The sequence below is a fragment of the Calypte anna genome, chromosome 12, assembly GCF_003957555.1.
Source record: "Calypte anna isolate BGI_N300 chromosome 12, bCalAnn1_v1.p, whole genome shotgun sequence".
Lineage (NCBI taxonomy): Eukaryota > Metazoa > Chordata > Aves > Apodiformes > Trochilidae > Calypte > Calypte anna.
In genome coordinates this window covers 6,696,745-6,838,054 of record NC_044258.1, presented here as the reverse complement: position 1 = coordinate 6,838,054, position 141,310 = coordinate 6,696,745, and the positions used below count along the sequence as shown (strand labels likewise).

At 45.7% G+C, this 141,310-nt stretch overlaps 3 protein-coding genes across 4 annotated transcripts in view; 2 read left to right on the top strand and 1 right to left on the bottom strand.

Annotated features, from left to right (window-relative positions):
- ALAS1 (5'-aminolevulinate synthase 1) overlaps window positions 1-7,100 on the bottom strand; it is a 7,384-nt gene extending 284 nt beyond the window's left edge. The window contains exons 1-10 of the mRNA XM_008498977.2: window positions 6,713-7,100; window positions 5,813-6,019; window positions 4,710-4,865; window positions 4,406-4,628; window positions 3,721-3,905; window positions 2,935-3,114; window positions 2,572-2,736; window positions 1,223-1,491; window positions 618-780; window positions 1-4 (exon numbers count right to left, since the gene is read on the bottom strand). The exon at window positions 1-4 is cut by the window's left edge and continues 284 nt beyond it. Of these exons, the coding sequence (XP_008497199.2) occupies window positions 1-4; window positions 618-780; window positions 1,223-1,491; window positions 2,572-2,736; window positions 2,935-3,114; window positions 3,721-3,905; window positions 4,406-4,628; window positions 4,710-4,865; window positions 5,813-6,019; window positions 6,713-6,917 (1,757 nt within the window). The 5' untranslated portion in view covers window positions 6,918-7,100. The remainder of the gene's footprint in view (window positions 5-617; window positions 781-1,222; window positions 1,492-2,571; window positions 2,737-2,934; window positions 3,115-3,720; window positions 3,906-4,405; window positions 4,629-4,709; window positions 4,866-5,812; window positions 6,020-6,712) is intronic.
- Window positions 7,101-25,716: 18,616 nt separating this feature from the next.
- Window positions 25,717-86,722, top strand: POC1A (POC1 centriolar protein A). Of its 2 annotated transcripts, XM_030458707.1 has the most exons (13): window positions 25,717-25,792; window positions 27,588-27,655; window positions 34,633-34,742; window positions 36,766-36,850; window positions 37,941-38,112; window positions 39,727-39,906; window positions 40,893-41,000; window positions 41,939-42,054; window positions 47,033-47,166; window positions 55,563-55,631; window positions 58,673-58,771; window positions 74,701-74,841; window positions 86,455-86,722. In XM_030458707.1, exons 3-13 carry the CDS (start codon window positions 34,734-34,736, stop codon window positions 86,551-86,553), a joined length of 1,212 nt encoding a protein of 403 aa, XP_030314567.1. In that variant the 5' UTR covers window positions 25,717-25,792; window positions 27,588-27,655; window positions 34,633-34,733; the 3' UTR covers window positions 86,554-86,722. The 2 variants fall into 2 exon arrangements, with proteins under 2 accessions (XP_030314567.1, XP_030314566.1); XM_030458706.1 differs by lacking the exons at window positions 25,717-25,792; window positions 27,588-27,655; window positions 34,633-34,742 and adding an exon at window positions 35,184-35,342.
- A 44,423-nt stretch (window positions 86,723-131,145) lies between these two features.
- Window positions 131,146-139,606, top strand: DUSP7 (dual specificity phosphatase 7). Its single transcript, XM_030458488.1, has 3 exons — window positions 131,146-131,845; window positions 134,234-134,662; window positions 137,190-139,606. Exons 1-3 carry the CDS (start codon window positions 131,434-131,436, stop codon window positions 137,495-137,497), a joined length of 1,149 nt encoding a protein of 382 aa, XP_030314348.1. The 5' UTR covers window positions 131,146-131,433; the 3' UTR covers window positions 137,498-139,606.
- Window positions 139,607-141,310: the final 1,704 nt, after the last annotated feature.

Below are 141,310 nucleotides of genomic sequence, written 5' to 3'. Positions count from 1 at the left end.
TTTTCTGTTAGAGAAAGAAAAGTTTAAGATTTATTAATTTATTAAGATCAAGTCTTAAGACAGTGGATTGCTTTAGAGAAGAAGGAAAAGAGATCAGCATACTTGTTCTTCCAGCAAATGAGGAGGGATAACAGGAATTCACTGTGACATTATTTACATCTTGAATGAGGTGACTGGACTGAAACAAAGGCTCAGCTATCCTCACAATCCCTCTTCTGACAGGATCAATCATTAGCTACTTTCCCTGGGAAGAGCTTTTGTTGTTTTTTTTTTTTGTTTAAGAGGTGAACAGTTCAGCTAATGAGAGGAAACTTCTTTGGCCCCCACATAACAAATGAAGATTGTCCTGGACAGTGCCTGAGCAGAGCCCCAGCAGAGATGGCTGGGTACAGGACTACTGTGGCCTCACATACTCTTATTCTAGATGGCAGTGCACTGGCCTTTACAATGTCATGCTCAAAGCAGGTCAAGTACAGGAGTATGTGCTGTGTATGCAGCACCAGGGAAGTCAATGTCCAGCTAGTGACCTCTAAAGCTCTGTATTTCCTCATCTCATCTTTAGTACAAAGTGCAGACAGCCCAGTGTTTTTATTGCACTGGTGCAAGTATCCACTCACCAAGAAAATAACTCATCATCTGAGGGGTGTGGTGAGGCGTGGGGGCAATACGTAGCAGTTCTTCTCCACGGGGAACTGTGGGGTAGTTGATTGCTTGGACGTAGATGCTGTGCTGACTCATCAGCTTGTCACATATCTCTGTATTTTTAGCAGCATCTGCAACCTGAAGTTCAAAATTGTTACAGTATCAACCAACACATGCAAGGTGGCAGAACTGTCAGCCCAACGTAGCTAGCCACAAGAATAAAGTAGGACCACTCTTCCTTGCAAATTGCATACGTATCAGAAGGAAAGGCTAAAAATGTGTGCTGTAGAGCCCAAGTGCAACCCTGCAGCCTAGACAGGTAGCTATTAATAACCAGAATCTTTTTAACTAGCTTATTGGCAGTTTCCTTGCTTTCTGTATGCTGCAGGTTTCACACACTTTATCATTCTGCTTTCCAATATTCACAGCGTGCTGGGGCCAACTCAAGCCAGATCCCTGGCACTGAATGTTAGGGCAGGTCTGAGCTTTGCAAATATTAACTAATGCCCAAAAGTCAAATGTGATGATGTACAGGAACACAGGCACCCCAGTTTGTGTCAACAGCATCCCAAGAACTCACCCTGACTGGAATGATGTGACTAGGGCAGTGCACCACGGGAAGCCCTGCGTCCATCAGCATCTGTCTCATCAGCTTCACGTTGCGCTGGTGCTGGCGCCTCAGGACTTGGCCCTCTGCACTCTTCAGAGTTCGGACGGATTCCAGGGCACCAGCCAAGAGCATGGGTGGCAGGGATGTTGTGAAAATAAAGCCAGCAGCATAGGAACGAACGGTGTCTATCAGAGAGCTTGTACTGGAGATGTATCCTCCTACACAACCGAATGCTTTGCCTGAGGGAGGGAAAGAGGCAAACGAGCTTATTCCTTCCACACTTTAGAATGGCTTGAAGTATCATAGCCTTTCACTTGAATGAGTTCCTCTGACTAGATTCTTAACCTACTCATGGCAGGCAACAACTCTGGCTGCCCCTGCTGCTAATCCTGTATTTACTCAGCACATGCTACAGCTTTCTTTTTAAGCCAATCCTGATCTGGTTATTGCACAGCAAGGAGAGTTCAAGACTCTTGAATACTGAAGTTTTGATTTTTGGGGAAGACCCCGTAAGCCAAATCATCAAGCACAGACTTTTTAGTGACCCCAGGAGTCAACATTAAGTCTCTCAGCAGATTTAAATTAATCTGTTCCAGAGGTGCTAGAAATAGCCTGTGCTCCTTAGGAGCACAAGGGTGTTACTGCAATTGTGTGGTCCATAGCAGCTGCTCTACCTGAATTGTTTAGGTATCAGAAGGGAGCCACAAGTAGAACTAGGGTGTCTGGTGAATGCTTCTCTTTCTGTTAGGCTGCAACCCAAGACTGTAAGTTACAAAGCCATGAACTTTCCCAGTAAATTTTATTTATGTTTGGAAGCTGTTTAAAGAATTCTCCGATTTGCAGCAGTAAACTTACTCCTAAGCCTTCATTCTACTCAAATAATAGCAGTTGTTTCAGTTCTTGCCAAATCTCTTTATGTAACTCCCCCTCTCAGGTTTCTAGATTAGGAGCATTCCATTTCACATAAAAGAACTAAGTACTACTAAATATAGAGTTCTACCCTACAAACATTCTCACCTGAATTTATTCTTGATTTGTGTAATATGCCACTGGAGGACTTTTTTGCTAGCTTGCTTAAAGGAAAAAAAAAAAAACCCACAATGCTACCTTAACTGATTTGTAAGGCAGTATAAGTAGCTTAACAGGCTTTTTGAACTGTGGGGAAGGCTTAAATCCTTTGGGCTTCTTGAAAAATCCTGGCCCCCAACAGCCTTAGACAAGTTCATTTAAAGAGAGGGATTTTGAGTTAACCCACTTAATGTGCTTGCTCAGAATCTTTGCTGCCTTTAGGTTTTGTAAAAGCACCAGGGCATGCATACCAAGAGTTCCAGAAATGATGTCCATCTTGTGCATGATTCCATCCCGGTCCCCTATCCCACCACCTCGAGCTCCATACAGCCCCACAGCATGAACTTCATCCACAAAAGTGATTGCCCCATGCTCGTGGGCAACGTCACACAGCTCTTCCAGGGGACAGACTGCACCTAGGGAGCAAAGCAGGGACTGGCAATTACCATACTCAGCTTGGATAGATATTAGCAGGCATTTCAGAAGCTTATTGTTCATGTAAACTCTTCATGTAAATTCTTATAGCACTGTGCACTTTCAGACCACAAATACAGATGCCTTGAGCACTAAATGCACAGGAAAGAGAGAGAGAGAAGGGTTTCATGTTAACTTACCATCCATTGAGTGAACTGTTTCAAATGCAACAATTTTAGGGGTAGATGGATCAGACTTTTCCAATAGTTCTCTGAGATGGTTGACATCATTATGGCGATATATGTGTTTTGGGACCCTGCTGTTTCGGATCCCCTGGATCATGGAGGCATGGTTTCCAGAATCAGAGTAGATCTCACAGCCTGAGGGAACAGCACAGTTACACTTTAAGTATCAACATGCTCTCAGCACTGCTTTATGTATATGCAGTGTTGAAGCAGCAAGAGTAGCATCTTCTAGGAAGTAATGCTCTTGCTCAAAATAGCAGTTACAGATCACAATACAAGAACATTTAAGGCTTGTTTTATCTGTTTAACACAAACATGAGCCTAAGGAAAGAATGATGGGTTTTTCCAAGTCTTAAATATTTTACCTAACTCTCTTAACTTTGAAAGTAAAACAAACCCATCCTGAACCAGAGGTGTAAAATGAGACATGTTCACACTCACGGGTGGGAGAACACTAAATTCCTACTGCCTCATTTTCCTGTTCAATTTAAATCCAAGAGAGAAGACATTGTGCTTTTTGCCCAGTGTCTTCTACAGTTCCTAGCTCCTGGACTTTGTAGCTCCAGTCTTAGTAGGCTGCTACTATGATGTACACAAGTTGAATATCACTTCAGTATAAGGTATCCAGAAAAAAAAAAAATCATATACTTTGGTGATGAGTAGGATATACTCACTTCAAGTAGTCATTTGTCAAATGTTACTATTTTTGTAGTAAACAGTGGGTGCAGTTTGAGATCTCACCTGGTAGCATTTTAGCTAGAGTGAAGAGAGTGGAGTCATTGGCTACAAAGCAAGATGAGAACAACAGTGCTGCATCTTTTCCATGAAGATCAGCTAGTTCTTTTTCCAAATCGACGTGAAATTTACTTGTTCCTGAAATATTCCTTGTGCCTCCTGCTCCAGCACCATGTTGTTTCAGTGTATCCCTACGGAGAGCCCAAGGAGAGAAGGCATTAGTGTTACTTTGCAACACAGATGAAGAAAGGATCACTGCTGAAAACAATCTATTAGGGAATTGGTATTGCTCTGAAAAGGAACTAACTGCAAAAAAACATCTGTTAGGTGTAAGGTCTTGGAGAACTTGCATAACCCAGAAATCCAATAAGCTAACAAATGAGCTACTGATTTCAGCTGCAATATGCCATCCAGTTTATCTGGGAACATCTGGGGGCCTCTGAAGAAAATCCAAGGAGCAGGGTCAGTGACTGACCAGTATACTGTAGCCCTGGAGCTAAATACTAAGTTACCAGCTTAAATACTGTTACCCAGCTTAAGAGACAAGTGTAATCTTAATTATTCCAAGAATAATACCAGAAGCAGCCTAAGTAGCTTGGTATAGAAATCAATTCTTCAAAAGCCTTCCCACGAAGGCTTCCGCAGGGCACTCCAGCTTGAAGCTGCCTCTGAAGCACACAGCACTACTCACATCACTGCTCCACACACACGAGGGTGACGACTCATCCCCAGGTAATCATTGCTGCACCAGACAGACACCTCCTTCTTGGTGATCAGGGAGTCAGTGTAGTCATCTGCCATGGGAAAGATCTGCGCCTTTCGGTTCACGGTTTTGAACACTCGGTAGGTGTGATCCTTCTTCTTCTCATCTATTTTTTTCTCAAAGAACTGATCATACTGGAAGGTGGATACAGCTGAAACCAGACAGAGACTTAAGCATACAGGAAATAATCACAAGAGATCAGGCCTGTGGGGGGTTTGCCAGGCAGTCTTACATTTTGGCAAGTTATCCTGAAGCAGATGAGAGACGCTTTCTGGTCTCTGCTTCAGCACAATATCCTTAAACTTCTTCAGCAAACCACTGTGCTCTTCTCCCTCAGTCTCAATGTTCCTCAGTGTGGAAGCAGCTGGTATTTTAGCAAATTCTGTACCTAGAGATGTAATAAATTCCAGTGAGCTTAAGCAGTATGAAACTAAATGATGTAAGAGGAGTTTAGCAAAGCAAACAATTTAAGTAACTCTTAATTCTTTAGGAGTGCTTGAATCCATGTGCCTCTGTTAGGATCAACTATTCTATTTGCTTAACATTTTGCACTGTGTGAGAAAAGGAAAACCTTGCCAATCAGTGACAATAAACATGTAATTTCCTTCCAACGCATTTACCTCATCATGACTCAGAAAATCACTCTAAATATCTACAGCTTTCAAATAAGAGTTGGTACACACCTAACTAAAGCCAGACTTATAGTTAGCTACTTCCTTTTTGTTCCCAGTATTTAGTTCAGTTTGCAAGTAATTTTTTTTGAACCATGCCACAAACTAACTAAACCCCCTTCCAAAAAAAATCAAGCAGAAAAGCTTCCTGAGACAGATGGTAAGGCTTTATTGTTATTGGTGAAAAGTTCCTTTCTTTGAAGGATGGCCCTTCTGTGTCAGGAAAGCAAGTCAACCAACACTCTTCAGTTCCATAAAGCAAAAAAAAAAAAAATGGGTTGCTTGCTTTCCAGCTTAGATTTGTGCTGGTACTTCCATAGTAGCTTGACCCAGCTTCTCCCATCACTGGATGTACCCCCTTTGTCTATACTTGCACTGTGATAAAGCTTTCTTCAGTCCTAAGCATCCACTTTGAGTGCAAGCAGAACAACTCAATTCACGTATTTGGAGCCAGGATATTGAAACACAGCATATAGTATTGCCACACCAAAATCACCCTGGGGATTTTGTACAGCAGGTACACTATTAACACATTCTCCAAAAGCTTTTTCCATAATCCTACCCACACAATTTAAGTGGTGACTGTTAGACTTGCCCCACACTAGAGCAAAGTTGATCACCAGTTCTTGTAAGGAACCACTGTTTCAGTGCACAGAATACATACCTTTCCTGTCTGCCTGCATTTCCTGCACATCCTCTTGGAGTTCTAGGCTGGCTTTGCAGAAAACATTACTGTTCTTGTGATTCATTTGAGCCGCCAGGAATGGGCACTTGGTAGCTGAGCCCTGGCTAGCAGCAGCAGCAGGGTGGCTAGCAGGTGGCTGGGGTCCACCTGTATTCTCTCGGGCCACATCTTTGGCATTTTTGACCTCTGAAGTTGAGGTAGAGAAAGGAAAACACTTGAGTTTCATCATTTTAATACAGTGACTTTAAGTTCTTCTGCTACCTCTGCAATTAATTTGGCACAAGCCATTCAGAACTACTTAACTGAGCAGTCAGCTTTTATTTATACAAGCCTGGGGTATTATGAAACCCCAGATACATCCAAGGGACATTTAATTTAAGATGCTCAGTGTCTTCTGAGGAAAAGAAATGTCCTCTCTCCTTCACCCTCAAAGGGGGGATGGTTTTCTTTTAAGGAGCTTGGCTACTTCCAGTCCTTCCCCCGCAGCCCCTCAACTCTTCCTGAATGCCAGGGTAAGAATCCCCCAGGGAATGCTGCCGGGAAGGGGGGGTGTGCAGAGCCGCTGCAGCTTGAGAGCCCCAGCTCCACCATCCCGGCTCCCCGACTGGATTTGGCTGCGGGACCTCCCAAGGGGCCGCTCTCCCATTTGTGCCTCGCTTCACTACCGCGGACACTTAAAGAACTGAGCACCCCTCCCCTCCAAGCTGCCCTTTCCAGAAGTTTCCTCCTGCAACATACGATGTCCCTTCTTCCCCCCCTCCCACTCTATATATATATCTCGCTTGAGGCCGCCCAGCTCTGTCCCTCGGGAAGCTTCCCCGCCCGTCACCCGCTGCCCAGCCCTGAGGCGCGGCCGCCGCTTCCTCGGTCCCCACTCACCCCGGCGGGAGGCGGGGGTCTCCTCCTCAGCCTGCTGCCCGCGGGCCGCAGACGTGGTCAGAGCTCGGGCGGCAGCCGGCGGGGCCGCCTCCATCATCCGCGGGCAGTGCTGGGCGTAGAGGAGCAGGGAGGGCCCGGCCTTCTGCAGGAAGGCCTGGGAGACGCGGGCCAGGAACGGGCAGCGCCGCACCACCGCCTCCATCATCGCCGCCTGACTGAAGGCAGGACGTGACGCCACGCGCTGACGACCACCACGGGTGAGAATGATGCCAGAACCGGGCACCACACCCGGACCCCGCTGCTCTGCCGCTGCCTATATAGCCCGGTTCGGCCCGACGCAGGCGCGTTGAGCTTCCTCCCTTCCTCCCTCCCCCCCGCATCACGGAGCAGGCGTGGGACGGACTGTGCGGGTCTGGAGGCGGCTCCCGGGGGGGGGAGGGAGGGCGGGCCGTGAGGGGACGGGGGCGGTTCCGAGCGGCTCCCCCGGTGATGGAGGGGACCTGAGTGGATTGCTGGGGACTGCGAGGGGCTGGGGGTGGCTCCGCGCTGCTCCCGGGGGAATGGAGAGGTTCCTGTGCGGCTTCCAGGGCGGCGTGAAGAGATGGAGGGGTCTCTGGGCGGCTACCGGCGGGCCTGGAGGAGATAGAGGGACCCCGGGTGGCTACCGGGTAGCCGGGAGGGACAGGAGGAGGCCGGAACGGCTCCTGGGACGCCATGAGGAGATGGAGGGGCTCTGAGCAGCTCCGGGGGGGCCTGGAGGAGCCTCGAGCAGTTCCCCGGGGGTCGTGAGGAGATGGAGGGGCTCCGGGCGGGGGTAGTTGTCCAGCTCTGGGTTTCCCCTCAGCCCCACGTTTGTTTCCCAGAAGTTCTGCGCTCCTTTACCCCCAGGACAGGAGATTCGGGGGCGTGTAGTGCGCCTGTTCATTAGAAAACGGGAGCTCTGAGATCAGCTGAGTGGGAAAACCCAGCGCTGCTCGGACATCTCTTGTGTTTTCTTCCCAAACACGCACCCCTGGATCCCTGCGGAGTCCGTGCACAGGGGTTCAGAGAGCAGCAGGTGGGGGGGGGGGATGTTGAACCCCTCCGACTTCGTTTGTTGATGCTCAGATTTCCACCAGTATGTTTTTTGAAGTGTGGTGCCATGGCTTGTGAGAATGACAGCAGGAAGTAAAATTGAGTCCTGCATTCTCTGGTTTGCAGTGCACATTTATAGTTCCTTTGTTTACAGAAGTATTTATGGGTGGGTAATGAGAGAAGGAGCTCTCCTTACAAATCTGGCCATCTGAGTTGTAGCAGCACTGGTTCCTGTAAGCATGTACCAACTGCTGAAGTGTGGGAAGAAGGGAGAAGAAAGATGACAATGTGTTTTCCATCCCCCCATCTTGCAAAACAGTGATGTGAAGGAAGACAGGATTCACGCAGAGTGCTGCCTCTTGGCATTACGTCCCTCTGCCAGCTGGGAGCCAGCACGGGCACTTGGAGGCAAGAGTGGAGTTTGTAACTAGTACAGAGTTTTGAGGAGAGCTCTTTTGAAGCTCACTCTTACTTGGCTGGTATGTTGTGCTGTCACGGTGTGTAGTTACTAGAAGGTGCTCATAATGAAAGAAATACAGAACCTATGGAGAACTGTGGCTGCTGAGCTCAAGTTGGGATAAAAAGCACTTGGAAAGTATTTCTTGGTATTTACGTGTTGTAAATTAATATTTAGAGAACTCCTCTGTTAGAGGGCGGGGAGAAGACCAGCAGGATATTTGCCTGACCCTTCTCTCTTCATCACTGACTGACTTTGAGGGTGCTGGCTGCAGTGTGTAAACTTTGCCATCTGCGTAAGTAGATCAAGAGGAAGGCAACCTTGAACTGTAGTCAAAAGGGCAGGCTCACTGTCAACTCCAGTGTGTTACTAAATGGAACAGAATTCTGCCTTCATGTACTTCTTGAGAGGCCCTGAAAAAAGTAGGCAGAGTGTGGGATTTGGGATTTGGTAGGTTTTTGGTTGGTTTTTGGAACCACAGCTTGCTTCTTGCTTTTAGGAATTTGAGAGTGTTGCTTAAGAAGTCTTCATGTCTAAATCTTAAGCATTATTCCAGCACTGTAATGCAGAAATTACCATTACGAAAGAGCTTTTCATCACATTGTTAAACTGGATCTATGCTATCTTTAATTTGTTCTGTAAATGAATGATTAAACAAACTATGGTATTTGACCTGAGCCTGTATAGCAGTTACAATAGCAAGAGTCTTGGTTATCTGGTAACACCAGGACAGTGCTTCATATTATTAGTTCAGTTTGTTCATGAAAAGTGCTCTTTTTCACAACTGGCTTTCAGTTGGTGTTACATGCTTCAAATATTTAAATTTTGCAAAATATAATAGTTAATTAGCACTTGAAGTTTAAAGATACCTTGTTGGTGTCTCAGATTACTGCTATCCCTCTTCCCCTGATCATCAGCATTTGAATTCCTGCCCTGAAGCTTTGTATCTCATCAGTTTCTTTCAAAAATGAGGAAACATCACAATATTCTACAGTGCAGATACCTGGTGAGTGTCCTTACAGCACAGAACTGATGTATCTGAACCTAAGGTGTCACTCCAGTGCTACTTGGATTTCAGTTTTAACAACAGAAATCAAGTCTCATATGCTTAATTTATAGTATACTGGTAGCCTTTTTCCTTCTGTTTTTCCCTTATTAACCATGGTACTTAGGAGGAACAGAGGGAATATGTTTTGTATTAAGAGGCACCAGAGAAAGGTGTGCAAATGTGCAGGCAGAGTGCTGCAAGAGGCTGCAGAACTCATCTGTGTGGACACCTGCCACTGCAGGTTCAATCCCACAAAAATCTGATTATCCTTCTTTATCCTGATAATCTTAATAGCAGCATTTGAACATGTTGCAAGGTTGAGGGTTGAAGTACATCAGTCTGCTCTGTTGCTGGGATTCAGAAACTTGTGGTTTGTATTCCAAAATGTGTGTGAAGTCTGAAGCTTGAGGAGCATCAGCTTTTTACACAAATACCATTCAAGGTTGGCAGCTGAGATGCAGTGACCTTGGCTGTGAGACAGAGAACTCCAGGAGGAGCAGAACTCTCAGCTTTCCTGTCAGAGCTCCCTACAATCTGTACCATTCATCAGACCTCTCAGTAACCCTTCTTTAGAGTTTGATTTTGGTGAATTTATTTAACCTTGTACATGACAAGAGTTGCGTAGAGCTGAAGAGCAATGGAATGACATTAACTTGACCCTTGCCTTGGAGAGCTGCCGAAGGAACATGTCCTTGTCAGAGCACAGAGATGGCTGTGAGCTCTGGGACTGTCAGAGTGAGGAAAAGTCAGGGGAAAAGGGTGTCTTCTCAACTGCTCTGCCAGTTGTCTCCCTTGAGAAATATTGCCAGAGCTTACATGCTCAAGGTGAAGTAAATACTAATAAAGCTGCCATTAATTAAAATTTCTTAGGGCTTCAGTGGATTAATTAAATGGTATTTAAAGATTTTAATTGTGGTGATGTATTACTGTAATCCTACAGGGCCCAGGAGAAACTAGCCTGAACTGTCATGCAAATGCTCTTTGCCACACTTCAGAAGGAGGACTTCAGGCTGTGACAAGGGACAGTCTGTGAGCAGGCAGTGAGGAACAGGGGTGCTGTCCCAAGAGAGAAACAGGCATACACAGCCTGTCAGGAGAGAGATGGCAGGTACTGCAGGCTGAAGAGAAGTGATGGCTGGCTGTGAATATGTAAAGAACAGAGTAGCAGCTAGTAAAGAAGGAAAAGGGCATAAGCTGAGGGGATAGCATTGGTGTGAGAACAAATTTATTCAGCTGGTCATGTCGAAGTTGAGGTTAGGAGAGGGTAGTTCCTAGCTGTACCTACCTAGTTCCTGTTTTGGTGCAGGAGCTGGAACTTGAAATACTGGGCACAAGATGGATTCAGCAGAGGAAGCTGGATCTGCCTGTAAGGCTCTTCTGATGCAGTGGCAGGGAAAGGGCACAGCTACCCTTAGAGTCTGCTGATTTTACTTTTCCAAAGGCCATTCCATTCTGATAATTTGTTAATTTCTTTGCTAAATAAATTGCAAGAGGGAAATAAAAGGTTAAATTCCACCAGTTTTGATGGTGGATAAAGAGCTGTGGAAAGTGTTTTCTCTACAGAAACTGAAATAGGGGAACCAATATCCCCTTACACAGGGTGAAGCTGATTTCTGCAGATGTCCATAGAGAGCTGCTGATGCAAGTTGTCTCTGACCATGTTACTGATTTACCATATAGGCCCAGGTGTAAGTAATCTTCAGTTCTTTTCCCCCTCCCTCTTTTCTGATCACTTTTTGCTCAATTTTCCTTTAAACAGAACTTGATTCACAGGTTTGTACCTTGATCTAGCCTCACATCTGTCATCAGTTAGATTGTTTCATTGAATTTTAATTAATTTTATGCTCTTTTTAAGAGAGCATTTAGATACTTCATCAGAAAAGCGAGAGACAAAGCCACTCTGCAACTTAGCCTGTCCAAATATAACTTTATAGATGTACCATTAGCAAAATTTAATCCCTTTTGCCCATTTCTGAAGCAAGAGCTAAGCATATTCTTAGTTTTTTCCCACCCAGTCAGTGTCATGAGGGCGAGACAGAAAAACAATCCCCCCTCCCCATGCCCAAGCCACTGTCTATATTGAGATCCAAATTTTCCAAGGGAGTGGATGTGATCCTGACCATTGGATTTAATCCAGACTCAAATTCCAGGCTCAGATCTGAGAACTTCCACCTCCAGTCCTGAGAGAAGAAGTTTTTAGAGAGAACTTAGTTTACCTTTTAAGGCAAAATTCGTGGGCTGTGATAGTAGCTGCATAGTGAAAATTCTTCCCATGCGGAATTTCTTTAGCAGATTTTCCTCCTTTGGATTCAGTTGGCTTCTTTACATCACAGAAAAGGAAATCTCATTTCTTTTTAGGTCCCTCTAATCAGCAGAGAATTTGAATGGATGCTGAGTCCCATGGGACCTGTTGCAGAGTGGCAGAGCAGCACCCCTGTTTCACAGGCACAGGCCAGGCAAGCTTCTTACCCCACCTCATGCAAACAAACACAGAGTTTTTCTTCCCAGTGTGATGGGTATCTTTTAAAATTCATGAACTACCATTCATGGGGCTGTTGCATCAGGATGCTTTTGTCCATCTGGGGAGGCCCCCAGTGCTGCCCATTGGTGCAGAGGAGTTTGGTCTCATGGCAATGTGCTGTGACAGGGGTGTCAGTGATGTGACTCATGCTCGGTGGGGACAGCAGAAACTGTTGCCACCCTCATGCCCTCTGCTGAAGGGCACCACTCCCACTCCAGGGCTGTTGCAGGGCTCTACAGCCCATCTGATTAACACACTCAGCAGTCCTTTATCTTGATTGCAGAATATGTCCTTGACATCCCTCCAGTTGCTTCAGATGTGGAAGATCACACAACAGTCTTTATTTTCTCTCGCATCCTCGAGTTTGTCTTGCTTTGTGCCGCACATGGCAGAAAATTATACATGAGTCCTTCCAGCTACTGCCAGCTCTCTCTTGCTTGCAATGATTTGCATTCACATCCTTGTTTGCTTCTCTCAGTCACAATTTACCTCCTCATGGAAAGAACCAGTAGGGTCCAACCAATATATTTTTACTTACTTAGGATTATCGCTGGCCTTCAGCCTGTCATTGTTCTTGCACGTCTTGGCTCTCATTTCTCCTCATTAGCTACTCAGAGATACCACCTTCTGTATCTGTTCTAGGAGCCTGAACTCTCCATGTAGTTAGCAGAGAGCAAGAGTACCTTGAAGTGAAGCTGAGTGCTCCTTGCGTGAACGTGTGAGAGGGTGAGTAAAGGACTTAACTTGGGTGTCTTCCTAAGCCTGGAGCATTTGAAATGAGACAAAGAAAAGGCATTCACTTCTTTCTGTCCTCTGTCAGCTGTCCTTCCTATGCAGGGAGGAGCAGTTTCTGGAAACTCCAGTTACAGGGAGCTCTAGCTTCAGAGCTGTGTTTATGTAGTAAAGCATCTTTGCTACACATGGTAGCTCTAAGTCGGTTCCTGTTGCTGCTCCAATCTGTCTTAGCACAGACATTGGCAGAAAAGTGGAAGGCAGAGCAGAGACACGATTGTAAAAGTCCTTGAAAACAAGAAATTGACCCCTAGCAGTGAAAACTGCTGTTCTGGAGCCTATGGGTTGTCTCTTTTAAAGCAGTGTCAATGTTAGGACCTTTCTGTTAAGCAGAAGACTTCTAGAATTCAAGGGCATACCATATTCTCTCCTTCTGCCCCTGTAAAAATGCACTGGTTTTGACTGGGATAGAGTTAATTTCCTTCCTAGCAGCTTGGACAAGGCTATGTTTTGGATTTGTGATGAAAATAGTGTTGATAACACAGGGATGTTTTAGTCATTGCTGAACAGTGCCTACACAGTGTCAAGGGCTTTTCTGACCTGCCAGCAAATAGTCTGTTGGGATGGGACATCCCCACCTGACCAGAGATATCCCACACCAGAGGATACCAAACTCAGCAATAAAACCCCAGGGGTGGGGGTTGAGCTGGGCCAGAGCTGCTGTTGCTCAGGGGCTGTCTGGGTGAGCAATTGTTCTTTTGCATCACTTATTTTTCTTGGGCTTGGTGATATTTTTTCTTTCTTCATTGTTTTTTTCCTCCCTTTTTAATTATTAAACTGTCTTTATCTTAACCACAAGTTTTTGCACTTTATTCCTTCTGATTCTTTGCCCCATCTTACTAGGGGAGAGTGAGCAAATCACTCTTTGGGATTTAGCTGCCTACAGAGGTTAAACCACAACAAAGAAAATCCTCTCTCTGAGGATTTCTCCAAGGGCCTGCTACGAACATCTTACAAGGCAGTAGCCCATTCAAGTACCCTCACTCCTCCCCAGTTACCCCAGACTCAGTTTGACACAGTAAGTTAAATCCTTTGTAAAAAAAAATGTGGTTTTGTTTGTCAAAATAGAGATTCCCTGACTAGACAGGTTTTTAGTTAGTACACAGATGAACACACCACCTTTCTTTTCCCAGGTGTAGTAATAGAAATAAGATTGCCTTTTTGGCCTGGAAATAGGGATAAAGGCATCCTGTGAAATCCTAATAATCTCTGATGTCTTTCAGGGAGGTGTAAATGTTGGGATTCCAAAAGGCTGTCACCTTGAAGTGTCTGTTTTAGGTACAGTACACCCACAAGCAAGGTTAGCTGGTGTGGTTTGTTTCAAAAAAAGCCTATTCTTCTCTCACACATCCAGGATTTTAATTTCTTCTGTAAGGATTCGTATTACAGTGAAATACAGAGAAAAAGAAGCATTTCAGAATGAAATAACTGCTGATGATGTGAGAAGGTGGGGGAAATTCCCTCTCCTGACTAGACCCAAGCTGGGAAATTCTGTGTGGGTGTTAATACCATGCACCCAGTGAGGCAACAGGATTCTTCTGTTATCCAGGTGTCTTTCCTCCTTATCCAGCTATTCTATAGCATTAGATATTTCTTGTCTTGAGACAGTCTTAAGAACTATCTTGGAGAAAGAAAGCAATAAGCAGAGGGAGTGTAAAGCAGTTTTGATCTTTTATTGTTTCCAGAAATGCTCAGGGAAACTTCAAAGAATTAGTTGTTAGTTATTATGAGTTGCTGTAGTTGTATAGTCAGTTTGAATTAGCTTCTTGAAAGAAGCCATGTGAAGGGTTGAGAGGGAAGTGGCCAAGCAGCAGAGCAGATGAATGCCTTAAGTCTAAGAGGAGATGTTCTAGATGTGAAAATAGTATTGATGGTGTGTGGTAACAGGGGCTACAAAACATCACGGTGCCAAACAAGTCCTGGGAGTGGGAGGAGAGTCTGCATAACACCATAGCCTGTGGGCCACAGCAGAAAGCTCTAAGTAACAACAGAAAGCTGTAAGGGTGAGGTGCAGCCTCCTCGGAGTCCAGCTCCTTCCTCTGCACATCTTCCTGTCCCCTGGTGGAAGTGTTGGTGTGTTCTGCCCATGGAGTTTGCTGTGATGTTTTGCAATAGCTCTTGTTGCTTAACCTTTTGAGGTGCAAGATGTATGATTCCCTCTCATGCTCCACAGATTCTAGATAAAGTTAGAGGGTGTTAATAAGGTATGAAAATGAGAGGAGTGTCAGCAAGAGGGAAGAGTGGGACAGTGCTGAAATATTGAGGGAGGAAATTAGCACATTGTATCTCCAAATCTGAACTTGAGAGATGCAGACTAGAGAAATTCTGTGACATTTTCAGGTTATACAAGTGTATGAGGCTTCCATTCCATTGTGCTGAACTCTTCAAAGAGCTGGCAAGTGCTCTGTTTGCATTGTTACAAACAGCCCAAGCCATGCCAAGCTCTGGGCTTTACTTTTATGCCTGCTAAGCAGCACAGGCAGTACCAGGAGGAGTGTAAGTGAGGACCAGCCAGATCAGTTGGGATGGGAGGTTACTTGGGGTACTGTGACTCCACAGGCAGCCTTTTCTGCATGTAGTTTATCTGACCTGATGGTTTTGGAACTGCTTTGAATACTATTCCAGCTAAGATCTATGGAGCTGGAGGACTCAAAGGAGTGAGTTGTCCCTGACTCTGTGCTGAGAACACCTAATCTTGTCAGGTGGTGGCTTGGGGTTGTGGTAATGGTTGGAAAAGGTTTAATGTGTTCTTGTATCTTCAGGAGATGTGGTGAAGAACCTGGACTATCTAATGTCTTCTTCCAGGAATCTCTCCACTTAATCAGCCAAAATGCACATGCTTTCTCTTGGAAGTGCATGTTATCCCAGCCCTGGGTGAAGAAGCTAAAATCTGATTCTAGGAAATGACCTAAAAAAAGAGGTTGAAGTACAAATATTGACTTGATAGGGATTGGCTGAGAAATTAAGATGGAAATAGCAAAAATACAAACCTGAGGTTAAGTCACTCTCTTTTGTGTCTGGTTCCTCATGTCAAATTGACAAAGCAAACCAAGGAAGAGCAGTGGGTTATTGCTGGCTTAGCATTAGGAATGGATCATGTGATTGACCCATGTGTTGTGGTTTTATATAGAGCTCTTCTAATTTTCCAAAGCTTTGATATGCATCAGAAAACCTTGTCTATTCAGACTTACAAGTTGCAGCACTATGCCAAAAAAATCCTGCATCCATCCCACAAACTCCTAGGATAACAAGAGTGTAGTTGTGGTGGTTTGGGGTTTTTTTAAGTACTTCTAATTTTTATTTTTAAAGACATCTAGTCTTGACAAGTTTCTCCTTCAAAGTTTTGCTTGAAAAAAGCAATTCAGGCTTCATGTTCTCAAAAAGTTACATCTTGTTTCTGGTGTAAAATTTGATAATGTGTTAATTAAAAAAAATGATTCACTATTGGGACAGAGGCTGTTTCTTAGACCCCCCCTTCCCCTCTTAGCACTGAGGAGGATGATTGATCACATAGAAAGCACTGAGCCCTGAGAGAATGTGGTATGGGGAGGTGGTGGCTCTACCTGGAGAGATAATCTGGGATGAAGGGTAATTTATTCTCTCCAGCCATCAGTAATACCAGCAAACTTTCAGATTAACTCCACTGCACAAGGCTATTGCTGGGATGCTCAGGTTTAAGCAGAGGCTGAACTTTTTCCCCCCAAACCTGATGACAGTTATGCATTTCTGTTGTTTGACATTTTGAACTCTGCAAACACAGCACAGCTGCCATGTATTATTTCAGTGTTTAAGCAGCAGAGAGATGGCTGGGTTGCCTTGCTATGTTTTTCCCTACCTGTTCACTACTTAAAGGTTAATTCTGCCTCTGATGGAGTGTGCTGAGCAATCTCTGTGTCTGAGTGGGTGTGAGGTAAGGGGTTTTTGCTAAACTGCATTTTGTGAGGCAACAATGTCTTGGATGAAGCAGTTTTGGGAAGAGGTGTCATGCTGGACAATACACACCTGCTAGGCTGGGCTCGAAAAAAGAAAGCAGACTCACTCTGTCCAACCTGCATCAGGAATGAGACCCTGTAGTGGAGGGTGGGGTAGCTACCACTTCAACATAAAACAGGAGGCAAGAACTCTAATATGTGAAAGTTTCCAAACCCTGGGGTTCCTTGCACTATCTTGTGCTGAAATCCAGAAGGGTCTTCAGGGCTTTAGCAGTGTCTGGTCTGTCACTTTGGCTGGAGGAGGGACAGAGGAGGCTGATGCCTGGCACAGCAAACAAGTGTGCTGCTCTTCTGTGGGTGAATGAAGGGGGCAAGGTCTGGGTTCTCTTGAGAGCCTTTGGATTTGGAAAACTGTAGATTGTTCCAGTCTGCTTGTGCTCTCTGTACTAGGTTTGCTTCAGCCTTATCCCCAAAACTACCTTGTCTCCTTCGTAGCAAAAACCCTGTCAAGATACATGTACCATGAAGGACGATGAGATTTTGAGCAAGTAATTGAGATTTAAAGCTCCAATTGCAAGAAAAAATAAACAAGAGCTGCTTCCTAAGCTTGTGTCTTAATTGGAAGAAGTGATTTCAGCACATCCTTCCCATAGTCCTTGCACTGTCTCTTGGGCTTGGTAGCCAGTGACCCAGTTTTCATGGAGTGATCTCGTGTTGGTGCAGCCCCTCACCCACCTGCACTTGGATGCAGGAGAACAGTGCACGTGTATGGTGATGGTTCATATGCCTGGGGTATAATTGCTCTGCTATTCATCATTTTCTTGGGCAGAAATACTGTTTTATGTTTACTCAGCAGCTCTTCTTGCTACTTGCCCTGGTTTAATTGTCTGGAGTCCTGTCTGTTCCCTGGCGTGCTGTCAGCTCTGTGTGTTGCTGAACACATTGCTGTTGGGGGTGGTAGAGAGCACAACTGACACCCTAATAAGGGTCCCTGGAGATATGGCTTTAGTACTAATCTGCCCCCATCTCCCAACAATTGCCAGTTTAGGATTTATTAGTCATGTGTCCCACCCTTGAAAGAACTATTTTTAATGCTCCTTCTCTGTGCAAAGTCCTCAGGAGCGCTGTTAGGTTTTGTCATTTTTGCTGATGGTGGCTGCTTTTTAATTGCTCAGGTATCAGAAGCAGGGTTTGAAAACCCAATCAACATTATCTCAGCTTATCTCCCTGTCACCAGTGGATATACACAGATTAACACATCCATAGGATCATGTGTAGATGCAAAACACAGGGAGCCTTAGAAGCCTGGGTAGATCCCATGGACCTAGACTGTTCTCCCCAGTGTCAGCCATCCATGCTCTTGCCCTCAGCCAGTGGCTGCCACCCCACTGCCAGGCAGGCTCTCTGCTGTCATGCACAGGTATAGCTCTTTTTGCCAGATGAATACACTGGTCCTGCTGGCACACCACCTCTCCTCACTTCAGCTGCAGTGTCAGGGCCTTTTCTCTACGGACCTTGATGCCCCTTTTCACCAGCCATGTCTCAGGGCTCGGTACTGTAACCCTCAGTGCAAGCTGAGGAAGCACACATGGAGAATCTGGGACCTCTCAGCTTCTCCCAGAGGAGTCAGGGGAAGAAGTGAGTCAGGATAGCACACCCTGGCACAGAGGAGTGTGGGGAAAAATAGCAGGGTTTGGGGTGAAGCTCAGCACAGGGAGCTGGGTCTCAGCTGACCACTAGGATTTGGTGTGGCTCCTCTGCTGCAAACCCTGGTCCTATCTGTCTCCTGTTTCATGGTTTATGCCAGTGGGGTTTGGGCAGTGGCTAGTGAGCAGGCTCTGGGCTTCTGTCACTTCCCAGGAGGAGATGGGAAGAGCCTGGTGTGTCTGCTGGCTGAAAGCTTGGCAGAGAGCAGGCTGGGTAAAGCAGTTGCTGCTGCCAAATGGAATTTTGTTCCCAAACCTCTGGGGTCTGGCATTAAACCCCTAGCTTGCTTCTGGGCTTAATGAGCTACCTTATCTGTCATGTTCCCCATGGCAGATGGGGGCTTTTCAGGATTAATTAAGGGTCATAACTGTGACCTAGTTACCAGACTTGCCCTATTGTTTCTGGAGCTCTCTGAGCCATCAGGCTGTTTGAGAGAGTTTCTCACCCTTGTCTGCTCTGGTTACTTCCTCTGTGTATCCCTCTGAGTCGGAGCCTCAGGCAGGATCAGGTTACATTAATTTCTCTAATAGATAATTGCCTTTCCCTTGGGCAGATAGCTGCTCCCTGCTTGCAGTGCACCCATCAGTGTGGGGATTAGATGTGCTGGCCTACATCTTTCACAGTGTTATCTCTAGTTTGAGACAGGAGCTGAAGATGGGGAGAGATCAGCTGCAAGATTAGAAGGGATGGTGCTAGAGACATCTTGAGCCAGCCTGATTCTGTGCTGCCACATCTTAACTATGCCGATGCTGAGAAGATATCCCAGGATCTCTCTTCTCTTGGCTGCTCAAATCTTCCTCATTTCCAGTTTGTGCTTTATTGTGGCAAGCCTTTAAGAATGCTCCTATAATGAAGCAGAAATGGTTAGAACTTGAGAAGTAAATTAAGTTCAGACTCTCCTAACCCTGCTTCTTGCCTGCCAGATTCTCAGGTAGGGCACTCTTCCAGCTGGGGATGACTGAATCTTGACTGGGGCTGGGGAGGGGCTGCACCACAGGGACTTGCTGCTTGTTTGATGGGAGCTCTCCTTGCCTGGTGGATTGGCTCTCAGGCAGCCTGGTCACAGGGCTCACAGCCCTGCACACGAGCTGCACAGTCACGTTTACTGTTCCCATGAGGAGGGTTTGTGTTCCTGAAGGTCCCCTAAGTTCCCCATAGAGCCGGTCCTTAACTAGCCTGATGTTTTGCTCAGGGTCTGATCATGTCCCCAGCGGGATCTCAGCAGCTCCTGCTGATTTCAGACAGGAAGAGCCTGAAGGAGGCTGTTGGGTGGGACCTCTGGGAAACAGTGCTTCACTTTGTCCTCAGAAGCATGCACAGCGGGGGGGGGAACTGCTTGGCTTTTCTCCTCTGCCTCAGAAAGCATCTCTTATGTTCCAGTGACCTGCTCATTATGTAGGTCATCATCAACTGGAAGGAAAAAAACAATTTCAAAAGTAGGAGAAATCTATCAGGGCTCCTCCACTGAGCATCTCCTTCTGGAAAAGCAGGGAAAGTTGTTCCTGGGGGAGGTGGCCCAAGGCATGGTCTGTCTTTCAGCCACCCACCATGGGCAGAACAGTCAGAGAGGGGAAACTCTGGAAGAGAAACAGAGTTAAGATAGAAAATGGACTTAACTTGAGCTATCAGGGGTTGTTTGTCCTTTAATGACTTTCTTGGGCTTCATTTTGGTAATTAGGATGCTGTCTTTGCTGGTCTCACCTTGGTTGTGTGTCTGCCCAGGGGAGACCTGTGCCATTTTTGCTAGAGGAGCAGGTAAGACTGACCCACTAGGGGTACAAAAGGGACACAAGAACAAGCATATACCTCTGGATACCAAAAGTAAAACTGGGACCTGAACCAAAATTCTTCTCAGTGTCATGCCAGTGCCATTGCCCTGGGGCTGCTCTAATTTGTAACAGGACTGACATCTTGTAGTACCCACTGAGAAAGCCCTTAGGATAAACTCTGGACTGTAATCTAAGCAAGGACAAACTGCTCTGTGAACAACAGGTTCTGACTTCCCTCATACTCACTTCAGATGCAATAACTGTTAATATGCCTCACTATCCCTGATGGTCCCCCAAATCCCCTAAGTATCAGCTGGGCTGGAGACGCTGTGGTTGGGGAAGTGTGTGTGTGTGTGTGTGCTGGCCAGCCAGCAGGCAGGCAGGGAGCAGCAGCCTTTCCTTAGCAGCACAAACATGGCCCTCTTCTCTACCTGCTCACTGAGGAATTTCTCTTTTCCTTCAAAACGCATAAAAATCTGATGGTTTTGAGACTGCCAGGCTTGACAGGAGAAGCTAGAATCACAGCTAGCAAGCAAGGTGAGACAACATAGTCTCATTATGTGCCACCTTAGGAAATGAGATTTCAATATGCTGCATCCCTGGCAATGAAGAGGTGTATGGGGAGATGGATTGTGCAGTAAGCAGATTGCCCTGCACCTCCTTGCTGTTTTCTGGCTCCCTTCCCCAGGTCCCCATGATGGCTGTGACACTGCTTGCTGTAGCAGGGCTGGCTGAGCAAGCCCTCAATGGTCACTTGTGCTGTCACTTTGTTCACCCCTGCTAAGCCTGAGTAAAGCTGCCCCAGTTGCTGGAGGCACCTGGAATGGCACAGACTCTTGTGCTCAAAGGTGCAACTGATCTTTTCCAAGAATACAGGTTCTTGCAAAGCTGCCTGTTTGTTTTAGTTGTACTTGCTTTCTGCAGCCTTTGCTTTGTACCAGCATCTGCTGTGCTGGCTAGATATCTGTCTGTGACTGGACTGTTCTCCCTCTTCAGTGTCTTGATCTTGATGTTTTCAGTTTAAGACAGAAAGATCCCCCCACAGACCCAGTTCTCCTGCTGTCTAACCTGAGGGTGGGCAGTCCTCCTTGTCTCAACAGACTGCAGCAGTCTGGAGAGGAGTCAGTGTAGGAAGCAGTACAGCAATGAAATTTGGAACAGAATGACATTTTTTCACCTACAGTAAGAAGACATCTCCCATGCTTTGTGCACCCACATGGAGCAGAGCATGAAGAAGCCAGGGAAGCGGGAATGTGGCTTAGCTGGAGGCACTGCCATGCGATCTGCCAGTGTATCACAGAAAAGATGTAGGATCAGGGTAAATTCCTAGCACTAGATTTTCTGAGTTAGACACTGGATCAGTGGATGGATGCCCCGAGGCTGGGATTGTCATGTCAGCTTGGTGGGTCCTTGTACAACGAGGCTGCTGTGTGCTAGAGACAGCAGAGTGCTGGAGCTGTCATGTATTTGTGGTGAGAATGTCGAGGAGAGCCTGTTATCTTTGCTTGGAGGAAGAGTTTGATTAGAAACTGTCTCATAAATGTGTGGCTATTGAATGAGTTGCTCCTTCAGTATGCATGAGCCATCACCATGGACGTGCCAAGTGCATCTGTCGTGGGCAGGCACACAGCTGCTCTAAAGAAAAGCAGATGAGCTTTCCTCATCACAAGCTTTTCCAAATCAAGCTTTTTCTAAATTGCTCCCTGCATGGAGCAATTCTCCAACAACATTAAACACAGCAGCAGGGGTGAGTCAAGCAGATCTTGTCAAGGCTGCTCTATTTTTTTCTCTTTTTGTGTTTATTATAAATTGAATGCACTGTTTCACAGGGGACAGGGCTATTCCCAGCATGATTGGTGGTAAGAAATAGCTACCCAGGAATGGTATGTCTTGTGTGGTGACTGGGGAGAACCTCCCATTCCCAACATCTCCGGCCTGTCTGGGGCTTGTTGCCATGAAATTGTGGAACTAACTAAAGGATGATTTGTCTGTGAAAAAATAATTTTAGCCACTGATTAACTGAATTTAATTATATGTGTCTCATTGTCTTCAGAAGCTGGTGAGGTCATAAATTTAGCAAGATGAAGCCTCTAACTTAGGTTCTTAAAACGAAAAACAAAGCAAGCTGGTGTTGTAACGAATGGTGATGCTTTCCTAAGGGAGTGATGGGTGTTACTGTCCAGATACAAACCTGTCCTGAGGTATTGGAGGGCAGGTTGAGACCTATGTAGGCAGGCTGCCATTCTTTCACCTCTTTGAGAAATTTCTGGTGTTATTCTGGATAAGAGATGAGCTTAGGCAGCCCCTGGGCCTGACTTTTTGAGACGGAGGCATCAGCAACACTCTGGCTAGCCTGGGGCTCTGCACAACTTTCTGTTGCGAGAGCACATATCCCATTTGCTCCACCTGGCTTAGCTCATCTCAAGATAAGTCTTGATATTGTTTAATGCAGATTTCCACCCAAACCACAGGATACCAGTTTAACAGTTACTGTAGCCTCAGATGTTCCTGAACTATGTGGGTAGTGGAAGAGCTGTACTGGGACATGGAGGGTCTTTAAACACCAGCCTGGGTCTTGAATAATAATCAGGGCTGCTAGTAAGTAGCCACCTCACCAGGTACTCATCTTGCAAGCTTCAGTTATCATATGAATCACACAACTTGTATTTGAATTAATCTTAAAGTAGAGGGTGTTTGAAGGAATAAACCATCTTTGCTGTTCGTGCTGCAGTGAGCTTCCTGCAGCCCAGGTTGCTCTTTCCTGCATGACCCTGCCCTGCCAGCACTCAGATCCTGGCTGCCACTTCTGGGGTGGTGCAGTGGTCCCAGTCCAGACCTGGGCTGCCCAGTGAGGAAGTGAGGAGAACAGCTGGGCCCTGCCAGGCAAGAGGGGAAGGATGGGAAGAGGACTGTGTGCCTCTGGATGCATGTCAATGGAGGTGAGGAGGCAGGGTGAGGCCACTGGAAGCTCAAACTAATAGTCTGCTCTTCGTTCTGAAGCCTGCAAACAGATCCTAGGAGCCTCTGTCCCTGCAGTGTCACCCTGCTCATGTGGTATTTTCAGACACTGCCAAGTAAAGCAGGAAGGATACCCTCCCACTAAAGCCTTCATCTAAAAGAATGAGAGAGCTTAAGTACTACCAGACAAAGCCTTAAGGATCACAGCCTCCAGCCAGACACTGACATCTCTGGTTGCTCAGCCCAGTGTGGCCACTGCAGCTTGGAGTGGGACCATGCAGGGAACTGGCTTTATAGCTCTCTTGTGCTGGGTGAGATTGTCTGGGGGGGACAAGAAAATAGACCAGTGTCCCAGCATGAATCAGACATCCATTTACACACAGCTACTGCTTCTCCAGTGGTACCAGGCAGTCCTGCAGGGTGATGGGCTACAAGGATAAAGGACCAACTCTCCTCTTGTGACAGGAGAGTTCATGCTAGGCACTTGTGGCTGCCTACTGTTTGTGAGAGAACAAGACAGCAGATTTGAACTGAAGAGCTTCCCTACTGTCTGGGCATTCAGGGCTGAAGATCTGGTTGCTGGGTCATGACTGTTCAAGCTGTTTGGTTTGGAAGTTCAGGATGTATCTGAACTTTAGATTCAGGAAACAAGGCTACAAACTAGAATTGTAGTTTCTATAATGCTTGTTCAGATTTGATACTGCAATACTGTTGCTTTTTAAAGAATTTTTGCTTGGCTATTAGCTGATTCCCTGTTGGCTCTCTTTTTCATCTATTTTAAGATGAACTTCATGATGGCACCCAGTTGTACTGTGGTTGTGCTGATTGCCTGCCAGTGGGTTTGAACCTGGTGGCCATGCTTGAGTTCAGTGAAAACCTCAAAGAGCAGTAAAGCTTTTAAAGGTTTCTAAGGGAACTCTGAAACCACATAGCCAGTGGCTAGAAACCTTACAATACAGTGACCAAGAAGAGGCTGTAGCAGAGTTGAACCACAGTAGCCATAAGGGAAAAACAAAAAATCAAACACGCAGAAACTAATTATCCGAATACTAAGTCCATGAGGAACCAGGTTTCCTTAGGTCTGCCTGTTGCTGGAGCTCCCTGCATGGCAGAGGATATGCAGTTGCTCACAGATTGGAAGCCAAGTGAGTGGAAACAATTTCTGGATTGCCTGCGAGTAGTTGCCAGTAGTGTAAGGCAGACAAAGGTTAAGCATTAATGTCTGTCCAGTATCTTCTGTACTTTTTAACCTTTGCCCACTGCCAATTAAGTGTAGTCCTCTTGGAGGCTGGGAAGGCATGAACAGTGCAGTGCTGGGGGAAGAGGTGCTTTTGGGTGAGGGCAAATATCCATCTCTGTGGGATATCCTGATGGGTCAAAGCTGCTGCTGCCAGTTAAACTGAATGCCTGGGTGAATGCCTGCCCTGTGTGGGCTACTGGAGTGAACCTGTGCTGCTGTGGGACTGCCTCAGGCAAGGCACTGCTCACTGCAAGCACAGGCAGGAGTGTTTGGTATCTGCATCTAGGTTTGCTTCCTCTCTGGAGTTACCCTGCTGCAGGCAGTCCCACTACGTACACTGATATCTTTGGACAAATTAGAAGGTGATGAGTTCACCTGTATTATAACCCCTGCCCTGGGTTTCTCCAAGCCTATCAGTTATGAGTCACTGTTTATTTACAAAATGCACGCAAATGGTATCAATAGAGGGTAACACTGTCACCAGCACTGGTGTTTGGACACAGGCTGTGCTTGCAGAGCAGAGTCAGAGTAGTTGCACAACCTCAGTAAGTAGTCACCCACTAGCCAGACATCTCAGTTTGCCCACCAGACCTATTGCTGTAGGCCAATGACTTGACTGTGGTTGCTTTTCCTATGTAAAGGGTTTAATTTTCCTGTTGCAAAGGTGGTTTAGCACATGTGGACTATGTATCCTCTTCCAGCCTCCTCTACTGCATAAAAGCATTAGGTCAAAAGCTGCAAGAGCATCACATCTACACAGCTGTATTTCACTTAGGAAGGAGAGGGGCTGTACAAAATATGTTTAAATTAAAACAATTTGATGAGTTTATGAGTGATTTATTGGTTTATTTTTAAGTCTTCTCTCCACAGCCTAAGCTCAGAGCATGCATTGTGAGTGTCAATGTCACCAGCTGAGCAGCAACCATGGTTCAGAGACAGTGTCTGGTGCAGCACCACACTGAACAAGGACATTGACCTAGGTAAGAGTTTATGGTGTGATTGGCACCAGGAATCTTTACCTTATAATTATATCATGTGGAGGTGAGATGAGGGTGTATCTTACAGCAGCAAGGAAATGTGCAAGAAACTTTTATAGAGCACTTGCAGTAAAATCATGGCTTTTCTGTTTGATTGAAGTTGTAAGAACAAGGCAGCCCACTCCAGAGGTGTGACAGAGGATCTGCTCTAGCATGGTTCTGAGCTAAGATAACAAACAACAGGTAGACACAAGTAGCTGCTGGGCTAGCACAAGAGAGTTGGGAGTCTTTGTTTATAACTAATGTGAATAACTCATAGTGGAAGATTGTCTCTACTCTTCTTCTTTGGGCCATTTTTATCCATGACACCAATGATTGCAACACCAATGTGACTAATCCTGGGGATTTATCTAAGACGTCTGTTTCGTTGGAAGTTACACTGCTTGTGTGTACAGTGTGTTGTAATACTTTACAAACAAGAAGCAGAGGAGCCCTGTGTGGAGGTGTCTGATCTTTTCGGAGGTGGTGGCCGAGACGAGAGAAAAGGAAGAACTAAGCATATGAGACACTTTGAGAAACAAGGCTGTACAATTCCACACCACCAGGTGAGGATTTGTTTGCAATTTTGTAAGCAAAATTGGGCCTCAGACACTTGAGTCTTGGTTGACTGTATGTAATGAGCAAGTCAAACCAAACATCCACCCAACTAGCAGCAGACACTAAGGGAAGGTGCTGGTGGGCACTATGTTCCTGGCAATCCCCTGAGCCAGAGGATACAGCCCAGGACATAAATGTGCTGGTCAACCTGATCTGTGTTGACCTGCCTAACTCTATTATGAATTTGTTTCGTTTAGATCCAGAGCTTGGCAATGATTTAACCATTTCTTTAATATATGGAAGTGAATATCCTTGAAATAAATTAGCATTGTTTGTTCAATATAAGCTGCACTCTCCTGCCCTCTAAACTCTAGGATAACATCACACTGCCATAAGACTTGCTCGTCTTTACAGCTCACAGTTTGCAAGGCATAAGGTTTCATTTTGGCTTATGTATCCTGTAATGTCAACAGTGTGTATTTCTGACATCTTTTGTCATGGTATAAGTATGTTGTGCTGGAAGGTTTCTCCCTGGAGGTCAAGACAGTTGCAGATGAAATAGCCTGTTCCTCCCTGTCCAGTCCCTTACTGTGCCTCTGCAATTTCTAAGAAATGTTTGTTGATGGAAAAGTGTCCTTGGAGTAAACTGACAGAACTAAATTCTGCCCATCATAATTGTTCAAGAAGTTTCCTTAGCAAGGGGGGGTCCTTCTCCTCTGCCTTCTAGGTGCATTGTGGTGCACCTAGGTTTGTGCTGGGGACCATTCCTGGGCACAAGGAAAGCAACACACTGGAAGCTCTTTGCATCCAGGTCTCCTGCCTTCTGAAGTTGGACACTGGCTCTCTTCAGGTGAATACAAAATACTGAGAGACACGTAATTAAAATAGCAGGCATTGGAAACAAGTGGCCTGACACCTCAGCCCTAATTATGACAAGTGTTCAGCCACTGCCTGCATTTGGCAGAGGTGGAGTCACCTGTGAACAAAGCACCCAGCTGTAACCAGTGCTTGGCCATTCTCCAGCACTTAGTGCAGCACTTCTCTGGGCAGGCAGTGCCTTTCTCACACTAGTCCTCCAGGGAAGTCCCTCACAAAAGACAAGTTTCAGTGGATCACTTCCTCATTCTGCTCTTCTGCTTCTACTTGCACATGTTAAAAGTTATCATGAGATTGAAAACTGGGCAGTAGCTATGAGGCTCTTGAGCTGGTGTAAGTATGAATGTGGCTATGGTGGAGGCTGTGGAGCCTGCTCAAACTGAGGGTTTGGTCCTTCTGTGAAGCACTGGTTATTCAAGAAAACAAGGAGTCTGTTAGGAACAGTGGAGTATGATATTCCCCTTGCTCTCCTCCTGGCTACTTGGAGCATCCCAAAGCTCAGCAGATATTTTCCATTTGGCTGTGGTATCAGACTGTATAGATAACTATCCCATACCAGGCTGAGCAGGAGGTTTGTGTGAGTCTCCCTTTAGGCTGGTCAGGACTTTGATATGTTCTGCCTTCCCTTCCCAGATGCTTCTTTCTGTGCTTCAGTGAAGCTTCAGTGAAGCCAGGTATGGCATCACTTTTGGTTTTCTCTTTGGAAGAGTAAGCAAAGCAGGAGGCCAAAAGCCAGCTACTTAAAACATATTCCTCTCCTGTGACTGGGAAAAAAAATCTCTACTTCAGACTCAGGCATCCACTGTTTGCATTGCTCATTCTCCTGGCAGGTGCCATGGGCTTTGTCTGCCTCACTTGGTTCAAGTCTGTCCTTTCTGATATTTCTATATTTTAAAACACTTGATATGGTGTTCTTTCCTCCCATAGATCCTGGATTCCAGCTGCTGCCTGCATCTCCTGGAGCTGATAAAAAAGATCTCATACAGTGGGTCAAGGTACAGTAATAGACAAGAATGTTCTCTGTCTTGATAAGGCTTGGTTTATTTATCAGGTGCCTTGTGGACTTGGCATTGAACTGAAAGGCAGAGGCAGAGGAATGTCTTTGTTTTCCAAAAGAGGGAGTACATCTGACCAAGAAAACCAGGGCTAGGTGACCTCTGGGAAATACATTCTTCTGAGAAGGCTCGAGGTACTTCAGGGGACAGTGACTTCTCTGACACCTCAGGATATCTCAAAGCAGCACATCTCAAACTCTCTGCAGCTCTAGCATCTATCTTTTTTTTAACTCCTTGTGACAACTAGTTCCTTTCTTCCCCTTTCTGCTTTTGCAGGAGAAAAAGGAACAGGTCACTTTCTGAAACAAAGTTGGGAGAGGTGTGTGCAATCACTGCTGAGTCCTGCCTCTCCACCCTGAAGTCTTGGACCCACTGTCAGCAACTGCATGGTGCTTGCTTGTGGGAACACTTGGTGAGCTTCACCCCCAGAGCAAGCCTAAATTGCAGAAGATTTTCTGGAGATAAAGTGAAAGCCAAATGCTAAATACAGATCCTTTTCAAGGGTCAGAACATGTTAGGAACTGGCTTGTTAGTTGAATCTATGTTTTCGGTGGATGATTCACATCCATTTGTAAAAGTTTGAAGCTGAACAGTGAAATACCCTCTGCTCCTTCCATTTCCCAGTACTGAATGCAGTTAAATGCATGTTAAAACTCTATTATGGCATTTTGAAGGACTCACACTTAAACTATTCTATAGCAGAAAAACTGTACAGTAACGTTCGTGCTGCTCCCTTGTCCTGCCTCTGGTGAATCTCCCTCTGCTGACAAGCTCTCTCTTCATTGGCACGATAGCAGCAAACCTGCTTTTAGCACAGCTTCCAAACTCAGCCAATGCTTAGCACAGATTGGGAAGGAACAGTAAGCCAGGACTGCTAACAAGGTGAGCTCAGGGGTTGTTCTGGGCTCTCAGCTGTCTGCTGGGTCTCTGTCACCTTAGAAATAGCTTCCCCTGTTACAGAGCTGGCAAAATGCTACAGCCAACCTGCCTCACACTAGGCTGCAAGAGAGAGAGAGAAAAGAGAGAGAAGTGGGAGCTCAGATACCAGGTACCATAGATGGGTCCTTTGCATTGATCCTGCTGGCATGAAAAGAGTTTATGCCATGCAAAGGCTTGCTGCAGTGTGTTCCAACAAGGGAAGCACTTTCCCCTTGTTGGCAGAAGTATGCATAGCCCTTTTGAAAGGTTAGTTTGCTACCAAGGAGCTTTTCCATCTGCATGACAGATCTCCGGGCATATGAGGAGTTCTCGTTCACAAATCTTTAAATGCTGGCCTGAAGGAGCTTTATCAGTATTGTGGTAGTGCCTGGGTCAGTATAGTTTATGTCAAACATGTAAAGCTGGCTCAGGAAAAACTGTTGCAAGTTCTCCAAATCCAGAGAGGATATTTCAGGGCAAATTATTTCATGTACCCCCTTCTCTTTCTTGTAAAATACAGGAAGCAAAGGGCAAAATGTCTTCCTCCCAGTCAAAACTCCTCCAGGGCTTGAGGGCACAATGCAGCCAGTGCCAGGGAGGGAGCACTCTTAAAGGTCAGAGCACATCACAGCACCACGTGCCTGGAGCACAGGGGTGCCTGGTGGCTGTGACGAAGTTTATGACAACCTATATCAGGCACAGCTTGACTGTCCTGGTCTGCTGGGCTGGGCTGAGCTGTGTGCTGGGCTCCTCTGAGAGTGGTTGATCTTTCACCTTAGGGTTCTCATGGAGCAAAAATACCATTAGTGCCTGAGGAGACTAGAAATTACAGCTGTGGACTCCAGCAGTGTTTAGAGATGGGAGTATTTTGCTTGGCTTTTAAAGAATGTGCAGCCTAGGCTTGTAAGATGCTTCTCACAATCACAAAAACTTCAGAAATGGGGGGCATTGAGATGCCCAAAGCTGCAGAAGTCCCCAGTCCTCCCTGTGGACCCACTCCTGGATGCAGCTAGATACAGCAAGCTCTTCTCATGGCGTACAGCTGTTCAGCACAGCTTTATTGACTTCTCTTTTCTGAACCCCACCACCACTGGCTCTGGGAGTGAAAAAGCAACAAAGGCTCTTCAGAAATTTCTCCTTTCTGCCAGGTAACTGCCCTGTGGCATGGGCACCGTGTTAACATCTGAGAATGTCCCATAAGAATCTGTAGTTCACACCAGCTGGTACCAGTCAGCCCTTGTCTGGTGTTTGGCAGGTCCAAATCTGCTTGGCAAGAGCAATGGTTGCTGAAGAAAGCCCGAGTCCAGATGTGAGTGAATGGGTTTAAAGAGAGCCAGCACCACCTGAAATCTCCTTCTTCTCTTCCTGTGGCTGTAGGTGATGAGGGGCTGGACAGAGTGACCAGAGCCTAATAGAGGGGGAAATAAATAGGGTTTAATAGAGTTGGTAAGAAATAGAGCCTAGAAGAGTTAGTAATAAAGGCAGCCAAATTTTATTAGTAATTAACTGTCTGGACAGTAAACCTTTTCCAGTTGTCCTCTTCTGTTTAGACAGTGGGAAACACTGCTCTTACCTAGTTCTGTGGCTTTAATGTTTCCACTTGTTCTTTAGGAGTTTCAGCAAGACAGACAGTGGAGCTCAAACCTGCACCTGTGTCTTGGGAGTGCCAAAAGTCCAGCAAAGGCTGAGCTTCTGTTGGCCCTGCACAGAGGAGCAGCCAGGCACCTCTTTCTCTGATGATGAGATTTTGGAAGGGGAAATGATCTGTGCAAGCAGGCAGCTGGTGGGAGTGGTGGGCAGTGGCTACATCACCTTCATGGTTCTGTCTGCCTTGAAAATATGAAGTTCTGCTGTCTCCCAGTGCAGTGAAATTTACTGCAGAAGGGTCTGGCTTTGGTAACTCACAAGGCTGTTCAGAGAGGAGAAGGAAGCTGTAGGAGAAAGGGTTAGATGGATGCTACAGACTTAATGTTGCAAACTGGTGCATCTTTCCCTTTGGCATGTAAGGACAGTAAATGCAAGAGATACTTGGTTTAGATCTGTGGTCAGCCCTGGACATGTTGATTTGTCATTCCCCTCCTTAACCTGCAGGAATGGTGAGCAGACAATCATGCTGGGTCTCCAGGAGGTTAAAGACCACTGGGAGCATAGAGGAAAACAAGAAAGGAAGAGACAGTTGTGTGCTGACCAAGCTCAGTGCTGTCAACAGCTGTCTCTGTGGAAAGCTCTGCATCCTCCTGCCCACTCTGCTTGATGCCTTTCTGTATCTGTATCCTTTTGGCTATTCCCATGTTACTTTGCTCAGAAACTCAATGCCCTTTAGCACAGACAAACCAATATTCTCCTCTAATCTGCAGAGTGAGGTCCTGGACTTTGGATATTTTGGGCCAAACATTTTTTTTTTCCAAGATTATAGTCTTAAAAGCTAAGGCCAAATGTGATCCAGCCCAGTGTGATCAGCTTTAACTGGAAACCAGCCTAACAGAGCAAGATGAAGAACTCTCTGCATGCTCCTGTAGCACTGTTCAGGCTGCTTAACACCTCTCTGGTTTATTAGGTGGGTGGTGCTGTGCAGTGTTACCCCCTCTGGCCAGCCACTTGGAAATGGCTGTGTGGCCATGCCCCTGCTGGGTGTGGATGCTGGGTGCATCACCAGTGGGGGACTCCATCACCCAAAGGTCTCTGCTTCACTACTGTGAACTCAGCATTTTCCTACTACAGGTGTCTGTGCTCTTTGGGTTCTGGGTTGATGCAATTGTGAGTTCAGTGAAGTCTGAACTCTGCTCACCCCTGCAGGCAACAGAGAAAGTTTAAGGACTGAAAGCAGCCACCTGCCCTTGGTCAGCAAGAGCAGCAGAGAGACTCTGCTTGTTTGGCTAGCACCTAAATTTCAACAAAACAAAAATGCCTCTGGAGCCAAGGAGTTGTGGGTTAGCCTGTAAAGTGGGGAAGAGAGGGCTTATTCATGCTGCAGAGGGAGAAACCCATGGACAAAAGAGGTCCATGAGTCCAGAAGAAAGAGCTCTGAGTCTGGGGCCACCTGTACTGGGACATATGTCAAAGGTGAACTTGATCTATGTTCACATAACAGATTTGAAGATCTAACAGTGATTTAAGACACTAGAACCAATGTAAGTGGTTAGAGAGGACACTGGAGATGCCAAGAAAGCAGATGCTGCTGCTGGATCCAGCTTGCCAGGAGCAGTGTATTCCTCTGGTGCTCCAGGATATGTCTTGTCAGTATGTCTCTGTCCTCTTGTCACCCTTCCCCTCACTACTTCAGCTATATGGATGAGCAGTGAAAGCCACTCAGATCACCTGCAAAGACAAAGCAGCAAATAAGATCTGGTATGGCCATTTACAGGGAGCTTTCTGGCTCTCTGCCTTCTATATGCTTTGGATCTGAGACAGACTCAGAGCCCAGGCTCTGCTAACCCTTTGCTTTAGAGCAGTGGAGCACCCCTGCATGCTGAGGAGGAGTGATGGGCTCCCTTGGCTCTATCAGCTTTTTCCAGTTGTTGCTATAATAATCTATTATCACCTTCTTCCGTCTTTTCAAGGCTCTGATAACAAGCACCTAGGACAGCCAGGTGACCTTTGGCTGAGCTTCCTCTTTAAACTCCAGTGGCTTTTGCTTCATTGTCTAGTTATGCTGCAGTAAAGATGCATTCTGATAGCAGCAGAGCCTGTTTCTCTCCCCTTTCCCCTCTTACTTACATAGGATCAAAGCGCTCTGAATTTGCTTGAACTAATTTGCATTTAGGTCAGTGAGAGATTTATTGGAGGACTTTTTTTTTCTCATATCTTTTTCTTAACTTCATAAGGAAGGAAAATAAGCACAAAGGCAGGTGGGAGAGGAAAATTGTGGTCTATAAATAAGTAGTTTCAGCCACAAATGGGAGGATGAAGTAATTGGAAGCAGAAAATCACTGATGTGGCAGCAAGCTACATCTTCCACTGATGTGAAGCAGCACCTGCTCATGGAGGCAATGGGACCATTTCCTTGTCATCAGCTGAGCTCCTTGGTGGACCTGGTTCTCTCTGTGCTGCCTAAGGGCTTCCCTCATTGCTGCTGTACTCTCTGGATGGAAAGCAGTGCAGTAGCAGGATGGTTGTCCCACCCCAGGTGGTTGAGCTGACATGTAGCACAGCATTGCAGAGTTGGTTGCTCAAGGCCTCTGCCTCTGTAGGGTTTATTGGGATGGGACATAAAGCAGCTGTGGAGGACTCATGCTGGAATCATGGTGGTCATGGGGACATCAGTCTCCTGGTGACTTGAGACCTCAGTGTGGTTGCTGGTTCTACCTTAGCTGGTGCACATTGCCCTGACCAACTGCACATTCCTTGGTGCTTCCTCTGTAGAGAGCAAATACTTCTTCCTTCTTGCTAAGAACCTCAGCTTTTCTAGGAAAAGTCTCGTGGAATCTTTCTGAAGCCTCGTGCACTGTCCCCCAGTTGGCATTTTCTTAAAACTGCAAAAGTTGTATTGAGAGTGGTGTGCTCAGCAGTTTAAATATTAACAGGATGCGTGAGAACTGGGGGTTGTGATGCACAAGTGGTAAACATTCAGTTTAGTTGCTAAACTTAGACTTAATCACTTCAGTGAGAAGCTCAGAACTTTCTGAATTAGGCTTGCAGACAAAGGTTACCTGAAATTTCGTGCAGAAACGAGCCACCTGAATTCTGGGTGGGTCTGATGCTTCCTGCCCCAGCGTGGCTGCGAGTGCCTTGCAGGGACAGCAGGGCTGGCAATGTTCTGTCACTGTGACAGATCCTGGGACTTCTCTCTTCCTGATTCATGTCCATACAAATAATCCCCAAGGAAGGACTTGCTGAGAATTCCTGTATGATGTCTGGGCTGGAAGCTGGGAAGTGGCATTTGACAGAGTCTCACTTCCACCCCGGAGCTCCGGGGGTCCTAACAAAAGCTGACTCCTTCGGCGTATTTCATCTGAAACAGAGCCATGTTGCGTTTTATCCAGTTTCCCTGCTCATGTCTGGGTCTTCAGAAAACTGCGGGCTGCCAAAAGCCTCAGCCTGCCCTCGGGTGGCCATGCGAAGAAAAGCAGGAGTCACTCCTTGCCCTGTCCCCCTGCAAGGGGTGGGGGTGACACCGGGCTGCTGCCGGTGGCAGGGTGGCAGCAGGTGGGGTCGGGTCCTTCCCCCTGGCTGGGGCGGTGGGAGGGGGGTGGCTCCCAGGGACCAGGTTTATGAGGGATGGGAAAATGCCATCCTGCCCAAACCCAGGGCAGATAGAAAAGATGCCACAAAGATGTTCATTCAGATGCTGGGATCACATTTGGCCTTAGCTTTTAAGACTACAACCTGGAAAAAAAAATGTTTGACCCAAAATATCCAAAGTCCAGGACCTCACTCTGCAGATCAGACAGAACCATGGGGGTGATGTGGCTACCACTCCTACCAGCTGCCTGCTTGCACAGACCATTTCCCCTTCCAAAATCTCATCTTCATCAGAGAAAGAGGTGCCTGGCTGCTCCTCCGTGCAGGGCCAATACTTCAGCCTTTGCTGGACTTTTTGGCACTCCCAAGACATGCATGCAGGTTTGAGCTCCGCTGTCTGTCTGGCTGAAACCCCTAAAGAACAAGAGGAAACATTAAAGCCACGGAACTGCCCTGGCTGAACTGGGCTATCTCAAAACTCTGTCCTCTCCACCACAGAACCTGATGTGTGCCTGTTGCTCCTGAGGGCCCTTCTTAATTTTTTTTTCCTGTTCTTTTATTCCTGGTTTTTTTTTCTTTTTAAAATTTTTTCCATTTTTCTTTTTGCTTCTTAATTTTTTCCATTTTTCTTTTTTCTTCTTTTTTATTTTTTTCTGGGTTTTTTTTTTCTTTTTTCTTTTTTCTTTTTTTTTCCCCCCTTTTTTTCTTCTTTTCATTCTTCTTTCTTTTTTTTCCTTCTTTCTTTTTTTCTTTTCTTTTTTCCCAAAGACCTTGGCGTGATTTTTCTTTAATTCATTTTCTTTTGGTATTGGTTCTAGACTGCTGCAGGTATGGATGTCTCACCCCTGGGCTGCCGGTTCCTTTGGCAGTCACACCCCGGGGCTGGGGACTTGGCCACCACATCCACTGCAAGTGCATTATGGAGAAGGTGGGTTGGGTTTTTGGGGGGCAGGGGGATGTTTCAATAAATGCAAATGTTCCCATTTCCTGCTTTTATAAGTGGATGTGCAACCACAACACATTTCTGACTTCTCTAAAATGGGTTGTACAAGGCTTCTTTAGCACCTTGGGCGTCTTTTTAGCATTTTTATTGTGTTCTGTGCAGAGAGAAAAAAAAAAAAAAGCTGATAGCCAAATGCCAGATTTGGCAACAGAGGAGGAAACGCTGCAAATGCCTCAGGTTTATAGATCCGGGATCTCTGCGGGCAGAGTGGCTGCCTCTGAGGGAGGAAGGTGTCTTCTCGGTCCCAGGCACTCCCGGGACAGAGACAGAGAGTTAACGGGGCAGTCAGCGATAACAAACAATTTAATTTAATTTAAATTTTTAATTTAAGGATGAGGAGAACCAGCTCCAGCCTATGGAGTGACCCCGCTCCCGGACCCGTCATGGCTGCCGCCTGAGGGGGCAGCCCCGCCCCTTCAGGTCCGGCGCCGCCGCCCGTTGAAGGGCGGAACCGTTGCCACGGCCGCGGGAGGCGCCGAAACTCAACTGCGGAGCGCGGGAGGCGTCATGGCCGCCGGTGTCCTGGTGAGGGGGAGAGCGCTGGGGACTGCTGCGGCCGGAGGATTTTTTAATGCTGCTGGGACGGGGCTGAGAGGGGGGAAGGCTCTGGGTCTGCTGCGACCCCGGGGTTTGGTGTCGCTGAGAGAGGAAAGGCTGAGAGGGCCGCTGGGGCCTGGTCCGAGGAGGCCCGGGTGTCTGGGAGGGGGCTGGAGGGGGCTGGAGGGGTGACTGCGGCCTTTGGGGACGGGGGGAGATTTGAGAGAGCCTGGCACTGCGCTTGGGATCCCTGGGCTTGGGGTTCCATGGGGGGTGGGCCCATGGCTGTTGGAGCTCTGCTGAGGAGCGAGGGGAAGGAGGGAGTCCCTGGTGCGCTGGGTGTCAGGCTGCGCGGGAGGGTCTGGTGCTGCTGGGGCTGTGTGGGGGAAGGCATGAGGGGCTTTGGGATGGTGGTGGGGCAGTTCTGTGTTGAAGGGAAGGGTCGTGCTGCTGGGGGTGTGCTGTGGGTCCAATGTGGTTGGGGCTGGGGGGCGAATGAGGGCAGAACTCGGGGCAGCACTGCATTTTGGGATGCTGTTGCAGATGGGGTTGGTCAGTGTTTGTGTGTGGGAGCCCATCTAGGCTGCTACAGGTGGGGGAGCTCTGGGTCTGAGGAGGTTGGGGCTGGGTGATATGGGGGGGGTTGTCAGCCTTGTGCTTTTGGGGCTGGGTGCTCGGCTGAGCAGGCTGGGACTGTGGTCAGCTCCTGAGGAGGAGCAGTCAGTGGTGAATGTTGCCAGGGAGAAAGAGACTGTGTGTATGAGAGCAGGGATTGAAGGCTGATCAGCCTGTTCTGAAGTCTGAACAGTTTTCAGCTGTTCAGTTTTCAGTTTTCAATGACTCTCTTAGTGTGTTATTGTCTGGTTTCGTTTGGCTTTTTTTGGTTGTTTGTTTTGCCTGGCTTCTGGCTTTGTTTGGCCTTAGCAGCAAGGTGCTGTGTAGGGATGGATGTGGAGAAACAGCAGTGGGTATCTGTTTTGCTGCAGCTCTGATTCTACCTGTTTGTTTCAGCAGCAGTGTTAAGTCTTGCAGATTTGTCCCATCAGTGCAAACACTGGCCTCTTGGCTACCCCTGGCTGAGATGAGTAGCTGTCAGGGCAAAGCTGAGCTTGATGAGCTGCTCAGGTGATAACTGACATGAATGGTCTGTTCCAAAGTCAGCTTTGGGGTCCCTGGACCATCAGCATGTTGTAAAATTGATCAGGCAGGTTATTATCACCTTTGTTAACTTGCCTCTTAAAATGTGTTGATATGTGTGAAATTTGCATTTTGTGTTGCACAATGTTGATATTTCTTCATGGTTTTTTGTAGTAGGAACGTATGGCTTGGTTAGCTTGTGAAAGAAATAAGGTGATTTTATTGGGCAAAGATGGTTCTTAATCTGTAGTGTCTGAACATTTTTGTCTTTTAGGAAGATCCATCCCTGGAGAGACACTTCAAAGGCCACAGAGATGCCATCACTAGCGTGGACTTCAGTGTCAATAAAAAACAATTGGGTAAATTGTTTCTTAGTGTTATGGTGGTCTGATTATACAGAAGCATCTTCTCTCCTATGGTTAGATGCCAGGAGCAGTGGTGGTACTGAGCTCTACAAGAGCAAAGTTTGAGGCAATAGATGTGTTAGGCAGTGGGTGCATGGATAAATTGAAATGCAGCAGCCTAGCAGGTAGTGTAATCCTGTTCTGGATCTTGCAACCTACACAGCAGTCTGGAAGCTGCAAGGAAATGAGAATGAATCCAACTTGTCTTGGGCCTTTTCCTTCCCTGCTGTTTTTATCGTTGTCTGCTCTCTTTTCCTTTCCACTTGCTGCTTTGCTTGATTGCAGAGCAAGAGTTTGCTCTGCTCTTTGTCCATGATCCTGTTTGTGTATCCCTACAACTTTATCCAGGGAGTGCAGGTCTCAGTTTTGCAGGGGTGCTCAGAGTGTGATGTAGCATTGCTTCTGAATGGCCTTTCAGAAGTAGTTCAGGGACCTTTGCCTCCATGAAGTCCACGGAAGTGTTGCTCTCAGTATTTTTAGTGAATGAGATCAGGTAAGAAAAGGAATATATTTTAATATACTTTTTTTTCTTAGTACTGCTAGGTCAGTCATGTGAACTTGACTCTCATGTGACTCTGCAGTTCTTTTTCCCTGTTTCCACTCCCCAAAAATTCAACCAAACCTACTGGACTTGGTCTTTTTATTCCCTTAGGTTACTTGCCAGTCCAGTCATGGTCATTGCCAACACATCACATGCAAGCAGTACCAGAGTAAAGCACTTGAGAGAGCTCAGAGCATTATTTTCCTTAAATTTTTAAACACCAATCCTGAGGGTATTGCACCTCAATACCTCTGCCAGAAGATGACTTGGTGTAGTCATGACTAATGTTCAGATTTCTGACTCCTGGAAGTAGGGTTGTCACCCCAAGCCAGCGTGTGACTGTGTCTTACTTGAATTACAAATTAAACACAGTGTGTGATACATTGGTGAAGCTCAAAGGACAACGTGCTTGAGATTGCTGGGAGCTGTGAGGGTGAATTGAGCATGAAAAGTATTTTTGAAGTGTAATTGAAGGAGAATTAATGCAAATTTTGTTAATTTTAGTGAGTGGCTCAATGGATTCATGCCTGATGATCTGGAGTATGAAACCTCAGGTGAGAGCCTATCGCTTTGTGGGCCACAAAGACGCCGTGATGTGTGTTCAGTTTTCCCCTTCTGGTCACCTGGTGGCTTCAGGCTCTAGAGACAAAACAGTCCGTTTGTGGATTCCCAGCATGTAAGTAGCTGTTCTGTGTTTTAACTATGGGTTGGGCTTCTTGCTTCTTGATAGTGGTTCTGCAGCCATGAGACTGGGGTCTGTTTATGCATAAACTTTAGGAAAGAACTGGAATGTGATGTGAAAATTGAACTTAAATGGTGTGTTGGGTGATTACATAGGGGTAGTGAGCTCTGTGGTCTAAACTGTACTTATGATTGTCATGTCAGAAAAGGGCCAGTGTGGAAAGGGAGTTATTGTCATGCTGGGTGTGTATGCCTCATTACATGGCACCTTTATCTGTGTCTAGTGTTCTGTGTCAATTTATCTTCTCTAGATGGAACAAAAAAATTAAATACTGAGGTTGAATCAGGTTTGAGATCTTCAGCTTGAAGATCTCATTTTGAACTGTCATTAAAAGGGAAGGGAGAAGCTGCCTCATAGTCTGTTTGTGGGCCAGGACTTTGTTTCCAAAGAAAGAGAAAACTTGCAGTCCGTTTGTCTCTGGAGGAGTTAATGCCACACAAGTGTATGGATTTCTGTCTTTGGGATTTGGATTTTATAAGCCATACTGACAGAATTTTGTATTTTCATATTTCTGCACGAGTTTTTATCAGACTTGTTTTGTAGTTTTGGACAGAAGAAAAATTTCATAAGAAATAACCTTTACTGTTCTGTGCCTTCTGGCAGATAAAGCATTAAATAAAACCAGGCAGCTCTGACCTTTTCTGAGGGGGGAGGGAATGTAGGGTATGTAGTATTAGGATTTTTTGGCCTTTCCAATTTTGGTAATTTTAGTAGTCCTGGGCCTCAGTATAAGGCCTGTTAGGTGCTAGTGGAGAAGGTAGCAAGCTACCCTGTCTCTCTCTCTGTGAATATTGAGCTTCTGTTAGCACACTACATGCCAGACATGTATTTTGGACCCAGAGTTCCATATATCTGTTGAATCTCTAAGTATATTGCACTTGGGTTCTCTAAATATACCTTGCATTTATTTGCCAGAAGAATGCCTTTGTGCATTTATTTTGAAATACCTTGTCTTGTGTCTTGCCTGGCTGTGTTACTGGTAGCTTGCTCCATGTTGTACCCCAGGCCTGCTGAAATCAGTTGTGGTATTTCTTGGAAGGTGTCATATCAGAAGCATTCAGCTAGAATAGGGGCTGTTACAGGGATAATTGTGAGGTAATTGCCTGCTTGGCTCTGTCTAGGTGAACTGCCAACACACCTGTCTTACAGCAAAGCATCTGCTAACAGAATCTCAGCATCTTCTTTGATATCAATGTTTCCATAAATGTTCTTTTAAATGGTTGTACAAATAGCGTTTCTGCGCCTTTATAGGATACATGGGTATCCTGGGTATCCTGGGTATCCTGTTTGGATCTGGCTCCAGTATTGGCATCCAGTTTGGATCTGGCTCCAGCCAAAGCAAGTGTTTTGGCTGTGTATTCTGTATAGCTCACAAAGCATAATTGTAGGTGGGGTTGGTTAACATTTTCTTCCTAGTGTGAGCACATAAATTTCCTATGGAAAAGACAGATAAGGCACTGCTCAGCATAGAGGAACTTTGTGTTTTCAGGTACATAATGTTGCTCTCCTGTTGTGCATTTTTGAAATGTTTTTTTCCCTTCTATATAGCAAAGGAGAATCTACTGTGTTCAAGGCTCATACTGCAACTGTAAGAAGTGTTCATTTCTCCAGTGATGGCCAGTCCTTCCTGACAGCTTCTGATGACAAAACAGTCAAAGTGTGGACAGTTCACAGGCAGAAGTTTCTGTTCTCACTTAGTCAACACATAAACTGGGTTCGCTGTGCCAGGTAAGTTTAGCTTTCTGAAGACTGAGAAACTGTGACTGAAATACAGTGCTCACCTGTGGAGAGGTCCCTTGGCTCATAGTTGTGTACCTGCTTTGTGTTTCTGCAGTGAGACTTCCCTGGCTGGTGATTTGCTTTTACCTGCTATGGAGACTTTTGGATCTTGAAATTGCTGACAGAAGGAGAATGAGAGATTTATAATTCTTATTTCTAGATTTGTGAAGCATTTGGTTAAAAATTAGCACCTGAGCTCCTTCCAAAAAGCTGAAAGTTCTGCCATAATAACACTATTTCCTGAAGACTGTCTCAGATTTGGTTTTCAGTTGTCCATTTATGTTGTTCGGAGGAGTTTCTATGTATATATGTAGTTAGAATAAAGCCATGATCTCTCCTTAGGCAAAAAGTTCTTGAATGTGGTGGTGGCAGTGGCAGGTAGTATTATAGACGCCCCCTGTTGAGTAGGAAAAATGTAAGAATGTTTTCCCAGTATGGATGTTGATTATCTCCAGTTAGGGACTTAAGTCCTGTATAATGTCTGCCTCTGAAAAGAGATAGTGATCTCTGTCCTTGAGCTTAACACATTCTTCTGAGGCACTTAAATGATAAAGCATCTTCTGCTGCAACTGTTACTTTGGGAGTAATTTTACTTCTCTGAATGCTTACTGCAAAGGTAGGAGTTGTTTTGAATCAGGGTAAAGAAACAATTTGAGATACACTTAAATTTGAAGCAAGCGGAACAGCAGATCTTAAGTCAGACTGAAGACTTTCCTGTGGATTATTTTATTTGCTTAGGGAATTAGGGATAGTGTGGGGACTTTAGGCTTGCTGTTAGCACTCAACTTACAGGGACTGGATTTTAGATCTCACTGATGCCAGTGTGACTCGAGTGAGGAGTGTTACCAACACACCTTGACAGGTGTCCAAATTCAGTTGACCCTCTACAGCTTTTGTTTGAAGGCATTTTTAATTGCTGTAACTCTTGTCTTTAGGTTCTCTCCTGATGGACGATTAATAGTGTCAGCCAGTGATGATAAAACTGTCAAACTGTGGGATAAAACCAGCAGAGAATGTATCCACTCCTTCTGTGAGCATGGGGGGTGAGTACCTTGCAGGACCAGCCTGCTGGTGATTGCTGAAATGAGGATGCCTGGTGAATGTACACCTGGTTTTGTGACTTCAATCAGAAGCCCTTATCCTGGCAATTGTTTCTACCTCTTAAAAAGGGAATAGCACCTATTACAAAAGCAGCCTGCAGAGGATGAGATGCACAGAAGAGCTTCCAGGGTGGCTTGGACCTTGGCAAATTAATTTTTTTCCAGTGCTTTTAAGAATATACCTTGTCCAGACAACCAACTGAAATCTCTGCTTCCTCAGCTGTTGTTACAAGACTGAAAGGGTTGAATCTTGTCAATTATTACAGGAATACTCAAAGGATTTTTACTTTTGTATGTTTTCTTGCATGGGCTGAGTAAGGAACTAAAAGATGCTCTTCACTGAAGGTTCTGAAGGTTTTTGTGTGTTCAAAATAAACACTGGTTGCATACAAGTCCAGAAAGAAATTTGGTCTCAGCTTTGCTACCTTTTAAGTGGCAACATCAGATTCAGGCACAAATTCAGTATGTTCCATCTTAAAATTCTTTAAGAGTAATAGAAAAAAATAATTCTGTTCAGTCTTGTACACACTGCTCTGGAAAACCTGGTAATTCAGTAGGAGACATATATTATGCAAACATTAAATGAACACTTGAGAATGTTGTTGTGACAGTCAGATCCATCAGATTTCAGAAAGCTTGTGTCTACAGCTCCTACACCTGGGATGTAAAACTTTGAAGATGGCTTAGATAGAATCCTACAATCTGCTTGGGGTTATAAGCAAAGCCTTGACAGAAGTTTAGCAATTGGAATTTTCAAGTTCCTTGAAAACTCCTTTCAGTAATGCTTGGTGCACCATGGTGGAGCTTCCCTTCTTGAAAAGACTTTTTTGATCTCCAGCAAGAGCTGAGTGTAACCAGTTGGGTTTAACTGCAATTTACAGGTTTGTGAATCACGTGGATTTTCATCCCAGTGGTACCTGCATTGCTGTGGCTGGCACAGATAACACAGTGAAGGTGTGGGACATTAGGATGAATAGACTTCTTCAACATTATCAAGGCAAGTTAAGATCTTAGGAAAATCAGAACTTTCCACATATTGATATGAAGTGCTCTGAAGTCCAAGGCTTGTTTCTCTACCACCTTCTGATTTTCCAGAAAAGCACAAAGTTAGGCCTGCCAGCGGAAGCCTTTGTTTCACCAAACATCATGCTTTCCTATGTGCTACCTTCAAGACTTATGCCTATGTATTGGTGAGATATATCTATTTTCTAATGTCTCCTGCACTGGACACTATAAAAAAAGGTGGAAAAACAAGTTTGACACTGTCCCATGTTACAGGTGTACATAGGTGTTACCTGCAATGCCATTTGTCTCAATTTTGCTGTTCTTGAGGGAACAATGTGCATTAAAATGATGTGGCTTTTGCTTCTGAGTAAACTTATAGGAGGAACCAGATGCTTTACAGCAAAACAAAAGGTTAAGTCCTTCACAAGGAACATTAGGAAAAGTTAAGAAAAGAGGAAAATGAAAGTCAACCATTTGCAGTTTTATACCATGATCTATGTTTGCAGTTCCCTCTCCAGTATTTCCTTTGGTTTTCAGCTTCCAGAATTAGCTTTGAACTTGATATGACTTGTCCATGTTGGCTTGTCCTTGCAGTAACTAGCTTTTATAGTTACAAGTCTACATTTTATGTTTTTTTGCCCTTACCTTCAAAGTGGCTTGTTCTGCCTTTACCTCTTCTTGTCAAACTGATCAGTGCTTTTGTTGGTAGAAGTGTTTGAGAAAAAGGTCCTTTCCCATCACTGTAAGCTTGTTTGAGCTCAGTTGCACTGTTTTATGCCCATTAGTTGCTTGAACCTAAATGTGGCATTTCTTTACTATTAACAATTTTTCAGACCTTCCATGGAATTTTGTAAATCCATACATTCTCAAGCACCATTTTCAGTAGAGATAGCTTACTAAACTTAATTTTGTTGGCTTTTCATGAAGACTGCTTTTGGTGTGCTACTGAAGCAGTTTAAAGATACCAGGCTGGAGCTTGCTGTGTTATTCTTTCTACCATCCTCATCAGATACTCTCAGTTCCCTCTGCAGCAACACCACACCTGAATGCCAAGCAGAAAAGGCAGATCAGTGAAATAGTTTGCAGCTGATTGCTGTGAACTTTGCAGCTAAGAGACAAAAATGGAGTTCTAAATTAAAGCTGTTTGTCTGCCTGGCTTTATGTAACTATAATTGTTTTTCAAGTGCTTTTGACTGTGTATCCCTTCATTTGCAAGTTGTTGAAAGAATTTGCAGGGAAGCAATACAGATTCTGTAGTTTCCCTTGGCATAGAAGGGGAGAGAAAACAGGGATTTGAGGAGCAGAGTTCTGCTGTCTTCCTTCCTTCAGGGCAACCTGTGAAAGCTTAAACCTCTTCTGGCAGATAAGAGCAATGGGAGTTACTCATTTCAAAGCAGATGAGGTTTGTGTGCAGAGAGTATATTAAAGTTATGAAAGTCCTTTGGGTTCCATAGAAAAGTTCCTCAAAAATAAGTTGCTGTAGAGTAGAAACACTCTGTGGACTTTGGAATGCTTTCATAATTCTGCCATAGAAGACTGTCCTTTTCTCTTGGCATATTGGTGGAAACACCACTGTGACCATCTGATCATACCTATTAAGCACCACCAATGCTGGAACATAATTCCTTACTTTTAGTATCTACTTCTTGCTCCTGGATTGTGTTTTATTCCTGCCTTCTATATCAAGGGTCATCCTCTCAAGTGTATTTTTTTTCCTGTGTTGTTGTGCAGTTTGAACTATTTTTTTAACTGTAGCCATGTCTGAGCTCCTTGAAATCTTGTATAATGTGATTTATTTCTTTAGTTATTCTTACAGACTCATAATTGTTTCCAGTTCTCCAGTAGTTAACAAAATCTAATGAAAATCAAACCTTTTGAAGACTGCTGTTCCAGTTTATCAGTTATTGACCTGGTACAAATATGAATACTGAAGTGTGGTTCTTTGTGTAATAAGTATTGTTAGCCATATCAAAACTTGCAAATGCTTTTCTGAAGTCTTGTTGGTTAAATAGGCAGTGTCTTTAAACACTTCAACAGTTTCAGATTGTCCTTTAACCTCCTTCCTCAGCTTTTCAACAGTGGCAAGATCTGCAGTGCATGTTTCCAGCCACATTATAACTTGGCTTTTAACTTATTGCTATTAAATTGTCCAAATATACTAGTATTTATGTTGGCTGCCAGGTTTATCTTTTGTGTCTCAGAGTTATATGTCCCCTCTACCCCACCCTTACTCAACAGCAGTTTAGACTGACACCCTTGCTATCAAAGTGATCTTTGTCTTTTAGGAGTGTTATTTTTAACAGCTACTGTGTAAATTCTTATTTTGTATTAAACTTTGAACTAGAAATAGTGATAAAAAACAAGGAATCCTACAGTTGCACTGGTAGCTGTATCCAGTAATTCATGCAGATGTAGTTGCGTTTGTGACATGCTCTGGAGATGTGTTTGTAAGTCCTGCTCTTCTGAGGGTTTATGCTCATCATTTTTGGCTAAATGGGGTGGGAGCTGCCGTCTCACTCCCACTAGAGGGCAACTCTTCCTCAGTAGCTGCCTGTGCTGCCGGGTTTCAGGGGAATCTTCCTTGAGAACTGAGTTGCATCGAGGAGTTAGCACAGATTGTTGCTTGTTAAATTGGGTTGTTTTCCAAAACTGATCAGTCTTTTAGTAGTGTTGCTCTTATTCCAACTGTGAGTTATGTAATTGAAAGTTGGAAGTAGAGAGCAAACTGCAAAACCTTTTGAATGGTGTGTGTTGTTTTTATAGCAAAGTGAAGTGTGCTTTGGTTGCATTTACTGTGCAGAACAGATGCTTTATTAAATTCTCTAACTGGCATTAGCTTCTTGCTACAGCAGGCCATCTTCCTACAAAAACGAACAATGTTTATTGCCAGCCAATTTTTCCTGTGCAATAAGGAGGTGTGGAGGGGAACCTCTGCAGGCCTATGGAAACAGCTCTAACCTTTTTTTTAATTGCAATTTACATTACAGAATTACTAGGACATTATATTCACCAGTTACATGAAATAGTATTTCCAGCCTTGGGACAGTTATGTTCAATAACTCTTTGGGCAGGCACAACTCAGCTTTAGTGATTAACCCCCCCAGTGGATGTCCTTTAAATAGCCAGTACTTTTCTAAGGTTTGGCTGGTGGAAAGGGAGGCTTGTAGCAGCAAGTCAGGGGAAGATGGCACCTTGTGCTGTGCTGGGTTTATTGTTTGCAACATGAAATGCAGTGAGGTTGCAGGATGTGTTGGCAAGCTTTTGGAGACGTCTTGGGAATGGTCATGTGGGAGGTATAAAATGGTTTAGCAGAGGAGAGATGAAGTTTTCTCTGAGCTTACGACAGCAAAGAACTCCTTGGCACAGTAGCTGCAGCTGCTTACACAGCCAGAGTCTGTGTGATTTCTTTCCATTATGAATGCTTTATTCACTATCTGAAACTTGGAAGCTGTATCACTAACTTTGTCTATTTCTAGTGTGATTCTTTTCAGGACTTGTCTTAGTTGACAAAATATGATTACCTTTGAAGATAGACAGTAATGGAGTGAGGAATATTACAAATCAGAACAACATTTTCAAAGGAGAAGTCGATTTAGCATTTTTTCAGGAGGAAAACCTGTGTAGATTATTTTTTTCTCCTTTAATACAGAGTGTAATGTAGGACTGGGGTGTAGAGGAAGATGTAGCTGTTTGATAGAGTTGGTATTCACCAACAAGAATAACCTATTTAGAAAGATACCTGTGTTGTGTTAAGGTTTTCTTCTGTGTTTTCTAGTAGTCCAGTATCTCGTGTTGCTCAGTCTGAAAAGTAAATGCTCTCTGTTTTACAATTGAACAAGGTTATTTCAGATTTCTGCTTCAAGTCTGCATCTGCAGAAGATAATACTTGGCTCTAGTTTCTTTGAAGTTGTATTTTGCATGAGTTTTAACATACAGTTTGGATTTGGACTGCACAGTAGACTCTGAAGGGAATATAGATTTGTTTGGAGAAAGATGTACTGGTAGTAGATTTGAGATACCTGAGCATTTGGAGGGCACACAGAAAAAGAAGAATTGAATAGTTAAAACCCTCTTCAAGCATAGTCTTAATATTCTGTAATGTCACACACTCAGAAAACTGTGCACATCTTAAGTACTGCATGTTCTCATAAATAAATATGCTCAGTTTCCTAAAAGTTGAAGGAGGGAAAAAAAAAGCCCTGCATTAGGTAGATTTTTAATGTTACACTGAAAATAAAAAGTGGTGTTTTTCCTAGAGCATTTTCCTTAACTTTCTTCAAAGTAAGTCTTAGACTTCACTGCCATGGAAGGAGGATTGCTTTATTGGAAGCTCACATTCTTTATAGTTTGTCTATTCATATTTGGTCTAATGTTTTGGTGAGGTAAAATAGGTGTCTGGAGGAATAGTGCTTATCCTGGATGACTTTCAAGTTGCTGGTGGTTCTTTTCTAGTTTCCCTGAAACCCAGTCTTGGTCAAAATCAGGTTGTAAGCCAAAACAATCTGTGCAAACCCAACTTAGAATTTGTCTTTTGTCACAGTTTCAATCTTCTCCGTAATGTATGAGCATATGGATTGTAGCCTAGAATCACCTGGGAGCAGGAACAGCAGCTCCACAGTAGTAAAATATGTCAGTGTCCAGCTCTGCCACAGAATCATATAGTTCACTTGTGCATATAGTTACATTTTTGGGCCATGCTGGAAGCTTTTGTAGCTTTAAATCTCCCAGAATAACGGGCAAAACTTCCTTTTTCCTTTCAATAAAATAGTGCCTATTTTTACAAGAATTGAATACTGCCCTTGTTCTGCAATACTTTGAGAAGTTTTTGTGGAACTTTTATTCCCCCATTATAGTTTCCCTGTTAAACTTTATATAAAAAATTGGAATGTGGTAGTACTTTTTATTCTTTTGCCTTGGACTTGTGTAAGCTGTTTTCAGTTATTATTATGTACATCTTTTTCCATCTTCAGTGCACAGTGCTGTGGTAAACAGTCTTTCCTTTCACCCCTCTGGAAACTATCTGGTTACTGCTTCCAATGATTCAACTCTTAAAATTCTGGACTTGCTAGAAGGAAGACTTCTGTATACTCTTCATGGTCACCAGGTGAGACTAAACCTTTTCTACAGTAGCATACAAATCTATAACAAACAAGACAAACTTGTGTTGGAGCTTTTCATTCTTCCTGGCCAAAAATCTTTTGAAAACTTCCTTATATAAATGATGATACTACTACTAACAATCTCTGAGATCATGACAATTTTGAAGGGAATATGGGGAAGAAAGGAAGTGAGGCAGGAATGAGGCAGATGAGAAAGCAAGGCAGAAAGGGAGCTGCAGTATTGAGGATGCAAGTCCTCGGGGGCTCAATCAGAGCTGTGCCCCAATCCTGGGTCTGGTGTTCACTCTCTGTACTGCAGCTTTGACTGTCTCCCTCTCTGGAGTGGTTCAAGTAACACTTGCCCCCCTGACACAGATGTTGTGAAGATAAATGCTATTTATCTTCAGGAGACTTAAGGACAGAGAGGGAGGAAATATATTGTGGGACATGATTTGGGAACACATTTCCATGTTGTTAATTGGCTGAATTAAATAATTGTAGGTGATAAATGCTGCTGGTTTATTAAGTTTAACTGATTTGCCTGTTTGTATTATGCTGCTGGATGTGTTGCCTGTAAGGTTAATTATATGAATGCTTGAATCTCTCTTTAAATGTTAAATGAAAATAGACTCATTTATTGTTGATGCTGAATGGGGCTCAAAGGCATGAAAAAGCAGACCTGCTTTAAAGGTTCCCTTTCTAAAGGGGCAAAGGGAAAAGAAAGTTTAACCCCTTTGTCTCTGTTAAAATGGGGGCTGAGTCTTGAAGCATCAAAACTAGCTGGGGAAAAAATCATAGCCTGAGGATGTTGGGGGGTGGTGGAGATGGTTCTGGGTAATACCACGCTATGTAAGCTGCAAAACTGATAATTCTGGCTTCTTGTGGCTTTAGTGACTGCCTTACTGATGTCAGGTTTGTTCTGGAACTTCTCTTTTGCTATAAGTTCATTTTTTTCTCAGTTTTTATAACATTATTAGTAAAATGGAACAACCTCATACTTGAAGCTCCACTTGATGAGAATATCTGATTACAACTGACCAGACCATTCAAATGCTGAAAAGAATGGGGGAAAGATAATTAAATTATGGCTGTCCTAACATGTAAGCTTCAACTGTATACAGCTTTCTTATTTTGAAAACTGAGTTGATAATCCTAGTGTATAGGGGCTGCAAAGCTTTTAACTGTTGTCCTGGTCTCTTTTTCCTATTTTGTCTGTTGTGTTAATTAGCCATGTGACTGCTTAGGAAGTAGCTTTCTGGAAAAGGGTAAGTGCAGAGGGACCTTTGTACTTCTCATTGTTTCCTCAGTAGGGGATATGCCTGGTTATTTTTCAGCAAGATTCTGAGTCTGAGAATCAGACGTTAGAAAGTTCCTTTAGGCTGATGCTGTACCTAGAGTTTCTACAAAACAGTTGATTTGTGAAACATCTGTTCAGAAGTAGAGTTAAAGGTCTGTATTTTTTCCCCCACTGTTGCAGATCAGTAAGACAATGTCTGCTGTTCTCTCTCAGTCATCTTAGTGGCACTGGAAGTGCTTTAACACTGGCGCAGCTGAAGGGTTGTTCCTACTGTGGGATGCCACCTCCTTTCAGTTGGCAACAAGTAGAGAAGTGGCTTGTAGTGGCTTTCTGGTCTTTTTAAAGGGTATGGCATTGAGATGGCTGTGGAGCCAGTCCTAGCATAGCCCTGGGCAGGCATTCCTTCTGTTAGCATATGCTGTTTTGTTGTGGGTTGGTTCTTGCTTTAAGATTCCTGCCTTTTTCCTCTAAAAGGATACCATAATCTTTGCTTCGTTCACAGTAAGTGACCAGCAGTGACAACAGGCCCTGCTTTCATCAGAAGCTGCTGGGGTGGATTCCTGCACTGACACCTTCCCTCACCTGCTCTGATTATAGATAAAGCCAGGCTGCTCCATGTTGATTTTATTTATTTTTATTTTATCTTTTCTGCCAGTACCTCCAACTGACTAAAAATGAAGTCGGTATGGATTTTTTTGCTCATAAAGTAGATTTACCATTTTTCAGTGAGGCCTATAGGTTAGTCACCAAATGAACAGCCTGTTCTGAAGACATTCTTGAGCTGTGACTTTGGGTGAACGTGCTGGTTGAGACTTTGCTCTGACTGCTGTTAGTGTTGTTCTGCTACAAGGCTGTTCCTGCAAGGGGACACTTGAAGGAACAAAAACGTGAGGTCCTTTCAGACATACTTTGACGCAACTGCTGGAGTGCTGGGAATTTGTTAGCAGCTGATTAGCTGTAGTTTACACAGTGAGGACTGCCAAGTTTACATTGCTGTCTTTAATTGTAATGTAGCTGGCCCCCTTGTAGCAGAAGGATTGTTCAAGACAGGAGTTTGCAGCTTGGAGCTGACATCTTGCAGCTGCAAAGTATCATTCTGTATTGTGCTGCATATTTTAATTCTGGAGTGCTTCAAGCTGTGGAGTACTCTTGCCTAATTCCATATTGATGAGACACTGGGTTGGTATGTAGGTCCAACTCTGATACTGAATCATTGTCGAGGAACAGAATGTTTTGGGGCCCATAAGTCATCTCTGGAGGGTGGATAGAGGAGAGCAGGTATGTACACAGTGCTTGTCTGCCCTTTGGAGAGATTGGATTAGAGTGTTTCCAGACTGACTTCCTTAGTGGAATGGAAGTTCTCAGTAAATATTTAAAAAACATGTGCATTGTTATGTTTATAAATAGGAAGACAGAGAATGCAAAGTTATGTTTCTCCAAGCAGCCTTGACTGGAACTATGAAGTAGCTGCATTCCACCTGTGTGGGTGGCATAAGTGCTCTCTGCTTTGCTGGGTGACTAAAGAAAGAGCAAGACCTCAGCAGGTGCATGAGACACAAATGTGCTCCTTTACTGTCTGCTGCCAGCTCCACCAAGGTGGCATTAAACATTTTGTGGGCCTGGCCATCTTTGAAGGGTGTGAGGGTATCTCACACTGAACCAATGAAGGGAGAAAAGGGATGTGTTGCAAACAACAAGCAATTGCTTTTCAGTCTGGTTTTGAGTATTAAAAAGAAATACAAGTCTCGTCTTCCCTTGTGCTTTTTTTTTTTTAACTGAAGCTTTCAGGAGATAAAAAGCTGCTGAAGATTCAATTATCAGGTGCCAGTATAAATATTCCCTAGGTTAGCTGTGCTGTTCTCCTTGGTTCCTTTTCACTCTCACTTTCTGTCTTTCATATTACCACCTCCGTTGTGCAGTTTCTAGGAATCTGCCATTTTTATCTGAACAATTTTCTTGTTCTTACCCTTAGATATGTGGATTCTTTCCATAGCTCCTATCACTTTCCACTCCATCCCCACTTGAGGACAATATTCAGCTCTGTTCTGTGCCTCCTGATTTGGCAGTGTAAAGTGCCTTTGTTGGCACCTTTTCCCCTCTTTACATTGCCTTTGGGATGTCTGTGCTGTTTGTAAAAAGAAAATAAACATCCATGGCTTTAATAGCTTTTTTTTTCCCAGCTCCTGCTTCATTCTAAGATTTGGATTTTCCTGCCTGATGCTTCTTCAGTATATGTGCTGCATTCTGTACCAACTGTGAAACAAGTGGGAGTAATTGTCACCTGTATTGCCCCTTGTATTTCTTCTTGCTTCTGTCATCTTTGAATTCAGCTTTCTTTTACTATGTGTCTGGGTGTATTGTTATTCACCTTTTCTGGTGATATTGAATAAATCCTCATAGCTGTGGGTTCCCTTGCTGCAAGTTTGTAATTGATTCTGAAATACAGGCTCAGTGCTTCCACCTTCCCAAAAAGTCTGTTATCTTGAACTGGTCCTCACTGAACTCTTTTCACTGGTTTATCTGCTGCTGAAAAAAAGTGATAGGTGAAAGGCACATGGCATCAGCCTCTTGTCTCAGGTCCTCTATATTCTTTTACACTCAAATGCATTTATCAAGTTTCTTACCTGCTCTTTTTTTCCTAGATGTCTGGATCAGTTATTCTTTCCATCTTTTGCTCCTCTACCCTCTGTCATTTCAATGTCCATCAGTCTAAGCATGACTTGTCACCTTCTCCTGTGCCATGAAGCAGTTGAGAGCAGTGTGAACAGTAGCTATGACTTCTGTTTATTATTATTTCTTTTACACCTGAACTGATGATCCTGTGCCTAGGATCCCAGCGTGCTTGTTACTGCCTCTGATTTGCTTCTCTGACCTCATCCCCACTTGTATGTCCTTCTTCTATTTGCACTGGTTAATCTCTTCCAGGGGAGTTGTCCAATTGAGCCATACTGGCTTTCATCTTTCCATTTCTACCTCTCCCGAAGCTCTCTTTTAATCAACTACTTGCATCCTCTAGATATGCCTTGTCCCAGCTCTTGGCAACTCCCTTACCCTGTTACCTGGCTTCTCTCTGGTATTTGTTAGTTTCAGAATTTTAAAAAAAAGTGCATAAAACCCCTCACTACCAGCATCCTTGACCCCACTTATCTCTCCAGCTACCTTCCTTTCTGCCTCTCCTTTCATCTTGCAGACTGTGCATCATTAAACTGCTCTCTTGGTTTATTCCTGAACCTTCTCCATCCTGGCTCTTGTTTCTTCTGTTATGCTAAAGCCAAAACATTAGCTCTGTTTCTAGCTGAAGCTTGCATGTCTGATGTCTCTTGACTTGAGCTGACTGTTGGGTTTGGCCCCGTTGTTCTTGAAATTGTGTGCCTCTGTCCTCCAGCAGCTCTGTGAGGGAGGAAATGGTGTTCAGGAGGGGCTTCTCCATGGCTGTCTGCTTATTATGTGTAGATAGTACACATTCCTCTGCTATCTGCATGCAGACATATTTATATTTCTCTAAACTAAACTCTTGGCCTTTCTCTTAAGTATTAATTTCAGAGACCTCTATTTGTAGCTTCACCTTTGGCAACTTTGTGTTCAGGGATGCTGTTCCTGTTGACTCTTGGAATCTCTGTGTCACTTGTTACTGATGCTATCAGCATCCTGCCAGTCACTCAGTGCTGTATTCTGCATCCTGACTTGGGATCCCATCTCTCCAGGCAATGAATGTATTGAAGCCATTAATCTCCTGTGGAAGTTGATCAACCTGTGGGTTGCTAGGGCAATACAGCCTTGTGATAATGAGTGGCCTCCTTCTCTAGAAAGTAGAGAAAGCAAGGAGAAGCTACAGTTTCCATCTCTGAATGTTAGTCTGTGCATAAATTAGATTGTGTGATGTGCTGTGTTTCACCCTTCTTACCTACATACACAGCTAGCAGTGGGATGTCACTTGGGATTCCAGCTAACCATGGTATGATTAACTGACCTTGCCTCCATCTTGTTCATTGGGAGCACTGCTGCAAAGGACTATGATCCTTTAATTCCTTCTGTATGGCTTCCTTTTTTATGTTTCCTTTTTCTTTGCCACATGCAGTGTGTGAGCAATTCTTTTCAAGACTTCCTGCAACTTACCTCCACCTTGCATGGTGCTCCTGTTTCCCTAGAGGAAACAAGTTGAGTATTGATTAGGAGCAGTGTCCTTCCTGCTTAACGTTTCTGGTGGGTGATTTTTTTCTCTCTTCTGTACTTCCCTGCAAATTTTTTCTAGCTCTCTCCCAGTGCCACCAAGACTGTTATTATAAGGTCAAACTTTGACATGAATAAAAGCTTGACAGTCCTCAAGTTGGCCTGCTGAGACCTAAATAGTACCTTACTGCTGACTTGGTGTATCTCATTGTCCAGTCTCCTCTTTCTCCAGTTTGCTGTTTAAGTTAAGGCAAGAAGCTGTAGTAATTTGGGGACTGGTGCTAGGAGCTTCTGTGCAGCACCTAGCACAATGAGGATGCAAAACTAGAACTTCTGAACCTTAAGGAAATACTAAAAGAAGGCCATTTCTGTCCTGCTACAGAAAGAGGAATAAAGTATTCCTTTAGAATGTTGCTGCCACATGTTCTAGTTGCATGGGAAATAAGCTTAGAATGCCCCCTGAAACTTGTATGGAATGTGAAACTGCTGCTTTTTGACACTTCTAATGCAAACAGTAAGTTTAAAGAGAGAAAAATACCTGAAGGAAGATTTTAATCTTTCAGTCTCCTGCCATGCTACCTGTTGCCTAGGACTTCATCAGAATCTCTGTCATGCTTCCCTGAAACAAATGGGAGACTGTGTTTGCTCACTGGCATATGTAGCTTTTTTAGTTTTGTGTGTTTATATCAAATTGCAGGAGTATTTGGCAAACTACCATTTGTATGTTACTATAGCAAACCTGTTCTATCCAGGAAGAGTGCTCTAAGTGTATGTAGCAAAAATACTTTTCACTTAATTTATGTAAACAAATCTGTAGAGGATGTTGTGTCTATAGACTTGTTTCTTCCCCTTCTTTCAACTTATAAAGGCACATTCAGACTTTGATATGAGTTTTTATTTTGGGAGGAATATGTCCTGTTGAACTTCTTTTCCCTTCAGAATGCCATGGCTTTGGAGTCAGTTCATTGCCTCTTTTGATATGATTTGTATTGTGGTAAATTTTGTCTAAATACACTGAAATATTTAGACTGATAAAAATAATTTTGTGAAACATTGCTATTCTCCACTGTTCCTCACTTGTGCTTGTTCCTGAACATTTTGTCTTAAGCAATTCCTTGAACTTTTTTTGTCCTCCCAGCCCTGGCTGGTTTATTAGTCAGACTGCAGCTTCTGTATCCTCAGCTCTGGGATATGTTCACCACTGCACTTTTCTGACTGTGTACCTATTTCTGCCTTTTCTTATTGCTTATTTGTCTTTGACTTTGTTTTTTTTTTTTCAAGTCTTCATTCCTGACTATAGTCAGAGCTGAGCTGCTGGGGAAGGTGGGTGGGAGGAGAAGGCAGAAGAAGGCTTTGTCTCAGCTGATTGATGGCAGTGTCTTTGGTTTCAAGTATCTGCAGTACTTAGTACTGTGTTAGTTGAACAAGCCAAGTCATGCTGATGACTGTGCATGCATTTTGAAGTTGCTGCTACTAGATCCATTCTGGCAAGATGTCTTGAGTGAGGTGTTGCTGCTAAAAGGCCTTAAAACCTTTTGAAGTTACCTCATCTGGAGTGATCATATGGAAATACCTTGATGTGTTTTAAGGAATCTAAAACTCTTCACACTGGGAGTGACCACATCAATACTCCAGTTTTGCTGGCATATTCTGCTGCCAGCATATTTGAAAGGACATGGGACTGTGGGACACAGATTGAAGTTGGGTATTTACAGATTGCAGTCTTTGGGTGTTTGCCTACCTTCAGGATTTGTAGTGGTGAGTTTGCTTTTACAAAGTAGGAGGGAAAGAAGGGAAACCAAACCCAAACTAGATGTGAGATTTCCATGTGGTGCCTATTGGGAAGATATGAGCTCTTAATAGAATAGTCCATCCTTGTAACTTGATACAGGACAAGGAGAAGCTCCTTACTTGTCTGCTGGGATAGGTGATCTTACTTGAAAGAGGAAAACTCTCCTTTTGTCAGGAGCCTCTGAAAGGGCTCATTCCTGCCTCTGACCATTTCAGTGTGGTTAGAAGCTCGGTCTTGGGATATTCTGCAGTAGCATGTTCAGTAGCCATCATAAAATTTTACTATGTTTCCTTAGCTGTTTATTTTAAGCTGAACAGTTTGTTGTGCCTCTGCTCAGGTACACATAGATTTGCCAGATATGTTTAACTGCCTCTCTAGAGTACCTGCCTCCTCCTTCCTATGTGCATCCTCCTGCATTCTTTCTGAAAGGTTGGGAACGTATTAAAATAGCTGTGTAATGGGGAATGTGTGGTTCTAGTAGTCATGGTGTGAGGAGGAACCTGGAAAATGTAAATTCTGAAGGCTTGGCAGTTGCAGCCCATAAGGTGGATTCATCACTCCTCAGATGTGTTTTAAAGTCTTATATTTTTAGAGGAGTTGGGTTATGATTCATGAATGCCCAGAACTGGCAGGTGTGAGGGTATTTTATTTGTAACAGTCTTTCTCAATATGTCCTTTGGTTCTCTTTTGTATCTATATCTTTAAACCTTGTTTTCCACTTAAAACCTTTCTATTGGGTGGCTAACTGAAGGCTGCATTTAACAAAACTCATCAGAGTTCCTGCTTCTAATAGATGGACAGGAGTTTTACATATTTCTAATTCTAAAGGGAAGTGAGAATGATTGAGAGAAGGAAGAAGGAAAAACCTAAAGCTGTAAAACTTGGTTTGTTTCTGTCTGTCCTAATGTTATGGGTATTGAAGGGATGTCTTAAATTGGGGGAAAAAATGTGGGAAATGGTGTGTGCCAGCAAGCTCAGTGGTTTAGCTGTGGCTCACTGAGCTGACAGATAAGAGCTTCTTTAATTTTGCCTTTAGAGTGTTGGTGTTAGATGAGAAATACTTTGTAGAGCTGTAATGAATGAAGCTTTATAACACCTTACTTTCTTTCACATTTTTTTAAATCTTCTGAATCTACTTGCAGGGGCCAGCCACCTGTGTAGCCTTTTCAAGAACTGGAGACTTATTTGCCTCTGGAGGTTCTGATGAACAGGTATGTGACTGGTTTAATTTGATAGTTTTGTGACTTCTTGTTATTGTTTTCCAGGCATCTTACTGTGTTCAAAGAGAAAACAAATATTAAAAACGGTGAGATACATTAAACATAAACTTCTCTTCATTAGAAAGCATTTCATCTGAATTATCTGGAATGGGTATGTACAAGAGAGGAAATATTACCTTATATACAGCCCTTGCAGTGTGTCTTTCTGAGGCATCTGCTTCTGGGGGAAGGATGGAAGGTGGTGTATGGATGGCTGCGTTGGGAGACGTTGAATATGAGGCTATGCTGGTGGATCATCCCATCTGCCTCTGGCTGGTTCTGAGCCCCAAGGCACACAGGGATGCTTCCCTTGAGTACCCTTCCATGCTCTGCTTTTCTGTAATGCTCTGCATTTCACCTTCCTCCATGCTTTTTTCCTTCCACAGATCTGTCCTCTCAGTTTTATTTGAATCACTGTAGCTAAACCATCTTCAGGGACTGAAACCAGATGGTTTTGAGTCTGATGGGACATAAGTACAGGCTGCAGATCTCTTTATTAATGGAAGCCTGGTGCAAAGCTAATGCTGCAGTTTGAACAGCTTTTTGGCTCAGAGTTGGGCTTTGCTGACCTTGATATATACACTGGGATTAAAAGCCTGGGTGTCTCATACCACTGGTAAAGGGCTTTGGTGGATGGAGCAGTTAGAGAAGGAGGGGAGAGCTCTGCTTTTACTTCAGGTTCCAAGTTAAAATTCAGATTCACATTTTTTAAAAGCTGCTGGGTTTTGTTTTCTGTTGTCAGTAGTAGGGGAAAGCAAAAATGTACCTGTTTTGTCTGGACCATGCTGAAATTACTTGCTTGGGTTCTCCACTGGGTGTTTTCAGTTGTATTATGCTATTAAGGAGTAAACCAAATCATGGAGTTGCAGCTCATGGCAGTTTCATAAGCTGCTGCATTTTAACTTGATTTTATAGATTTATGGAGATAGATGATATAACTTGTCATCCTGTCTCTTTGAGGCCACTTTTTATTTATGTCTTTAAACTGAATATTTTGAAGACCAAAAAAAAAATTGGATACATCTCTTATAAAATTATATTTGCATCACAATATTAAGGTTTGCTCTTGAAGTACTTACCAAGATATAAATATGCATCTTTGTTTCTCTCTTCCTTAAAAGCCCTGATGCAGCTGGAAATTGCAGTTATACAGCAATTTGCTGTTACTTTTTTCAATAGAAAACTTAAGGAGTTTTATTTGTCTTCAGTTTCTAGGAAGCTGGCTTTTTTATTTACTTCATTTTTGTTTCTCCATTGTGTGAAGTAGATTTCTTCAAAAGGCTTTTGTTTACCAGCTCCCTATTTGTCTTTCCTATGGTTGGGATTTCTTAAACCAAAGTAATACTCATTGCATCTTATCACCTGATATTGTTAAGCTGCAGCAGTGAATGGCTGTGCCTCCCCAGGAAGGTGCTTTGTAAAGGTATATTTGTGGCATGGAGCCACATACTGACTTATCTGGTAGCCCTTTCCATTGTAGCTCAAGGTTTGCATGTGTCTGAACTGTGTGTACTGGGAGGAATGGTTGTTGGCTTTCCTGTTCTTAGCTCTAGTGAGGGAGCTGTCTTCGAGAGTTTGTATCTGAAAATGCAGACTGTCCTTCCTGCTGTCCTTCCTTTCATGAATGGAGAAAGAACTTTAACATACAATGTATGTATATAATAAAAACACCTTTAGTCTTGTGTTTACAAACTGGCAATTTAAGAAGCTTTTTCAGTGAAATGGACCTCACAGAACACTGACTTTCTGAATCCAAGAGAAAAATAAATAGCAATCAGGAACATTTCTACAGGTCAAAGTTGCTTGGGGTTTCTTTGGGGTTTTTTTTGGGGGGTGTGGGGTGATTTGGACCTGTATTCTGTCTGAAAAAACCCATATTTGATTACTGAACTGCAACCAGACCTGTTGTACGAGGCCTGCTGGAATCAGAAAGTGCCATTTGCACCCTGTGCTGCAAATAGCTGCTGGTTTTAACATAGTTAGTGTGAGTTTCCTGCTGGAGATCCAGACAGACTTGAAGCCAAAGCAGTGGGCTGAGTAAGTATCATTTCCTGTCATCGATCTGCACTGAGCTGTTCTGCACTGCTCTTAATTCCCAGGTTAGACTGGGTGTCAGTGCCTGTCTGTGTTGTAATAGCACCTTTGCTAGCTGTCAAGAGACAGTCTGTACAATAAAAGAGCATCACTTTTTTTTTTTTTTGTTACACAGTGGAATGGCCTTGTTGGTTAGGTGTGCAACTACAAAAGAAAAATGGTTTTTTTTGACGCAAAGCAGGGATGAAAACTTAAGAGAAGAATAAACAGTGCTGTGTCTGTTAACCAAGATGAGCTGCCTGGTTTCACAGATGTGTTTTAGACCTTTGAAATAGCTGATTGATTGCTTTTGAACTTTTTTAGACTCTTAGAGCCCACTGCTAAGGATTTTACTCCATAGGACTGCTCTTGATATGTTGAAATGGTTTATGTGCTAGAGTCTTCTTTCCTCTCTGAAGTAAATGCTGCATTATGGAGAGAAGATTCCTGTAAGTGGGATTAAAGTTTAGTGTTTAGCTGACAAAATATCTCAACATCTCTAATGCTAGTCTCAAAGTACTAACTCTGCTTTTTCTGTGAATGAATCTCATGGTAAACCAGTGACTAGTTTTTTGGGGTGTGGCTGATAAGTGCTATTATACTGAGCATGGTATTTTAATATATTTATGGTTTTAATTATGTATTCTGCATGTTGCTTTGAAGATCTCATGGTAGCTCTAGTTTCATGATGTTCCTGACCCAAAGAATATTGGAAGTGGTCACTTACCCATTGAGAACTCAGATATGTTATGTTTGCATTCAGTAGCATATTCACAAATAACATTCTTAATGTAATTGATGGCAAAGCTTTCTCAGCTAAGCTTTGGTGTGCATCTGCTGACTCCTTTCTGATGCATTGGCAAAATTGAGCTGTAAGCAAATGTAGATGGAAAATTTTAACAATGAACTTTTTTCTATAGGTGATGGTGTGGAAGACTAATTTTGATGCAGCAGATTATGGTGATGTACTGAAAACACAGAGGTCTGGCACCAGTGTGGATGAGACCCATCACTCTCTGGTAGGTCAGCATGCAGGCATCTTGTACAGTTCTTTTTCAGTACACTTTCTGCAACCTGGAAGCTTGTGATTTTCTCAGGCGGTTGCACTACAGAGCCATCTTCCTTAATATTTATTTGAGGATGTCTGGTTTTAACCAATCTTGTATTGTTTGTTTTATTTATCTATACTTTGTAGGAAAAAGGTGATGATTTTAAAAGGGAAATAAATTTAGTGCTTGTATTCTTGCATGTTTTATTAATAGCCTGTGTTTAAGGATGTGTGGTAGGCTTGGATGGTAATCCACAAGAAGAAAGCACAGACACAAGTAACAGCAGAAGTCAGTTTTGGTAACTGACCTGAAGCCTTTAGGCCGGTGTCAGTCCCCATGTACATATTGTTCTCAGTATCTGTTCACTGACAGCAAAGACAAATCTGTGCAGAGACTTCACATGTGAGAATTAGGTGGCACATTATACAGGACCTCCTTTCCTGAATCCTTTGAGACTTCAGTACTTATGTGTTGTCTCAATTGTGTTAAACTCCTGAGTTCTGACTGTGTCTAAGGACAAGTATGATGCACTTACCTACATGTAGTTCTGATGCTGCATGGTGTGACTGTTATGAGAGTAAACCTTTAAAGTTTCTGCCTGTATAAGTTTTGCACATGGTGATCCTTAAACTTCTGTATTTTGTCTTGTTAATCTTTGGGTATTTTTGATACATTTGACTATACCTGAGGAATTCTTTAAATGTGTTATTACCGTGCCTGGTTTTGGAACACCTTGTTCAACATGAGCTGTAAAGCAAAAAGCAGTTTGTGAATCAGGGGGTTTGTGCATCTCTGTCATTGCCTCAGTGGAAAGGTAATCCAGTGTCTGTTGCTTTGTGTCAGTGTCTTTTATCCATTTAGATCTTCTTTACTGGGGTACTAAGGTTATGTTATGTCTTAAATATAGTAGCTGTTTTATTTAATACAACTTCCTTCCATTGCTCAAGGTGTTGGAATAGATAGAGTGTTCTGAGGTGGGCATGATTTGAGTCTGCAGTTCTAAACGTGATGCCTTATGATGTGGAGTGCTCTGTAAAGAAAGAAAACAAAACCAGAGGATGGTAGGAAGCAATCACAGAAGGAAGAAGGAGGTGAACATGTTTATTGATCCTTGGCTGGTTTTGGCTAAAACTGACTGCTTCCTTTTCCTGTTCTCTTGTGTTCTAACTCTTAAGTTATGCAGGCTATGAAACTAGCAGTCCAGTGACCTCTGTTTATTAGCCTGTTGAACCAGACTAAATTTGAACTCTAGCTGCATTAATTTATGGTATTGTGTAGTATAATTCCAGGCTGAAATACAGCAGAGGCAAAGAAAGCCTTTATGGGAAGAAGTACTGTTTTCAGTTTGTACCATTCCAAGGAGTAGCTTCAATAGCATAGACCAGTCATCCACTAATGGGAGGTTGTGGTAAGTTTACCCCCCCTCTGTACTGCTGTTGTTACCAGAGCATATTATCCAGTAGTATTTTAAGGAAAGGAAGGAAGGAAAAGCCTAAGCTCTTCCAAAACATAGTTCTTTGTTATAGAATCTCTTCAGATGTGCTATGAAGGTAGCTGCTGAACGAAACTTTTGAACTTGGTGACTAAACACCCTGAGCATCTCTCCTTCCAACACAAGTATTCCCATGTGGAAGAGGGTTTGCCTGGCAAAGCCTCTAAGAGATGCTGCTAGGACCAGCTATTTGTGTACTACTGACAGGCAAATCCATGTCATGTGGTGTTGGTTGACAAGAGCTCTACTCATGCTCTGAGCCCATGGGAAACAGGGAGCTGCAAATTCTTTGAGGTGGAATATACTGGTTTGGACCAGGTGCTGTGTTTTTACAGAAAGCAAAGTGAATCCATGCTGAGTCATGCAGAAGAGCCATGCTTTGGTCTGAGGATCTAAGTTACTTCAAAGGAGTTTTCTGAATCACCACCCAAATGCAACCTTTGGCTTGGGCATGCAGCATGGGAGCTGCTGATCCCAGCAGTACTCCCTGAATATAAAAGTGTTGGAAAGTTACTGTTATGTGCAACTCAGAGAAGATCAAACTGAGTTACAATCAGTAGGATTCTTCCTCCCTGTTTACTCCTTGAGCAAATGGGGTGTTACCTTTAGGTCTGAATAGCACAAGTGATGCTTCCACTAGATCTGCCAGGATAGCTATGAGCATGGATAGACTTATAAATTTAACCTTTTTAATGTCTTCAAATGTAAAATTATCCCTGGTTAAAAGCAGGGGTGAAGGCAGCTGCAATGGAGGGTTTGGGTTCTGGCTGGAACAACTGAGACCAATGTCTTGGGCAACTGAGTTTTTTGATGCAGTTCAACAAAGTCTTATGCAGAGAAGAACACTGGTTTGCCTTGGGAGTGTCCTGCAGTTCTGTCTTGCTATAAAGGAGTGGAGTTTCAATTTTTGTCTGGTGTTACACAGTCTGATTGGTGATGCCAAAGCCAATATAGTCTCAATTATTTTTAGGGGTCATCAGCTGCATGGTTGTTGTAAGAACAATCATTTAGCATGCTGGAGCTTCAACCTAGTCTCTAGTAAGAGCTCACAACACTTAATGAGAATGGAAATGCAAAATATGACTATTACTCAGTATCCCTGTGTGTCAGATTATTAGGAATGCAATGCTTTAATTATAACTGAGCAGTTATAATTGCCTTAAGTTGTAAGTTACAAGAGGAAGAATAAACAATGTGGTCAAGAGCCTGTTTTGGATACCATAATATGAGTTTAAATTTAGAACTGATATGAAATGTTCTTTGCTGTTAAACAGAAGCTCTGAAGATGGCTTGGTTTGCTATTTTAAGAAATAAGCATAACCTGAGCATGAAAATCTTTCCTCCCTAATAACTGTTCCATTCATGGCAGTCTGCTTTGTTTCTTTCAAGTGAATTTCATGACTTTATCTTTTAGAAATGTATTATGCTGGGCTCTCTGAGAGCACCATCACTGCTACAAATTACTGCAAACCTTAAATTTCACTAAATATTCAGTTCCTTCTTGTTTTGAGTAAAACATTTTCTTTTTAATAATGAGGTACTTATCTTGGTGTGAGTTACTTTTCCCATCAAAATCAGACTTGAAGCTGCCACCTGTGGCTCTTGATTTCATGCTGTGGTCACGTTTTCCTTCAGTGAAAGGTGAAGCTGCTTCATCCTTTGCTGCTGCTGTGTTAGTGTGCCAGGATTCTTGGGGCTGTTCAGCCTGAAGAAGAGGAGGCTCAGGGGAGACCTCATTGCTGTCTACAACTACCTGAAAGGAGGCTGTAGCAAGGTGGGAACTGGACTCTTTTCACAGATGACCTTCAACAAGACAAGAGGACACAGTCTTAAGTTGTGCCAGGGGAGGTTTAGGTTAGATATTAGAAAGAATTTCTTCACGGAGAGGGTGATTAGGCTATGGAATGGACTGCCTGGTGAGGTGGTAGATTCTCTGTCTCTGGAGACATTTAAAAAAAGACTGGATGTGGCACTCAGTGCCATGGTCTAGCAACTGCTCCGGTGGGTCAAGGGTTGGACTAGATGATCTCTGAGGTCCCTTCCAACCTGGCTAATTCTATGATTCTATGATTCTTGGATAATACTGAGATTTTGCAGACATTTTGGGATGCAATTACATTTTAAACAGGCATATATAGGGTGAACAGGTATGCTGTTCTTGACACATCTCAAATCTGTTTTCACCATTAAATCCAAAGAGAATATTTTTCCAAAGAGAGCTTGAAAATTTTTTTCCAAGCATAAATCCTAACCAAAACTGTGGTTGTGTAAAAAGACTCAGTTAAGTTATCCCATTTCTCGTGGGGAGAATCAGACTAAAATGCAAGAACTAAGAAAGAATAACTGAACAGACATCAAAACTAGTTTGTCATCAAGATGAATAGGAAGAATTAAGAATCCTAAATAAGCTGTGGGATAAAAGGGATGAAACACTGTCAGGGTTGGTGAGCTTGAATACAAAATAGCTCAAATAATTTTCACTTCCATAGACAGAGGGAGGTTGGAACCATCAGCAGACACCGGTTTCTCAGGTTCATTATGAATTTGGGTACTGGGCTTGTTTGCAACACTAGATGTGAACTTCAAAGTTGCTCTGCTCACCTGCTTGGGTTCTCTGTGAATATATCAGGCTTGGGAGAATCAGCTTGCTCAGAAAGTAAAACTGCTCCATGCAAGGACTGAAGCTCATGATGAGCAGAAAGTAGTCACGACTGGTGTAAAAGCACAGACATGAAGTATGTCAAAGAAAACACAAAAGCTATCAGAAGTGATGTGCCTGGTAGTGTAGGTGTGAGACTTGAAATGGTAGATGAGAGTAACAGTAGCTCTGAAATAAATGCTGAGTCTTAAATTATAAGCAAACAATTGTTGCTGTTAAGTGTTACATAATTGCCTCGAAAACCTACTTTAGGGACAAGTAGTCCTGATGCCTGCTGTATGAAGCTGATGGGAAGAAATTAGGTCTTATAGTGTTGTCTTGATTCTATAAGCATTTCAGTTGTTTTGGTTTAGAACTTAAGGGGTACGTGTAAATTCATGCTTTAAGATGCAATATTGAGTGGTAAGGACCTAAAGTAAAGGGAATAAAAGATACAGATTTTGTAGTGTGGTTGTGTAAGTATGGGCTCATGTGCTTGTCCTAGAGTCAGTAACTGTAAGCATGTGCGTCTGTCTGAAGATTTGTGTAGGATCAGATCAAAGCACATGTTCACTAATTTGATATAATATGAAAACATTCATCATACAGTTTGTCCTTTCCAGTGAGAGCAGACAATTTGTTTTATTTGGGGGGTTTGGTAGTGTTTTCTTTCCAAATACAAGGACAGCTTCATATGTACATCGTTACAGCTGACATGAGTATACCAGAACACTCGTTTTATTATGTGACAGATTTGCTGCTATTGTTGACTAATTCCAAGAAGCCTATGTATGGTCAAGTGTTACAAGCAAATGCAGAGCAGATGATGTCACATGGACAGTTAGAAAGCCCTTGGGTGTTTTTTTAAACTTGTGCACTGAAAATTATGAATAAAACCATTGTAGTATATGCTAAGTTGGTAAACAATTTTTCATGCAATGTCAAGGAAAAGAGGAACTATTAATTGACATAGAGATTCTTAACTCAAGTTTAAACAAAAACCTTCTTTAGGCATGTTTTAATTCTTTGTGCAAAATACTGCTTGGCAAAGGAAGAGGCTGATGAGGAAACTTTAGTCTAAGCCTCTACATGCAGCTCTCCAAAGAAAAATACTTTAAAATGTGTTTGTGTTGCAGTACCTCAGAGGCAAAGCTATCTTGAACAGGGAGAGTAGGAACTTAAAATGTTCAAAAGGCAGAGAAATGCACAGTCTGTGTTGTCTTTTTATCTCACACTAAGAGTATCCTGGTGAGAGAGGTGATGAGGAAATGTTTCTCTTGATTCAGTGGTGAATTCTACAGCTGCATTAGCTTTTTGGCTACTGGTAGGATTCTGAGACCCTCTCATGTGAGTGGCTGTGCAGACAGACTCAGAAGCAGCTAATCCCTTGGTAGGGCAATTTGGGAAGCATGGGCAGAGGTGCAGAGTTGCCCTCTGTCACCCTCTCACCGAGAAGTTTTTCTACTCTTTCAAAATTGAAGAGCACAAGTGTTTGGAATGTTTTTAGCTCCTTTGAAGTGAAATGGTACTAAATTTTGGAGCTACCAGATTTGGAAGCTAATGGCATAGCAGACTTTACAAAGTGAAGCTTGGGAAGAGCAGTAAAGGGCTTCTGAAAAGGTAAGTAGCTCCTGACTCTTTAATTGCCTCTTTCAGTTAAGATGGGCATTTAGGCCTCTTCTTGCATTACTGTATTATTTTCTTCAGGTTTAGATTATGCTTATTTCTTCAATGGCAATCTCCAAAACAGTTCTGTTGAATAGGATTGGGGACTAAGTCCAAAAAATGTGATCTGATCATAAAGTTTTCTGAGACCTGTAACTGAATGTCCAAAGTTGACTCCACCTCGTGTTTGCTGGTTCTGTTTTGTGTTTGACCTTGGGTGACTCCTGTGCTCAGTCCAGGGTCTGGGTGCTGACTACAGCAATTCATTCTGTCATTCCTTGTGTAAATACATTCCTCCTGGGTTACTCATAGGCCAGATGTGCCTTTTCTTCTTTTGACCTTTTGGCTCCCAAATTGGTAACTATCTCTAATTTTGGCATCCATTAGTATCTATGAATACTTATGTAGATTTTTTTTTCTCTTTTCCTTTTTTTTTCTTGCTGTGAAATGTCCTCCTGGAAAGCAGTTTTGTTGTTCATTGCACAGAGCTGCAGCTCTTCACAATTGGATATGAATGTGTGTTGTCATTTGCACCTCCTCCACCCCTTTCTATTTATTTATTTTCAAGAGTTGTAAGGGAGGAATTCTGGATTCAACAGCAGGAGATTCAACCTTTAGCCTTTCAGGAGAAATGTGGTCTGCAAAATAATCATTATTCCTGATCTGTTTGTCACCTTGTTTGTCTGAGGGATGTGCTCACACTTTAGGAGGCTTTAGTCTGGTACCTGATGGTCTTCCTCTGGAAATTAGAAAGTAGATTATTTACTTAGAAGAACAGCACTGTCATGAATGCTCAAGATGTTTCCACTGTTTCTCTCTTCTGGTTGGATGTCCAAGCAGAATCTTCACAGGGATGAAGTCTGAATACAACTGAACACAGGATGCTCAGGAGCTCTTTCCTGCATCCTTCCCAAGCAGTGCAGATGGTTTGCTCATAGCTGCCTCACCTTCACCTTTCTTTCATGGAAGGAAGCTTGGTCATGTAGGCCTGTTGCAACATGTGACCATGAGCATCTTTCTTCTCCCTCTTCTGTGGTGTGGACAAAGCTGGGTCTTTACCTTGGTATGCACTTGAACAGGCTGTGTGTGTGTGTGTGTGTGTGTGTGTGTGTGTGTGGAGACCTTGTTGGAGCCACAAGGATGTCATTTCCTTTCATTGCTCACATCCTTCTTTTAGCAGGAGCAGCTGGTAGTTCTGTTTTCTCTGTGCAAGCAGTGTGCTCCCATGGCATCTTCCATTCATCTTGTCATGGAACTCTTCCTCTCTGGTTCAGCATCCTCAGGCTCTGGGAAAATAGTAATTGTTCCCATTAGAGCAGCATGATTAGCAGGAACCATGGCTAACATGGGCCAGAAAGAACACACTGCTCACTCATTTCTAAATACACATTCTTGTTAACAAAAGAGGTAGAAACTTGGTCTGATGCTGTATGTACAGGTCTGTCTGAATTCCTTCACCATAGTCCCAGCCCAGAACACCAGGCAGGAAGGCATCAGGGTTGCATCATCTGTTTCATGGGCAGCCCCTGAGGGAGTAACTCATAGAATCATAGAACTCTTTGGTTTCATTGCTGAAATGGCTGCATCCAGCTGAGCACCACAGTCCAGATCAAATTCCATTCCTTCCAAATGAAGCCTAGCAAGGGTACCAGGTTTCCTCATATCAGGAAGCCTAAGTTGATCTGAGCAGAACTGGATAGCACTATCAGTACTGTGCTCTTTGTGGAGCTTCCTGCAGAATTCACCAATTTTCTGCATCTGAATTTGACTGTGAGGCTGCATCAGGGCAAAATCCATGGGGTTTTTTTCTTACTGTATGAGTGCCCACCTCTCAGACAGCTAATAGTGGAGCTTCTTTCTGGAAGGTACTCCAGAAAGCCTGTTAACAGTAGTATTATATTACTCTGTTTAAGCTTTTTTATTGTTGCTGTATGAAACTGAGATGAGCTTTGCCCCCAGGTTGTTGCCTTAAAACATCTGAGTTTCCTTTTTCTCTGGTCAGTGTAGGGAGAGGAGTGTCCACTGCAAAGGAACAAAAGCTTCTGGCTTCTCTGATTTTGTGCACGTTGTTTCAGGCTGTTTATCAGAGTTTTCATATCTTGTCTTTGATGATGGACTTGAGAGAAAGGGAAAGGCGGGGAATAGGCACCTTAGATTTCCAAGAGGCTCCAAACAACTGCAACAACCTGCAACAGTTTTTCCCATTAGTGGATGGCAGCAGCCATGCTGCTACAGCTGTTTTCCCTTGGGTTCTGGTTTGACAAGATTTTTTGCAGAAATAAGAGGATCAGCTTTTAATTTCTGTCATCTTACAGCAAATAGATTTGTTCTTTAAGGCTCTGGAACAATAAAGCAAGTCCTGACAAGTCATTATTGGTCAGAATAAAAATTGCCTTTTAAGTTCAGCATCTCAGGCTAATTAATGTAAATTCACCCACTTAGGTTGCTGCTATATGTGGTTTGTTTTAATGCTTGAGTCATAATTCAAAGAGAGAGAGACAGAGTCAAGATTTGTATTTTTTTTCTAAGCTGCTATTCTGTGTCAGCTTTGAGATGGATGAAGATGGCTCGGGCTTTAAAAGGTTCTAAGATTGCAAACTTTTCTGCAAAAATCCAAGCTTCAAGGAAGAGTAATAACAAATGGACATGTTACAATGTGTGTGTCTGCATCTGTTATGTGTATGTGCATGCATATGATGTGTATGGTACATTGCATACATTTATTTGACCAGAAAGTGGTGGATTATTCTGATGAAGAAAATGAGCTGAAAGCTTTTGTTCACGCTTCAGATCACTGGGTGTGTTTTGCTTCTTGCTTTGGAGCCTGTTGCTTTTAGTGGAAAAGAACCTGTAGCTGGATAAACCAAGGCTAAGGATAAACACTTTGTTTCAGTGTTTGGCTGCTTTTTTTGGGGGAGCTTTTCCAAAGATCTTAAACAGATTAAGCAACAGTAGTTCAGTTCTTTGTGATCTTGCTTACCAGTGATTCTTGTATTTATCTCTTTGTTCCTGTAGTGGTTCATTTTCACACAAAACTGTTTCTTGGAAATTTTTGGTGCTGTTATTCTCCAGGAGCAATGTTAGGATAGCCAGCTGAGCATCACCTGTGCAACAAAGATTTATAGTTCCATCCCAGGTTCTGAAAGACCTCTTCATATTTCCTAACACTTAAGACTGATAGAAGTGCAGAATTGGTTAAGAGAGGTAAACAGTCTATGCAAAGTAGGAAAATACAGATGTAAAATGCTGAAGGCTGTCCTTAGCCTTTCCTTTTCAATAAATCCAGACCTATTATATTTTGTAATTTTTAAAATTTTGTTTTTTAAACAATTGGTAGTCGTTAAGTTTCACCTGTCCACTCTTCCACTGGGCTTTCAGTGTCTAGTCTCTTTCACTCATCAGAGAAATGTCATTTGTGCTTTTGGAAATGTAGTATGTGCAAAACTTGACAATTCTTCAATGTCTGTAGAGGTCTTTATAGCTATGTAAAATGTAACTTAGACTGGAAAGGAACTGGCTATTGATAATCAGTTCCTATTATTTTAGAATAGACTGTGAATTACTGTAGTATTGAAATCATTGCTAGTAATTTGGAAACCCTGGCTTTATTAGAGGTATATTCCTTACTGGTTTGGGGTTGTGATAACTATAGAGGTGTAAACCAACTGAAAAGCATGACCAGCATGCAGCTCAGGTGCTTTTAGTAGTGTGCATAGATGCTCGTTACCTGAAGTTATGTTGAAAACCATGATGCTAATATCTGTCTTGTTTTAAAAGTGATACTTACAGAAGACAGAGGTTAAGTTAAGTGGACCAAGAGATAGTCAACCAGAAGAGCAAGGTCACTGAAACACAGGAGGGGAACAGCTTTTCCCTTCTGCTCTTGGCTGGAGGTTGCCAAACAGCATCACTTGAAGAGATACAATCTTAGTACTTCTCTAAGCAAATACAAATTTCAGTCCAAGTGCAGTCCCCTCTATGTGGGCAGGCTGAGTTCATTCATGTTTGAGTGCTGTACCTGGTCATTAGTTTTTACCCCTGTTTCTTCCCTTCCTGGCTGCATAGTCAGCAGACCTGCATGGTGCTTCACTTACATTATCCATACCTTATTCCTTCTGCTTCTGCCAGAGGTTTACTTACATTTTGGCATAAGAATGCCTTGGGCTTTAAAGGGGTTTACCTCTGTTTATCCTTGAGGTTATCACAAACGTAGTATTTACTGGTCATGACCATTACTGTAAAGGTGCCAAGTTTTGGTGTTTTAACTTAGTATTTTTAGTAGCACCAATAGGGGAGTGGTTCTGTCTAAATTTCTAGCTTCTTTCTTAGCTAACCCTGCTTACATTTTGCTATCAAGCAAAAACACAAAAATGAATGAGAGGGAACATTCTTTTCACCTACCGTTTTTTTCTTTCTTTCTCCCAAATCCCCTTCTGTTATCACAATCTGTCTCCTGCAATGAGAGGTGAGCAGGGATATAATGGTATAATAAGCTGTTTCATAAAACTAATTAACTTGTTTCCTAATTCTAGTTGTTACCCTATGTTGGTTTGGGAAGTAGATGCAGAGTAATCCAAGTCTTGAAGGATGTGATTGCTTCAGAAATTTCAGTGCTGCCTTGAAGAGAGGGGATGCTTTTCCAGTATAGAGAAATGTGCCTGTGCTTGGAGAGCTGTGTTCAGTCGACATTTGGCATGTAATAGGGAAAATGAGATTAACTCTTAGTTTTTAATGTATCCTTCAATCTGATATGGTGCATTCCACCCCACATTCCTGTGGAGCTTACCTTGCAGCTACTATGCTTCCACTGGGTGTCACTGTTGCTCTCTAGGAACACGTTTAAAATACCACTTTACCTGTGATGAAAATGACTCCTTGAACTAAAAGACTTTTAATGGTATTTCTCACTCTTTTGGATTAGTAGAATTGGGTCCAGGTAAAAAGTGTACACCACGTTTTGGAGTTTCTTACTCCTCTGTTGTTTCCAGGGGAATTTTTTTCCACTAAGATAGTGAATTTAATTGTATTTAGTGAATTTTAGTACATCAAATGTCTCTATCAAACACGCTGGGTATATGTGTTGCTTAAAAGGAATGGCATCTTGTTAGATACTTGAAAATTAATTATTGTTAACATAGTCTCTTTAAAAAAAAAACACAACCAAACCCAAAAAAGTAGATACACTGTGGAAATTGATTGAAAAGGACTCCAAAACAGAGCTGAGCCAACCTTCCTTGCTCCTCTCAGTTTCTCCCTCTCAGTGGTGAGGGATGAAGAGAAGTGAAAAGAAATATGGATTGGATTACAAGAATCCTGCTTTTTGTTAGTAGGTGTAAAATTCAGGTAGGCAGTTATCATGTCAATATATGTTCCAGATATCACCATTTAGAAAGCAGAAAGGCAGTTTTTTAATTGTTGCTTGCAGTTTTACTACTGCTGTACGTATGCTGTGGAGTTAATGTGACCCCCCCCTCCCCTATCAGCACTATAATAGCTGCCCAGAATGATGTTTAGCCAGAATAATTTTCATAAGAGGCTCAGTAAGAGACCTCTGGAATGAAGGCTGATTAATTTTCCCCTTCCCCCAAGTAGTTGCACTGTACTGTCTTTAAGTGGTTGCTATAAATAAATCACTTCTGTTTTCCCTTTGTCACTGAGAGCTGTATTGTATTCTGAAACTGCTCATCTATTCTTCCTTTAATGTTCAGCTGCTTCTTGCTGTACTCCCAGTGCTTAATAAGCAGATGTTGTAATAAGATATTTAATGGCAAATACATTTGTTTGGTTGTGCCAGATAAATTGTGTACTTGAACTCTACAATAGAGTAAAACTCTGCAGCAGTGTCACTGTTTCTGGTGCCTGTCCTCTGGCACTTTACCTTGCAGGTGAGTCAGATGGGAGCATGGGTGTCTCTCTCTGTAATCGTGATGCTCATCAGTACCAGACTGTCACAAAGCTAATGCATATTTCAGGGCTCTTTCTATATTTTATGTGGGTTTTTTAATGTGTTAAATTTAAAACACTAGTGTCTGGCTCATGGTATAGGTTGTTATTAGGAGAAGGGTGGCTGTAGTTTGGTCTGGGAGGGTTTCTTCATTCTTATGTACTGAGGTAGGGGCTGATTTAATCTTCCTTTACAAAATCTGAGAAGGTTTCAATCTGGGGGCAATTCAGTTCTCCATCACAGTGTACATTTCCTTTCAGATGTACTGGCCATTAAGATAGAGGTAAGTGTAAGTTGTAATCTGACTGCTAAGGGAAAGTTTCTAAATGTTTCCCCTTTCACTTAAAGCTTCTGTTGAAGGATACCACAATGATGCTCATCAAAATGTTTGGCAGTTTTCTAAAATTAATGTCAAACAAAATTCTGGGTGTCCATTCAAACTTAGGATACTTGTAAAGTTCCCCAGCATCTGCCCTGTGAAGGCGTGGATGTGTGTTCTTAGCAGGCAAAGGTTTCCTTGGCAGTAAAAAACCTGAAAAGATTAAAAAAAAAATCAAAAACAAACTAAAAATATCAAAACAACACAACCCTTTTTTTTCCCTCAATGCCATAGTAGGAAGGCCATGGTATCCCTTTTCCCCTCTGTTCACAAGGCTTCTGGTAGCAGAGGGATGTATTTTAGGTGGTGTCAATACAAATATACCTACTTGGGCTTCTCAGCTTCTTCAAAAAGAGCGAATTGAAATGATCCTGGTGAAGCTGATCCAGGTGATTCAACTGCAATGCCTCAACCTGTGAAACTGGAAGTGCTGTGAGTACCTTTGTGAGATGCAGCAGTTTGCATGCCCACCTTGGTCAGGTTGGTGTCAGCCCATCCCTTGCTGTTGTCCTGCTGCTGTTCTGTACATCACAGGCTGCATTTACAGCTCGCAGTGTTTCCATGTGTCCAGCTGATCTTTTTATTGAGTTCCACCTCACACTGGACATTCCTGCCTGGGGTGAATTCAGGTTTAACCCTTGCTGAATGCTGTGTACGAGGCCCCTACTTGAGATTCCTACTTGGGCAGGTCCCACAGTTCAGACTGCAGCTGGGTGCCAGTGGAGCAGGTGGGATAAGTAAGAAGGTAAAGCAATCTGTCTTCAGGTTCTCTGCTTGCCTGTTTGTGGGCAGCAATTCAAAGTGCTGTCTGTAGGTGTGGGTGTTGGATACTTGGTTTTGCACCTGCTGTGGCAGGGCAGGCTAGGTAGGATGTGCTTGTTCCTGAACTGAACTCCATCTTCAAAGACTTTGCTCAGTTGAAAGCGTCCCTTTTGGAAGTCACACTCCATGACACATTGACATTTTTTTATTTGCTGGCTTGGTTGTGTCCCGAGTTTAAATGGATGAACTAAGTCAGAACCTCATTGCTGAAGGCAGAAGTCATCTTGTTGATGATGGACTGGTGCCATATTGTCATGCTTCTGGTTTTAAATGCAGATATACTTCTGTTCTTGGGAATAGTGCCACCATTCAGAGTGCTTCAGGAGCCAGCATAGGCTCTGTGGAGGTGGCTTGCTTGGCTTTTCATGGGGGTGGTACACAGCCTGTGAGCTGATCAACAGAATGTAGCATCAGTGACAAACAGATGCTGCTGCCTCTGGCTTCAACCTGACATTGTGTAGGACCATCTGACCCCTAAAGCATTGGGTGTAGGAACATATGTGCTGTATTGCCCTTGCAGGTATGCCAGGCATACTTCATACTTAAACTTTGTAGGCAGTAGCAAAGAGAATATCAACACCGAGTTCAACCCAGCAGCTTTTTATGAAAAGCTGTCTGACATATGCTGTAGAGAGAGAAAATATGTTAATACAGTCATTTCTCTGCTTCTGTGAGTCAGCTTGTTCTAATGGGTTTTGAAGTGGATAGCTCATCATCATTTGGGGGTTTTAAGTGCAGGTTATATGCAGTGTTAGCTCACTCAAGTTTCTGCTGTGCCACAATTGACTGGCCTAAAGTTACATCATCAAACTAGGATAGTCAGCCTTAAAATAAGAAAAAATATGCTTTTTAATGCTAATTATTAATTGAAAAAGCAGTGGCTTGGGTTTTTTGTTTTCACTTTTAAACAGCAAATAGCTTTGTAAGACTGGCTTTCTCTCATCTCTGCAAGAACATATTTTAGCTGATTAAATCAGTGCATTGAAGACCAACATGTGGCTCTTGGGCTACCTGCAGGCCAGGAGCAGTTTGAGTGTGGTTCCCATGCTGAGGCTGTGCAATGTGACCTGGAGTGTGGGCTGTGCTGGCCTAGGGCCTGTAGATAATCTCAATTATTCAAGCAAGTGGGAGGAAGCAAATTAGCAGAGGCTGGCGTGGCTGGTACCACCTGATACCCAGCTGTATGCCCAGCCTTTGGTGCAGCCCAGTGATCCCTGTAGAGCAGTCATTATATTTATCCTTTAAACTTTTCCCATCCTTTCCTGCTTCATAGGCAAAACTGGTCTCGTGACACTTGGCTGTTTGGGGATGGTTTGGCTGGCAGGGTCTGGAAGAACGATTGGCCCCTCATAGCAGGTAGTGGACAGCAACAAGCTTTCTCCTGTCAAAGTTTATTACTGCTGTGGCCTCTCCTTTTTTTTCTTTTCTTTCTCCCCCAGCTCTCCATGTAGTTGAGTTTCTGATTTTTGTGCTGCTTATTCAGTCTAACTGGTGGGCTGGAGCCTTTTCATGGCAGAAATCAGTGACTCCCAGTAGCACAAGTTCTTTTATATGTTTTTTTTTTTTTTAATATGCATTTTTCTATGTATACACATACATGTCTGTGTGTATATAGAGCTTCATAATGAACATTTTTCTGCCTAAAGTTATGTGAGCTGGTTTGAAGTCTTGTTGCAGCCTAGCTGCATGCCTGCACACACCTGGCATCAAATGTAGTGATGAGCAGGTAAATCAATGGAGTGCTGATGAGAGATGCATTCATAGTAGTGCTGATGGGTGAAGAGATGGAAGCAACTCTTCATTTCTTGCCTAGAAAACGTTTGAGTGGGAGAACTTCTAGAGACCATTTTTCAGTCCCATCAGAATTCTTTGCTGCTTTGTTGATTTGCAAACTTCAGTCGTGTGTGAGTAATAAGTGCATGGGATGGAGCTGCACCAGGCATTGAGCCATTGAGAACTTTTGAGTGCTGTGATCTTGGCTTTAGATTCAAATCTTGTCTGTTAGTGTAAATTGAGAAACTTAAGTCTGCAGTTGCTTAATCAATTGGCTACCTTGTTTAGTTAGTTAAACTTCTCTGAGCTGCTTCTGCTGCCAGTAATGCAGATAAACAATGTAAATATTGTTTGTTCTAGAAGGAAGATAACATTTTGAAAGAAAAGGAAAGAAGAATAAGTTCTCCAGTAGAGATCTATTTGTGCTTTTGAAACTTAATGTACTCTGAATGAAATATTCAAGCTTGCATAACTTAAACAGTTGAAACTTCAAAGGAAACATGTTCCTAACCTCATTGAGGAGGGAAAACCAGTTTGAGATACAAACAAAATTAAAATTACTAAATTAAAACTGTCTGGTTTAATGCATATTGGAACATCTTGCTTCTGCTGAACTTAGCTGCAGTACAGGCTCCTTGCCCTCTTACAACTTCCAAACATGGAAAGAAGCTTTTTTACTTGAGTGTTGGAGTGAAATAACTGGACTTCTCTCAGAGAGGCTTACTTAATTCTTAAATTTTGACTGTAGTGCTTCCATGTGACTCCAGTAAATCTTCATTTACCTGCATAGTAAATGCACATTTACTATGCTTGTGCACCACATGAGTGTGCCAAAGCTCTTGGCACATATAAAACTTGAACCTTGCAGGATTGCTTCAAGATTGTTATCAAAGTTTTACCTTTCCTGATGAAGCTTTAAAAACAAACAAAAACACACCCAAACCACCACTAACCCTCCCTATAGAAAACAACAAAAAAAACCCTTCACCTGGGTAAGGCATAGAAGTCTTCAGCAGCTTTTCTTTTTCCAGCTGGGAGACAAGAGCAAACCACTTCTGTTCTCCTTTGCCTATTTTTAATAGCATAGGCTGTCCCAACATAGAATGTTCTTTACTTTCCATGAAACAGAAATTCTTCTCCTATTGTTTGCATCTCAATAGCAGATTATGTCTGTTTATTTTTCTAGCAATCAGAAATGGGTTGTGGTGGTCATCTTAAGAAAACAAAACCTCAGGATTCTGGTAGGAACCATGAACAGCAGGAGGAGGAAACCAGTCTTGCAAATACCTTGGAGCATATTATGGGACAGCTGGATGTTCTGACTCAGGTATGGCTTACTCTTTAGTTTTATAATGAAGAAGGTATCTGAAAGAATTGAGAATATTTTGTGACAGTTTCATAAAATGTATGGTTTGTTAAAAACCTCATTTCTGTTTTTAACAATTTTTAGAGAAATCTGTCTCCCTCTCCTTGTCAGCTTGTCTCTTATCAGTTCCCTTGCACTGACTTCCAGTTTAGGCCCTACTCCTCCTCAGGCTCCCTTCTGCTGCAGCGTAGCTGAGTGCTGCTTGAGCCAGCTCTGGTACCCTGTGCTATTAGCCAAAGTTTATCTAAGGTAATGCCTGAAGGAGTGGTTGGCATTAGGACTGTTTTGGTGAATAATCTATTCCCTCCCCCATTATACTGCAGTCTATAGGTAAATTCTGTCCAGATCCCACTCTTTTCCCCCACCCAGCATTCACCTACACAGTTCAATTTGTGCTGTGTTCTCCTCCCATCAACAAGTCTGGGCCCTTCAATGTCTCATCTCCAAAACATGCCTCTCACCCATAGTTAGCAAGCAACTAATCCCTTGCTAAAGCCTTAACATGCAGTTCTTCCTGAGAGTCACTAAGCAGTGCTTAAACAGTACCCCCCACAAATGGTGAGCCATCACAGGATGTGTTTACTTAAGAAGAATTTGGGATAGAGCTGGTTTTTGTTTGACTAAGCAGCTGCTCATTGCTCCTGCTCAGAAATACCATTTCTGATCATTGCCTGGGGGCTGGATTTCATTGTGTGTTTTTGAGGTATGTGAGAAGCAAAGGGAAAGCATGGGATAATAGATGAGAAATTGTTTGTGAGTTGGAATGCTGTTTCTGGGAAAAAAGAAGCAGGCATTGAATTCTTGGAATTGAACATACTGATTGCTAGTCTAAGTTTGCTCTCTGATCTTGAGAAGAAGTACCTGTCAAAAAGTGCTAGGTGATGGGTTGGAGAGCCCATCAAGGGACTGAAGTAGGGTCGAGTTAGGAACTAAAAACCATTACAGGACAACAGAACATCTAAAATAGCATGGGGTTAAAATTGGAAGAAATACAAGAAAACACTTCTTCCAGTGGTCTCCAAAAAAAGTGATCACTGATAGGGGGAAAAATCCTGGCCCTCATCCCTGTGAGTAAAGTGCAACCCAGTGTATACAGAAAATATTTTATTACTGTTTTTACGTCTCCTTAGTAATGTTGGAATGTGATCTTTATCTTTCAAAACATAAATCAGATCCACGCGTCTGATGATGGATTTGTAATGGCTCCTTTTCAACTTCATAGGTGTTTAGAGGAGGCAAACATTGCAGTAAACAGTATGTGTGGGATTTAAACTAGATATAAGCAATGTGAACATCTCTTGAAGATATTGTGTAACTGTAGAAAATTCCAAATGTTGTGTTAAACCTAACAGAGAAATTGAGATCAGTGGGGGAGGAATAAATTAGCAGGTTATAGGGTAAAATTGGAAATAGGACTGAAATTGTAGTAAAACCAAAAAGCTGCCTTAATTAACTCTGCATTCAGCGCCATTTTACCTTTTTTGTGGCTTTTTTTCCATCCTTAAAGTACATTTTTTCCCATTGGTTCTAATCTCGGTGTGTTGTTATTTTGTATAAGCACTGTTTTCATGCATTTGTACAAGTAGATGAGCCCAACACATTGTTGAAATGGTTTCATAATTCTTCATTTTCATGCCAAGGTTTTGATATTTAGTGGTGAAACAAACCAACACCAAACAGACTTATGCAAATGAGCATGGAAAAAGTCCTCATCCCTAGAGTAAGGGAGGAGGCTCCTGAAAGAGGAAGGATGCAAGCAGATAGCAAGACAGAGCTGTGGAAGGTAACTCCAGAGTGCATCTGCTTACATAGCTAAATATTGGGTTTTCCAGTGCCAGTGGCTTGTAACAGAGAAGGGAAGGCAGAACCACTGTTCCCCCTCTTCTGTGCAATGGGATGTTGACTGGAAGGAGCCCAGGTGTGCTGGCTGCTAGCAGAGATCAGAGGGAAATGGACACAGCAGTGGGGGGTCTTGGGTCACTTGTCTGCCCTACCCATTTCCGCCAAAGCACAACTGGGTGCTGCTCCCTGCACACAGCAGATTCAAACCAATGTTGTGTTTTACATGGCAGCTTGGGGCTTGCAGACTTCATTCTGTGAAAGGAGGACACCACTACTTCAAAAAACAGAACAAAATGCTTTCATAAATAATGCATAACAGATGTCAGTATTTTTCCCTTCATGAAGAAGGGCTGAGGACATACTGGTAGTCTCCTGGTTCTCTGTTATAAATTCTGTCATCATTCCTGAGCAGTGCTTGTTCAAAGAAAACACTAATGGCATAGGCAGGGCCCTACAGGTGGAGGGAAAGAACAGATTCCCTGTGATATTTCCAGAAACCCTCTATTGACATAGCCATCCAGAGGTTTTCCAGGAGTTTATAAGTTGTTAGCTCTGTGGGAGACTGGATACCTTTCTACTGTGGTGCCTTGAGTTCCTGTGCTCTTTGTGCTCGTCACAGTTTCCAGTGCTGTTTTAACATGATGTAATGTACTGGGCAGGGGGACAGGGGCTTAAATATGTGAAAAACTGCTTTGGGAAATTATGCAAATGCAAACCTAATTTATTTTCCTAGTATTTTTTCCCTTAACTAGCACTGTGAAATATATCATGCTAAACTTTATATCATGTTAAATTGGGAAGGAGAGAAAATACTTTCCATTTCTGCTGAACAGGGTAGTAGTAAGACATCAGCTGAGGGCTGTGTCATCTCTTTCCAGTGCATAGCTTTGTTCTGAGCTGCACACTTGAAGCTGCATTGTCTGCTGCTCACCAATTATCAGTACCTTCCTACTTCTGACAGCAGATTTCCAGTTGAAGTAGGGTGTCTTGTGCTTGGAGACAGTGGGGTTGGTTTTATCCCATTAAGAGGGCTCTTCCTGCCAGACACCAACAGAAAACAGAAGTGCTGAGGTGTTGTACCCCATGCAGCAGGATCCACTTAAGCAGATTTGCTCCCTCAGTGAAGCACTGCAGAGAAAGATGGATCTCACTAGAGAAAGATGGATCAGAAGAAAACAGTGGCTCTTGTGTACCCCACCTAGCAGTAACCATTACAGTGAATAGATGTTTCCCCTTCAGACTTACAAAGCTTTGGTTTTTATACTGTTGCTGTGGATGGTTTTTATACTGTGCTATGATTTTATTCTTTAAGGTTTTGGCAACTTTATTTAAACTGCTCTTTGATTTGATGAAACCTTCCTCCCCTCCTCCTCACTGGAACTCATGTCAGGACATCTTTTGTTTTATTTGTAAGAGAGTGGTCTAATGTGACCTGTCAGGGTCTTCATATTTTTCTAAACATGGTTTGTATTTGGCCATACTTCAAGTGTGAATAAAGAAGTTAATGTTTGACTCTCTTTTTCAGAGAAGTAGCACATGCTTAATCATTCTGCTGACTTGAAGGATAGAGAAAAGTTGAGACCCTGACATAAACCAATTCTTTCCAGTAGCTGTGGATTACTTAAAGATATCCTCATGCAGGCAATTCAAATCTGGAAAAGGAATGAGGAAGATGAGTAATAAATGTGTGCTACAGAGGCTTTGCTCTTTGCTTTCCTTTGCAAGGATATTATCAGTGTCTCAGTGTTTAAAAATCCTGTTCTTTACTGGCATTTAAGAGATGTGAAAATGAAGAAAATGCAAAGTATTTATCAATTATTTTTCTTATTGAAGACTGGGTCTCAGTGCCTTTGTGGTGGAATGAAGTTTAAAGAGAAAACAAGGTAATTTTATCTCTCTGATAGCTTCCTGGAACAGAAAGGTGTGTTCTGGCTGAAACCAAAATGGAGCAGATGCTAAGAGTTTGCTCAGTTTGAATGCATTTTCTGCACTTACAGATGAACTGCACTTCTGGAAGATGATCATCTATCAGTAGATGTCTTGGCTGCCGTGGAAAACTTGCATTTGCAGTTATCATCTTCAAAGTGTTTGTATACTCTTCAATTCAAGCACCTTCAGCTACCACGTTCACTTTTTTAATTTGCAGCACTGGTAGGCAGTGGGCACTGAGGCAAAAGCTGCTGGTTTTATGTGGGAAGAAAGATGTCTGCTCCAAATGAAGAGTTCAGAATCAGGTTAGCATAAAAATTCATAAATAGCTGCGATAATCCACCCACAGGAAACAGCTTTATATATTTCCCCAAACTAATCTTGTATTAAAGCTGGGAGAAAACAACACAGTGAAATGGAGAAGACTTGCTAAATCCGTAAAATAATCCAAGCCTGAACTGAAGGACAATCTAGCTCATGTGAGATTAAAGGATTATTTAACTCCAGAAAAGATTGCATAGAGAGGGAGGAGAATTTTTTAAATGACATTCTTTAGCATTAAAAAACAGACTAGGACATGTGGGCTTCTTGGACATGTGGGTTGCTTTTAATTAAAACTGAAAATGTTTGTGTGCACAGTGCTTATAACAAAAATGGGTAAAATTGATTTTGTTACTACTTTTTTTGGAGGTGTGGTCTCCAGAGCTTGTATTGGTGAGGAATGAGTTGCTCCTCTTTTCTGAGAAGTATTGAATTTACTCTAAGCTACTGGTTTAGTAAAATGCTTTTATGACTTCATAGTTACAAAGCAAGAAGGATTTTTTTTTCCCTTTGGTCTGACAAAGTAGATGCTAGAATTTTCAAGTGGTTTTGTATCATTTTTCTACAAGCGGTGTGAGTGGTAGCTCATTGTCACTGTACTGAGTAGACTCATCCAGTATACCAACCCTGCTCCTATAATTGAGTTTAACTCTGATTCCAGCATCTGCAGAAAGTGGATTGTACAAGCAGGCTGAAGGAGAGATGGTAGCTGGTAATCAGGAGGAGGGCACAGCTGAACAATAGTAGCTTCAAATTTTGTAACTTTCCCTCTGCTGGTGCTTTGGGCTGTTAAATATAAAACAAGCCTTTAGTTCTCAAGTATTGTGACTACTGTTTGTCTGGCTTGTTGTCTGAAGACAACTGGTGGGACTGTGAGCTCTTGGACCCTGCACTAGAGAACAGACATAGGTATTGTCTACCCACACGACTTCATGAGCAAATCTGGAGCTCTGCTTAGGGATCCTGACAAGGCCAGGTTAGTGCTAGCATCTGCACTTCCTGCAGGAATCTCTGCATGTTCCTAATGCATGTGATGCAACAGAAAGGAACTACCTATTGTCCCTGTTTTGCAGTGAGGATGGGGAGTGTTTTCTTGGGGCTACTGGAGCAGATGGCATCTGCTGATGCTTTGTAATATGGACAGTATGACTTCAGCAGTATGAGAAGTCTAGGTTATTGGGTTCTTTACCTTTTTAATTAAATTTTTCCTAGGCAGTTTGCTAACTCAGTTTCTACTGATGTGCAGCATCTTGACTCTGACTGTGCTGGGCCTGAATGTTTTGCTTCATATCCCATGAGAAGCACATTTGGGACAAAGTTTGACACTGGATGAACATGTGAAAATGATGCTGAGGGGCTTGTAGGACTTCCTAACTTATGGCTGTACAGCAGCACTGCCCAGCGTGTTCCTGTCTGGCCACATTGGGGCTAAGTGTTCCGTAGTAAAAAATGCAGAAGTTTGTGGCCACAAACCCCAGGAAAATGCATGAAGAAAGACGGAGGGGCAAAATGAAAGCACTACCTGAGCATCTTGATTCTAAAATAATCAATACACTATCCATACATCAGCTTGGTGGGAAATACTCTATGCAAATGGCTTTGTGAGAATTCACCTTGAAGTCTGTGTTCAAAGGAAGTGACAAGGTGAGGAGCTAGAGAACTTATTTTAAATGTGCCTGAGGTGGCAGATCTTGTTTCAGTTTGAGCAGATGAGGAGCTATCATTTCTTTAGAAACCATTTTGCATTTAAAAAAAAAAGAAAAAAAGCCTTAATTGTGTATTTGATCTTTTAGATTAAGGCTTTGGCCACTAGAGTGAGGCTAGTCAGGGCATGCAAAGAGCCTTGCATGCTTGTGTGTGCTACATAAAGTGTTAATAACTGTGAAAGGAGGCTTTGGACCTTTTATACTTTGAGACAGGAGGATTACCTCGTCACTTAGCCTAAAGTGCCACCTTTTCTGAAAATGCTTCACAGGTACTTAATGTCAGTAGCTGTTTTGGGTCCTGTCTCCAAACCGTGTTAAGGTACAACTTGTGCATGAGGAGGGCAGGTGAGCAGGCACAGTGACAGCAGGGGTGGGCTTGGAGTCTCAGTGAATTCAGTTGATGAGGTTGAAGGGAGACTGAGAGCAAGACAGAGAAAAAAGTTGGAACAATAGCACAGGCTGCTTCTTGCCAGGCAGGTTCATGCTTGGATCTCAGAGGGACTTTTGCTGTACACATACTCCCATGGGCCTTTAAATCTGCCACCTGAAGTTTGGTATTTTAAACCAGTGTTGGTGGAAGGGATTAGAAGGGGTTAGTTGTTTGGGTTTTTTGGTAGAAGTAGGGCTACCCTGGTGCAAACCCTTCCTGTGGTTCTTTATTTCATTCATTAGTTTAGAGAAAGGGCTCCCAACTTAATTCACCTGGAAAATTGCTAATTTCTGTCTCTGTGTAGGACTGCATGCATGTTCAGGACAACATTTAGTGAGTGTTGGAGGTGCCATGTTAGTGATCTGCATACAACAGCTGGGGTCTCTGCTTGAGAGAGAGAAATCAGTTTAGCTGATGCATTTTGAAGGTTGGCAGCTGTACTACTCTCTTGCAAGACAAGGCAGAATTTACCTTCACAGTCTCCTCAGTGCTGTGCAGCAGTCTGACATCCAGGTGTCCTAGAGGTATTTAGGTACCCCTGAACCCTCTCATTAACACTTGCCAAGGAGACACCTTTGGATGCTAAGGGAGTGTTCCTGTGACACAGTTCACTTGCTGTACTTTGTGTTGAGGACTGAAATCTGCTCTAATATGAATGTTTTTTTGAAAACCACGTAGCCCCCAAGAAGCTATAGCTAGACTTCTGTTTCTTTGAAAACAAACCAATGCTTGCCTTGCTCTTTACAGAGAGTAGAAGTCTTAAGTCGTGCACATCTAGGTCGAATTTGACAAGACTCATTCTGCAAAGCCATGACCCACCTGTAGTCTTCATTGGACCTCCTGAAATGCATCCTTAAATCTCTTGTACTGGCATAGTGGAGTGGGGAAACTGAGCAACCTCTGCATTTGTTGTCTGTTCTTTTTCAGGTGCATATTTTGATAAGTTGAAAAGAAAGTGTTGTCTTTGTAAATTAACATATGAAATGGGAAAGAATATTCTGAACAAGTAGAAGTTAACTTTTTTCTTGGACTATTTGATATGTTCGTGCCCTGCATCATCTTTTTTAATGTATTTTTAGAAAAAGTGGTGGAGCAAACTTGACGAGTCATTAAGTTAAGCTTGGAAACTACTGCCTCCTGTGAGATCAATGGAGAGACAGGTTTTATGTTATGTCAGGAACAGCAGTGCAGGTGTAATGCTTTGCCTGCATGTAGCCACAAGCACCATTTCCTTTGCAGTTCGTGTGTGCTGTAGGCTCAGCCAAGCTGTTACTACCTGATCAGAAAAAAAGTTTGCATGGTTTGCAATGCGTGTTTTCCCCAAAACTCTCTGTCCCACAATTACAGAGCAGTGTTATGTCCCCTGTGCTATGTTGTGTGCTCCATCCAAAGCAGTGTGAGTGGCATATACTGCACAGTCCCTGTGCTTGCTTGCTTCCCTTAGTGAAGTCTGACATTATTCCACTGCCCCCTGCTCTTGCCTGCTTTACCCTCAGCTCCAGGTCAGTCGTAAATGGTTTGGGTTGGAAGGGGCCTTTCAATAAGCAGGAACATTTTCAACCAGATCATAGAATCATAGAATTGGCTGGGTTGGAAGGGACCTCAGAGATCATCGAGTCCAACCCTTGAACCACCGTTGCGGTTGCTAGACCATGGCACTGAGTGCCACATCCAGTCTCTTGTTAAATATCTCCAGGGATGGAGAATCCACTACTTCCCTGGGCAGCCCATTCCAATGCTTGATCACCCTCTCTGTAAAGAAATTCTTTCTAATATCTAACCTAAACTTCCCCTGGCACAACTTAAGACCGTGCCCTCTTGTCTTGTTGAAAGTTGTCTGGGAAAAGAGACCAACCCCCACCTGGCTACACCCTCCCTTCAGGGAGTTGTAGAGAACGATGAGGTCTCCCCTGAGCCACCTCTTCTTTAGGCTGAACAGCCCCAGCTCTCTCAGCCTCTCCTCATAGGGTGTGTGCTTGAGTCCCTTCACCAGCCTGCTTGCCCTCCTTTGGACCTGCTCCAGGACCTCAATATCCTTCCTAAACTGAGGGGCCCAGAACTGGACACAGTACTAGAGAAACTGAGGAGGCAACATCAAAACATGATGCTCAAAGCCCCATCTAACCTAACTTTGAATGTTTCCAGATGCTGGGGCATCTACCACCTCTCTGGGAAACCTGTTCCAGTGTTTCACCACCCTCATTGTAAAAAACTTCTTCCTTATAATTAGTATAAATCTACCCTCGTTTAGTTTAACCCCATTATCCCTTGTTCTGTCACCCCAGGCCCTGCTAAAAAGTTTGTTCTTGGTTAATCACTACCTTTAGTGAAGGAGCAGCCATCTGTCTAGATGGATCTTTCTGTCCTGGCAGGGCTTCCCACCACTGCTCCCGAGGGTTGCTAATGGCTTCTGCTTGCTTGCTCTGGACTCAGCTTTTCAGGTTTCCTCTGGCAGTTGTAGAACTGGTTTCTGTTGGCATTCAATTAGCACCTGGTTCCCCTTATCTACAGTCCTCAAAAGAGGGAGAACTGATTGCCCCTCCAGGGCCCCTGCAAAAGCCCCACCCTGAGGCTAGGGCTTCCTTGGGCTGTCTGGTGTTTAATCAGACAGGGAGATGTTCAGTGGTGACTAAGGAAAAGTTACCTCCTAATGCTCTCTGTGTTCCTGTAAGAAAATTAAAAACATGATCTTTCTTCTCATTTAAACCTATGCTGTTATTCTTCTGCCAATTTGAGCCAAGACTTTAACAAATGATCCAGCATGCCTGATGAGCCATCCCTGATGCCAAACGGAGACATGAACTGTGCTCCTGACACAGCCAAAGGGACACAACCTGGCTCCTGCCACAGAGAAAAGGTCTGGAATGGGCTCCAGGGAGCCCTCCCTACATCTGGCTGAGGGTGTTTTCCTCCTTGGCTTGGCTGTTTGTTGATTCCTTATCTTCTGAAAAGCAGTAGCAAAAACATGCAGGAGTTGAATGGGTACAGTTTAATTTGGCTACCAATAAGGACTTGCTTTATAAATAGCAACGTGGAAATATTGTAAAACTTTCAGCTGCTCATAAAGGAACTTTTGTTTTACGTGTAAGTTACAGTGGAGCAGTAATAGTAGCTGGGCAGAATTTGTGCTTTCCCTTACCTTCCTAGGCTGTCAGGTGCCCAGTATATTTCAAGCAACATATATTTGAGGCTAAATGGACTGTAGTCAACAGTTCCTACCTTGGGCTTCCTGGATTTAATTTCTGACTGCTACTTTTCCACTTTTAGTTTCCAAAAAATACTCACCACAAGTTTTCTGCTAATACTTACATGCCATTTCCATTCCAATAAACGTTTTCCTTACAGCTTGTTCACTAATTCAACACTTTTACTGGAATCTGCTTTGCTTAGGCTCTATGGTGCTGTGTGTAACAACACTTGTATTGGCAGGATTGTGGTGGCAGTAAATCATGGGATGAAGGAACCACAAATAATCTGGAACTTTGCTGCTAGTAGGGTGGTGTCACCAGGACATGAATTATCTTTCTTAAGGAAATTTGATGCAGTGTTTTACCCCCAACTTTTAATTGAGTCTTGAGTTACACTATTCTTTTTTTTTTCAAAATGGAAAAGCCAGGATCCCTGCTGATTTTTATTCTCTGTCTGGTTGCTTGCAGGATAAGATCTTTGCTATAAACCCCTGATAGACCTTGAGCCTGCTGTGTTCTGCCCTGAGAAGCTTTACTCCTGACCTCTGTAGGACAGCCACTAGGCAACAGCATGGCTGGATATCAAAAAGATGAAATCCTCTCCCCTTTGAATAGATGGAAGGGCTCCTGCTGGCTCTAGGACACATGGGATGGTACCTGCTGGTTCCACAACTTTTCTTCTGGTTCTCTGTGTACTGCAGTTCTTGTGCCTCAAAGAGATGGCAGTAGAAGAGGAAAAAAAAAAGCTTGTGCTGTAGCCCAGGGGAATGTTTAAAGCAACACAAAGTTTGTCCTGTCAGGTGGAGCTTTCTACAGTCACAGCAGTGCTGCATTAGGCAGCAGAGTTAGAGCTGCCTGTCACAGGTCAGCAGTACATGTGCAGTGGAAATAAGCTTTGAAATATGTTTCAAGAGGGAAAAAAGAGCACTTTATGGTAAATGCTATGATGCACAGCCCTTTCTGACTTTGTTGGTACTCACTCTTTCACGATGGCTTTGCCATAACGTTTGGTGTTGTTTTTACTACTTCTGTTTTGTCTTCCCCTCCCTGCAACAGTTCATCTCATTACCCAGATCGTTTTATGGGAGACTTTTCCTAGCCACTCAAGTGGCTTTAGCCAAGCCATTTCCTCTCTTTGTGCTTTCATTTCCCCAGCTATAAAATGGGGATAATGAGACCTGCTTTCTTTCGTCAGGCACTTGGAGATGTGCTTACGAAATGCACTATTAAAAGGCTTTCTATGTATAACTTCTGTACAAACAACGGTGTCCAAGTTTATTTGAATTACTTTATTGAAGTCCAAGGTTCTGAACATCCTTTGTTTTTAGCAGAGGATGTTATTTATGCAGTAAAAGTGCTCAAAATGTGAAACTATTGATTGTTGCTGATAAGTTTATGGATATTAAAGCATTAAATCATCACTGCCTATTATCAGCCGTTCCGGTGTCTTTGGAAGCTGAAAGCAGTTCTGCATAGCCAAGGCACTTGATTTCCTAAGGAGAGATCAATAAAAGGCTTTTCAGCAGAAGCTTTTATTGCCACGTGGTTAAAATGTTCTTCCTGTGCATCCTGTACATGACGACTACAGCTTGAGGAGAAAAATATAACAATCCTTTGTGGGATGGCTGGGTTACCCAAAAAAATTGAGACATTATGTTGAGGCAGATGTTGCCACTTCGGGTTTCAGTCTCTCTCCTTTTTGTGTTGCAGTACCTTATGGGAGAGTTTCCTTGCTTGTCATAGTGCTTGTCCAGCAATTTGTGTGTGTTTTAATTGCAGTGAAATAGCAGCATTGGGAAGGGAAGGAAGAGTCAGAAATAGAGAGCCAAAATCAAAGCTACAACTGGGAAAAACTGTTCAAACCCTGTGTTGGTCATTAGCAGAAGACTCTCTGGTGGTTCTCCAACAGAACCTGTCCATGAAAGGAAATGTAGAGCCCGATTTGAAAGCACAGAGTGCTGAAAGGAGAGTTTCATGCCTGCCAGCTTCTGTTGCTCCTCTCTGAAGTCATGTGTGGCTCTACCCTGCTAAAATGCTGATACTGAAGTTACAGCATCAAAATACTCCTGTAAACTTAGCATTTTATTGCCCTTGGAGAGGAAAGTATGAAGCTTGTCTTTGTGAGCAGCTCAGCAGCAGCTTTCGTTTTGTTTTGCAGACGGTTTCTATCCTGGAGCAGAGGCTGACACTCACTGAAGACAAGCTGAAGGAATGTCTTGAGAATCAGCAGAAAATCATTCAGAGCAAAACAAGCTGATTTTCTGAGAGAAGACAGGAGCTGAAGGCGTCAGGAGGTTTGAGATTGTTTGTGTTCCTAACAGACTGTGTGTGACTTGCTTTAACGATTTTTAGCGCAATCTATTTTTCAATTGGAATGTACAGTTATTGTATCTGTAAATAAGCTTTGTTACTTTACTAAAATAAAAGGAATATTTTATTCATAAGTGTGGATAATGGTTGTGATCCCCTGTGTTTTCCAGACATGTAGCAGCCCAGCATGTAGTGTGAGTACTAACTATGAAGATTTGCATCTCTCCTGTCTTTGGTGCTGCTGGGTTAGTCTTAAAATGTTTAGGCATCTTGAAAGTCACCAAGTATCTGTTGTAGGCTGTACTAGTCTTGTTAATGAGGTGTGTGTTGTCTACAGGTGACAAGCAAAGAGCTCCTAGGTTATTTGGAGTAGTGGGAATTTACCTCTATTCTCAGACTGTAATGAGCAGGTTGAGGTGCCAGCACAACCAGCACCTGGAGGAGGCATTGTCTCACCCATGTCCCAGGTGGTGCCTGGCACATCTGACACAGGGCAGTTAAGATCTTGGATCATGTTTTTGCAGAAGTGATTAAATCCAGTGGTGGATTTTAACTTACTCCTTTGTGCAAGAAGTGAAAAACAATTGCTTGAGGCTGGAAGAGAGGTCCTGGTAGGTCAGATGCAGGATGGATTCCAAGCTGATCTTTCTTCTCCTCTGTCCGCTTCTTAAATTACAAGCAGGGTAGAAGAAAGGCAACCAAATAGCAGAACATCTGCTCCACTGTGAAACTCCCCTCTTCTCACACTGGACTGCTTTTATTTTTTTGTCATTTTGCAGATGTTTTCACAGTTGAATAGCTCATCACACCTATGTTCTCGTTCTGCTCCCCTCATCTGTCCTCTTGACTTTTTCAGGGCTTTAGCAGGTGTTCAATATGTAGCTGGACAAGAATTTGGACTTCCGTAAGATCCTGTTCTCCAACACCTCTTCTGTTAACACACACTGGAGGTCTCCTTTCTTGAGATAAACTATTACCTGCATTCCTGGAGAAACAAGCTGCAGGAACTTGAACACCTTCAGGTTAATGGAACCTTCCTCATCATTGTGTGTCTGAGCTCTTCAAACAAGGAGGCTGCCTCAACCTTACCCTCAGTGGTCCCTCCCACCACCTGCCAGCCTCACATGGCTCCAGATATGCTGTGGGCATTCTGGATGCTTGCCTGGGGCCTGGCTGGCATCCTTATTTCATACAGTGCTTAGGAGATCTTCAGGCCAACTCATGTGTTTTTGTTTTGGGAGTGTTTTTTATTTTTGCACCTGTTTCTGTTGCCAGCTGTGTCTGCTGGTACAGTGTCTCCCTAGTTTTAATCCTCCTCATCCTATCTGGGTGAAGCTGTTAGCATTCCCTGCCATTACTTGGAAGCCTCTAGTCTCCTTCTCTCCTGGTACTTTGTACAGCTCTATGAACCCCTTGTTGGCATTATCACAATATTTCACTTTCTTTCATTTGTAGGAGGCTGAGAGCTTTCTCATTTCCATGCTTATTGGGTTGATTATAAATCTGAGTTCCTCTCTGCTCTGCCGCAGAGTGTTTGTTTTCTGTTTCCAAGCTCCAAGTCTGATAAATCATTATTTTCTTTTATGTTACACTAATGGAATCAGTTCAGTGATATTCTTCTGTGCTCTTGCTATAAGCTTTCAGTGGCTTTCTGCTGAGAGTCTGACATAATTTTCATTGACATGAGCTTACGACGTGATGCGGGTGGGTGGGGAGGAGGGGACTCAAAGGTACATGCAGCCAGTTTGCTGCTAGGAAAAGGCTGTTCCTGGTCTGCCAGTGAAATGATGACAAAAATGAGTTCCAAGAGCCTAATTTATCAACTTCTTAGTGCTGTCAACTGGCCTTTGGGGTGGGGGTGTGGAGAGGAGAAGAAAATTTAAGCTATTCCAACATTCATCAATTTTTAAGCTTCACTTTGAAAATAGCTTTTGCATCCTTTTAATGTGCAGTTTTTAATGTCTTAGAGACCACAGAAGCAATTTATATGTAGTATTTTAGGGAGAATTGCAATACAAATGACTTGGGCACATTCAATATAGACACTTTTTCTCAGTGGATCCATTTGAAAGAGGTAATTGTGCTTCTAAAACAGAAGAGATGCTCAGGTGCTGCAGGCCAAGCCAGGGGGATATAGGGAAAGTTGCTTTTCTAGACTCAGCTTTTTAAAACCACTTGTAAGATCAATACAATGTGTTGTTGTAGAGGTAACTCAGGATGGAGGGCTGTGGGGAGTCAGGAGAAGGGAATCTAGCATTCTCTGTATGATATATATGGCAAGAAAGGTAATCTGAAGGGAATTTCTTCTGACAGTATTCTACAGCTCAATTCTTTCCTTAGCCCAAATCTCAGCAACCTTCTTTCTTTTCATTTCCCCTTCCTTAAAGCCTCTTACCTGGCTTTGGTTATCAGGACTTTAAATGTACCAGCACTTCTAAAGGATGGCTATTGCTTGAGAGGCAGGAGAAAATACAAGACTGAAATTGTAATCTTTGTGCCTAAACATTGAGCAGTAACCTCACAAAAATATTTGAGGAGCCCAAATCCTATTGCTTGTCGTGTCCCTGGGCTCCATGTTTACCTTTAACCACAAAGCACCACAGTCTTTTGAGTGCTGAGAGTAGCCTCTGGAGTGAGTTAAATCCACTTTTATTTTTACTGATTTTTTTTTTTTCTCTTGAGAACATCTGCAGCAACTGATTTGTGAAGCTGCTAACTTGGGGAGCAGTGGAACAGCCAAGCAAGGAGGAGCACATTCTTCATACTTGGGTTGTCATCGCTTCTGTGCCACATGAGGAGATACCCTACCTTGGAAATTGCTTGTAGTGAGCTCTCTTCATGAGGAGGCTTCAAAGAGTTAAGGATTTTGTTTTGGATCTCCAGGGCAGGCTTGAAGCCAAGTTCTTAAAAAAGTAGTTTAATTTGTTGCCATTACATTTGCCAGATGTATGACCTCACTAAACTTATAGCAACAGTTCTTTGTGCTGAGATTGGCCCCTGGGGAGCCCTGCACTGCTGCAAATGGCTTTTTGGCTGCTGTGAGTGTGGAGCATGTTAAACATAGCCCTCATTTGTGAAAAAGTAAGAATCTTCAAGCACTGCCCACTTTCCTTCCTGTCTGGGAGCTGGAATTAAGCAGATACCACAGCAGAACTTGTAACTGAATAGGCGAAACCACTGGAGTCCTGTGGTGTCGACTCTTCTGGCAGGAGCATCCTCTGCCTGCAGGGTTGTCTCTGGACACAAGTCCCCCAGCTAACTAGGAAATAATATCCAACTATGATATAAGGAGCTGGGCTAAAACTATCCAGCCTTGTGGTAGAAATCACTTATTATGTAACTTCTTTAAAGAGCTGCTGCTTTTGAACAAAATGTTTTTTGAAACACGAGTGCGTAGGGGGTGAGGGGAAGTGAATAATTTTGCGATGTTTGTCACTTGTGACGTGAGAGCAGGGCTGAGTTTCTTTTGCTTTTAGAAGTGATTGGTCTCCAGATGCTTCTCCAATGGCATGGCCTGATCAGCTGTAATTTTAGGAAGGAAATGCAAGGAAAGAAGACTCTTATTGATATGGATCTGCAGATTTAACCTGGATTTAGCGCACTGTAGGAAGTTTTACGTGTGTCTTTGGGAAAGCTGGGATCTATTTCTAGCTCAGCAACAGAACTGCTGGCACAGGCAAACAGCACTCTTCAATCCCCTGTTCTTCTTGTCAGGGGAGATGCATATAAATTACTTCCTCTTCTGAGGTACAGGGTCAGGCTCATTAGAGATTTGAATGCAGTGGGTCAGGGAAGGGAGAGGTGAGTTCCCTTCCAGATCACAGGTCTCCATCATCCTTTACTTTCTTCCCACCTCGTTGTACTATTTCTACAGTGCTTCTGGGGGATATATGCTGAACACCTGTTTGCTACTCAGCACAGTTGCTGGCTGTCACCTAGGACTTAAGGTGGAGTTTGAAGTTAACTGGCACCACTTCTGAGTGAAGGTTGAGGGTACATGCACATTGGGAGAGGGTGCTGTGAGTGGTTTCTAGTGGGAGATGAGCATCATGAAGCATTGGGACTGATCTGGCAGAGGTTATTTGTGGTCTGCTTAGCTGCAGCTGAGACAGGCCAGGTGACCACTGCTTGAAGCCATGAATTTGTCATCTGCAAGGAAGTCTTTCCCCTGTGGCTACCCTTAGATTTCTTTATACTCACTCCAGCCCTTCCTCCCCAGTAATGCAGCACAGCTGGAAATTCACCATTTTGTTGTCACAAATCAGTTAGGATGAATCGACGCCATGACCCAGTGCCAGGAACCTATCACCTCAGCTCTCCTTCCCTGTCTCTGCTCCCTGGAGGCATCTTCCACACAGCTAATAACTCACTGCTGCCTTCTGGACACCGGTTAAGCCGAGGATACAGTGGTGCTGTGTGTGGCACAATGAATTTTCTGCACATGTGCAGTAAGAAGTGCTTGCTACAGAGGCTGATCCTGCTAAGTCCAAGAGCTTTTGGCTGCAAGGAGCATGTGCTGTTGGTGGCAGCTGTTTTTTCTGAAAGGGTTAAGCTAAGTAGCTGCCTGGATAGAGCTGCTGCATGGCCTCACTTCCCTCTTGGACTGCTCTTGGCAATGTTTCTATTGTCAGGTTTGCACAGACCAGCTGAAGGCCAGAGCCTGCTTTGGTGAGCAGATATCCCAACTGGAGAAAGAACATCATTTGCCCAGCTGAAGTGGGCAGATTTTATGGACCCTCTCAGCTTGGAAATGTGCTGGGCACCAGGAGATCTTCCCAGGAGGAAACCCTCCTCGCAGCATGATAAGGCTGTGAGAATCATTGCTTTTCCCCTTTTGTGAATTGAAGAAAACTATAGAATGGGGGAGGATCTCCTGGAACAAAAGCTCTAATGATGATGCCCCAACAGCAGAGACTAAAATCGTGCACACATGATGGAGAGAAGTGATTTGGGAGAGGTACAGCTGCTGTGCCACAGAACTGTTCTCTTCTCCAAGGGCTTCAGTACAACATAACAAAATACTGCAAGTGCTTCCACAGGTTCAGGAGTGAGAAAGGCAGCCTCAAGCTGCAGGTTTGTGCAGCAAGACCCCTCAAGGTGACAGAAGTGAATATAGCCATACCTGTGCTGTTAAGTTGATTAACAAATAGCTTTAATGCCACTTTGATCTTTTGCTTAAAGATCAGTGTGAGCCTGCTGTGGTGCTGGGGTTTTTTTGTAGCTCCTGTTTGCTTCCTGAGGGAGAGACTATTTGACCTGTGTATTGGTGTGATGTGTTTCTTTCCTTTACTCTATTATTTATTAAATCAATAGCTCTTAAAAAGGAACGTTTGCCGCAATGTTTTGAAGCGAGGTGTGCTGAAGGAGAATGCCAAAACCTGCCTGCTAGCACAGCCTTTCCCCTCAGCCCAGTGTCCTTGCCAGCAAGTGGGAGAGGAGCTCACCTGAGCACAAAAGGTGATTTGTCCATGGAACTGCCTTGACAGCAGCCCAGGTGGTGGGGGACAAAAGCAGAAATTCTTGCCAGAGTACCTGCAGGTCAGGTAGTGAATGTGGGTGGGCCCTGGGATCAGTCTTCTAAATTTGGCAGCCCAGGTGGGAGCGGGGGGGGGAGGGGGGCATTATCCAGGCTATGTGCTGCAGGGGATGCTGAAAATTCTTTAGATACTTTTTAACCTTTTAGCTGCGTTGGTGGTACTGAGCAGGCTGAGTTTGCTCTGGAGACTTTGCAGCCATCCCTGGGGCTGCTGCACCTGGTTTTTAGAGGGCAGATCTGTTGCTCCTCTGCAGCACCCCGCACAAGGTGGTACAAAGCTCTCTTATGTCAGTGCCAAGAGTGTGCAGACTGTCAATTAATAACATACCTGTCAGGTTTTTGCCTGGCAAGGTGCCACATGTTCTTTCACCCCTAGGTCCCGTGCCCCAAACTGGCCTTCTGCTTTCCAAGCCACAGCTCTGCCAGTCTTTCCTTGCAGACAGAACTCAAATCCTGCTTTTGTAACAAGGCAGCAGTGAGCAGTCTCAGATGACCCAGACAGTTGCAGCCATGTTTTGCAACTGGATCCACTGTGAAGGGGCTCCTGGATAGCCAGAAACATCCAAGGTGCAGCCCAGGAGCATCCAGGCTTTGCCCTCTCTCTTCAGCCTTGCTCAGGTATGGTCAGGAGCTGGTGTGGGCAAAAAGACAGTTGTTACCCGGGCTCTGCTGGCTCCAGGCATTAGTAGCCCAGCACTGACATGGCTTTTTTAGAGAGAACCAAAGGGATGGGGAGCACAGCTTGGTAGGGCAGGGCATAGGGCTGCTCTGCACAGGTATGTCCTGCTGTCAGGGGACAGAGGAGCTCCTGTGAAGCCATACCTGCTTCTGGGGCCAGGAGTGAAGCCCTGACCCCTCACTGCTCCCCTCCACAGGATTTCTCTGGGATAGCATCTCTGGATGGAGCAGGAGATCTGTGCCCACAGTATCTCCAGCACCTGTGCTCCCCAGCAGCTGTTCCTGCTTGGAGTTACCTCCATCACCTCCCCAGTGCTGCAGAAGGTGAGATCTGGAGTTTGGGATTGGTGCCAAGTTGTTCCCTGCACCATGAATCAGTCACTTGCTCTGCTTCAAGAACCAAAGTTGAACAGGTCTCTGGCTCTGCTCCCTTTCCCATTTCCCACCCCTCTGATGGGGAAGGGCCTGTTGGTTCCCCTGCAGCTGGTGGATGCTCCCTGCCCTGTGGCTGGGGGCGTTTTAGAGGTTACATTCTTTGCTGGCCCTCCCCACGGCGTGCTGCCTGTGTTGCTAGCTCTTAGAGGAGAAGCAAAGATGAAAGACATCACAGATGATTGTATTTAATAGCAGTAAAAACAGGCATGGTGATCTGGGGCTTCACTCTCTCCCACCCTATTGAGGTTGGGAGGCAGCTTTGAAACAGCATATGGGTGTCTCACCAGGACTGTGCCAGGCTCTGCCATGGCACTGGAGGGGTGGGGTAAGCCAGTGTCAATGTTTTGTTTGTGTTATCCAGTCTTTCCTTTTCTGGAAGACTGTCATAAAATGGACCCTGTGGCACATCAGGTGTTCAGACAACTTGATGGCTAAGCAAGTGACAAAGGGACTGTGAATGTGGTAGGAGGCAACTTCTGTCTGTTCAGAGGAGTGAGCAAGGCCACTGGTGCAGTGTGATCACAAAGCCCAGGTGTAAGTGCATGCTGTGGCCTTGCCAGGAACATCTTTAAAACCATGAATGTGGTTCCTCTCAGTATTTATTTGATTTCCCATCTCCTCCCCAAGCTAAGCCATGATTTGTCTATGGGGACAACTATTAGACTTCATTCTCTCTTCTTCCTTCACCCAAGGATGTTGCTGGCCTCTCTTTCTTATTTCCAGGCCAGCTCCTTTGCCAAGCAAGGAGAGGACAGATCTCTGTGCTCCATGGAGCCAAGTGCTCCATGGCTGCTGAAGGATCCCTGAATGCTTGTCAATCAGCAGACTTCCATCATCAAGCTTTACCAGGTAGCTGCTAACAGAAAGCTTCAGGCCAGAGAGGTGAGATGATTTTTCCATCTTATGGGGGTTCGTGCACTGGGCAGCACAGAAACATATCACATTCCATGGGAGGTCTGTGATGGGATGGAAGGGGACAAAAAAACAGGGCAGAGGTAGGAGAGATTGCCAGTAAGTCAGCCTACCCCCAGAGTCTTGGATAGTGCTGAAAATGATCCTCTTCTCCAGCAGGTAATCCTTCACAGAGCCCCACCACACCTCCGCTGGTTTCTCAGCGCTCCTGTCTGATGAAAACCATCACGTAGATGGTGTGTCACATAATCACAGCGTTGTGCAAGCATCCTTGAGATCTTTGCTACAGTGAGATAGGAGAGGTCATTGTCAAACCTCCTCTCCTGGACAGGGATCCTGACTCACTGTCAGGTGCACTGACTTGCACAAGTCTGTGTAACTTGTGCACGTGCAGTCTCACTGCGATCTTGAGCTTGGACACAGAGCTGCAGGTTTGGGTTAAGCTGGCTGGGATGCTGCTGGCAGTGGACTGGTCCATGACTGGACCACCTGGCTGCTTTTCCATTGTCTCAGCTGACTTCTGCAGCCTGTGTGGAGTTCAGCTTCTGCAGTGACAGTATCTGAGCCAGCAAGAGGCTGAGCCAAAATCAGCACCTGCGTTCTTGTTTCTTTTGGCTGGACCACCCTGTAGGACACTTGTGGTTTTGCCTTCTGGAAGGTGCCCTGGAATTTGAACACTGGGTGGAGGCACAGCAATGCAGAGAGGGTTTGGTTTGGCTCTGGACACCTTGTCTGGAGCCGATGAACTCAGTCCCAGATACCTTGGCCTTTTCCTTCTCAAAGATAACATTTCTATTAATGGGGTGGTGTGAAAGCCAAAACCAAGTGAGCAGAGGAAATACTGGAAGACCTGCAGGTGTTGGAAAGCTACAGGAAGTCCATGCTCTGGTGATATTCTTCTCTCCCCTAATATAGGCCCAGAGGCAGAAATGTCAATCAAAACAGGGGGTACTGAGGATGACTCAGTCTCTCTGGAGACTGCAGAACAGCATCTTAAAAACAGGTATCCACAACTGCCTGCATCCCCCATCAGTGTTCATGCTTGGCTGGGGAAATAGCTTGTGGCTGTGTTGAAATGCATTTGGTTGGCTCACAGCTCAGGTGTGGAGCTGTGGGCACTGTTTGATTTCCTGTGCATCTTACAGCTCATCTCTTGACTGCTTTCTCAAGAGGATTTCTTCAAGAGGATGTCTCCTCCCATGTTGACTTTCCACAAGCTGTTTTCTGCACTCTGATTTTGTGACTTACTCCCTTCGTCTTGGTCTCCTAGGAGTTTGATGCTCCCTGGTGGGTTCATTGGAGACCTCTAAGAAGGGGTGGATTCATCTCACTCCTTTATCTTCCCTGCAGACTGCTTCCATTGATGCAAGGCCTTTCTCCCCACTGTATTGTGCTGAGTGACCAGGAAGTGACCATATGTCCCTTCTCCAAGTCACTTGTCTTGGTTCACCTTGAAGATGCTCAGAATTTGCTGATAGCGTTTCTGACAACCACTCCTTTACTTGAGCACCAGGTGTAGAAGAGACCCATTTCCTCAATGGTAGGCTTCAAGCACAAAGATCAAACTTGAATTTCCCTTCCCTTTTACCACTCTCCCACCACTGTGTTCATCCAAGCCTGGTGGGTCTTCACCATCCCAAGTGGGAAGCTGGGAGCAGGACAGACAGTGAGGTTTGCTGGGGTTGGTGCTACATGGCTCAGAGCCTTGGCTTGTTCAGTGGAGGAGAAAAGACATCTCCCATTGCCCCACACGAGCTGCAGCATGGTGAGTTCCTGGTACTCTGTGGTGGGAAACCATGTCTCAAACCTGACCCACGGAGCTTGTGCTGATGAGATAAGCATGTGCTGGATGGGATCTGCCCTGGTTGGTCACGTTACACCCATGTTGCACAAAGTGGATTGCTCAGGCAGTGTTACTGCCTCCTGCCAACACACTTGGGGTGACACCCCCACTTTCACCATTTCTTGGGGTGGCTTGGGGACCAGAAGAGAAGCTGGTGCAACCGGCAGGAGAAGGAGCCAGGAGATGGGGCTCCTGCTGCTCCAGCTGGCTGCTGTGGAGTGGGAGGATTTCAGAGCTGCTTGTAATGGAGAGTCTACAAAAATTGGACATGCTCAACACTTTCCCTGAGCCTGTGAGCTTGACCTGCACATGGGCAAACAAGCAGCTCCACCCTTACAAGCCCTGTAGCTGTGTGGGGCTGTGCAGCTGGAGAAAAGCCTGGGAGGTCAGTTTGTCTGCTCCTCAGCCATGGGGAAGAATTACTTCCTTAAACCATCCCTGAGACAATGAGCTGCAAACCAAAGGACTAGAGGAGAAGGCCTGGAGTTGTGCCAGGGGAGATTTAGACTTGGTATTAGGAAGATGTTCTTTAGTGAAAAGAGTAGTCAGGCACTGGAACAGGCTGCCCAGGGAGGTGGAAGAGTACTATCCATAGAGGCATTAAAAAACTGTGTAGATGTGGCACTTGGGACATGTTCTAGTGGGTATGGTGTTTTTTTCTGGGGTGACTGTTGGTCTTAGAGGGCTTTTCCAACCATGATGATTCTTTGTAAGGCAGATGATGTTGGACAAGCAGCATGCACAGGGTGAGCATCTGCCTCCAGGAGGGCACTAGGGGCTCCATGGGACATCCTGTGCAGAGGGAGACAGTGCTTGGTTGATCTCTGTGGTCAAGCCACTGTGCAGATTGTGAAGACAGATTAGGCTTTATGGAAGACATCAGTGGGAGGTGATCATATCTTCTTTTATCTTAAATTCCCTCTCTTATCTAAATGTCCTCTGTTGTGTCTTATGCAACAAAAGCTTCCAGGTTTGAGTAGAAATGAGTTCACCAGGTGGCTGCTGTGGTGTGGATGGGTGAGCAGCAGGTCCCTGGCTGGGAAGAGAAGCTTGCAGTAAGTGGTCTTTGGTGCACAATGCTGGTAGAAAGCCTCTGGGCTGGCTGATTTCAAACATTTGCTTTCCCTGAGCCTCACATCTCAGGTCTCTGTGCCCCTCAGGAGGATGTGGTTTCATGCTGGGGAGCGGAAAATGGTAGTGAGAATACGGTGTATGAAAGGAAGGGAGCGTGACCCTCCAGCTTTGCTGTGGTTTTCTTGGAGACATCCTCTGCAGCATCAGGAAACACTTATGCTGGTCTAAGCTCTTGGGGAAGGGGCCCAGTTTCACCATGGCAAGTATGTCCTCTCCAGCTGCCTTGCTCTGGGGCATGTATGTGCTTTGCTCAAAGCCCATCCATCGTGTCTATATAAACATGTTTTGGGTAGGATGTTTGAGCTCTAATGATTTCTGTTAGTCATTGTTATGACCCAGCTCAATAAAACTGTTTCTCAGCCCCCCAGGCTGCAGGAGATGGTGTTGCTGGAAGCTGTGCTGAGTGTACATGGTCAGGAACCCTCCATCAGCAACTAAGGTGGGTCAAGAAGAAACACAGACTGCTGAAGGTGCTTGAGAAACAGGTAGAGTTGGCAGCTCTTGGACATGTGTCGTGGTCATTGCAGGTGTTAGGGAAGTGCTCAAAGTTCAGGTTACACACAAAACTTTCCCTGTGCCCTAGACCTAGGCAGTCTGTGAGCAGTGACAGGGCACACAGCTGCTGGGTGAGGCTGAGCAAGTGCCATGGTGGAAATCATGATGCTATTGCCTCTTCTCATTAGTTGTCTTTCCTAAGTCCTCCCCAAATTTTGGCATATGTGTACAGAAGGGCACTGTGACTTTTTTGCCATAGAAAGCACCTTTATTTTCCAGCTGACTCCAGATCTGGCTGAAGCGTGTGGTGTGGTGGTGTTAATCAGTCACCCTCGGTGCAAAGTAATTTTGAAATTATAAGTATAATAAGTGGGTATAAGGTGTAATACACACAGTTGGATGTCAGAAAATTTGAGCACTGTAGCTCTTTTAAGAGGTAATTCTGGCTTCCCTCCTTTGTGCTACATGGATGTTATCTATTTATAAATATTCACCTGCTCAGGGAATTGTGTTGGAAGGGAGGCAGCAAGCAGCCAGCTTGCTCTGAGGGAAATGGTGAAGACATCACAGTAGGAGCAATCCCAGCAGGAACTGATCCTGCTGTTCTGTTCCCAACCCTGCTGGGTGCTGTCTGTCTCTGCAGGAATAGCTCTGGCCACTGCCACGGGGTTTGGGTGGGCACAGGGTGTCCCACCCCCTGGCATCTTTCTTCTGGCCATGGCTGGTTCTTCCAATGTGCTTTCTCTTCCCTGGCCAGACAATAAACAAAGGGGAGCATTTCCCAGGAATTCTCTTCTGGGTGAGCCTCTCTGGTGCAGTGTTTGTTTTGCAGGATCGATGGGCTGTGCACTTTTCTCTCTGGCTAATTCAAGCAAACGCACACAAATAACACTGCTTTTATCTGCCCAGGTCCAGACCATGCTCAAAGTCTTCTCTTGCTGTGAGTCACTCCCAGGCAAACCCTGGAGAAAATAAATGTGGGAATTCGGTTGCAGATCTCATCTTTTTCTCACGGCCCTGTGGTCAACTGGCTTTGTCAGACATGGCTGATGGAAGGATTAAGGCCTCCCAGAAGGAGCCTTGCATCAGCCAAGCACCCTCTCCTGCCCTGCTCCAGCCGTCCCAGAGGGTTCTCCTGGTTTGTCCTGGGACTCATCCCTGCAGCCAGTTTGAGACTCTTTTCTATCAGCCAAATCAGTTTGGTTTCGGTGGAGGTGTTGGAGTAAACTGTGTTCTCTATCTGTTGAGTAGTTTGTAAGAAGCAGTACGTAAAAGATGTGCCTCGTGTCCTCTGCAGGCTTCTGGGGGAAAATTTTGTTAGCTGAAAATGTTTTTACAAAATGATTTTTTTGTTAGCCTTCTTTCCCCTTTCTCCTGCTTTCCCTTTCCTTTTTAATCTTTAAGTGAATCACCAACAAAAGGAAAAATCCACATTTTAGGAAGAAAACCACATAAAATTTAAGGGGGAAGGTGGAATCCAATTTGATGAATAATAAATAATCTCGGGCTCAGAAAAGCCTCAGTTGTTTTTCTCAAAGCAGCCAGTGCCCTATTAGCTTGATTTGCTGCTATAAATATTGTCCAGGTTCTTTCAACTCTTCTGAAGGTAGGTGAGAGGCAGTTGCCAAGTTTGCTTGGTGTTGCATGTCCGGGATGATGAAAGGGCCAAAGAAACTGGAAGATCTGCAACTGGGAGTGGGATGCTCAGCCATGTGGTCTGGGAGCCCAAGCAGCAGGGTGCAGCAGGGAGGCATCTGCTTGATGTGGGATCCCCCTTCACCACGGTCCCTACCTGCCAAGCCCCAGCCTGGAAGATAACTGATGCTGGCTCCAGGATGGGAGGATGCTGGAAGCTTTCCTGCCCAGATGAAGAGGCAAACCTCAGTGACGTGGCACCAGGGCCCAGCTCTGGGCATTTGCATTGCTGCTGCTCAAGGGCGAGGGGGTTTGGAGCACTGACACTCCCTGTGGGATGGAGCAGTTGGACATCAGTGGACAGCTTGATGTTGTGATGCCTTTTACTTCCTTCCTTCTGTCTTAGAGGAGTGTTTTTGCTTCCTCAAGTCCCACACATGACAGCTGAAGCTTTGTCCTCTCTCTGTTTTCAAGTGAATCAAATTTTTATTCTGCTTTCCTTTGCAATCTGCCTTGGATGCAGTAAAGTCCCTTCTGCTCAGCACCCTGCTAACTCTTATGCTCTCAGGACTTGCCTGTCTCTGCATCTCTCTGTGCTTATAAAGCAGCTCCAGGGCAGTCATTCTCTCTCCTGCCCCCCAGAAAGGAAAGCTGGTGCAGGACATTGTGTCATCCCCTTCTGCAAGACCCCAAGTCTTGGGATTTGAGCACAGACTTTGTGGGTCTGGCTGGAAGCATCTCCTGTTTCAGCAGCAACTGAGGGCTGCCATGGGGTTAAAAGAAAAACTAGGGGCATGTGCAAACCTGTCCTTCTCCTTCAGGCAGGCTGTAGTTTAAGCTGCACTTACCAAGCATAGGTGGTTTCCAATCCATTGTGCTTGAGAGGTTGCCTTCATCTCCAGGAATGTATATCCTTCTTTTTTACCCCCAGTTAAGCTTGGCCTCTAGCCCCTGGAGAAATGTCCCCATCACTGCAAGGCTGCTGTTACTTTCCTGGAAAGTTCCTCTGCAGATTGGAATCCAGGCTGTGCCCCCTCCACCAAGATGAGGGAGGGCAGTGAGACCTTTCCCATGTACTGCTCTTTCCCCTTGTAGGTTCAAGACTGAGGAGGAAGATGTGTTGAGCTGGGAGCTATCCTGCTCTTGACTGACAAGGACTTTTCTGTTTCCCTTTGGTGGCTGAAATAACACCCTTGTGGGGGACTTGGCTGGCCAAACTGTTGAAGAGATGAAGTGGCTGAGAATAGTTACCTGAACAACAAGAAACATTTGGAGAAGTTTGTCCCTTAGCTTGTAAGGGTTATTCATGACTTATCTGTTGAGGCAGTTAAATTGGGGCATTGATAACAATGTGCCAAGAACTGCACCACTACCATGCTGAATATCAAGTACTCCCCAGTGGTCTGCTGGTGTACACACCACTGGTGCTACCCCAAGGGCTTGAGCGGTGGTCCCTGCCTCTGCCCAGCTGTGCTGCAGTCAGCCCTAGTAGCATCCTGGCCATTGCCATGGCAACGGCACACATGTGGCTGTAGTAAAGTCAGATTCCATCTGCTTCCCTGTGCAGCCAGGCAGGAAAGGAGTTTTCTGAGGTAAGAGCTCAAGTGACCTGCAGAGGAGCATTTGGGCTGGGGAAAGGTGAGTTCCCAGCAGCCAGGGAGGCTGCTTCTGCAGTGCTAGAAACACTTAACGTAGAGTAAGTGAGTTTGAGTGAGTGAGGGATGATTTTTAGCCCTGCCAGGTACATGCTTGTAGTAGGACCTAAATTTGAAGGGTGATTGTCCAGAAAGAGCTACAGAGCAGGTCTCTGAAGTCTCTACCTGTCCCACAGGGCGGTAACACAGGCTGTGTATTTTCTTAGAAGTGGCTTTAAAGGTTGCTGTGTGATTCAGTCTCAGGTGGGAGTCTGCTGCTTGTCATGGTCCAAATGCCAACAGACAGGCACACAACCTGGGAGCAAGAGCCATGCAGGACTGTGATTTGGCTTGGCCAGTGATGAAGAGGAGACCGTGCTTGCTCTCTTGCCACAACCGGTCTGGAGGCCAGAAGTGCTCTGTTAGATTTCCACAGGATTACCAGCATCCTTTGAGCTGAAAATGGAAAAAAGGAAAGCCTTCTATTGCCTTTCTGCTGGGGTAATAAGGGTGCAGCCCTCTCTCATCATAGATGACCTAAGGATCCTTGGGCCAAAGGACTTTCACAGTCCCTGTTCCCTCTGCAGCACACCTGGGTGCAGCACTGTGGGGTTAGACATGAGCAGCAAAGCTTGTGGCACATGTTATACACTGGTAGAACAGGGGCTGCAGCTGATACAAGGGGCTACATGGCTTGGCAAATGATGCCTTTGCAATGTCCTGACATTGTCTGCTCCTCTGAAACACGTGTCCAAAGGTGTCCACTTGGTGTCTATGGAAGCTTGTTCCAAATGAGGCCATGGTGGGACTGTTGGTGGTGGTTCTTGATAGGATGGTTGGTTGCTCTCCAGCACTGTCAGAACTGCAGCTGAGTTTGCGGACAGCTAAAATTATGAGAACTTCAACTCCAGTGCAGCAGTTCCAGCACTTTAGCTAAAGCACGAACACTTTTAATGTGGTCAGACCTGGCTTTCCCTGTCCACTTCAATTATAACAAGTAAAGTAAGATTCCTGGAGGGGTTTAGGAGCACACTTTCTACTTAAGCGTCTAAACTGTACACAGGACCAATGGGATTTAGGTGCTAAATGGATTTTGGAGGGCTGGGCATCTGAGCTGTGCTGAACTGGGAGTGAGATGCTGAGGTGGGAAGGGCACTGAGGAACTTGCTGCTTTCCAAGAAGACCAGGTGCATCTCAGTGAGGTTTCTTTGGTCTTTCCCCACTCGGTCTCATAGGGTAACATCAAAGGAGGCTTCCAGTGGAAACAGAGACCGAGGTAACACCTCATCACGGGAGAGCCTCGGGAGCCCTGGCCAAGGGAAACCCTCCTGCCCAGCTCCAACTGGGCTGGCAGAGCCGGTTCTTCCCAATGGGAGGTGTGTGGCTGTGCTGACTCTTCCCTGGGCAGTGGAGTGGCTGTGCCTGGAGGCGGCTGCTGGCAACCCTGGGGGGGCTGCTCACAGCAGAAATGGGGGTGAGCCCCAGCAGGGCACTGCAGCCCAAAGCAGCTCCCAGCAGGTTTTAGGGAAGGGCGTGGGTGTGGGTAAAAAGATCAGGCCCCAAGTATGGTCAAATGTCATGGAGGTTCAGGGCCAGAAACACCCCGTGACTTACTGTGTTTCCCCACCTCATCCCTGCCACAACCTCTTTGGTGTCCCCTGTGAGGTGGCTGTGAGCTGTGGGTGTGTTTTGGAGGTGTCACCCACTGGCTCACCCGGTGGGTGTGAAAAGCAGGGGCTGGCTTTGGCAGCAGCCCTGCCAGAGGGATGGCAGCAGTTCCCAAGCATCTGCTCTGCTCAGCTGAGCTTGGCTTGTTTGCAGCCTTTTGCTCCAGCACCAAATACCTCCTTGGGAAGTGTAATATTCATGAAGGAGACATGTTCATTAGCAAGCCGTCTGCTCCCAGCTCTGGTGTGTGAGTAGGTGGTGTTACCTCTGGAATTAGGTTGAAATCCATTTGGTATTTAGGTATGTTTCGTTTGCAAGAGTTTGGAGGCCCCTTGAAGAGCTCCTCTAAGGCACGCTCAGCTACATACAGTCATCACATGATGCATTTTCTCTCTGTAGGTCTGGGGTATGCAAGGAGACCTCATTCCCACCGTGGTATCCTGGGCCATCTGAATGATCTGTGGACAGCCAACCACCAGCAGTCAGGACAGATCCCGTTTTCCATGAGTGCATCCACCAACAGATCCATAATTATCTTGGATTTTGTCATGGAAGTTGCTCCAGAGAAGCTTATTTTCAAATTGCACTTTGCCTTTGGTTGCAAATCAAATGAGCAAATCCCTGTTATGCAGCTTTGCTGTGGCCCATCATGAGGCTTTGCTGCTGCTGTCCCCAGGCTGGAGGAAAATCACTGTCTCCATTAGAGAACTGTAAGCCCAAGAGTTTCAGCCTGTTACTGAGCACAAAAAGAATATTGAGCAACAAAAAGGTACAAACATCATCAAACTCCCTTAATTTCAGATCAGTTCTTGGCTATTTCCACCACCAGCATGGTTCCAGTGCTAGCATTTAGGCTTTAAATATCAATAAGTTTTGGTAACTTCTCTAGAGCTTGAGGAGCTGGCATCTCTGGAATCCAGCTTCCTTTTGCTGAATCTTTTCAAGAAGGCAGCTGAATTTTAGGAGTCAGAAGGCAGAGAGGGAAGGTGTTAAAAAAAATATGAACCTTGCTTGTGTTGTAGTTAAGAAATGAAATTTTTTTTCCTTTTGTAAATTATTTCAAATGGTTTCAACATTTTCTTCTCTTTTTTTTCTTTTCATTTTGTCACAGAAAAAAAAATGTAAGAAGAAAAAAAAAGAGGGAAAAGTCATGAAAAGGCCAAATGTTTCATTTTCCAGTTAATCTCTTTAAGAATTTTAGAGAGCAAAGAAGTGGTTCGTGCTAATTTCTGGGAAGAGACAGAGAATTTCCACTTTTTGCATGTGATGGTTTTTTTTTTTCTCTCTCCACTTGAAATAATTCATCCTGCCTGAAATTAAAATGTTTGATTTGGAAACTGGGGCAGAAGGTGTTTGTGGGTGTGTTGTCAAGGGCGTCCTGAGTGGATAAAAGCATTTGGAAGGGCATCAGGCAGCCCCAGCACTGCAGGAGGAGCTATACTGGGACTTTTTTGGGTAAAGCCTTGGTGGGTGCTGCTGGGGTGGACAAGGAGGTAAAGACTCCAGCCCAGAAAACTCTAAATACTGCCAAGACAGGAGCTCAGCCCCCTCTCCTGTTAATTTGGGAGCTATTCCCAGCTGCTCTCTCTGAATCTGGGGGATGCTCTGCTCCAGGTTCAACAGCCTGGGCTCCCAACATCCCCCAGGGCAGCTCTTGCCCTCTCTACCTGGGTATTTTGCAGGGTATCAAAGAGACTGGGGGGAAAACCCCAGCTGTGAGGGGTATGTGACTTCCTTTCCCATCAGAGCCCTTCTGGAAGATGTTCATCACTAATGCCACCTTTGTCTCATTTAAATGAAGGTTCCTGCATCCACATTCATCCCTGCTCTGAACCACACTGGTCTCCACTGCAAGACCTTGGCCTTAGGGCAGATGGAGGCTTTGCTGAGCCTGTGAACTCCTGGTTATCTGCAGCATGTCAGGGTGGTCCCAAGCCAGGTTCAAGGAGAGGGACAGAGCCGGGTGAGTCGTTTCCTTCCTGCCTTTTCACATCTGTGTCACCCAGCTCACCCAACATCAGCCCTCTGGGGCTGCTCTCCACAGTCATTGACTCTGAAGCAAAGGTGTCAGGCCCAGCCCACCACACTCCCCTGGCAGTTCCCTGGGAGCAGAGAGGCATCGAGGATGCTCTTTGCTGGTGCCTTCAAAAGCAAATCCTGCAGCCGGGGACCACTGTTGTGCTGGCTTTCCCCAGCTGAAGATGACTTCATGGAGCTGCTCTGGGAATGGGTCACCCCCTCCCAGCAGCAAGGGCTGCTGGATGGGAGCCCAGGGAAAGTGCTGCCAGGGATGTCTTCATGCTCATGCCCTGTTACAGGCTGTGTTTGCAAATGCCAGGGTGATGCTGCTTAACCAGGAGCCAGCCAGCTCAGCCCATAACAGAGCTTCTGGTGGCTCTGCTCAAAGGCCTGAGAGCCTCACAGTGTGTTGTGGTTTTTGTGGGTCACAGCAGTGGGTTTGGATGATTTGGGTGTAGTAGAAGGGGTGAGAGAGTTGGCTATTTGGCTGCTTTTCTTGAAATAAATGGGCGATGGACTTTGTCTGAATGATGGATGAGATATGGCTGTTTCTGGACCCCACAGCCCTGTAAGATGAGGATTTCCTTCTTTAAAGATGTAGTGATGTTCTTTAGCTGCCTCTGAAATACAAGGAGGGATCTCCTAATGCAGCTCAGCTCCCCTGGGCTGAACTGATGGCTGGCGAAACAAACTCAGGCCTCAGCACACTGGGAGATATCCCTGCAGCCCATGACCACAACAGCTTTGCAAGAAGCACTCCATTCCTGATGCAAGGGCTACATTTGGCCAGAGCCCACCCACTGTGTGTTGTGCAAGGAGAAACTGCCATCATACCTCCCCCCCCTCACCCCCATGGAACTGCTTTTGCAAGGGCAAGCAGCAGGTTCAGCATAAGGCATCACCACTGCGAGCCAAAAATGCTTTGAGATTATCTGGTTTGCATTGGGAAGGAGGAGAAATGCAGTATGGATGTTTCCTGTAAGTCCTTTCACATGAAACACCAAAGGATGGAGGTTATTAATTAACAAATTTCACTAGCCCTGTTGAAAGGTTACTGCCCGCAGCCCTGGGAAGTGGCTGATGGGGCTGTGGAAAGTGGCTGCCTCCCTTGCTTTGATCCAAACTGGTGTGAACATCCATGCTGGCTGTCCAGAAACCCGGGGTCAGACTGGCCTCCTGCAGTGTCTGTGTTGAGGATGAGAGAGTGCTTCTCTTTGAAGTCAGGATCAGTATCTGTGAAAATAACAAAAAAATTAGATACAAAGCAAGACCTCTTACTCTCTGCTCCTCTGGCGGGGGAAGATGTGGTGAAGCCTTCTCTGTGTTCAGTTTGGTGCTTTAAGAACAGTGATGATTCCTAGCAGCCTGTCTTCTAGCTGAAGAACCCTTTTCAGTCCTGTGGTTAATTCTATTAAATAATTATGGGATTTAGCTCATTTACCTGATGCTTTTCCACACCCTGGGTGACCACGTGGTGTCAAGTACAAGACAGAGCAATTAAGGGAGGTGAACTCCATGCCCAGCTCCACCACTGCTGTGGGATGTGGCCATGCCTCTGGCCAGCCCCAGCTCCTCAGCTCAGTGGTGGTGACCTCAGAGGTGTTGAGGCTTACTGAGCATCTTGGGCAGGAGGTAACAGAGCAGTGGTGTCCAGAGTGCTCTGGGAGCCCTGGGAAGCTCCAGTGCATGCCAGGAGCTGTTGTATCTTGCCTTGAAATGAAATGTGCCGCACCTGTGCAAACTTCCCCATAGCCTGGGGCTGGGGTGGAAATGTGTTGGATCATTAACTCAGAGCTACTTAAGAGCTGCTTGAAGATGGAAGATGTGAAATCAGGCGCATGAAATGGCGACCTTGTCTAGACAGTCTCCTGAGCATCTGCCTGCCTCCACCAGAGCTGCTGTTTGCAGTGGTTCTTGGCTTGAGCCCCTGGAGGGACAGGCAGAGCTCGTTGGCACAGAAGGCCCAGCCAAGCCCTTGCTCTGTCCTTGCAGAGCAGTTGGGGCTGGCCTGAAAAGGCCAGGATGTCACCTTGCATTGAGGAGCCAGCCAGTGAGCTCAGGTTGGTGGTGCCTGTTAGGACAGGAGCTACAAGAGAGTCAGAGGGAGGCGTGGGAATGTGGGATATGGACCACTCTGGTGCTGGTGTTGTGGCCAAGGTGGTCCTGCTTTGTGGAAACGTTAATATGGCTTTTAGAAAAGCTCTGCTCAATTACTCTGCCTTTGTGCTTTCTCCTGGCCTCCTCCTTCCCCTGGACTTAGATCCCAAGAAATTGGGAAGAGGAAGCTAGGTGGGAGAAAAGCCTTTCAGTTTGAAAGGAGCCACAGGGTGAGTTGACACATGCCCTGACCTGGGGCATTTGAAAGCTTCCTGATCAAGTTGCTACACCCAGCCCTGAAGGCTGATCCCAGCAGCCTCTGTTCATCCCTAGGGGCTGCCTTCCCTTCCCAGGGTGTGAAAGAGCTCCTGGGAGCCAAACCCATGCACTGGGGGCTGATAATGCAACATCTGCTCCTGTCGCAGTCAAGACTGCAGGGTAGAAAGCTAATTGCAAGGGAGATTTCATGCCAGCTCCTTGATGGAGAATGACATCTCTTACCTGGGGGCAAGGGGATGGATCAGGTCCTGGGAGCCACAGATTTCCCTTGGAAACTTGTGCAAAGCTGGAGAGGCTCCAAGCACAGCTCCCAGGCTTGATGCCTGCTCCATGCTGTGCTGTGTTGGTCCAGGGGCTGATGGAGCAGCCAGGCTGTGGCTGGCAGGAGCAGCAAAGGCTGCAGGGTCCTGCTGCAAGAGCAGCTCATCTGCTTCTTTTGGAGGGGCCATCTGCTCGTGCAGAGCAGGTCCAGAGACGATTTACTGGTGTGAAAGCACAGAATGGGTTCCAAAGTGGATGTTTTAGGAGTGATTCCAGGTTGGAAGATCTCTGTGGCATATATGTGGGGGACTTTGATGGGTAAAGCCCATCAAAGCCATGGTATTTTGATGGGTAAAGTATCCCCGGCCCAGGAGTGTGTTTCAGCAGGCTGCTTCACTGCCTGCTGGAGCTACTGATGGCAGCCAGGAATTGGTTGCTTCTTATTGCTGAAGCTTCAGTGATTTTTCCCAGCAGCTTCTCCTCTTTATAACTGCAGCTCTGAGGCACTCGCTGGGCTGGGCAGAGGGAAGGGGAGGTGGCAGTGTGAGACTGAATGGAGGAGCAACAGTTCTCACTATAAATAAAGGAGACACAGGCAACTTCTTTTCCTCCTGTGTGGCTGCTGGTCACCATCCATGCCTGTGCAGTGAGATGTTAGGCCATGAGTTTCCCCTTGCCCCTGCATGTCTGTATGGCACTAGATTGGACTGTAATCCCTGCCTCTTTGCTTGGGGACAAACACAAACGCTTGGTCACCCACCACCTCTCCAGGTGACACTGGGCACACACTTCCCTCTGCTCCTGCTGCCTCTCTGCAGTCATGGCTCAGAAGCAGCTCTTAGGCTGCAGCATTTAGCTGTAGAGCTCTGAAACCTGCGTTGGCTTCATCACATGTTCAGTGCTGCTGACTGTGGTGTGTGCCCAAATGCTAAGTAGTTTCCTGAGCCTGGTCTAGCTCAGGGATCCAGGACTGTGCCTTTCCACTTGGGTCCCAAAGAGCATTTGGATAGGTGAGACAGAAGAGATGCTGCCCTCCCCAACCTTCTGGTGGGATTGGCAATAGGCGGGAGAGAATTGGGTTGAAGCTTTGCTTGAGGAAAGATAAAGTGCAAGACTAGTGGAGATGTCTCACTGGGTCTAAAGATACCTGAAGTTTTTTGGAGAGGACTGATGCTAGATGGTTCCCTATTGCAGTCAGAAGGGATGTTTGGGAATCAAAAACCCAACTCTTGAGCTTCATTTTGGGCTCCTCTTTTTTAACAGCAGGGCTCAGCATGTGGGATTTGCCTCTCCCCCTCCGGAAAGGGACTGGGCAGCCCAAAGTGTTCAATAACACGATGGCTCTTCCTCCCCTCCCCAGAGCAGCCTCGGGCAGCTCCCATTAGATCACTTTAAATCCAGTCCTGCTCAGCCTCTGTGTCTGATTTAAATAGCATGACCAAATCCTTGCTGACGGGGAAGCCTGGTTTAACTGGGAGGTAATAAGATGATTCGAACACAAGAGCTGATAGTTTCAAGTAACTGAAACTTAACCTCGCCGTATAAAGCATTATTGTCCTGCCACAGAAATCCTCTGTCTGGGAGAGCACAGCTGCAGGGAAAATAAATGCTGCTTTTCTTTTTTTTTTTTTTTTTTCCTTTTTCTTTCTTTCATTCTTTTTTTTTTCTCTTTTTGCTATTTGTTTGTTCAAAACCCAGGGACCTTGGGTTGGTTTGCTTTCAGTGGCCAGGATGGAACAGTGGTGGGATGTGGATGCTGAGCTCTGCCCAGGGAGATGGAGCTCCCCAGGGGACTGCAGGGCATATTCCCTGTAATCCAGGGAATTGAATCCAAAGCCATTGGTGGTCATGGATTTAGTTGAGATCCAGGCCAAATCCTGGCTCCATTGAATTTAAATGGGAGCTTTAGCTGCTCATTTCAGAGGGATCAGAGCTGGGACCTGCTGCCAGGTGTTAAGCACATCTGTCCTGCTGACAGCCTGGGAGAGCACTCCCAGATAGGCTGACCTTCCTAGGTGTGTTATAAATGGGGCAAAAAATTAATATTTATATATATATATATATACACACACACGTGTGTGTGTGTGTGTGTGTGTGTGTGGATAAGTGGCTGTTTTGGGCAGAAGCTGCTGGTCCCTGGGAGCTGCAGGAGCAGCCATCTCCACCAGAACTGCAGGTCCAGCTCAGGGTTGGAGACCCAATGGCTTTATTGCCTGACTCACATCCCAAGTTGCTTTCCAGGCAGTTTAGAGTGTGTATGAGGGTAAGGGGATTTAATTTTGTTTTGTTTCTGAAAAATGTCCTATTTTCTCGAATTTCTCGCCCACACAAAACAGTGGGATGGATGGACAGGGTCTTAGTCCAGTAACTCTTGGCTGTGCTCAGAAATCCCTGTGGGGATTTTTTTCTGGCAGGGCTGGGATACTCTCTTCCTGCTCAAAGCCACCATAAAACCACTTCTGATGAAGTTGTACTTATTTATTTGTCCAAACACATAACGGCCCAAGCCTGTGTTTGTGTGTGTGCTCAAATGTCTTCCAAAAGCCACTCCTACCACCCCTGCAAAATAGTTGAAGGGTGATACAAGAATGATAAATATCTGGCCAAGGGGAATGCTCGGGGTGAATGGACTGGAGTTGTGAATGGGAACAGCTCAGCTGGGGCTGTGGTGACTTCACTCAGCCTGAGACCAAAATAACCGAGGTGATGCCCTTGTGTCCCAGGGGAGAGCAGAGACTCAGAGTGCCCAGCTCAGGAAAGCCCATCACTCAAGAAAGACTTCAGTAGTTGCTTCACACAAGGTTTTGTGCTGGCATGGGTTGAGGTCTGGATTTTCACATGAAAATGGGGCTTAAGCCTGCAAAGAGGAAGTGGTGATCTGTAACCTGTTATGGGGAACAGCTGTCCAGCTCATCAAAGCTTTCAGCTTGGTCAGAGGATATGTGTCAAATTGTTGTAAGAAATTCTACTTCTTGGGACTGAAACAATGTCACTTTATTGTTAATTCCCAGGAAAAGCCTCAGAGACTGTGTCTGTACTAAATGATGTTGTTTCGCACGCTAATAAAATCCTGCTGCTATGTTTCTAGACAAATGTGGGGGTTTTCTGCACTCTTGGAAACTAGCAGTTTTATTATTTTTTCATTATTTTCAAGTGTCACCTCTACAAGCTACTCAAACTTCTCCAAGGGATAATCTTTGCCTTTACTACTAAGTAGGTGCTTTTTTAAAAAGGATTAATAAAAATAAGGCTGAAATGAATCCAGGAATAATCAAATCATCCAGTTCTGAAATTGATTCTAAACCCAAATCTTTTTGAAGAAATTTCTGTTTGAAACATTCCGAGGGATGTGTATTGACTCTTCTGACTCAGTCCAGCCACAGATGATTTGTGACTTGGGTGAGAAATGTGCTGCTTTGGAGGAGGCTGATTTTTCCATCAGCAAAGACATCCCAGCAGGTGAAAGTATTTCCTTCCAGCCCAAAATTGGGTTCTGGGGCAGGGGTGGTCCCCGCTTGCTGTTCCTGCTGCCTTCACCACTCTGCACGAGTGATGCTCAGGCTGCTTCTTCCCTCCAAATGATTTTCCATGGGGACTTTGGCTTTCCCAGTTGGCACATCCCCAGCTCTGCCAAAATCCCTTCTGACAGTGAGAGGTACTTGATGATGGGATGGCTGGAGACACCGTACCCCTGTATGTACACTCTGTGGTAGGTGCAGGAGGGGACACCAGGTCCTGAGCCCAGGGCTCACTTTCACCTCTTCTCTAGGTGAAGCCAGGGCAGAGGCTGCCAATGGTCCCACGAGCACATGACACCCAAACCCATGAGCTGTTTTGCATCCCCTGAGTTATTTTCTCTGGTTTATGGGCATCTTCTTTCAGTCTTTTTTGTAGTGCTTGGGTTTTTGCTTAAAAACACTGAAGTAATGGGAAATGCTTTTGACAGATGATCCAGATCTTTTCCTTGCGTGTCCTCAACACAGAGGCAGCAACTGTTAGAAGAAAACCCCAAATATTTTCCGGATGACGAGTTTCTCATCTGCTGCTGTCATGGGCACGGGGGAAATGCAAGAGCTCTTGCCCAACAGCCGATGCAAACTTTGCTCTTCTGGCAGTGCCCTGAATCTGCCACTTGCTTTTCTTTGCCAGGGCAGTACAAACCAAGTCTCCAAGCCTGACAGACATTTTAAGGTCCAGCTTTTCAGGCCCACACCCACCACGACCCACACTGCAAGAAGCCCAGCTTGGCTCTGCATCCTTGGAGGTGCTGACCGTGTGGAGCTACATGGACCATGTGGACCCTGTGTCTTGCACCTCTCCTGGCCCCCATCTGCAGCACAGCTGCAGCTCCCTCAAGGATTGCTGGTGTCCCAGGTCCCCACCTCTTCTGAACTTGAGTCTCTTGCCCCTTCTTGCTTCTTTTCTTCTCTCTGCTGCCCATAATTCGGGGCAGATCTTGGACAACAGGCCCATGTAGGAGTGGGGCTGGTAGTTGATGTGGCTCAGACTGGCTGAGGACTTCAGTAGTGGACTCAAACCCACAAGGACCAAGGTAGCTGTACTCTGGGATGGGTGTCACCCCCCCAAAGACCTCACCAAGTCCTTCCCTTCTCCTTTCAGAGCCTGTCAGTGTGTACCAGACTCGGATCCCAAGAAACTCCAAGCTCACATCTGCAAAGCCTTGGCCTGCCCGAATCAAGCCAGAGGTGCCTGATGTTATCTTCCTACAGAAAGATCTTATCCTCACAAGGTAACAGGTGTTATCCTGTTATCTTCCACACGGGTCCAGAGCAGGGACCCTGTCTCTATCTGTGTCTCCCTGGGGAGAGGTGGCTCTATCTGCCAGCCTAACATTGCTCTGCTCCTCCTCTGGAGATGCCTGAGCAGGGAAATTATGCCAAAACATGGGTTGGATCTCATTTGTCTTGAGAAATCTTGGTCTTCAGTTGTTTGGTGACCTGTGCCTTAGCCCCACTGGGAAGGAGCTGTTTTATGACACACAGATGGAAAAGAGGGACTGGATCAGTGGGTTTTGGCAGCAGCTAAGCTGAAGTTTTGGGTTTGAGCATGGTACTGGCTGCAAGAGCTGAGAAGGGTTGAGCAGCCCCCCAGGAGCCACCTCTGCTGTTCCTGAGCCATCTGTGCCTCTTGTGGAGGCAACCCCACACTAGTCCTGGTATTTCTCTGCATGTGCCTTGATCCCAGAAGAGATTTTTTTCATATGGGGAGATTTCCATGGAAGTAGCCTGACGTGGGAATCTGCTTTGAGCACCAAAGGGGTTAAAGTCTGCTCCCTTCTTCTAGGCTGACCATGGAAAATACGGCTCATGCCAGGGACTAAATGCTGGGACTCCTAGGATACAACATACAAATAATACAACTTGTTCCACAAGCAGTGGGAGCCAGCAAATCCTGCTTTCCGACGGGCTCGTGTCATGGGGGACAGGGTGCACGTGGGCTCTCACCAGCCAGTAAAAGCTGCAGGCTTGTCAGCTTCTCATCAGCCACCAGACCTCACAAAATGTACATTCCTGTAATAATTGTGAGCCCTGGTACAGTGTGGCTGAAAGTGTCTGAAGAAAAGGTAGGTGGAGAAGAGGGTTGGCTGTGCACACCTTGTTTCTGTAGAAAATCAGTTTGTGAACTGGAGGATTCAGGCAGAGCATCCTCTGGAGAAGTTTAATGATGTTTCCACCTGTTTCTGGCCTAAACCATCCATCTGCTTTGTGATGCTGCCCAGTTTGTCAGAGGCAAAGGCACCTTGGAAGGCAGAGGTGCTGCATGCCAGAGCATTGGGCTGGGGTATTTTGGGTACTGGAGGGGTCATTCTGTCTAGCACTCTGGCTTTTGGCCCTGACACTGGAGAAAGCTGTGTCCAGCTTGCTGCTTCATCCTAGAACTGGCATTTTTGGCATTGATTGCCCCTGTAGTTCAGGCCTAGGGATGTCTTGGGGTTGATGGATGCTAAAAGCAGGCCCCTGCTGCTATCCTCTGCACCTAACACGGAGTACCCCCCCTGAGCTGTGTCCAGTGCAGAGAAGATGCAGCTATAGCATAAACAGCTTCTGGTGGACAGGTAAAGAAAAGAGCAGCTCAGTTTTCTGATTTTTCTGCTGTAATTGTGTCATGCTTGTTTTCTAGGAGGGGATGTGGAAATGTTCAGTGGATGCATTCTGGAGCCCCATGGCAGCCAGACCTCTGTTTGTTTGTCACAAGCCCCTTCTCAGCAGCAGTGCCAACCCATGCCACCTTGCCAGGGACAGAGGAGCAGTATGGATGAGGCAGAGGTCTCAAATGAAACCCAGCAAAGGTGTGCTTGCAGATTTTTTACTCATCAGGATGTGGTGGAGTCTCCTTTGTGACATACTGACAGGGAGGAGGAGGAGGGGGAAGGAGGGAGCTGTTGTGTCATCTTCCGGAGAATGGCAGTGGAGCCACTGTCACTCCAAGCACCCACTGATGGGGAGAAGCCCTGGAAAAATCAGTGTCCTATGGGTGAGAGGAGAGAGCCCCATTCTACTCCCCATTAGCCTGTGTCAGAAGCACCCCTGGTTTTATGGGATGAGGGAGATGCTGTCCCCAGGTAACTGGAAGAACCAGAAGGCTGCTTCATGTTACTGGGAAGCCCGGCCTGAGCTGTGCAGTTGCAGGAGGATGACAAAGGCTGAGATGGCTCATTCCTGGGACCCTCCGTGAGGTTAATGGGGAAAGAGAAGGGGGTCTTAAGGTAAAGAGCTGAAGCTGGCAGATGACTGCGCCGTCTATGCGCAACCTCGTCTAAGCCTATTTATACAAATCATGTGAAACCCAAATTAGAATTTCATCCATCTGCTGTGCTGTAAGTCACTCTTCCACCAGCACAGCAAGCCAAGAAATTGCTCTTAACTCTAAGATCTGCCTCAAGCATGAGAAATGTTCATATATAAGCCCCAGAGCTGGTGGGAGGGCTGAGAGGCTGCACACTGTGGTGTCCTGCAAGGGCATGTTGCCACCAAATCTTCCAGTAGGCAGCAGTATCCTGACATCAAGGGCAAGCCAGGTAGAGATATGGATGTTCAGTGAGAAATCTCCAAGCTCCCCCACCATGTTCAGGACAAGGAGTTTCCTCTGCCTTGGGCATGACATAACCTTGGATGAAAGTGTTGGGCAGGCCCATCTCTGCCTGGCTCCTGGTGCCCAAACACTGGAGGGAACTTGCAGTGGTCTAGCACAATGAAGGAGGTTGGGAAATGCCCTCTGTCCTTTCCTGTTTCCTCCTGGTAACAAAGCTGGTCTCTTCCACTTTTCCCTCAAGGATTCTGGTACTCACTTGCTTTGCAGACATGCAGCTCTCTGCTTGAGGCAGCTCCTTGGGGGAGTTAGACCACGGTCAAAAGTGGCCACACATCTTTGCCTTTCTATGTTCTCACTGAACTTGCTGCTCATCTGGGAGCACACTTGATGTAGGAACATCCCACAAGATGATGGCTCGAGCTGGACACTGCCCTGGCAGCTGCAGGGTGATTTTGAGGAAATGCTTCTGCCTGCTCCCAAGGGAGGTCCATGCTGAAGATGGTGACTCACCAAGAGATCTTTTGACCTCTCTACCCAGCAGTGCTGTGATCTGGCTTTCTTGACATTTAGTGTTTTTCCTGTCCTTAAAACAAAAAAACCTATTTTTTCCCCTGTCACCGAATTGAGGATTTCAGTGAACAGTTTGGGGGTGAACAACTGAAGATGACACTGGAGGAACAGTTGGTCAAGTTTGCGAGAGATGGAACCAGATCTAAATATGGCACAGCCTCGCTGGTACAGAGCAGAAGGAAGGTGGCATATGTGTCTGAGCAGTTGGATTGCTGCACACTCTGCTAGATTTCCTCAACATCAATTGTGTCTTTACCCTTTCTTCTTCCTTTTTAGTGAAAAAAGGAGCAAAAGCTCATAAAAAACATCTTTAGGTGGAAATAGGGAAGAACTACAAGGAGGTGATGGACACACTGGCTCAGCTGGCAGGTAGAGGCAGATGCATCTGGACAAGATGCTCCTCTGCAAGGATGGAACAAGGAGCTAATGGCCACTTGCAGTTGATCTCCTCACTGCTGGTGCCCATACCAAATTTTGACCTAGGAAAAGGCCTTTTCCCAGATGATCTCCGTGCTGCTGGCAAGTGTTTGGTACTGATGGAAGTGCTGCTCCAGGCCTTGTATCCCACAGAGTCCAAGACCTGAAAGAGGGAGGAGGTCACTGGTACTTACCTGGAGATGCTGCACACTATCAGCCTTCCAGATGGGCTTCTCCCAAGCAAGCAAGATGCTTTTCCCAGGGCTTCTGGACTGTGTACTCAAACCAAGGGTCTCCCACAGTGTCCCAGGCCACTTTGACACAGAAGAGCTGCTTGCCTTACTTCTGAGTTGGGGTATGCCCACACCCCACTGGTCATATCAAGTTTTTGAGGCTCTTTGACCTCTGAAAAAATCCTGTATGTTCACTGCTGGGAAGAACGAGGATTTCACTCTGGTTCTGTGGTTGACTATGGAGGCAGCTGGAGGACAGGCAGTGCCAAAGAAACAGCACATTGCCAGCTCCTCGTGTGGCTCCTGCCCATCCTGGAGGGCAACCCACAACTCCTGTTCTAGGGGGTTGGAACTTTCTTGCCCATAGGATGCTCTTGATGGATTTTCACATGCCCTGGGAAAGGCAGGGAGCTGGGGAGGGGAATCCAAAGGCAAGACTGTTAGAAGCAGATTCAGCCAGGACTTAATTCTGAAACCAGGCAGTTACAGGGTTAATTGCAGAGCCTTCTCCATCCCTGCAGCAGATATGCTGATTGGACTGTGAAGCCACACTCTAGGGTCTTGTGTTGCATTTTAAACCAAGGTTTCTTTGTAGTTTTCCAGCCTGAAGGGCTGAAGTTGCTGAGCAGGGAGGAGTTTAGCACAGATGCAGTGGGCAGGTGACTTGTCTGACCATCACTGGCAAGGGAATGAACATGAAGGATGGGAAGGAACAGGTGCTGTCTCCTAAGGGATATAGGAGCTGAGGGTAAAATAACTGCTAAATGGGGACCTGCTAAATGGTTGCTGCTGATGAGCATCTCCCCCTACAAATGTCCCACCCCATCTCAGCATCAATGCAAGGAGCAACCAGTGCTATTAGGGGCAGAATCCAGCCTGGAGCTTCCTCTAGCTCTTTCAGCTTTGGTTGTCCCAGGATCCTGCCCAGGAGCTGAAGGGGGTTTCCTCAGGCTGCTGAGCACCACAGCATCTTCCTGCTCTCCCAGGCTGGGTGGACAAGCAGCCAGGTCAGTGTGTCCACTAAAAAATCAGTACTTGCCAGCAAATAATGTGTGTTTTTTCTTTTGATTTAATTGCTTCATTCTCCTAATCTGCATCTTAGATCAGAGACCCCAAAATCCTCAGCATGAGCAGCATGAGCTACAGAGTAGAATGAAATCAAGACGGGTCCCAGAGCACAGGCTGTGCTGCCTGGTGTGCTGTAGCAGTGTTGGCTGCCTTAGGGTAGCATCCCAGTCTGCTTTCAGCTATTTCTTTCCTCTGAAGAGTTGTGTGAAAATGACCAAGAAACAAAGTGCTCATTCTGCTGCTGGAGAAGTAAAAGGCTGTTGGCAGAGAGCTGCTCAAATGAGGAGGCTGAGGATGGTGCCTGACTTGCTGCATTGGTGTCCTGGGAAAGCAGGTAGAAAATGATCCTGGTTTGGTCTTCTGCTGCCGAGTCAATTCTTAACACCAAGCATGTAATTAAAAAAAGAAGGATTAAACAGACATTTAAGAGCTTTAATCATATAAAAATATAGAGATGGTCAAAGTGCTTGTGTAAGGAGACTTTTCAAATGCCCTTTTGTGAGTGCTGGGATTCAGCTTGTTTCAAGGGCTAGAAACAGAAGAATATTAAAATAGAGTCTTTTATGGTGCAAAGCTGCTGGTTGTTTCACAGTTTTGTTTAATTCTTTTTTACGTACAGGCTTTCAATTCAGTTTAACCCAGCCTCTTCTCTCCCCCCTGCATCCTCTCTGCAGTGCAAGCCCATTTGTGTCTGGGTTACTGGCAACCAGTACATCCAGCTCTAGCCAAACGTGTATTTAAAACAAAGCTGCAATCTGCTGAAAAACAGGTTTTAAGATGGAAACAAATAATTAGAAACACACAAATTAGTGTATGTCTGACAACAGGTTGAGCTCTGCACAGATTTAAACAAAGCTGTAATGCCAGGATGTGAGTGATTCCCACCGGAGGCAGTGGCTGAATGTTGGCTTTAGTGGGTCAGCTGGAAAAGATGTGGGGAAGGAGCAAACCCGGGTGGATTTGCTGGGACTGAGCACCTGGAACTGTGGGATAAAAGAGCAGCACTTGGGGGCTTTGTATAACCTGGAGGCTTTGTATAACTTGTGGCCTTCCAAGGACCGAGGGCTGGGATGAAGCCTGAGCTTTTGGCTGGTGTTAGGAGTGCTGCTGCTGAAGGACCTTGAGCTGCTCCTTTCCTGGGGTGTCCATCCACACAGGTGCAGGTTTACTGGGCAGTAATGGTTCACCAGTTTTGGTGGGGGAGGTGTGGAAATGCATTCTGTGGCCCTGCACCTTTGCTGTTGGGTGTTTTTATGCCTACAGTCTCCAGCATCCAGGCATGACCCAGGACCAGGCCAGTGGGAGCCCTGCCTGTGCCCCTTGGCTGACAGCAGGGTGCCCTGGGGAGCTTTCCAGCAGCCATGGATAGCAAATTGTTCACTTTTTTTTTTTCTCCTATTCATAAGGGCACCTCAGTGCAACAACTGCACTGTGCCTGTTCCTCCATGTACTCCAGCAAGGTGTACCAGCAGCATGGGTTTCTCTCCCGCACCCATTCTTATGGAAATCACCTTAGAGACAGTTGCTCCAGTGCACTTTTTTTAGAAGCTCGTGCAGCAGGAAAACCACTCTGAGGGGAGGAAAACCACCCACCAGGCTGCCAGCACTGCCCCTTCCTCCACAGCACGGTGGAGCTGAGCTGGCTCTCATGGGAGGGGTGGGATTCAGGTTATTCCTGTGCCTGGTGAGGCGGAGAGAAGGAGCCTCTGGAGGAGCAGCCCCTTCTGCGTCAGTCTCCAAGGAAACTCCTGGGGCTGCTTGGCTCAGTCTTTGCCACACACCCCGAGTCTGGGCAGTGGTTCACATGTCCCAGACTTGTGCCTGAATCATGCATCTGTGCTTCCATCTGCCTGTGGCATTTCACCGGTGCAAATGACCCCATTTAAGAAAAATTGTGGGGTTTTTGTACCTCTAGGTGCCACTTTATCTCATAGATGGGTTTTGTCTCAAAGATGGATTGGTGTGCAGGAGAAGCAATGTCCTCCCCTGAGCTTGAGAGAAACTATCCCTATCTCTGTTTTGAATGCACATTCCTCACGGTTGAGTCTGAAAGCAGAAACCTTCTAATGCTCCCACACCTCCCAGTTTCTTGTGAGCAAGACTGGGAGCTGTGGTGGTTATGGGGAAGCTTGGGCAGAAAGTCTCTACCCCAGAGGTTTCCAAAACACCCCAGGTTAGGGCTGGCCAGCCCCACACAGGTGGTTTCACTGCTCACCCCCCATTTCCACTGAGATGCTCAGCCCCTTCATCTCAGTTTTGACTGAAAAATTCAGTTCTTCTCCTCTCCATTTGTTTCAAACAGGGGCAATTTTGCTTCTCAGGGGCTCTGCCTGCGCTCATCGTCACTGCCTGCCACCGAGTGGGACCAGACCCTCAGCCTGTGCCCCAGGGTTTGGCACAGCTTCAGCTGATGAAAGGGAAAAGCAGGGATCCAGTGACCTTTGTTTGCATAACTGCTGCCTGACCTTTGAGGAGTGACCGTAAGTGCTGAGGGGTGTGTGGTGATGGGGGTGCTGGGCAAAGCAGATGAACCTCATCCGTGCTGGCAGAATACATGCTGAGCCCTGGCCTGTGCCTGTCCTTTGTCTCTCTGAAGCCTCAGTTGACTTGCACGGTGGTGTCTCACCAGGAACCAAGGGTAAGAAACCTGCCTGCAGCTCCTTGCTGGCCAGGCAGAGATTTTGGCCACTGTTTGTTTGTTTGCAGGACTGTTTTGCTGCCAGTAGCAGCAATGGAGCCGGAGCAGAGAGGAACCTCTCTGTGGGACTGTGTGTCAGTGCCATGGGACAGGGTGAGAGGGAGCTCACAGGCTGGAGCTGGGAGGGGACCTTGTCATCAAAATGGGCTTGCTGGGAGTCACCAGGTGGTGGCAAGAAGCTACTAAACAGCCTGGCCCATACTGGCCTGCTGGGCTCCCAGCTTCAGCCCTGTCCGGTCCTCAGCATCCCTGGGTGCTGCCTGGGGCTGGCCATTCCCCTGGCAGTGCTGGGGTTGGGGAGGACCAATCAAACCCATGTCTGCTTCCCAGGGCTTTTGCTGCCAGGCTGGTCTTGATGCCCTCAGACTCTTTGGGCAGAATGGTGCTGCACAGAGGACCATGAGTGTTCGAAGGTGCTGAGCATCCTGGACTTTGTGCCAACAAATTGTCCAGCTCTGCAGCCAGAACAACTGAAAGGGTATTTTGCCCCCCTTAACCTGGGAGACTCTTGGTGTTGTCAGCCCCAAAAACTCAACCCTCAACAGCCAAAAGCAAAACATTAGCATAAGTCCCCAGCTGAGTTTTCTTTTGATAAAGAATATTTTGAAGGAGGATAAGGCAGGGTTATTCTTTGCATTTTACATTCTGAGCCATTTAAGCTTACTTTACCTCCCTTGCTACTTTATCTGCTTCACTTGCAATGGCTGGAAGCTCCCTTTTGTTTTGTTTTGTTTGTTTTTACTGTGAAAACTGAGGTTTTGGGGGCAAGTAGTTGAAACTTGGCCACAGGAACTGACAGCCTGCCCATGACACTCAGATGCCTTTGCTGGACATCTGGCTGCTTGAGCAACAGATAGCTGGGAAGCATGCTTTAATATTTATCCTGAGCTAAAAAAAAACAAGTAGAATAGAGAAAAAAAATATACAAAGTAGGCCATGAAAGCAGGGTTTGTGAACCTCTGAGATGCACTCCTAATTAATAGCAGTTCCCATCCCAGAAATCATACCATTCAGCAAAAGTTAATCATCTTTGCTCACACATACAATGCACTTCAAGAGAGAGTGAGTCACCCCCACTGAAATGTCTGATGTTATGAAATCAGTGTGACTGATGTAACAGACCTGCCAGAGCTCTACAAATTGTCCAGGAGTGCCAACAGTGAAGTGCAGTGAAGACACTGACTTCACTGAGTTTCTCTTGTTTGTACCCGGGATGGATTTTGCTCTTAGTTACTAAAATAGCCTGACACAGAGTTCCCCAAGAAGGATGTGGGTGAGCAGGGCAGGGGGGTTGGCACTGACAAGCCCTGGGGGTCCTCATCTCCCAGTGTGGAACTGTCTATCTCCCCCTCTCTGGGAGTCAATCCTGCACAGGGGTCCCCAGCCTGCAAATATTCTGGGACACACACAATCCCCAGCTCTGCTGGGGTGCCTGGGACCAGCACTTTAATTGCATCACTCTGCTTGTTCAATCATTTGCAGGCCCAGGGATTTAGTCTTTATTTCTTGGTTCAGAGAGGAATGTAGGTTCAATTCAACATTAAGATTCTGCCTTGATATCAGCCCTTCCCTCTTAAATTAAATATTATTACCTGCAAACATTTCCTTTTAGCACTGGGAGCCGTTTGCTTGGCGTACTTTGTTTAAATGTCACCATATGAATTACTGAAAGTAATTTAAATATTTAAAGACATACACTGAAAGTCTAATTTTATTTTGAAATACTGAGCCAGACTTACAGCTGATGCAGCAGATAACAGCTCAGCCTGGCACCCCTGGTTCCTATCCCAGTTCTTTGAATTAATAATTTGCATTTCCAGCACCTTTCACCCAGTGAGTCTGGGCTCTGAGATATTTCTTTCAGACAGATTTTCTTCTCTCTTTGAAGCCTTATAGGCTCTCTAGAATGGTATGAGTCCCTGGGTGGGCTCTTCTCCCATCCATCCATCCATCCATCCATCCATCTATCCAGCCATCCACCTTGTCTGCCCTTCTGGGACTTCTTGCCCCATAGGGCAAACTCAGGGAGACAGAACATCAGAAATGCCAGTGCCCCAGCAGAAAAGACAGCAGTGCTCTCATATTTCATGTTTTTCAGCTAGACAAGATCCCCATCCCGACACAACCTTTTCATGTCTTGTTATCTTTATGAGTAGCTTAAAAAAAGACTATAATTTCTGGCACACTGGCCACGCTCCTGAAGAGCTGTTCCTCTTCCACCTCCTTCTTCACCCACTCAGATGAAAAGCTACAGGTAATGTTGGGGAGTAAATGAAAGACTTTCCATGGGGAAATAAGCTCAAATAGTAAACAAAAGGCTGATTCTTAAAAGCAAAACAGCCAAAGATGTCACCAGGAAAACATGGTGATGAAACACTCCTGCTCTTCGGAAGAGACTTTACATGCTGCTGGAAGTTACCTTCTGACTCAGCTGGCTGCGTACATCTGATGCCACTTTGCTAAGCACTTTTCCTTGACCTGAATAGCCATGGTTTTCAAAGAAATAACATTCTCCATGAGAAAAATGCCACCAGTCAGCCTGAGCCTTCCCTGGCTTTCCTGAGAAAAGCTTGGGCGAGGTGGATTCCCCAGTTCCTGGGAGCAGCCTGTCCCCACGAGCAGTGCTTCCACCACCGTGTCCTCGTGGCCAGCTGGGCTGTGTGGGTGCACTCAACTTTGGCTGCTTGGCTTTGATCTCACACCTCCTCTTGCCATCTCAGCTGGGACTGCTAATGCAAGGTCCAAGTTGCCTTTTAATCATGCTGCAGGCACCTCCCCGGAGCCTCTCTGTGCCCTGCCTGCCCCTCTCCCTCTGGAGAGGAGTCTGGCTTCTTATGCAAAGCTGGTGACTCATTCCCCAGGATGTGTTTGCTTAGAAGTTGCCTGGTCACCTCTTTCTCTGATCACTGCTTCCTTGCTTTTCAAATCAGGAGTGAAAGAATGGTGACACACAGGCAGAGTGCATGCCTGCATAGAAATGCTGCTGGCAGGATCCCCCTTCTGGCCTTCGTGTCCCCAGGTCATGTGTTCCCCCCTGTTGTGGTCACCAGTCAGTGTGGGGAATCATGTATCTTATTCCAGCTGGGAAGTTTTCCCTCTAATACCACAAAAGTGGGGCCCTCCAAGCCATGCTCAGGTGAGCTCCAGACCCTCAAGAACCCTTCAGAGATGATGCTGTCAGCAGGCAGGGCATCTCAGGTAGTGTCTCAGGCAGGATCTCACAAGTGCCTTTGATGATGAGCACTTTTGCATTACTTCCTCCTGCTGATACCATCCAGTGTCTTGCCCCCTGTGTTTGCTGGGGTGATAGGCTGGGCTGCTGGTCCAGCAGAGCTTCCAGGCAACCTGCTTGATGCCACTCCGAGGGGCTTGGAGGACATCTGGGGAAGTTGTGGCATCTTCCTCCCCAACCTACAGCACACAGCAAGGAACTGAAGGAGCCACAGGACCAGCTGCAAAGCCATGCACAGGAGGAGCAGGAGCTGCAGCCAGGACATCTGTGCCATGCATGGCTCAGCAGCTGGGCAGGCAGAGTGAGACAGGACACAGCACTCAGAGCTCTCCTTCTTCACATGTTGCTGGTGTGTCCTTCTTGGTGCACAGCAAGACGAGAGAAATCTGGGCTGAATGGCTGTGCACAGAGGGCTGTGGTTGGCAGCACAAAGTCCAGTTGGAGGTTAGTGGTGTGCCCAGGGCTGGTTCTGGGCCCATGATTGTTTAACTTCTATATTCATGCCCCAGATGATGGGACCAAATGCACCAGCTTTTACAAGATACAAAAGTGGGAGGAGTGGCTGCTCCATCAGAGGGTTGTGCTGCCATTCAGAGGGACCTTGATGGTCAGAGAGGAGCTTCATGAAGTCCAGCTAAAGAAAGTATGAACTCCTGCTCCTGGGGAGGAATAATCCCATGCACCAATACACTCTGGAGGCAACCAGCTGGAAAGCACCAGGTAAAGATCCTGGGGGTCTGGACAGCAAGCTGAGCATGAGCCAGCTTGAGCCAATGCATTCTCATAGCCAACAACATCATGGGCTGCATTAGGGAGAGCACTGTCAGCAGGCCAAGGGTGATGAAGGAAAGTTTTGATTCCTCCTTCCTCACTGAGCACTGCTGCCACTGGTGGAAACAGGACTTGCCCTTTGAGGGGGGTTTTAAGGTATTTCTTAAATCTTAGGTCCAGCAAAGTGCTGCATGAAGGGGCTGTCACCCCGCTTTAAGGGTCAGGGAGCAGTACACAGGGAGAGGGAAGGGACCTGCCCAGCATCATAGTTAGGCCAGTGGTGAATTAGGAAGGGACCAGTCTTTCCCTGACACCTGGCCCAGTTGCCTCTGTGCTGGGTCACGTTCTTGCAGGTCATACACCTGTATCCAGAGGCTGTGAGTATAACCCAGGCTGGGCCAGGGACAGGCAGGGGGTGCTGAACAATTTAACAGGAACTTGGAACTTTGTTAAATACAATAAATAGAATTCAATGAAAGCAAGTGAAAAAAGAGACTGTTCAAAATAAAGCTTTGTTTCCTGGAAGCTAAACTTTTTGAGGAAAAAGAGAGGGGTTCAGTTGAACATTACTAACACTAGAATGAGAAGTGGTCTTCTGGTTGCTCTGAAAGGAGAACCAGCCCCTTGCTCCTGGAACACTCATGGAAATGGCTTCTTGGGTTTTGTTCAGTTTTATTTTAATGGGAAATGAGGGGACTGCAAGACCAGAGGACTTGGTGCAAGTAAAAGAGCTCAGAAACCAGAGCATTTTCAGGGATGGCCTGCATAACTTCCCAATGAAAAAAGCAGCATTGCAACAGCATGAGTGGTGAGAGCCTGGGTTGCTCATCCCTTAGTAGCCACCAAATACATCCAAACCAGAACAACTGCACAAATTAAAAGCAGCATTCTGAGGAAGATCTGCCCCACTCATTGGAATAAAAAGATATAAATAATAATTGACTTGAAAGCCACCTATGGTGAGAAGTGGCAGCACAGTGCACCAACCTCCCCTGGTATCTCTGCATCTGCTGAGGCCTTAATTGCTGAAGTTTAGGGTTTGGTTGATGGGCAGGGATGTGGTGCACCACCAGCCTGCTGAGCCCACCTCTGATTTTGTCATGGTGTAAATCCCAGACAGCACTGCCAGAGCCACCAGGACTGCCTCGGATCAGCTGCAGCAGAGAGGAGCTGGGCTGCCCTGCCCTGCCAGCAGCAAGGAGAAGTCCTGGCAAGATTTCCTTTCTGAGGAGAACCCAGAAAGGCACCTCACAAGATGAGTCTGAGGAGTGGTGACCGCCCAGCTCAGGGTGGGGAGATGAGGGTCTGTCCTGGTGGTCCTGCTTGAAACCAGATCTAGCAAGGTGAAAGCTGGTGAGCCAAAGCCTGGCAGAGTCCTTGTGTCTTCTCTCAGGTTCTCTCACCTTCTCCCACTGGAGGAACAGGCTGGGAGCTGGAGGGGCTACACAGCTCTGCACTATCTGCACCCATCCCAGGTTTTCCCTGTCTGGCTGCTTCCCCTGTCCCAAGCCAGCATCCCAGCAGCAGCTTGAGCGAGGTGGGCAAAGGGGCACCAGAGTCACCACCCTGGACACTCATGGGCAAGAGCTGGGTGCAGCCTGCACCCACCCTGCTCATTTACAGCCCTTCCTGGTGGGTGGTGGAGCTGCTTTCACAATTGTTTCCTGTTCAAAGCCTGCCCTGGGAAGCTCACCACCACTTGGTCTCCTGGAGAAAAGAAATATTTCTCTGCAGGAAATTGCTCAGGCAGCCCTGGATGCTGAAGCTGCAGAGGTGATGGAGACACAAATAGATCAGAGGGGAGGTGCTCAGATAGCACCTACAGGTCCTGCACCTGCTGTCTTCGGCTATTCCTCTCCTGCCTGCTCTCTGGTTTGTTTTGGGTTTTTTTTTGAGAAAAGGCTTTCTTTTGGCATACAAAAGGAGGAATGATTATAAATGAGGTATGTAGGTAAATATTCAATTATTCAATGGAACACTGTGCAGTCTGTGTCCAACACATGCATGTGACAGGCTGCAGTGTAGATGTTACTGGTTTAAGTCCCATAAATATCCTGGTCTCCTCCACTGTTGCAGTGTCAGACCCTGGAGGCTCTTAATGCCCAAGGGTGCATTGGAGCTGCCCCCTCCTCTAACCCTCCACAAGGGAGGGTTTTGTAAGGGTGGTGGCACATGGCTTCCATACCTGCTCATTGCTAAAAGGATAATTAATCTTAAATATTCTCCTCTGGAAGGATCCTGGAGCCCAGGTAGCAAAGGGAAGTGGGGAAGCAGTCATTGCTCAATGATATTCACCCAGTTTAATTGGGTTTGAGCTGCCTTCCTTTGTTGGCAGTGCCTATGGGGGCTCTTGGGCCCTGCTTAAACACGAGCCCCCTTTCTCTCCTGGATTTCATAGGGACTGTGGGGACCTCCAGAATAACCAGCTCACCCAGCCATAGCATTGTGGGAAAAGCTGGGCCAATACTCCCCAGATAAACCAGGTTATGGCTCTGCAGAATGGATTCTTTGCACCCAGGTGGAAGAATCCCTTTTCCATAAAAACAGAAGAGGTTTATTCAGACCCTGAAGATGGGCTTTCCCATTTAAATAAGGGAAAACAGCACCACCCAAGAACCTGGTGGTGGTTGTGCACCTGCTGGTGACTCCCTTACGCTCCATGAGGTGCTCTGTGAAGGTTTCTCCTTGTGGTGGATCTCCCCCAGCCTACATCTACCTGCCATTGCTGGGACAGCAGGAAGGGAAGATGCTTGCCAGGGCTCAGCACCCCTGCAGGATGGAGCTCACAGGAGACTTTGCCCTGAAGTGGGGCTCTGTCACAAAGGGTCAGTCTCTTCCCATCACTGAGTCAGATGCCTGCAGCCTCAGAACTGATGCTCCACGGGGCTGGGTTGGGCAGGAGGGAGAGCACTGGGCTTGTGATCCCCCTGCTGAGCTGCTGTGGGTGAAGCTCTTCACCAGGCCAAAGCCATCTGACATTTTTCTCGGGGGCGGGTGAAGTTAATGAAGCCAGATTAGGCAGTGCGGGGGCTGGGGAGCTGGAGTTCTGCTGAATATATATGAAGACAAATGTAAATGCTAAACTTTCTAGGGAGTATTTTTACCCTGGCTCAGTGTTAACGTTGATAAAAATAGTCACGGATTAGTGCAGGAGTAGAAAGCAAATTTGGGGCTTTTTTATTTTTTTCTCTTTCTGTTAAAACCATGTCTCTATTTCTCCATCAGGAGTTAACCCCTTAAATGCATTCATGAAGCATGGGATAAACCCCCAACAAGTGCCCTTCCCTGACAAAAATAGCTCTTACCTCAATTAAGTAATTTAGGAAAGAAAGCTGAAGTGAAATTAAAATCTTTTTCTCTTTTTTCTTTTTTTTTCCCAATAGAAAAAAGTGATTGAGTCCAAGAAATTCAGCACTGCAAGAGGATGCTAACATCATGCCAGCCCACCTGCTTGCTTCCCTAGCACCCAAATGCTTGTAAAGCAAACCAGAAGTTGCTCTGGGAGCTCAGGTCATTTGAGCAAATTCCTAGCTGAAATGCTGCTCACAAAATACTGCTTTGGGCTGCCAGTCCACCCCTAAGCTGCCAGGAGGAGCATCCTCTCTTGGTACTGATGGGTATTTGGCAACAAACACCTGAGCTAGGTGAAGACTTCTGCTAGAAGGAGCTTAATAGCCTGATGGGTTGATATCTGGGCCCTGAAGCATACCTGATACTTGTTATTAGATGTTGCAAACAGCTGACTGAGCAATGAGCAGATAAGTCCTAGGAAGGTTTAGCTGCTACAGCCTAGAGCTGCTGGGGGAAGGGCTGCTTTATCAGTTGAGACTGGAAGGAAAATCCTTTTGGGGTGCAAAGTTGTTGAGAAAGTGCATGTTAAGATGGGGGGGAGGAAGTTTTGCATGCTTTTCAGAGAGGTTCATATTTAAAAAGAAAATGTGGTTTAAATTACAACCAATGTCTGATTGCGAATGCTTTTGCTTTATTCTTCAAATCACTGTAGCCCTCACCTAAGCTATAGTTAGTACCAGGATTCCCCTGGTGGTGTGACACCTTTGCTTGGCTCAAGACTTTGGCTGATCCTTCAGCTCAAAGTAGCAGCTGCCATATCCTTGGGAGCAATGCCCATCACAGGGTGAAATCAGGACCTGGAAAGAGTTTTGGAGAGATATCTGCTAACCATGCATTTACCTCATGTTGTGCCATGGCTCACGGTAATGGTCTTTGTTTCTAAAACACAAGATGAAGACCCAGGTGGAAAAGAGGTACCAAAACACAGCCTGTGGGCTTGGAAGTCAGAGAACCTGGGATAAGAGAAGTGATGGTGATGGAAAAGAGGAGCCTGAGATAGTGACTGCATCAGAATCACGGGATAGATGAGGACAAAAGCAATCTGAAGCCAAGCCAGTAAGATGGGGCTCTGGGGATGGGGAAATGGCTGGTCACTGTGCTGGGCATCGAGTAGAAAAGCTGATGGAGGAGAGAGTCTTTCCACAGCAGGGTGACAGTGAGAAAGGTGCAGAGAGTCCTGTGTGTTAGAAACCCAAGCTGTGGTGGCACAGCATGGAGATGATGGCAATCCACATCTAGAGCAGCTCTCACTTCCTGCTGATAATGTCATAGAATCATAGAATCATAGAATTGGCTGGGTTGGAAGGGACCTCAGAGATCATCGAGTCCAACCCTTGAACCACCATTGCGGTTGCTAGACCATGGCACTGAGTGCCACATCCAGTCTCTTTTTAAATATCTCCAGGGAAGGAGAATCCACTACTTCCCTGGGCAGCCCATTCCAATGACGGATCACCCTCTCTGTAAAGAAATTCTTTCTAATATCTAACCTAAACTTCCCCTGGCACAACTTAAGACCATGCCCTCTTGTCTTGTTGAAAGTCGTCTGGCAAAAGAGACCAACCCCCACCTGGCTACACCCTCCTTTCAGGTAGTTGTATAGAGTGATGAGGTCTCCCCTGAGCCGCCTCTTCTTGCCCTTGTTGCAAGCACTTGGGGTGCTTTGGAGTCGAGCTGAAAGCTGCTTGCTTCTGGAGAAGTACTGATCTTTCAGTTGTCACCCAAGCCATGTACACGGTGAGACCAACACCTCCCAGACCCTTGAGCCCCTGCTAGCCCTGCAGTGCATCCTGGCCCCATCCTGCATGCTTCCAACCTGCCAGTTTTCAGGAAGCCTCACAGGTGTGAGGCGCCTTCTCCTTGGGAAGGGTTTGGAGAGGGATGCCCAGGGCTCTCCGTAGAGCAGAGATTTCTTCTTTCACAGAAGAAATGCACTCAGTCGGCAGCCCTGGCTTCTGCGGGGAGGATACAGGGCCTGGCAAGGGCGTCCTGGAGCTGAAGGATGAGAACCGGGCTTGGCTGCGGTGCATTTTGGAGCAGCTGACTCCAGAGGGCAGCAGGCTGACGGGATGGCACAGCCCTGCCCGCCCTGCCCGAAGCCTGGCGGGGGGAGCTCACCCTGCACCCGACTTCTAGGAGATGGGAGAAGCGAGGGGAAGCTTCTCTGCTCTCCTCTCAGCGCCCCTCAGCTCCTGGCCGGGCGGGCAGAGGATGCGGTGTTAAGCGACATTATTTTGCTTTCTCCCTCGTCAGGAAGAAACCTGGTCTTGCCCCTCTGCAGCTGATGCGCCTGGAGCCTGTCCCGAAACTTCTGTGGTTGCTGATGTGACCGCAAAATGGAGGTGAACCATTTCTCCGCTGGTTTCAGCAGCACCGCACGCCCGCGGTCACGCTTCCCCCTCCCTCCTCCTCTCTCCCGCACTGCCCGCAAGGAGCCCCAGAGTCCCCGACACATCTCTGGGCACTGCTTGCACTACACCGAGGCCTTTAGCCCCAGATGTAAGAAGCTTTTCGCCCAGCCCGCTGCTGTTCCCCTTCCGAACTGAAGGTGCTTTGATAGCCATACTGAAAGGTCAGCTATTTTCACCGTGGCTTGCATAAGAACCTCAACATCCTCTGCTGTAACTTCCTACAGCAACACTGAATCACAATAGCTTCCCACAGCAACCAGCGGTAAAAATAAACTGGGCAAGGGGAAGTGGACAGCTTCTGCTGTTCCGCTTTCTTTGGGCACACTTGAGTCACAAAAAAAAGCCATGTAGAACAAGGCATTTATTTTGCTGATGCTGACGAAATCCACGGCTGGTTCGGAGCAGGGTCCCACTGAAATCACAGTTTCTACAATGGGATGCTCAGAGTGCTCAGAGTGAAGTATCTGCTCAAGTGCTGTGTTGAGTCTATTTTTCATTAGGATTCAGACTTAGGAATCAGACTAAAAGGAGACAGGGATCCCAGCGCAGCTGAGTGCTGCTTTTGTACAGAAGACAGAGGAAAGCAGCCTCCTTGGGATATTTTATGTGTTAAGGCTATATAAAAGATCTCTGGGAAGCGAGTGGCTCCATTATGGTTTCCGTAGTAGATGTTGGCTTTGAGAAAAGCAGATCTTGACTGGATGAGAAGTATCTTCTAATACAATCCAGCTTGTATCTTTTTGCCCTAAGACGACAACATTTGAACAGCACAGTTTTAAACACTATTGCTACTAAATCTCTGTGTGTGCATGAGTGTGTGTTTGTGTGTGGAGGGGCTGTTCTAAAGAACAGTATCTTTCCTGTTACACAAGATACAGCCCAGGTCTTGAAAAACAGCCAGCTGGGAAAAAGCCCTTTTGAGACCTAGTCAGGTTGCTGAACCTGGGAATCCGCTGGTTAGGCTGATCCTGACTCTTCCCTTTGTAACAGGATTTGCTGAGGAAGTTCATAGTAAGAGGCTCAGGAGAAGTTAGGGCCAAAAAGGAAGGCTCATCTGTCCCAGAATGGGGAACAGGAACTGTTTCCCTCCCCTACCACTGATGCCCATGGGAATTTGAAGAGCACGGGCTTGTTGGATAACCCAGGTGAGAAGGAACCACAGGAGGTTATGCTCAAAGCTGGGTCAACCCTGAGGTCAGACTTTGGTTCCTTGGGGCTGTGCTGAGTCAAATCTTGAAAACCAACAAGGATGGAGGTTGCACAACCTCTCTGAGCAACCCACCAAGGTCTGACTGCCCACATGGTGAAAATAGAATGCAATAGAAGTAGCTCATGCAGAACCAGGTTTTTAATGTCATCCTGCTCATTTTTAAAAAGAGAAAGATCAAATCTATTTTGTAACAGGAACAGTTTGTGTGAGGCATGGAAAACTTCTGGTACCGGAGGACTGATTCACACAGAAAGGCACGGAAAAGATGGAAGGAAACCAGAAGGATGCCTCCAGCTACATTCCAGTCTCAAAATTTCAGTATTGCAGCACAAAAGGTTTGTATTTATAGCAGTGGGTACCAGTAGGGAAGATACTCTAAAAATAAGCGAGGTTGCACAGATAAATTCATCTATTTTGAGCCTCATTCTGAAAACGAAAGGGAATCCGGAGGTTTAATGAGTCTCAATTTATTCTGGAACTGTGCGCTGCTGCCAAAGACGGAGGCCGGGCTGCGTGTGACCCGCTCACAACCCCCGCGGCCCCGTGGGCCGCCTCACTTCACGACAGTAACTTTTTCTTCAACTTTTTGGCTGAAAACCCCCGGGGAGGGTGCGGGGGTGGTGGTGTCTGTGTGATGTGCGGGGAGTGCGGGAGAGTCTCCGGCTCCGCCCGGCACCTCCCGCGGGCTCCCCACGGACTCCCCGCAGCGTGGGCCGAGGCCCGGCCGCCCCCCGCGCGCCTTCCCGCGCCACGCAGGCCCCGCCCCCTCATTGGGGCTGGGGGCGGTGACGCCGGCGGTGGGCGGGGTTTCTCCGCGGGGCCGCGCCGCTCCACCGCGGGGCCGCGCAGCTCCGCCGCCGGCCGGTCCCGCCCCGCTGCCCGCCCCGGTGCCCGCCCCGCCTCCCGAGGCATGACACGCCGAGCCGCTGGCGAAGCTCCGCTTTAATTGAGGCCGCCGGGATGGGGCGCACCGCGTAGAGCAGAGCGGGGGACGCCGCCGCTGTCGCGCTCCGGGCCGCACGCAGGCAGCGCGTAACCCATAGCCGGTGCGGAGCGGAGCCGTCTCCGGCGCGAACCCACCCCGGTCGGTCCGGTGTGGAAGAAGAAGCAGCGGAGCGGGGCCGCTGTCCGGTCGCCGCGTGGGTGGCCGGTGGGCCGGGCGCTGGCGGCCGCCGCTGCCGAGCCCCATGAAAACGCAGGTCTGGGGGAGCTCCCCGCGGGCGCCCATGGCTGCGGCGATGCCGTGCAAGAGCGCGGAGTGGCTGCAGGAGGAGCTGGAGTCGGGCGGCGGCCGCTCGCTGCTGCTGCTCGACTGCCGTCCCCACGAGCTGTTCGAGAGCTCGCACATCGAGACGGCCATCAACCTGGCCATCCCCGGGCTCATGCTCCGCCGCCTCAAGAAGGGCAACCTGCCCATCCGCTCCATCATCCCAAACCACGAGGACAAGGAGCGCTTCGTCAAGCGCTGCAAGGCCGATACTGTGCTGCTCTACGACGAGGCCACCGCCGACTGGCAGGACGGCGGCGCCGCCACCTCCGTCCTGGGGCTCCTGCTCCAGAAGCTGCGCGACGACGGCTGCAAAGCCTATTACCTGAAAGGTGAGGGACCCCCCCGCCCTTCCTTCAGCCCTGTCCTGCTCCCGCAGCCCTCGTCCGGCACCCCTCCTCATCCCCTGGCCGGCCACTGCATCGCCGGGCGCCCATCCTCTGGCTGGCTGGAGGTATCTGGATTGTTTTGCTTCCTTCCTCCCATCTCCGTCTGCCTGAGTTCTTGGGTTTGTTTGTTTGTTCGTTTGTTTGTTGTTGTTTTTTAATTTATACCGGTAAATTTCCCTAGTCTGCATCCCTCTTTAATTCTCCGCACAAAATGGTCGCAGGCTGGAAGCGGTTGGGAGCTCCTCAACCTCTTCCTGCGTCTCCTCTCCGGCAGCGGCGGAAGGGACCCCCTCACCCCCCTCCCCGCCGGGGCGTCCCCTCCAGCGCTGCCGCCCCCCGGGGCACCCCTCGCCTCCGCTGCCTGCAAGGGGCCATTCAGGGGCCCCCCGGCCTGGCGCCAGGCTCCCCTGCATCCCCTCCGGGAGTGCTGACCAGATTTGGAGTGGGCCAGGAGAGCCCTTCAGTTTTTTAAATTTTTTTCTTTCCTCACCACCACCCCCCAACCTCGCCATCTGCGAGTGCGCTTGGGCTTTTATTTCCCTTTCCATGGAGAGGCCGGCAGGGCTTGGGAAGGGGCATCCCGGCTGCTTTCCCGGGGCAGGGCGATGGAGGAGCCGGGAACACTGCTGCGGGGGAGCCGAGCCCCGCACATACCTTTTAGTGAGGGCTTGGGGTGGTTTGGGGGGTGGTCCTGATTTTTGAGGGTGTGTGTGGGGTTTTTGGCCATTTTGAAAGATCCCAGCAAACCACCGCAGGGGGCTGAGCAGAGCCCACAGCTGGGCTGCTGGGACCTTTTCCATCCTCTCGGTCCGATCGCTGGGTGGCGAGTTTGAGGCAGAAATAACAGCGTAGAGCGGAGGAGTGGTGGAACCGGGGGGGCAGAGTGGCGAGGAAAGTTGCCACTTGCAGCCCTTTAAAAAACACTACTTGTTGGGGTTTTTTTGAGAAGACTCTTCGGGTAGCTGGGAGAGACCCTGGTACGGGGTGGGGGTGGCAGAGGGACAGGCAGGGGTTTGGGCACCAGTCCTTAGGGCTGTGCTGCCTGCACAAGCCTCCTGCAAAAGTGACATGGGGCGGGAGGGGGCAAGTCCAGGGGTTTGATCCCACTTATCCTGCTCGTCCCTCCGCTCCCCACCCGTGCTTCTGAGTGAGTCTCCCATCCCATCCCGGTTTGGGGTTTCCCATGGCTTTGCTTCTTGGCTTTGTCCTCTCGTTTCTCTCCCCATCGTCCTCGTTCCTAGCAGGAAGGAGCAGCTTTGAAGTTAATCCTAAACTCTCCCCGATGGGCAGGGGAGGAGCTGAGCCCCTTTCTCTGCCTTTTTCCGGGAGCCTCGGTGGGAAATGTTTCCAATTAAAATTCCAAAATGGCTCCTCGGCGCTGTCTGGCGGCGTGGGGGGAGGAGGAGGAGGAGGACGAGCCTTTTTCATGAATGGATGTGGCAGGAGCTGTCTGTACTGCTCAGTGACCCCTCCACCACCGCCGAACCCACTAACAAAGTTTCCAGGAGGCCTTTCTAATTAAACCATTTGTCAGTGTCAGATCCCGATGGTCGTGCTTCGGTTTAGTACTGCCTGGAAAGGAGGTGGATTGGTGGGGTTTGTTGTGGTTTGATTGGTTTGGTTTTTTGCTTCCTTGCCTCTGCCTTCTTTCCCAAACTGTTGAGGTGAGCAGCTTGAGAAAAGGACTTGGGAGCAGACTTTAAGGGTCTTGTCCCTCCTCAAGCCTGCTGCAGTTTGGGTGAAGGACAAACCTGTGATGCTGCTCTGTCACAAAATGTGTTTGTAGGGATAAAATAGGTGTGAGGATCACTCTGGCAAAGCTTATTGTCTTTTTTCCTGCTTGAAGGTGCATTATTCTGTTGGGTTTTAGTGCCAGGGCTGGGTATGTTGTGGTTCTTGGTTTTATCTTTTCAGATGCAGATACTTTTGTGCTTTTCTTGTCTAGGTGGCATAATAAAGAGCCTAAAGTGCTCCAGACCCATGTTTCTGAGACGCTAAACAAGGCTAGATTGTCTCTTGCCACTGATTTTGTTTCTGGATGTTTGTTTCTTTTATGGCTGAGATTTGTCCTCTATCACAAGCAATATCTTGGTAAGAAACTCTCTTTGGTCTTCTTGGACCTGGTTGCTCAGTAGCAATCTACCCAGAGAAGGTGAGGGAGCAGGGAGATGCCTTTCTTGGGGTGAAGTTGAAGGTATACCAACTTTTCCTAGCAAACACTTACTGAGTAACATGCACACATGTCCTGATAGAAGGAATTCACAATCTGAAGAATAAACCACTTTTTTTTTCTCTCTGTGCCTCTCCCCTCTCTCCTTTCCCCCTTCCCAGGTGGCTTTAACAAGTTTCAAACTGAATATTCGGAGCACTGCGAGACAAATCTTGACAGCTCCTCACCCAGCAACTCTCCCCCTGCTTCAGTCCTTGGCCTGGGAGGACTCCGGATAAGCTCTGACTGCTCAGATGGTGAATCTGACCGGGAGCCCAGCAGTGCCACGGAGTCGGATGGGAGCCCCATCCCTAACACTCAGCCTGCCTTTCCAGTCCAGATCCTACCTTACCTGTACCTGGGCTGTGCCAAAGATTCAACCAACTTGGACGTCCTGGGCAAATATGGCATTAAATACATCCTGAATGTGACTCCCAACCTGCCAAACATGTTTGAGCACGACGGAGAGTTCAAGTACAAGCAGATCCCCATCTCAGATCACTGGAGCCAGAACCTCTCGCAGTTCTTTCCCGAGGCCATTGCTTTCATTGGTAGGTAGTTGGCTGAACATCTCTTTCCATACTCACTGCTTGGGAATGTGGCAAGCTGCTTCCCAGAGCTGTTGCTTTTCTCTGGCCTTACCTCTCTGGGCCACAGCATCAGTGCTAAATGTCATGCTGCTGAGGTGATGCTTTTGGTACTTGTCATCTTGGCTGGGTTCAGGGAGGCCTCCTTTTCCAAAATGGAGCCCTCTTACAGCACCTCAGCTGGGTTACCTGTGAGTGTTAGGACTGGCCCTGCTGGACGCAGCCCTGCTGTCTCTTGCCCTTGTATGGGGTTTTGTACTTGAGTGAAATGGCTGAAGTGAGGGAGTGGGGAGTTCCTCTGCCTGCTTTACTCCAAGGAATAAGTGATGATGGGAGTTGTGTTAGTGCAACTGGTGCCAACAATTCCTTAGCCCCAAGAGTAGTTAAAAATCTTGGGGGGGCTGTAGGGGGATGTTTTCTTTTCCCTAGAGGATTTGCTAGTGTAGTTGTGATTCTGCTGTAAGTCGCCCTAGCATAACTAACTCCTTGTATGGATACTTCTCCTAAGGTAAGTGTCAACACGATGAGTTAGTGATTATAATTACACTGCAGAGCTCAGCTGGAAAAAAGGCTGTGCTAGACAGCCCCTGAGACAGCTTTGGCTGGTTGTGGTGAGGGGTGCAGGGGAGGCAGATCTCTCCTCTCAGGCTAATGGCGACTTTAAAAATTGCTTCTTATTCTGAGAAGTGTCTGTTGGACTGAACAGGGATGTATACTTCCAGCATGATCTTTGCTTCTCTGCTAGTGATGGTTGTTAGTCTCACCGGTTCTGACTTACGGGGCATGAATGGCACAGGTAGCCATTACCACCATTAACTATTAAAAACTGCAGCTTCTTACTTGGTTAAAAACATTAATGCTGGTAAGGGTGGAGCAGACCTTTACCTTCAGACTGAAACGTTGCTTTCTTACTCCTCTCCTGTTTTGACCCCACTACACACATTTGCTTCTTGTCCTGTAAGACCTGAAGCAGAGCAGAGGGGTGACAGGTTCTCAGCTGCTGTTTGACTGTCAGAAACCCTGTTTCCCAAACACTCTCCTTTGCCCCCTGCTCTGTTCTCTAGTAACACGATTTTGATCAGAAGTAGCTGCGTTGTTGTGGCAGCGGGGACCTGTCTGATGTTCCATCTGCAGTTCCCGTATGGAGCTGTGGGATTAAACGTCAGGGGTGAGGTACAGGGTCCTTGCTGGCATGTGGTGTTTTGGATTTGTCAGCTCCAGTCAGCCTATGTCTCTGAACACCTAGCTTGTGTTTTGCAGTTAATGACAGGAAATGGAGGATTACCTCACTCTAAACCCAAGCACCAAGAAATGCAGTGCAGGTCAGATAAAAGGCAAAAATGTCTCAGAAAAATGTTGAACAGGGAGAGACGTGGAGGATGGATGGCTGGGTATGTTGGGACATGATTGCCTACTGTAGTGGAAACTTTTGCCTGGTTTTGGAAGCTGAGGCAGAAAACCTGTCGTGGCTTGGGTCTGGATTTTGTTTTGCCTGCATTTTCTTTGCAGTTCTCTGTGCTCATGGTGCCTGAGTGTCTCTTTACCTCTGGCTTTGCCTGAGGATCCTCTTTCTCCTGCCACCTTCTCTCTCCCCGCCAAGCTCTCAGTCAAATGACTGACTTCAAATAGGGCTGCCCAGAAGTAAGCAGTGCTGGGTACTTGTGTGCATTCAGCTCTCTCAGTGGCGTGTCCCTCCTTCAGCACTAAGATGTCAATTCATAAAGGGATCACGCTGTTCCGGCTGTGCAAGAGACAATGAGTGTGTGTGTGCTTTTCAATCAGTGGCAAGGGAGGAGAAATTTCGTCGCTGTTCTCTCGCCATTTTTTGGTCCAGCCTGCATTCCTGCTCCCTGCTACCATTCATCCTGAGAGCCTCCTCCAACACAAGCGTTTGTTTGTAGTGAAGTGCATTTCTTTCGACCTTAAAGAGCAATTTCACAATAAGGGAAGTTCCTCCACTTCAGACTCTGCTTAAATTGGCCTTTGCTACATTCAGTTAACTTTCTAGTGGAAGGAGGACAAGAGCAGAGGAAGGGAGTAGCTTTCATGGTGCTGGGCTGCAGCCTCATATCCCCAGTTAGTTGGCACTGAGATGGGTGTGCTGTGCCTGACCGCCAGCATCACCCTGGAGCTGTTGTCTCCAGCTCCATGTGCCCTCTGTGGTTTACCCCATTTCTCTGTTTGAATAGAGGGTATTGATGATCCCTAGGCCAGGGATGTGTTGCCAGGCTGGATTAATAGTTCTCAAGCATGTGACATGCTTAGCCTTGTGCAGAGCAGGGATGTGCAGCTTCACCATGTGGTGGGAAGTTTTCAGGAGCCCTTTGGAGAGATGTGGGTGTCAAAGGGATGCGAGATGGTGGCACTAGAATCAGGGCATCCAGTTCTGGCAGTTGTCCTGGGAGCTTGCAGCTGCCACCTGGCCCCGTTCCAAAGCCGTGGATTTTTGGTGCCGAATAATAGACTCCCCCTTCCCCTTGTCTTGTTTCAGATGAGGCCCGTTCCAAGAAGTGTGGGATCCTTGTTCACTGCCTCGCTGGCATCAGCCGGTCTGTAACAGTCACTGTCGCCTACTTGATGCAAAAACTCAACCTGTCCCTGAACGATGCCTATGACTTTGTGAAAAGGAAAAAATCCAACATTTCCCCAAACTTTAACTTCATGGGCCAGCTCCTGGACTTTGAGAGGACTCTAGGACTCAACAGCCCTTGCGACAACCGCTCGCCCAGCGAACAGCTCTACTTCACCACCCCCACCAACCACAACCTGTTTCAGCTGAACACGCTGGAGTCCACATGAAGGGGGATGTCACCTGGTCGGGAACACTCGAGCATCAAATTGCTTCTCTTGAGCATTTCAACTCTTACAAAAGTATCTGTCTTGCCAGGCAGCTCTGAAACGACTGCCTTCTCTGGGCAGAGGTGCCTGATCGCTGCTTTAAGAAGGCTACTGCCGTTCATTAGTATCCTGATCAAAGTGGTTTGAAGAGGTAGAGTTTTTAAAGGGGGTTATTTAATAGGGGCGATGTTACCGCGTTTTGAACGCAGCTGTTACCGGCAATAACCGCTTTCCTGGGTGCATTGGGACTGTCAGAACACGCACACGTGTGAAGAGCTACCAGGGGGTTAGCTTGCTGTGGAAAGTGAGGAGATTTATGCACTTGGAAACCTTGAACAAAAGGTGTTGGGCCAAGACTGTTTTAAAACCCAAGTTTACTTCTTTTTGTTTTTAAAAAAAGAAAAGGTAGATCTTACTCGAGCTTTGGGTTCAAACTCTTTTTAACTGTGTAAGTTCCTGACTGTTTGTACAGACGAGGTTGCAAAACCAGTATTTTATTCTGTTTCTTGTTCGATCATTTATTTTTTTTTTAATCAAATGTTTATATTGACCAAATGCATTTTGCACACTTTGTGAAGCCTTGGTATGTCCTGGCATATTACTGGGTACTCCAGAGAGAGATACATGCTGCTGCTGTTGTTGTTAGCATCTGGTAGGAAGCTTTGTTATGTGTGAAGGCCAGTTGGGCTTAAACGCAACCCCTTCACCACTCCTGCACTCACAATCACAAACTCTGCACTGATTCAGCCAAGGTGACTAAGCTGCAAGCATTTTTTTTTTTAATTTTTTCTTTTTTTTTAATGCCACCCCTGCCAAAAACACTATTTGCTATTGCCAGAGGTAAAACTCTCATAGCCTCCAGAATTGGTAGAAGCATGTCTGAGCCCGGCTTCATTCTCTGCTGCCTGTTGACTGACTTAACGTCATCCAGCTGGCCTGAAACCATTCCAGCTTCCCGAGTCTGGAAGGCAGTTGTGATGTTGGTGTTTCTTGTGCACACTTGATTCCTTCCCATGTGTGCAGAGTGGAGGGGGGAGCACGGCGAGCACCTGGAGCAGTGCAAGGATTATGTAGCAGGACGGGACTGAATCGTCATGCGTGGAGCATGTGAGGGGAGTGAAGAGATGTGGAAATAAGAGCATTGTAAAAGATAATTTTTATATATATATATATATATGAATATATATATTAACTGGCAAATTCTGAGATGATTGGAGCTTTCATCAGAGGTTCTGATTTTTCTTTTCTTCCTCTTTCAAATAACTTTATGCCGTGCCTTCTATTCTGAGAAGACTTGTTTATATTTCTGGCTAGTGTTTGGCAAACACCTTATACCAAGCTGGGAGGGGAGGAAGTGGTAATAATTTTTGGGAGGAGGGCAGAACGGAGTTGGAGATTTCTTTATTGGCTGCAATGTAGTCCCTCCTTTCTCCCCCCTCCCTGTCCACTTTAACTCTCATGTAACTGAAAAGAAAAAAAAAAGCCACGGATTTTTTCTAAATATCCAGTTTTTTGTACTTTTTTCAAGAAAAAGAAAAAAAAAAGAAAAAAAACTCCATATGGAGGAATGTTTGACGCTGTCACATCCTGAAACTGTTCTTTTTGTTAAAGATGTTACCAGAATGTTGGAATGAGCTTCTCTTTCTTGTTTTCTGGTTGTTTTTTGTTTGTTTGTTTGTTGGGTTTTGTTTGCAACAATGTTGGGATCATGGGTCATTGGAAGGGAGAATGGGCATAAGTACAGTTGCGAGTGAGAAAATTGAGAATATCCTAATTGCATCTTACCTCATGGAGGAATTTATTTTTTCAGGGATTTTTTGACAGTGCATCTGTATTGCATTACAGCTAAGCTGGTTTGTAAAAGCTTCCTGTGCTGTTAGTGGTCTGTCTTCTTTAAAGGAAAAAAAAAAAAAAAGATGCATCTTCTGATTGGTACAAATGAGAGCTTGTTAGTGAGGAATGGTTCTGCTTTCTGAGTTATGAAGGAAAATTAGTGACCCTATATATACTGATCCAATATTGGGACTTTGTTTATATTGCAAATAAATATTATTTTTTCTTTAAAAATGATGTTTGTGTCAGATGCTTGTCTAGCCTGTGCCCATATAAGGGCAGGCTGCTCTTACCCTTTTTTTTTTACTGGTTGATTAGCAGTCTTCTGTGACCATGAAGAGCATTTGCTGGGCAGTGTTCAAGTGTGGTGTTTGGTTTCATGCACAGCTTAATTTTTAAGACCTGTGGTAAAATGGAGAGGGGGAGGTAGAAGGGTGACGAGAAGGATACGGGGTATTGGATAAACCAGAGAACAAAGAACAGCTTGAGAATGAGGCCAAATTTGACCCCAGCCATTCCTCCATGCCAAAAATAAATAGATAAATTAAAGGCACTTTTGTTTGCTGTTTAAGTGTGGTCTACAAAGGCGTGGCAAGGCCTTGCCCACAACTGCTGTGATAGCAGGCTTTAGTTTGGTAGTAAAGCAAGAAGTCATGGTGGTGTGGGCAGCCACCTGATAACTTCTGGGTTTTGGAGACCGGGAGTCCCCTCCTCAGATGGAGAGGGCCAAGCTCTTGGCTGCAGTGTCACACAGGGACTATGCTGTCCCCCTGTGCTCCCTGGCTGTGGGAGCAAGCAGTTTGTGGGAAATCTGGAATGTCTGATGAGGATGCTCTAGGGTGAAATGTGGCTTCAAGTATCTAAGTGCAGCCCAGCTAAGGGAGCTGTGGCTCCCCATGCCTCTGCTCATAGCTGTGTGGGACTAAGCAAGAGTGGGTTCCTCACCCACACCAGTATTTTCTTGTTTTAACCTAAATAGCACAAAACCAAATCACTGGTCAGTTGTTTAGTTCTTCCAAGTGAATGTATGTGTTGTCTTGTTCTTCTAGTCCTAGGGCCTAAGCACCAAAGACAGATTTATTCCAGAAGGAGCTCAGGCTGATGGGTGCAGAGCCTGTTCTGTGACAGGACAGGTAGTCAGAGGCTGCAGCAGGAGCCAAGGGAGCATGTGTGTGCATGAGAATTCGTTTACTCCTTCACTTTGTTATGGGAATCTATATATTGATTTAGAGGCCTGTTTGTGGCACAACAAATGAAAGTCTACCTGGTATGCAGGGAAAAGAAGACCTTCAGGTCTTCCCCTGTAATTACATGGTAGAGTAGCTCTTGAGCAAGATATGAAACCATGCTGGAGGCTGGCTGTGCATTGAAGGAGTGCAGAACAGCTTGTCAGGTGTATGGCTGTATTTCCTTCCATCTGATTTCCTCTTAAGATTTTCTGCTAAAGTGTAGAATAGGATATTAGCAGCTCACATGAGCTCTGTAAGCACAGAGTTGTGGCTGTCTGGAACAGCACAGCCTCTCTCTGCGATGGCTTCAGAGCAGCTCCTTCAGAGTACCTGATTCTGGGAGATCCAAGTCTGTTGTGAGTGTCCCACCACTGAAAAGCCGTGTTGCCAAAGGAAGGAGATGGCTTGTTTGAAAATCATCCTGCCATCTCCATGTGTTCTTTCCTCCAGGGCCCAAAGGAGACTTTTCCAAGCTCCCTGGCCTTGAGAGCAGGGAGCAGCCAGCCTGGCAGGTCCTCAGCCATCAGGAGTTTGCAAATCTTTTGTGCCTTGCTTCTTGGCTGAGAGGGGTTTCCTTGGAGACCTGATGTCCTGTAATTTAATGAGGAGACAAGAACTGACATCAGGAAAGTGGCAGTGCTGGAGAAATAGTTGCAGGGAGAGAAGAGAGCATGGGGTCTGTCTGTGCTCCCTTGCAGAGGCGGGCACGAGC

What these genes read in the sequence shown, in the direction of transcription:
- POC1A (XM_030458706.1), top strand. An exon ending in AACTGGGTTCGCTGTGCCAG is followed by an intron (nt 39,907 to 40,892) that starts GTAAGTTTAGCT and finishes TCTTGTCTTTAG; the next exon opens with GTTCTCTCCTGATGGACGAT. An exon ending in CTGGAGGTTCTGATGAACAG is followed by an intron (nt 55,632 to 58,672) that starts GTATGTGACTGG and finishes TTTTTTCTATAG; the next exon opens with GTGATGGTGTGGAAGACTAA.
- DUSP7 (XM_030458488.1), top strand. Translation starts at nt 131,434, where the DNA reads ATGAAAACGCAGGTCTGGGGGAGCTCCCCGCGGGCGCCCATGGCTGCG. An exon ending in CAAAGCCTATTACCTGAAAG is followed by an intron (nt 131,846 to 134,233) that starts GTGAGGGACCCC and finishes CCCCCTTCCCAG; the next exon opens with GTGGCTTTAACAAGTTTCAA. An exon ending in CGAGGCCATTGCTTTCATTG is followed by an intron (nt 134,663 to 137,189) that starts GTAGGTAGTTGG and finishes GTCTTGTTTCAG; the next exon opens with ATGAGGCCCGTTCCAAGAAG.